The sequence below is a fragment of the Rattus norvegicus genome, chromosome 6, assembly GCF_021556685.1.
Source record: "Rattus norvegicus strain SHRSP/BbbUtx chromosome 6, alternate assembly SHRSP_T2T, whole genome shotgun sequence".
Classification (NCBI taxonomy): Eukaryota; Metazoa; Chordata; class Mammalia; order Rodentia; family Muridae; genus Rattus; species Rattus norvegicus.
In genome coordinates, this window is record NC_141539.1 from 52,055,501 (window position 1) to 52,199,679 (window position 144,179).

At 45.6% G+C, this 144,179-nt stretch overlaps 2 long non-coding RNA genes across 4 annotated transcripts; both read left to right on the forward strand.

Moving 5' to 3' along the window:
• The first annotated feature begins 8,029 nt into the window (after positions 1-8,029).
• Positions 8,030-20,112, forward strand: LOC102555103 (uncharacterized). 3 transcript variants are annotated; one of them, XR_015622961.1, is made up of 5 exons: positions 8,030-8,276; positions 10,643-10,732; positions 13,147-13,256; positions 16,455-16,504; positions 18,928-20,112. It is a non-coding gene; the product is annotated as an uncharacterized LOC102555103 (long non-coding RNA). The 3 variants fall into 3 exon arrangements; XR_015622960.1 differs by having other exon boundaries at positions 8,033-8,276; positions 16,258-16,504; XR_015622962.1 differs by lacking the exon at positions 16,455-16,504 and having other exon boundaries at positions 8,065-8,276.
• An 11,406-nt stretch (positions 20,113-31,518) lies between these two features.
• Positions 31,519-111,805, forward strand: LOC102555048 (uncharacterized). The gene is made up of 6 exons (XR_015622963.1): positions 31,519-31,639; positions 42,509-42,594; positions 57,481-57,651; positions 109,085-109,217; positions 109,664-109,777; positions 111,660-111,805. It is a non-coding gene; the product is annotated as an uncharacterized LOC102555048 (long non-coding RNA).
• The last annotated feature ends 32,374 nt before the right edge of the window (positions 111,806-144,179 follow it).

Consider the following 144,179-nt stretch of genomic DNA (forward strand, 5'->3'; position numbering starts at 1 on the left):
TTGAAAAGCCTCTGTATCTGGAAAGAGAATTTTCCTCGAAATGTGTATACATGTGGGCAAGTCCAGAGTGTTCTGAACGGACAGGCAGAAGGGCCAGGACTGTGGGCCAGGTCAGGCCATCTGCTGTGGAATTCTCTTATTTCAGAGACCTATGACTTTGTTCTGGGCAGTCCTTCAATTGTGCCATGATTTGCACCTTGAATTTGTCTTGGAGTTTGCTTTGTGACATATGGGAAGTAGGACTCACTGCACAGTGGTCTTACATGGCAGCCTTGGGAGTGTTGGGATCAGGCCATCAGGTTGATGCCTCTTATTGAGTACTGGTTTTATAGGAAAGGGAAAGACCACACGGTACACATAAGCTCTCAGCAACTCGACATCCAGTACTCAGGACTTCCTTGAGACTTCGCTTTGAAGAAGCTGTCACCCGATATAACCCTTGATCTCTCACCTCCAGAACTACAAGTTCTCTTTTCTTTATAGGGCTACCTAGTCTGTGGTATTGTGTCACTAAGAGAAGAAATGGACTATCTGGATGAGGCCATCCACTTTGGCAAGGATAGTCCCCTTTATTTGCTAGTCACCTTGTCAACCTTAACTTCATCTGCATTAGTCACTCTTCTGGTTGCTGCACTATCCAAGGGGAGGGGCTTATTTTGGCTCACATTTAGGAAATAAGGATTTGCTGGAAAAAGTGGGACAGTGAATCCCCATGACCTTTGGAGTTCTATGACAGTGGATGACTACAGTGTATCACAGGAGGAACCTGTCAGCAGAGGACTACATCAGACATAAATCTCATATTGGTTGTTGATGAAAATATAGGGATCAGAGGCTGGTGTGAATGTGAGGCAGGGCATTGTGTGTACCTATACATTAGCTAGTGGAGCCATTCTACCGATATTTGGTCAAATATTGTTTAGGATATTTCTGTGAGGCAGATGGTTTGTGTGCTGCTGTGGGTTTTGATTTTTTAAATTTTGATTTTGGTTTTGTGTATATGTGTATGGTATATATGCCCATTTATCGTGTTTGTACATGTGCACATGCATGTATGTGTGTGTGTGTGTGTGTGCATGTATGAATGCATGTAGAGACTACAGGCTGACCTCAGGTGTCTTCCTCCATTATATCACTCAGTTGAACTCAGAGCTTACTGATTTGGCTAGTCTCAGCTTGCTATGGGGTTCCCTGCCTGTTCGCCAATGACTGGAGTTCCAGGTGAACTACCTACCCCTCCTTGCATTTACATAGACTTTGGAACTCTGACCTTCTGGTCCTCACATTTATTATGAGCAGGTGCTTTACTCCCTGGGGGATCTCCTAGTCCTTCCTGTGGTTTGAATGTGAAATGTCCCCAGATGCTCATGTGTTTCAACATGCTGGGGCCTGGAGAGAGCCTAAGGGAGGCTTCAGGGCTGTGTGCAACAGAGCATTGGAGAGGGCTAAGAGGTGGTGAAGAGCATAAGGAACAAGCCAAGAAGTTGTAGAGGTGATGTATGTGGGTATTCTCCAGGCCTAGGACTGCAGTTCCCCAGAGAAACATGTTTTCTACCATCTCACTATCTCCCGAGGCAGCAACCACACTTGTGTAGGAACCCTTATCCCAAGCCTTCCCTATGGAGAGAGGTCTGCATTTCTTTTTCCTCAGTCGTCAGTTCCTGGAGGTTTCTGTCCTTTTCCTATGCATGTGGATGGCTGGATATAGCATTTTCTTCCTGGTCACTGGCTGCATTTCCTTTCAGAACTATCACTTGTGCATTAACTGAATTAGACCCTTCTTTTAGAAGAGTGGCAGTGACTTGCCATGATGCCAACTGGTGCTTCCTCAGGCAGGGGAAGAGGTTCCAAGGTTCTGCATTTGAGTGGCCCTTCCAAGAACTGCAGGAGGCTTTCTGGCAATTACAGTCCTGACCCTTTGATTCCCTCTGAGCTTTGAGCTGTGCTAAGTCTCAAAATGAATTGCAGCCCACCCCTGACCATAACTGGCCCCTCTGAGCAGGGTGGGGGGTGGTTCCTGAGAGACTGCCTATACTCAACTTGTGCTTGTCATTGTCAGAATGAGAGGGAGGCTTCCTTCTTCACTTGAGCATGGCTTAGAGTCTGAGGTCTTTCACCCAGTGGCTCTCTAGTGAGATGCACGCTAAATGATGAGTTATCTATGATTAATTATAACTAACTTGACCTCCTTCCTTCACAGACACTCAATCTAAATATTTACCAAGAATTCTGTTCTAATGTGCATTGTCCAAGTTAATGGTATTTCTTCCTTTAAGACAAAGTGAGATGGTTTTCCTCCAAAATTAGCTATTCTGTGGAGTCTGATCAGCATGTGATGAGGACACTTGGTCTTTGTGGAGTTTACCAGGGCCTCTGAGGATGCTGGCCTTTTGTGTCACCCCCACCCCAGCTTGTGTGCACTGAAGCCTCTGAAAATCCCAGGGATGTGAATAGATGCTCTGGCCTCCTCTGTGCTCCCACTTGGAACAGAGCTCCCCTGTGCAGTCTGGGAATGCAGGAGCCCTGGAACTCAGTGCTGGCAGGCTTTCCAGGACTCCTCTCTAAGACAGAGTGCAAGCCCATTGCTGCTCTCCTGGTCCTTCTTTGCTTGGGGCACTCTAACGAGCTCAGCTGTCAAGTCAAATCCTCCTGTGTGGAAGCAGGGCTCTGGGGTGTCATTATGTTTTAAGCCACGGGGAGCAACTTCTTTTCTCTGCCAGGAGTGTCCCGACCACATTTGTAACCCTGGCTAAGAGGGGCCATCTCCATTGGTTTTGGGGGTGCATAAAAAGGATTCCTGAAGACCAGAGAAGACAGCTATCCATATCTTCTTTTTTATTCTAGTGCTGCCATGTGCACACTGCTGTGTGGCTTTGCCATTCTGAGTGTCCAATACATGAGGGAAGATCAGGAACCAGGCATTAAGAAAAGGCCTGTGTCCTTCAGAACACTGTTGAACTGCTTTCTGCTTAATCCCAGGCCTGGGCTCTTCCCTCCCTGAGCACCCAAGTCTGCTCTATAGCTGGATATGGAAGAGCCTCTCTATCCTACTGACTGATTCCTAGGGCTGGATGGATACTGCCTTCTAGTCCTCCATGACCCTACTGTTATGTGATGCATATCTGTGGAGCCTGTGCTTTCTATTTACCGTATTTACTTATTTATTTTCATGGGGACGAGTGAGCAGCTGCATGAGCGTACATGGACCAAGTGCATGTGTGATCAGAAGAGGACATCGAATCCTCTGGAACCAGAGTAAGAGATTCTTGTTAGCCACCATGTGGGTGCTGGGGAACAGGAACAACAGTAGGCACTCTTAATGTCTGTGGCGTTTCTCTAGCCCCCAGGCTTGTTCTTTTTGTGGGTAGATTTCCTGACACTTACCCACAGAGGTCAACAGATTTCTGCTTTAAAGCCCAAGAAGCCACACCTTTAACAATCAATCCCTGGCTTTTTAATCACTGAAAATATGAAAACCTCTGGCCCAACACCCTCCTACTTACTGTATGTGAGACCACACATGCCTTGGCTCTCCAGTACTCCCCCGACAGGGCGGTTCATATAGAGAACATGACAGTAGAGCCATAATGTCATGACAGCTCCACAACCAAGAGCAGTCTAGGAAAAAGCACCAGCGATGCGGAGCAAGGGCAAAGAGGCATGGAGACACCTGTATTGCGCTGTGGCCTTGCAGAGTGAGCAAGGAGTGAGCTGGTAGAAGTGAGGACTAGAACCCACTTTCTTGGGGAGCAATGACTTATTCAGACCTCATAACCTTAACGCCCAGTGTGAAGCAGACTGTGGAGAAGCCTCCAGAAGATTTGACATGCACATGGGGCAGGAACCGTCAACACAAGCCTCTGGACAGTTGCATGCTTCAGATAATAGGAATGAGCTGCATTAAGAATGCCGTTATTAGGGGTTGGGGATTTAGCTCAGTGGTAGAGCGCTTGCCTAGGAAGCACAAGGCCCTGGGTTCGGTCCCCAGCTCCAAAAAAAAGAACCAAAAAAAAAAAAAAAAAAGAATGCCGTTATTAGAAATCAACAATTTAGTTTAATGTCACATATTCTGTGCAGCATTGGTGTGTAGATCATGGTTATATAGCCTACTGCCTAGACACACTATCACACTGCACATTGACTGCCCCAGGAGCTGCATTTCCTCTGAACTGAATGTCTTGCTCCTTCCCCAGCCCTCCTGCAGAAACGGTACAGTCTGTGTCTCTCTCTTTTTGCTGCTTCCACTGTGACCCTCAAGTCTGGGATGGCTCTTTCTCAGAATGTGGATTGGCTCCCTGCAGATGACTCACTGTGGCATCCGGAACAGTGCAGGACATCAGAAGCACTCCCCTGCAGTGGAGCTAGGGGATGAGCAAGAGAAAGTTTGATCCTGAGTAGCCAGGCCCAAGCCCTGAGGCCTTAGACTAGGCTTCGAGAATGCAGGGCTATGGTTGGAGAGGTTTGTTGGGGGGATGGGTTCAGAGTACCAGTTCCCTGGAAGTGAGTGAGTAAGGGTTAGGTGGCTGCCAAGCACATGTGTTTCTGTTTCCAATATCTCCTTGTGAACAAAGTCTGCCAGATGACAGGTCTGGTTGGCTTGAAAGGCAGGACCTGGCATGGATTTCAGATGAATGCAGTCTTGTTCCTACTTTGGGGTACTTCTCTTGTGCCCTATTTACTAAAACACAAGAAAGCCACACTTATTCCCACTGTCCCATGGTCTCCTGCCATCACCACATGGGTCAGCGAGTCCCAGATTAGTGGCTCCAGGCTCAGTGCTTTGTGCCCACCCTATTGGCTCTTAGTCTCTCACAGGGGAGTTAGCAGACTCGAGGGACTTACCCACAAGGGCGGAGCTATAACTTAGGTCTCTAGCGGTTCTGCTGCCTGAATGCCTTTTTCATGAGGGTATGTGGGAGAGACTCAGACTCAAGCCTGAAGACCCCTTACGTTAGAAAGGAGTATGTTTGCTCAAGCCCACTGTGGAAACCACAGTCAAACTTAGGATGGAGAGGCAAGTAAGAACCCTTTTCGTTGTGGAGGGAGAAAGGCATGGGATGTCCTCCTCCTCCCCTCTGTAGTTCTGGTTTTGGTGGGACATATCAGGAACTTTAAGTGGGGTCTTGGGACACTGTCTCCGAGTGTGAAGAGAGAACTGAGACTGTATGAGAAGTGGGTGCTTCCTTGACAACCATGCAAGCAACAGCCACATGCTTACAATTTATTCTAACCGCTTTAAAATGAGCTCTGGCTGCCAGGTGTGGTGGTGGACCTGTGACCTTTTCCATTTGGGACTCTGAAGCAGGTGGCAGGCTAGCCTGTGCCATAGACTGAGACCCTTTTCGGAACAAACAAAGAAACAAACACTTTTTTTAAGTGGAAAAAAATGTTAAAGCAAAGGAACACTGGGCTTTAGTGAGTGCTGTAGGATAGACAAGAAAGGAATAACTTCAGGCCCTGTTGTCTGACATGATCACATTCTCCTGAGTACTTGTCTAATATGCAGTAGGACAGAAGGACAAGGAGTACCCTGGGACCTGCTGACTCTGTGTCTCCTGACTACAATACAGCCATTGCCCTTGCTTTGACTTGTGTGAGGGTGGCCATCTTGATGTTTGGTGAGCCCCAACCTTAGCAGTTTGGAGTCCTGTGATAATCATGTGCTGGGAGGTGACTTCAAACAGTCACATAGCCATGCTGCCCTGGTGTTCTCAGGGGATTTCCATTGGTTCCCTGTGAGCACATAGAGGACACAGCATGAGTTCTGTTGCCACAGCCAGTGAATGTTCCTACTGGCAGTGCTCCTGAATGTGGCTATCCAGGGGCCTTTCCACTACAGCTACTCAATGGTGAACAAGAAGACAGAGCTCTCAGTATCATGCTCAGTGTGGCTTCTGTGGCTTGAAGTAAACAAGTAGATGTTAGTTCACTGCTTATTTCTGTGTCGCTCTGTGTCCTCCACTAAGCATAGAGGATGCCTCGAGCACCTGAACTTGGCTGTGTTCTGGGTAGCTGTGTTCTGTGTTCTGTGGCAGGGACAGAGGAGATAGATAGATAGATAGATAGATAGATAGATAGATAGACAGACAGACAGACAGAGGATGAATGGATAGATAGACAGAGGATGGATAGATAGATAGACAGAATAGATAGATAGATAGATACATACATACATAGATACATAGATACATAGATACATAGATAGATAGATAGATGAGTAAAGTGCTTTCTCACCATGGTACAGTAGAGCCTGGCAGAACTGGAGCCTCCTAAGAGAAGCAAGGGTGCTCTAGCCTTTCCTTTTCACCGTTGTGACTTTGAAGAAATGACAGGTCTGCGTAAGGTGGTATGGCTCCACTGTCTACAGGACAAAGCAGGTGCTCCTCCAGTCATTGTGACTAGGACTGTACAGAACGTGGTGACTAATGGCCAGGGGCAGTGACAAGTGTTCCCGTTATGGTAGAGCCTGTTTACTAAAGACTTCCATTTGCATTGCATTATCGAAATTCCTGCTCCCCCTGCACAGTTGACAAACAGCTCACATTCTTAGAGTCAGGCCTCTTTGACAAAGCTTGCCGATATTTTAAAATTCAGCCTTCTTTAAGAAGTCTTGTTAAGAGTATTAGGGACATGAACTTGAAGAGTACTGGGTTCCCACCCTCTGGGAAGCGGTGAGGAGCTCTTGTCCTCAGGATGGCTTCCTGGCAAGCGTATTTTCACACAGAGAGCACCTTGCCTGGAGCAATTCTGATTTATCAGACAGTCTTGTGCTCACAGACCTCATAGACAGAAGAACGGTGTTTTTCTTTGCTCCATTTCCTCCAGTCGAGAGCAGAGCTCAGCCCATTGCTGATGCTGATAAATAGCCACTCACAAGCTCAATTAGAAGTGACTGCAAGCAGAAGCCTTCAGAGATGGAGCACAGGCTAGCGTGGAGCCTCAACCTCTGATAGTCGGATGCCTTGCTGGGTACCAGCACAGCCCATGGCTTGTGCCTTTCCTGTAGGAATCCATGCAGGGAATGAGCGTCCTCTCTCCTGACAGGTCTCTGCAGTTCATGAATCCTGGAATGAACCTCAGGCATCTCTTTCTGGGCTTCCAATTGCCCCTCGTGCACACACAGGGCTTCTACCGGAAGGGCGTGATTACTATTGGATTCTTGATTTGAATTTCCCCTCTGCAGTCTGCAGTAATCCTTGCCATCTACCCAGCAGTTACCGTGTACTAGTGTGCGCCTGACCACAGGGCTGGTAGGCAGAGGGCTTCCTTGTGCTCTAAGAAGCCTCCCAGAAGCACACGACAGGATGAGACAGAGTCCCATGACAGACAACCTTGAAAGAAGGTTATGAAAAGAGCCAAATGAAGGGTCCAATGTGCCACACAGGTGATTCCTGCATGGAAAGGGATTTAAACTTTACCAGAATGTGAGGTTTAGGCTGAATCTTAACACTGAGCCCAAAGCACTGTTTTCTTCAGAGAATTCTGATAAAAAAGAAACTTTCAGAGAACAGTGAGGATTGGAACAGAGTGTTGGCTGGCTGAAGTTACAGAGATAAGAAAGGGAGCAAAAGAAGGGTTAGAAAGACGCAAACACAGTGAGGCTCAGGTGACTGCAGGAGCAGGTGTGACCAAGGAGGATTGGGTTGCATGTTTCAAGTATTGGGGGAAGGAAATGCTACCACCTTCAGTCTCAGTTTTTGGATGCAATCTTCACGTAGGCTCTGGGTCTGGCTAGAAATACAAGAATATGCTACAGTTACATTTGCTCCAAGTGAGAGAAGAAATGGAGGGCCAAGAGAGAAGCTCACAGTGACCTGGTTGGATGCTGCATGTTCTGCAGGACAGAGAGAGGTCTGGCTTAAGTATCTGGAGGAATGTGGCTGGTGAGAGAAGGAAGGGCCTTGTGGGTGCCAAGGCGTAGGACAGAAGGTTCCTGCCAACTGTGCTCTAGGGGAAATGCTCCATCTTCCTCCCACCCTGTAAGCAAACATGCCACAGAACAAATGCTGCCTGCCTTGGCTGGGAAGGAGCCAACACGCCTTCTGTAAAGCAGCCATGGTCATCAGTGCAAGGCTGGGCAGAGCCACAGTCTCCATTGACACCAGGCCCAAGGTCATAGTGGGGTTCTGAACGATAGTATTGAGATCACCGCTACTCGTTACTGTTCCAGCGAGGGCTTTGCTAGTCTGCATTGGTGACGACTTGATGCCAGACCCAAAGATGCCACCAGCAGTCATTCTCTGAACAGAGAAGTTTGCCTCTGGAAGAGCCTATCAGTAAGTAATGTGATGAGGTGAGGCTTGATCTGGAGGTATTTGCTGTTTATTCCACCCAGACAGCCACAGAGCCAAGGACATGCTTCCACTGGCAACAGAGGAGCATGCTATTAAACAAGACTTAACAGGGAGGCCCTGCTGAGAGAATCAAATTCTCTAGAACTGGGTCAATGTCCTGAGGGCCTACTGGGTGCTGCTCAAGAGCTCCTTTCATGCTCAAGGCACCCAGCAGAGCACTGTGCTCCCATGCAGGGGACCCTGGTACCACTTATGACAAAAAAAAAAATCTCCAGAGGTCTTCCATTTCCTCATTTATTTTTGATCTAAAAAAATGAGGTGGGAAACTGGTTCATGGTGTAGCTGGCAGAAAATATGTTATCTGTCACGTTCAGATAGGCTGCCCTCCTGTTACTTAGGTTACAAGATTCTATCTCCTAAATAAGGTCAGTCCTGCAGGGGAGATTGCATGGGCAGTGCTGGTCTGCAGAGGGAGGCGAAGAGAAACCCCGGCACTATCCCTGTGCAGGAGGCTGATGAGTCACCTCGATAGAAACACAATTGCTCACTGGAACTCCCACAAATGGAGTTTGGAAAACAGATTAACTGCCTGGGTCATTGTCTGGGGCAGAGGCAGGAGCCTGCTCAGCTGCCTCCCTGGGGCTTCCTACTCTGCTCTGCCCCCGGGGGTGAAGTTGTATTCTATCTTAGGGAGAGCACTCTGGTTTTGACAGCTCTGCTGTGGGTCTGAAGGCTAACGGTAATTCCTTCCCTTCTAATGCTGAGCCTCCTCATTCTAAGTTCAGGGTCAGAATAGCAGCAATGAAGTCAGGTGGATCTGCTTCAAGTGCGTTGTCCTTTAGGCTCTCCTGGTGCAGGAGTTAAGGGCTACCCATGCACTCCTCTCTGGCCCAGACTAGCACACAGGCCCTGGATTCTGTAGTCGGTGTTTAGGCATCCAGAGACTCTCTTGGAGATCATCTTAGCTACAAGTTCTTACTTTTTCTCTTTGAAGCTGAGCTTCTAAGACGGAGCCAGGCAGGGCTTCACCTAGGCCTTCTTGGGAGCACGGTGCGGCCCTGTAGATGAATGCCATTTTAATGGTTCTGGTATTTATGCTTTTTAACTTCTTAAAAATAGCATGGCTTCTTTTTAAAAAAATTTATTTTTTTACTGAGGTGGCCTTCTCTGGATCACCCCATCCTTGGCTTCCTGCCACACCCAAGGCCCACACCTCTTTTCACTACGCAAAGGTCAGCATGAGTTTGTTTGGGCATTGTCTGTGCTGTAGTCTCTTGGCTGGCTGTGTTGTTCTGCCTACAGGGTTATCTCGAGACTCTGAGAGCAGGTCTAACCAAAGAGGATTCCACAGAACACTAGGCCAGCCTCATGACTCAAACCTCAGATCTGCCACCAACCAAGTCCTGACTCTGTGTGGGCTACCTAATTTAGTTCAGGATTCCTCCTCTGTTACAAAGGAGCCCACAATTCCTACCTGCTGTGTTGTCATGGAAACTTCTCTCCTTATTGCCTGTCAGTCACAGAGCAGGGGAGCAGGAGTCCTTCACTAGCCTTGTCTCCTCTTACTCCCATGACCGGACTGAGAAACACCCAGAGACACCACAACTTCTGTGATCATGGAAGAGAAGGATGGAGCCTACCATCTCTGCCATTCACACCCACCACCAAGACCCTTCAGTGACATCCTGCCTCAGAAGGGGCTTTCAGGTTTTTCATCTGGCTCTGAAATAGAACTGGGGTGCACAACGAGGAAGAACATGGCTGGTTATAGTTCCTGGGCATTCAGAGACAGAGGCTTTGTCAAGAAGGAAGAAGTGTCTCCTTAATATTGTAGCAAGGCTTTACAGACTACAAATAATTATGGCAATATAAATAGCCAACACAAAGTGAGTACTTACAATACACTGGACTAGATGCTTTACTAAGTGCTGTGGATGCAGTTTTTAATTCAGTCTTTGGGCATCTTTCCTCTTCTTTTCATAGACTAGAAATCCGAAGATTAAAGGAGCCCGGTGACTTGTATGATATCATATACAAAATGTCTGCAATTGAACTAAACCCAGAACCTTACTTTCTATGTTGGGGTGTCTCGTAAATGTATAGAAATGGTCTATGTTTCATAGTGTTTTTTCTATTTCATTTTATTAAATTGTAATCTTTTAATATGAAACTAGATTGCATTTTGAGTTTGTTCTCCCCTCATAGACGATCCTTCTGGTGCCATCATTGTAATGAGTTGTTCCAGGGTACATTTTTTAACATATTGAGTTCCTAGTTTTGTTAACATTCATTTCATTTCTTTCTTTCTCTGCACCGCTATTTCTCACACACTTCTTCTGTTGCATCAGGTCCACATGGAGGCCACTGTGGTCACGTGCATTGGTTGATTGTGCTTGCCTTTCTCCCTGAAGCCCATCTTTCCCAGGAGCTGCAAACAGGTATATCCTGGGGCCTGTGGGTCAGAGTGGCTGCTGACTCAGTGGGCCAGGAACTGGGATTCAACCCTGCCCTGAAATGTTCTTGTCCCTGTGATGGCAGGGAGCTCCCTAATGGTTTCCTTGTGTGTAGGAAATTGCTCCAGAGCACTTTGTAGATGTGTCTCCTAGGACAGGTTTTGTTTGGCAGTTCTCCATGGTCTGGAGCAGAGGGCTGTGTCTGCAAAGTCTGAAGCAATGCTGACTTGAGAAAGCTGCCTTGTCCCCAGAACCTGGGCAGCCCTGTGTACTTGGGACATGTCCTGACAGGTGCTTGAAATTGCCCATGAAAGTAGATGAGCTCATCTTGGCTTCTAACAATGTTGGGGTCCCCAGACTTAGTGTATACAACTGCATTACTTTGGGGCCTGAGGTCTCACTGATTGTCACCAGAAGAACTTAGCCTGTTTGGGGGGTTTCTCCTCAGATGCCTCCCACAATGTTTATCAAGCTCATTAGGAAAAAAATCCCCATCTTGCACTGCCTTCCCCCAGCAGTATACTATTTCCAATTGCCGTACCCTCCCGCTTCTCATTCTTCGGTGTGTGGGTCCCCAGGTAGAGAAAACTCAGATGAAGGAGAGCAATAAAACTATCATTTAAACATTGGACACAGCACAGGTCAGAGAAAGCCATGCAGGACCTGAAGAGAAGCAGACAAATGTGAATTAGAACGGATGCTTAGAGGATGCTGTACACAGACCTGGATGGAGATCACTCAAAATTAGGGCAGAGAAAGCATGGCTTGACAGTGGGTGGTAGGCTCAGTCCTGACTGAGGGGATACTGTAGGTGAGGTGTGAGCCAAGGAGGGAGATACAGGAAGCCTTCAGTCCTGGCCTTGGCTGCTCCTCTGTTTTAATTTGTCTGGATGTGAGAGTGGTAAGGAAGATGTTGACAACACTGACTTGGGGACCAGGTCTTTCTTCTAAGGCTCACATTTATCTCGTATACTTAATGCCTCCATAACAGGAAAGGGACACACGCAGGGGTCCCATCCCTGTCTTTAGTCCCCAGAAAGAGAACTCAGATCCTGAAGCCCAGAGTGATCTTCATGCCCTGTCCTTGAGGAGCTCCCAATGGCCTGGCCAAGGGGTCACAGATTGCTCCGCCATTCATTCCTGTGGCATTATTTGTCCCTCATAAAACTGATTGCTCACCCAGCACACATAAGACACCTTAGGACATGCAGGCATAAATAGTCCTTGGAGGGGGTGGTGTCCAATGAGGCCAGCAGAGGCCTGTCCCTCAAAAGTCATGGCAAGTGCTCAAAGGACAGGGCTAGAGAGCAAAGTCATTGAGGGAGACAGGGAAAGGGTGACCAGTGTTTCTGAAACTCAGTGGATCAGAGTGCCTGGGCCCCTGAACCTCTCTACACTTGAGTATCTACAACTTTCTCTCCTACCACTCCTCTGGCTTCCGATTTTCCTAAGGGCGTCAGGAGTCTGCTGCTCATGCCCTGCCACAAACTGAATGTCATCAAGGTTTTATCTCCCAAATCCTAAAAATTCCTTTGGGAGTCACTGGGTGAGGAACCATGGAAACAGTATGCCTCTGCTTTGGGGGAGCCATGATGTCTCTCCCCCGACAGAGCCTTCTAGCTGCTTAGCCATGTTTGCCCTCCCTCGCTTCTCATCTTCTATCTTTGCTCCTATGCTGGATGCCTCTGGAGCAACATCACTAATGAATCATTGGTACACAAGCCTTTCCTCGGGGGCAGATTCCTGAAAAATTACAATATCACACTGAGCCATAGGGACAATGCAGGGTGGATACACGCATGCATGCACGCAAGCATGAGTGAATGAATGAATGAGTGAAATGTTTATTTTTGTTAGACAGATTCCCAATGGGAGAGGAAGCAATTGCTTTCTGTTTCCTGGAACACCAGGAGGCTCATGTACCATCCTCCATGTTGACCCCAGTATGTGGGAAACAGACTCCTAAAGGCTAGTTAGTCCCCCTCTTGTTTCTACTGTGTCATAACACATACATACATGCACAAATAAACATGTACGTACGTGTATGTGTGTGTGTGTGTGCACGTGTGTACATGCCTACTCATCTGTTAATTGATCCTTTCCCAAATTGGCCTTTAGTCCTTTGATTATGTAACCTATTTCATGCTCTCTGAAGTGAAGCTCTGCATGAACTGTCCCATCAAAGCTCACAGCCGAAGAGGAAGTCAGGACAGTAAGGTGCGAGAAGAACCCCTTCCCAGCTAGATAATGGAAACCTCTGGAGTCCCTGCGAGAAGGCCACAGCCCCCCAAAGCCCTCCCTGGAGGTGAAACAGTTTTGAGCAAGAGAAGTAACAAATCTATTTTCCACTGAGCAGACGAGCTGTGTAATTGTTACAGATGATCTTTTTCCCTCTACAGGATAGGGCCTGGCTGGAAATTAAGCAGATTCCATGAGCAACCAAATCTAATGAGTCCTACAGATTGAGGCATTAGCGGCCACGTCTTGGATTGTAGCGCATGGCTCATTGGTGGGTGAACTGTGTTCTAATATTAATTATGTAATCATGGGTGGAATGTGGGGAAGTCTATAACCTCCATGTCACCATAATTGTTGCTCTTGGGTGATGAGCAGGACGCCTGCTAGGATTCGTAGGAGATAGGATGGGCTGAAGGTGCTGCAGATCCCACAATCCCCTTAACCTCAGGGGGAGGTAGTGCAAATGCAGAGCCTCTTAATGGACTGAGGGCAGCCCCCAAATCACATGTCACTGACGGATGATGAATGAGTCAGTCCTCCTGTCCCCATAGTGCTGCAAAGAGGAAGGGTGGCCTTGTGCAAACAAGGATAGATCTTTGACTGCTCGTTCCATCCATATGAGCAACTCTGCTGGAAGAGGCATTTAGAAAGCAGGTCTTAGGAGCATATAAACCAGTGGGGACAGGCGTGAGTAACAGCTTCTGGGACTTACCATGGGTTTATTAGAGCATCACAGTGACAGGTGCTCCATGGTACATGCTGCAAGGTGACTATCTTCAGGATAGGCTACGGGCTTCTGGGTTTGGCCAATGGCTCTCATTCTTGCCCACCTTTGAATTCTTGTTCCTTCCTGACTGATCTCAGCCAATTTCAGCAGATGCTTGTACTTGGTTCTCACGTTTAGATGTGTAATATGCAGCAGAACCTGTGAGAACCAGGGTCCCCAACCTCACTTCTCACTGACATCTGATGGATCTCAGGCTAAAGAAGAGTGAGAGGGAACTTGGTGGAGAAGCTTGGTCCATTTGGTGGACTTGAGGTGCTGGGGCATAGTAACCCTGCAAAGGATGAAGTCTGGGGAGGAGTGGTCAGTGAAGGAGGCAGGGGGAGCCTAAGGAAACAACGTCCAAGAGTGGATGTGTCTGCTAGGAGTGACTGAGGGCCCTATGTGTACTACTAAGATAGGTGTGATCTGAGACAACAGTAGTTATGGGACTTGTGAAAGGAGAGATTGCAGAATGGGTAGATGGTCAGTTGAGATGGTAAATGGAGCTGGGGACAGCCAGGAGGGTTCAAGAGTGAAGGGCTTCTGAACCAGGTAGAGGTGCATGTACAGAGCTGGAGTAGAAGCACTTTCAGGAAGCAGCTTGGCTAGACTGGGTGTGGATTAAACATGTTGGTGATGGGGGAGAGACCAAGGGGAGCAGCAAGAGTTGGGTGTGGGTTTCAGCTTTGGTGACTGGACCATGACAAGAGCATGACATGATCTCAGGGGAAGGTGATGCATTTGATTTGGGGACATCAACACAGTGTATAGGAGACACCCAGATAGACCTGGCTGGTAGACAATGAACTGGCCCTCAGTATTACTGGGCACTCTAGGGCCCTTCTTCAGAGCTGGGTCATTAGCCCAGCAGGAGATACATGTTATCAAGGTGAGACCTCCGTGATGTGAGGAAAAGGTAGTAGGGCCAACAACAGCTAAAGACAACTTGCAGGAGGTTCTCTTTGCATGGCTGCTGGGTTCTATCCTGCCATTTCTTTGTGCTTCAGTTGCACCACCCAACGTTATGACCCATGGGATCCTCCCACCCTGATACACTGGTACCCAGCAACCTATGTTCTATGAGAAATGGAGGTCTGTTGAGCACCTCCTACCTCCCATATACTCTCTTTCCACATCCTCTAATGTCTGTGCTACTGAGTTTTATAATCTCTAGAGCCTTTCTTTCCCCTAAACATGATGTGGAACACAGATATGTCTAAAAATAATTTCTAATAGAGCTTCTGCTTAGAATTGATTAGGCCTTGAATTCCATCCACATCATCAGAAAAATGTATTATTCTTTCTGTAAACAACACACACACACACACACACACACACACACACACACACACACACACACACCTCAGCAGACTGGGATGTTACTCAGTGTCCTCTGGAGGATATACAGAATGGACATTTATTATAAAAGGTCAAGTGTATGCTAGAAATGCTGAGAGGCTCCATTACTACTCAGTCCATGAAACTGAATGTCTTAGCAGTTCCAATCTGGTGCTAGAGGCCTGGAGGATCCTTAGAGAGCCATAGTCTGAAGAATGTGTTGGTATGTGGAAGAAACTGGGTTTTGAAGACAATAAAGAAAGGATAGCAGCCAAGTAGATGTGCTTGTAACCAAGGAATGAAGCTATACAAGCAAGCAGCATGACTTTCTCCTCAGATTTCTTTGTATCTAGGTCATCTGCCAGAAGGTTCCACTCCCTCTAGGAGAGGGTTTTCCCCCAACCAGTTCATTGTTCTTGGCAATGCCTCACAGACCCACCCATTCACCTATTTATTGGTTGATTTCAGACCCAATCAAGTTGACAACCAAGATTCACCATCAAAGTTAAACAAGGAAGCCGTTAGGGGGATCACTGCCATGAAAGTCCATTGATCCAGTTGTCACCATAGGGGGAGTCAGGAGAGTAATGTGGCTGCACAGAACCTGATGTCAACAGGATCCAATTAGGTTGCTGTGTTTCTAGGGTCACCTATATCGTGGTGACATTTCTGTGTCTTCAGTGTCATCTATGCCATGGGAACATTGGTGCCTTCAGTGCTACTAAGTCATAGGGACATCCCTGAATATCCGGGACATGAGGACATCCCTGTGTCTTCAGTATCTCACTACATTATGGGACAGCCTTATGTCTCCAGTGTCACCTGTGTCAGACAGTGTGTTCAGTATATTGTACATGCTCCTGAAGGTGTGAGTCTTTCAGGCTGGGAGTCTCCACAGTCTTGTCCTGTACACTATTCCCTGCATCCCCGCCACTTTGTAAAACAGACACAAATGTAAATGATGCTGCATATCAAACTATACTACTAGGATGCCACAGTATCTGCCGAAGGCTTGGTAACAAAGTGCCAGTGCTCACATCCACATGTGCAAACAGTGCAGACAATATGGCTTTATGGTTTTTGATTTTCAGCAGTATTTTCTGAATGACTAAGGCAACCCGATCCCTACAGTACCGGCTGACACTTACAAAGCCTTTGAATTCTGCAGCGGACTGTCATTTGGGCACATCATCCCACAGTGGCCCTGTGTGGACGGTATGGAGGAAGACTGAGATCCAGAGGCTGAGTAGCTCCCTCGAGGCTACCTATAAGCAGACGCCCACCTGAAACTTGAACTCAGACCTCTGGATTGAGTCTGGCACTTTACCCGACTCATCAGTCCTTTCCTGATGCTTTTTCTTCCAGCCAAGAGTAAAGATGGAGCTAAGACAATTAGAAGGCCCAGATGCTGCAGCGTAAGTATGTCTGAGAGTAGCAGTCACAGGCAAAGGTGGCTTTCCAAGATGTTTTCTTGGGCTTCTCTGTTTATGGGACCTCCTTTGTGAGCACCCAGCAGATGGCATTCATGCAAACTCAAACACCACAGCAAACTCCTCCTTCAGATTAATTAGTTTCCATTTATACACCTCACCTCAAAAGCTTTACAGTTCTTTGATCTTGCAGTTCTGGTCTCCAAAGCCTTCCAATCTTGTCTTTCAAGCGTCTTTGTTTTCCTGCAGTGTTTCCTAGAACAAAACCTCGAGACTCCAGACTCCAGAAAGGGCGTGTCTGCCTGCCACCAGAGCCTGTTTTTTCCCCCAACCTATGCCATGTTCTCAGAAAAAGCCCCTATGAAGCAGAGCAATATTCACTTCTCCTGGGGCATCCCTGGGCCCAGATTGCTCTGTGATACCATGCAGGCCTATTTTATGAGGGATGGAAAGCTTTTGTAGTCTACCAGAACAGTGATTACCAAGGGGCAAGGGTGGGTGGGGGGAGTCTACAAAAACAGCAGCATTAGTCACACTGCCTGGCCCTAGGCAGTGTCTCTGTAGGCAAATAGTGCTTGTCCCATCCTGACTTTATTTTATCTTTTGAATGTGTGCATCTAGACTCCTTCATGGCAGATGCATATGTGCATTGCCAGATGATGTTTGAAATCTGAGTCTTGTTTTCAAGGCTCTGGTTGTCTTGTAGGAGAGGGGAAAGGAGTGTTTCTGTTACCTGTTTTGTGGGGTTTTGTTGTTGTTGTTGTTGTTGTTTTGTTTTGTTTTGTTTTTGTTTTTGTTTGTTTTTTGGTGCAGCATGTGGAGGTTCATGATATTTTTTTAGGACAAGGCATTAATTTGAAGGGAGGAGGGGATGGCTTGACCTTGAGAGTGAACAGAATCAGATCTGGAAGAAGGATTGCCACTGGCCTGCTGTTGGAGGAAGAAAGACCCAGAGTATGATGTTGATGGGCTCTGTGCATATTAAGAACCTGGCATGGTGATGTTCAGGAGAATTTGAGGGCTGGGACCCAAGAAGAGCTAGACAGACCAATATGTTCGTATATGTTGAGTTCTATCAGGACTTCTATACTCTACGACCTCTGTATAGCATAGCTTCTAAATATCCTGGCTTGTATGAATCAATGTTTGCATGAACTATGACTTCTCTTCACTGTTGTGGTGTTTTGAATATGCTTGGCCCAGGGAGTGGCACTATTTGGAGGAGTGGCCTTGTGGGAGTAGTTGTGGCCTTCTTTGTGGACATGGGCTTTAAGATCCTTGTTCTAGCTACCTGGACGCCAGTCTTCTTCTTTTGCCTTCAAAACAAGATGTTGAATTCTCAGCTCCTCCTGAGCCATGCCTGCCTGGGTGCTGCCAGGATCCTGCCTTGATGATAATTGACCGAACTTCTAAACCTGTAGGCCAGACCCAATTAAATGTCCTTATAAAGTTGCCTTGCTTATGGTGCCTGTTTACAGCAGTAGAATTCTGACTAAGACAACTGTGATTTCCATGTACTATAACTTCTATGAACTATGACTTCTGTGCATCAATCAGGACTTCCATGTGTCAAAACTTTTATGTGTCGTGGTCTCAGTGCACCATGACGTCCACGAATTATGCATCGTGGTTTTCATATACAATGACTTCTTTACAACTTAGGGTGTCTATGCTTCATGACTTCTGTGCGCTATGACTTCTGTATAACATGACTTCATGCTGGCATGCACCATAACTTATGTCCACCATGACTTCCATACACCATGGTTTCTGTACATCATGACTGTCACACATCACTATGTTCATGAATCATGACTTCTGTTCATCACGACCTATGTGTATTATGATTTCTGTGCATCTTACTTTCTATGCACTATGTCTTCCATATACCATGAATTCTATATGTGGCTATTTTCATGACTCGTGACTTGGGTGACTGGTGACTTCTGTTCATCCTGACTACTCTTTGTGATGACATTATGATTTCTGTGCAATGCGCCATGACTTCTGAGCACCACGACTTCTGTGCTTCATGACTTGTGAATATCATGTCTTCCATGGGTCATTATTTTCATTCATTATGACTCTGTCACTCAAACTCTGGGCATCACCACAGCTATTCATTTCGACCTCGGTGTGCCATGCACACCATGCACCAAGATTTCTGTGACTCATGTCTACTGCCTCTATCCCACACATTTCTACCCCATCTGAAGCTGGTGGTGTTGGTTGCATATGAGAATAAACTCGGGGGAAAAGATACTTTTTAAAATAACAGACACTCTTTCTGTGCCCCATCTCTTTCTCATCCCCTTTCTCTCTCTCAGTGACAGCTGAGAAAAGCTTGCTTTTTGGCTTCTAACTAAAACTTAGCTCAATTAACAACAACTTTTCTTCTCTCAATACAGGGCAAATTTCTTCTGGAAACTACAGAATCCTGCCTGAATTCAAATCCCGTGATCTCTCTTTCTCTTCCACATGCCACCAGGAGATGTCCCTAAGCAAGACATCTACATTCGCACAGACCTTAGGGACTGGACCTTCATTAGTCACCACCTAAAACGCACTCGTGAATCTGCCACTAGTCCATTTGAGAATATGATGAATGGCATTGTTTTAGTGAAATAGCCACCAGATATGAGTGGTCCCTCTTCTCAGGCTTAGTCCTGATGATGGAGTGCTAATGTCATCAGTGCTTTGGTCATAACTGCTTCAGTGGTCTCCAGTGCCAAAGATGGGAGCTTCACTTGCCTCTGCCCTGGGTCAGGGTTCTGCCTGGGTTCAAAGTCTGGATTAGTGATTTTCTGGTGTCTGTCTCTCTCTCTCTCTCTCTCTCTCTCTCTCTCTCTCTCTCTCTCTCTCTCTCACACACACACACACACACACACACACACACACACACTCCCTCCATTCCCCTCCCCCCTCTCTGGTGCTCACTGTCTTGCTCTCTTGCTCTCTCGTTCTCTCCCTCTCTCCCTGTTTCTACCCCTTCCCCTCTGTCTCCTGCCTTCCCTCCCTCTACTTCTTTCTCCCCCCTCCTCTCTGTCTCTCAATTTTATTTCCTTCCCTCTCTCTCTCTTCCTATTTTCCATCTTATCCTTCCCCCTTCCTTCCTCCTCTCCCCCTCCCCTCTTCCTCTTTTCCTCCCTCCCTTCTTTCCTTCCCCACCTCGTTCATCTGTAGAACGAGGACAGCGGTAAGGTTTCAGGAAGGACACAAACATATGTGGTTTCTGCCCTCAGGAAGATACAGTCAGGAGGGAAAACCTGAGGTTCAAGTGTGATGAATGTCCTTCCTTGTCCCACCAGGAGGAGCATGGGTAAAGAAAGCTGGGTGAGTTCTACCCAAATGGGCAGGGAAGCAATCCTATGTGACTCCCCAACCAGGTCAACAAGGAGATTTAAGGGGCAGGACCAAGGTATTGGATAACCTGGTTGTTAATCTCATCAACTTGACTATATTTAAAAATCACCATGGAAACATACCCCTGGGGATGTCTGAGGGAGTTCTATGACTAGATTAACGGAAATTGGAATATCTACTTTAAATGTGACCAGCTCCCAGACCAAATTAAAAGGAGGAAAGAAGTGAAATGCAAGTGTCCCTCCACCATCCTTATTTCCTGTCCACAGACATGACTCTGTTCCCTCACTAAACATTCCTTACACGATGGGCTGTACCCTTAAACCCTTCTCTCCCTGAGTTGCCTTTGTCACATATTTTGTCATAGCAATAAGAAAAGAATGAATACAGGTAGAACCAGTTGCCAACATCCATCCATCTTCTCCATTTCATCCAATTCCATTTTCCCTAACCTGTCTGCCTCTACTTCCCCAGCCCATCCGGAGCCTGGGCCAAGCCACTGGGGGAAGAGCACAGCCTAGCATCCTTTCCATTCATTTTCCCAATCATGCAGATTCTGTTTATGTGGTTTGAACTTCATCATGGGAAATCAGTTTGCATGTGGTGACTTTGGCTTTGGGGAAAGATTTTCTGTGGTGTGGCCATGTGTCTGGGAATAGAAGAGGCTTCTTATTGCCCTGGGTACTATGTAGCCATCTGGAACCATTCAGCATAGCTAATGAAGGGTTCCACTTATGGCCCACTAGCAGGAGAGTTCTAAGATACACCTTGTGACCAAAGACAAGAAATCTCCTGTGGGGACAGAGGTTTGTTATTAATCTAAGGATTCTGAGTTAGCCACCGAGCCATTGTGAGTTGAGGAAGGTGGGCTGAGTCCAACAGGATAGTGTGTCTTGTGAGCCTCTACTACAGACTGCTGGGTACAGCAGATGAAGGCTGTCATGGATGAGGCAGGAAATCTAGGGTTCTTGAGGCTGGATAGCTAGGGCTTGGAACTGAGCCCCATACATGTGGAAGTGCAATTCTCAGCAGACCCTATAGGATGTTAGCTGAGTGTCCAGAAATTTGCTGGATTGGGATAATCTTGGAGTTTGTGTGATTCATAAGACCTAGACCCTCAATACTGTCCTTGTTTTAGACATTGGTTGTAAAGTCAACTGGCTCAGGGTATGTGGTTTGCCACAGATGCCTTTGGGTCTGATAATCTGCTCGAACAACTTAAAAACATATATAGAAATGTTGTGCTTCTGATTTACTGTACTGTGAAGAATATATAAATAAATAGCTGAGTAGAGAGATACGTGGAACAAGGTCTAAGCAGGAGACAGAGCTCCCACTGTTTGTGGTCACATCTCTCTCCGGGTCCTTGGATATATTCTCCACCTAGAAGCTTTCCAGATGTCATTGTTGCAGGCTGTTCATAGGAGGTTGCATTTCTTAGGCGTGGTTGGTTAATCCTTGGCTTTGCATCTTGCAGCAGGTACAGAAAATGTCACTGGTCATTACAGTGGATTCTGTTCTTCATTTCTCCAAGGAGGGTGAAAGAAGGAAGTTGAAGGTCCAAACCTCTGATCATAGACTAGCCTTTTCCATCTGCAGGTCCTTGAAACTTCTCCCCAGTCTTTCCTCACTCTGTCATGTCATTAGCATAAACACGTGTAGAGAGGGGCAAACAATGAGTAATGGAGGGTACTCCCATTACCCTGACATTCCAAGAGCATAGGAGGTGTGTGTGTGTGTGTGTGTGTGTGTGTGTGTGTGTGAGAGAGAGAGAGAGAGAGAGAGAGAGAGAGAGAGAGAGAGAGAGAGAGCAATCCTGCATTTACTACAATGGGATGGCAAGGTTAAAAGAGACAGAGACTGCTGACCCAATTTCTGACGCAGAACCCTGGCCAAATTATGTGTTTGGCTGGAGGCAGAAAATAAAGTTCAGAAAATACCTGAGCCAACTGATGGGGGATTAAAAGCACCACCACGGATAAAAAAGCTCGATGTCTATTTTGCACAATCAAGAAATGGTCATCTCAAAGCTTAGCCCTCACCACAGGAGGATCAACGGCTTATGATTCTTTTTCATTTTGATGCGAGGATAGCCATGAGCCAATTTTCCTGGATTAGAATGAAGATGGGCATCAAGGAGAAGCTGCTTGAACACCTCCCGGGAGATTGGAGGAGGATGGCAGATGCAGGCCCAGGCAGTTGCAACTTCCCACTGCAGCAGGCTTTCCCAGAACTTGAGGAGCAGGGCCTGGCAAAGCGATGCAGCTGGGCTTCAGTATCCAGAAGTGTTGACTCGGTCTCACTAGGCCTGCATTTCTTTGGTTCTCAGCTGATTCTCGTGCCTAAAGTAGTTGCTGAGGTTTGGCAGGCAACCAAATGGGGGCAGCTATTAGGGAAACCAGAGAGAGCTCTTGGTGAAGTGCTTGCCCTGAAAGCACAAGAGCCCCTTGATTCCTAGAGTCATCTAAGAATAAAACAAAGACAAAAACGCATGCAGCTGACTTCTGACTTCTACATCATAGGCACTTGTGTGCACACATATGTGCTCATACATGGGCACCAACACACAAACAAACACATACATGTGCATATACACATAAGTACCTCCCTCAAGAATGGTTCTCCTCCAAGTGCTCTGGGTTCCATTTTTCCTGGAACTCTGCTTGATTGGAAGATGTGAGGCTCCAGAGTTCACCTTGTCACTTGCAGCTGACTCAAGAAGGTTTCCACAGGCAAGGAGCAGAAGAGAAGAGACCCTCTGTGTTTTGGGTGGCATTTGGTGAGACTTGTTTTGTTTATTGCAGAGGGAACCTCTCTTATGCTGTCCCAGGATTTGTGGAATGAGGAGATGGCTACCTCTAAGCAGCTCTCAGATAGGGAAGGTGAAAGACCCGCCTCTTCTAGAGTCTAGTGAATGGAGTGTCATGGTACTGGTTAGGCAAGGGTTTACATATGAGGAAGCTGAGGATCACCATGTCTACATCCTGGTAGCCATGTCTCCTGATGGTCTTCCCCTTTGTGGTTAAACATCCTTGAGGTTGCTACTTGGCAGTTCCACTCTATCAGAAGCCAAGGTCACCAGGGCACTTTCCCACATGTGTGCCAACAAAGGGTCTGACTCCTCAGAGGTCTGATGTCATTATGATACCTCATGCTTTGTGGTTTTGATACCCCATCTTTTGTGGGGATCAATGTAAAGAAATATTTTAAAAAGGAGATCTAGTCTACCATGATTTGGGAGCAAAAAAGGTTACCTTACAACATGAACACACTGCCCATCTCTGAGATATTTATAAAACCTTTAGAATCCACAATTCAAAACCAACCTCACTGCTTCCTGCTTTAGGCAGCCCACCTAATCTCTCTTTGGAGTGTTTTCTTTGTTAAATAGATTTCTGTTTAAACTGCATAAGCCACTTCACTAAATATTTTCTTTCAAAAAGACAAGGATTGAGAGATCCTCATAACAGGGAAGGTCTCCAGATGACGGTTGGGATCACAGGGTGTCCTGCGTGACTCCACAGCGAAAGTGATTCTCAGAGGAGCCAAGGGACTTGCTTTCTAGGACTCCATCCAATCCAGCTGATCTATGTATATAAACACTGAGCAGAAGATAGAGATGGGAAGCTCCCATTGTTCAGAAGCAAGAGGATATTTCAGACAGTCTGTATTTTAAGCTGCTCTCCACTCGTGAGAGACGGAAGTATATTATGTGTGCATGAAGTTATATTGATTCCCTAGTAATTTTCTAGTGTTAGATAAACCCCACTGTGCACATCACAGGAAACAGTGACTGGAACAGGGGTAGGGGGTCCAAATCCACTCTGGTCAAGCTTCTAACAGACACATAGTTGCACTAGCTCAGACCAATTATAGGCTTTTGCAAGACAGATTTTCTCCCTAATAAAGCCAAAATGCTAATTTGGTCTCACCTGTAGTTACCTATAAAATCCCCCTATTCTGAACTTACTTAAAGTTATCATCAGATTTAAGATAAGCAAATGTTACCTTCTCTCTATAAAAATAAGACCAAGTATTCACAGGGCAATTTGGTTAAAATGGCAATTCCTTTCTGGATAGAACTTGTGTGATACATGATGGATCTGATTTTTTGGGGTGGGTGGGTAGGGACGTCACAGTGGACTTGTCAAATTGTCTTTGCCTTTAAGGCAGCCAGAGTGTGAAAAAGTATTGTTTGAATGACAGTAAGTGTGGGGCGTGCCACATTTCTCCATAAGCAAATGGGAATGTGGGCCTGCTCTAGCCATGAGAACAGGGCTGTGAGCTGGATAGACCTGACCCTGTTCATCTCCATTGTGAGATGGGAGTTTCCGTTGTCTGTGGGAGAATGTCAAAGGAGTTTCCACAATGAAGGCAACAGAAGATAGGCAGGTTCTAAAGTGGCCAGCCCCTAGAGTAGCTTCTTCCGGTCCAGGCTGAACTCTGTTCCCCTCTGACTAGATCCTAGGCCTGACTTCAAAGATCTGCACTGAGGCTCAGGTGGTGGCAATGGCTTTGTCAGTGCAATGCAGTAATGCCCCTCCCAGCCCCCATCTCCAGTTCTGCCCAGTTTGAGCTCTGATTAATGAGGGCTGTTAATTGCAGCACTCTTCCCGGCTACGGACATGGCTGGAAGCCAATCTTGGAAGACAGTATTCATCCTCTTGGAGCTGGTGAAGAAAGCCGTATTGATGGGAGAAGCTGGGCTGGAGGAGGAGGAGGAGGAGGCCCCCTTTCTCTTCCTTTGTTTCCTGACCATCCCTTGTCCCTCCCTACTTCGCTTCTTGACCTAGCACAACCTCTCTACTACTGTTTCTACCCCCTGCCTATGGCTGTGAGGACAGACGATGGACCACTGCATCATGTCAAACTGGGAAGTCCTTTGGGAGAGGGAGACAGAGAAGGTGGGAGGACATGTAAGGAGGAGAAGATGGAGGTGGGGGAAGAAGGATATAATGAAGGGGAGGTAAGAAGACAGGGGTAGAGTGGAAGGAGCTTGTGTGGGGAGGAAGATCCTCAATTGGAAGGTTACGTGAGCAGGGATTGGAGCCTAGAAGAGGCTTTCCCTTTCCCACCTTCATTTCCTCTCCCCCCTCTTTTCATCTTTCCTTCTTCCTTTCTCCCTGTTTCTCCTTTCGTTCTCTTCTCTCTCTCATTCTCTCCCTCCCTTCTTCTCACATTTCTCCTTCATCCCTTCCTTTCCCCATCCCAGCGTCTTCCTCAGCCCACCCCTCTGTCTGTCCTTATTTTTAGAGAGGATCTGAGCTCCAAAGATCACTTTGAGCTCTTTCAGGTGAGATTTTTTTCCAGCACAGACCCAGACCCTGCTTCTTGTTTTTGTCTGGCTGGGGTCAGAGACAAGTGAGACTCTGGCAATCACAGGCAGGCATAGACACTCCCTGCTCTTTGAGTGCCTCCAGACAAGAGGGTCTCCAACCCCCCCAGGCATGCTGTGCTGACAGCGAAATCTCTGAAGTGAGGCCATGCTTGTCTTGTCTGTCACGCCGACGTCGGAACATGCTGTGTGAGCCTGGAGATGTCTCCGTCTCTCTCCTCCTAGCTCACTGGTCTCTTATTGGCACAGGTGCTCAGACACCTGCTCTTCTTAGGGTGACGGCAGTGAGCCCAGGTGACAGGGTGTCTGGATCATGTCCCCATTTCAAAGCCTTCACCCTGTTTCTGGGTAGAGCTGTCTACCTACCTGGGTCGCCCCTGGAGATAATTCTGGTGTGTGGGATCAGTCTGGAAGAAGTATAGGGCTTTCTTGCTCCTGGGTTTTGTTAGACTTGTTCCTTTGTCAGCACATGTTGGGGATCCTTAATCCTATCCACAGTCCCCTGGGTTCCTCGATCCAGTAAAAGTAGCTTGCACTAATGCCCTGGGCTCAAGCTTTAGGAGTGAAGTTGACTGTAGATGGACATATGTACCCCCCAGGATCTTTGATTTTTGTTGTTAGACTCTTGTGAGAGATCCCTGGCGTGGGACACTGGAGACCCTAGATGGCCAGACTGTGACTGCCAAGGTTCTGGTGAAGCCAGCTTTGACCACGTGGAGCCTCAGCTTCCCTATGTTTAATGTGGGGCACCATCATGAATGGACCGGATGAGCTGGTGGACGGATTCTTGGATCCTCTTCATAACAGGCAGGTGAAATATCATTGTATCCCCCCAGCTGGTGGAGGGGGTGGAATGGGGCTATATTGGGTGCTGGACTAAGCAAGTGGTCACAGAGACCTGGGCGGACCTAGATGTCTCTAGGGGTTGGAGATCCCCACCTCTCCTATTAGAAACAAGCTTGGCTCCCCGGGAGGTATCTCTAGTTTGCTTCCAAAGGTTTGCTCATGGGCCACTTCCTGTACAATGGACTAATGTAAATGGACTCTGCAGAGGTGACTGTGGGTCCCCAGGCCTCAGAGCTCCCTGGAGCATCTGTGAGGCAATGGAGTTGGTGTTACCAGCTGTCCTGGTTTGCTTTCAACTGCTATGGTAAACAGCACGACTAAGGAGGAAAAGGTTTATTTCAGCTTAAAGCTTACAGTCCGTCATGAAGGAAAGTTAGGGCAAGAACTCAAGGCAGGAACTGGAAAGCAAGAACAAAGACAGAAACCATGGATGAGTGTGCTACTGCTTACTGGTTTAATCCTCCAGACTCAATTAGTTGGCTTTCTTACCCAAAACCATCTGCCTGGGGATAACACCTCGACAGCAGGCTGAGCCCTTCAGAGTAATCATTAGTCGAGAAGACAGCCCACAAGCACACCCATAAGCCAATCAGATTGGAGGTAAATCCGTAACTGGTGTTCCTCTTCCCAGATGAATCCAGCTTGTGTCAAATTGGCAAATGCTACCCAGAACAGCACCCTAATCCTGCAGAGTTGGGTTGCTTATTCTCAGCCGCATCCCTGAGCATCCCTGCTTTTATTTCTTATCATTGCCTGATTCTATGTTCAAAATGCCTCCAAAGTGCCAACCTGGGACTGTGCAGGTGCCACAAACTCCTCATAGTTTGATCTCTGTGCCTATCAATTTTTGCAGTGCTGGAATGGGAGCCAAGTCGAGAACACATTAGTCTAGCATTCTACCTGAGCACTGAGCTAGACCCATAGCACTTACCATTTTTATTTAAGGGAAGGATTCTTGGAACAGTAGAATAGAAATCTCTACTGGTACTCCCACCACATGCATGGTGTCTTCTCCTATGACTTTTGCCCATTTTATGTGAAACAAAGACCACAGCCTAGGCTTTATTCAGGAAGGAAAGCAGAAACCAAAAGCCTTCCCCAGGATGGAGAATTCTCAGGAGGAAGAGCACACAGGTGTGGGTCCAGCCCATCAGGGAGTAGGTTTGTTCACATACAGAGTTGGCCGGAACCAGCCACCCACTGCTCTTGGCTTTCAAAGGGAACAGTGTGTGCCTGGCATCCAGATGCCCCCTGTGAACAGCGAAGAGGCACTGATGGATGGCTGTGCCACAATGAGAAATGGATCAATGTATCATCTCACCCAGTATTGGCATTCTCACTGAGAAAGGAGGCACAGCAGAGGTCTTACGCATGGATTCCAGCTTTGCCTGTTGGGAGGACCTTCCCTCATAGATAATAGGATTGCAGCCTCACCTCTCTTGGAGTCCCTTCCTATCATAGCATGTGGATGGGGGTGGTGTGGGCATCTTCCCCAGAAGGCCTCAGTTGAGATCAAAGAGACCTTGCGTATCCATTTGAGCCTACTGCTGTGGCAACGACTTGCTGGGATTCACGTAGTAATGTGTGAGGCTCTGACAGCACTGAGATCTGCCTTTATAGTCTTTAGGTTTGTTTTCCTGAATGAATAGGTTGACCAGTGCCCAAAAGCAGAGCTCATGCAACATTCCACTGCTGCTGGGTTCAGCTCAAAGCAGACCCCACACCACTGGCTAATGGAAGACTGTGCTGCAGAGGTGGTAGAGAGCCCTGCCTAGAAAGACTGAAGTCTTGAGAGTTCCTATTGTTCTTGGGGTTCTCAGAAGAACCAAATGCCCCTGAACTCACCTTGGCTCCTGTTTCCAAGTCTCACTGGAACCCAGGAACTCAGGTCCCTCAAGCCTGTAGCACTAACTGTGCCTGTCTGCATCCCTACTTGCGATACTCTTCTGCCTGCAGGTCCATTCACTCACTACCACAAATACCCACATCCTGAACATAGCCGGTGAACCTTGTCTTGCTTTCTGCCTGTGGGTGGAGCTGGCTTCCCACAGCTGCCTCCATCAGTCAGCTCAGCACGGACAGCCAGCGGGTGCTCCTCTAATCAGAGCCACAAAACTTCTCCCTCTTACTTGGCTTCCCATGACATGCAGCTCACCAGAAGCTGGGTTACATGTGTCTAGTGGCTATACCTCCCCCAACCTCCATCTCACCCCATCGGTCCATCTGCTTTATGTCAAGTACTATGCTGGCAGTGGGATGAAGGGAGGCTGGAGTCATTGGAAGCATCCTCCTGGAGCCACGTCTTGTGGACAACAGACCTGGGATCAGCAAATGGAGAATGCCTTCTTTCCAGCCATATAAAGGATACACTTCAGAGAAGGGCCTTACAGAAGGGCTTTCTTGTTTATCTTTCAGGGCCTGTGACAGGGTACCCTCACACAGCTGCTGGCCTAACTAGACCTACTGGGGAACAGAAAGTAGAGTTTCTCAGTAGCAGGGGTAGCTTTTGAGTTAGGCTGCGCCATGCACATGAGGCCTAGAAAGACACCGTAGAGCACAGGGATCCCATTGGAGCTTTCGGTGAGGACCATGACAATGACAAAGGATTCCGAGCTTGAAGGATGTAAAATTCAAGAATCTATGCAGGATCTAACTGGAAGAAGCATCTTTTAGTCCCATCTGCACCTTCTGGGAGTGCTGCCTCCCCGGCTGCATGGGGTCCTTGGCCATGCTGGTCACTCTGGTAGGCTTGCCCATTCTTTCTACCATGTCCTAGGGACCTCCTATTCTGTCTCTGTGCATAGATGTGCAGAAGGTCCCTGGGACTTGAACAAACTTCCCCTTCATCAGCTAGTTACCTTCCCAGAGCTCCATCTCTCATACCATAACGAGACAGAAACATGAGTTCCTGAGGTACACAGACCGAACATTATGTCTCCCCTGCCTCTCACCAGCAATAGTTGTCCCTGACTCCTCTCCTGAGTTCTTCACCATGGTTCTTCCTTCTAGGTGACCCAAGAGCTGGTATTGAATAAGGCTCATTTTATTAGGTACCAACACCACCAACCAAAAACCATATCGCACCAGAGAAGGGAGTATGACGTCACATGGTAAGTGGCTACGAGTGATGCCTCTGAGAATGGCAGGCTTCACAGTGGGGGAGATAAAGGGAGGTATTTTGCTTAGGGGATGCAAGCAGTGGGGCTATAGAATGTGAAATGTTAGTATTTTTTGTTGTTGCTGTTGTCCTTGTATAATTGATCTTTTATACCCAATGTGATGAGACTGGATAGACTTTACTTTGTGGCCAGTTAGCCCATTGACGTGGTACAAAGATGGTTTTGAGCCACGTGTCTGCAGTCATTCTGGTTGGTGAGATACCTGATGTTAGAGTAGTAGGTCGGATTCAAAGCCCAAGTAGTACAGTGTTATCATGACTGATGGGAATGTGTTTTGCATAGACCCTTGGCAAATGCTGCCATGCAGGATAAGCTTCTCCATTGTCGGAGGTGATTAGTCATGGCTTCACTGTAGCGCATGTTTATCTCTCTGTATGCTGATTTGGACAATGGTGGCGTCAGTGTCCCTGCATGTCTCCAGCTTCTCTAACTGCTGTGGTTTCAGGTTGACCACACATTTGGTATGCAGATGTACATGAGTAGCCTCTGCCACTGCTTGCACACCTTTGACTGGGCAGGAGAAGACCATGAGCTCAGGTCTCCTGTCTGCATCCAGCCCCACACCTGAGCAGCCCTAGGATGTGATCTTGCACAGAGGAAGCCAGGTTTAACACATCACAGGAAGATGACTGGAGTTCAAGTGGTCCTCTAGTCCTTTGATGCTGCCTGGCCAAGGCTGTGCCCTGTCTGTGCCTTCTTTTTTCCCATCATGAGGGTCATCCCTGCTCTCACCTGACACCACACCATACACTCGCTGTATCCCCTGTATCTGGCCTCCTTGTAGACTCCTGCCCAACGGTTGATTCAGCACTGGCCTTTGCTCCCAGGTGAGCAGCCCATGCTAGTGCCCAAGTCTGAGCTGATTTCATTGAGCCTATGGGGTGCCAGTGTATGGTGGTTCTGGTCTTGGCACTTTGGGTGTGTGTGTATGTGCCATTGATGGGTTGGTGAGAAGCCTTCCATCGATTGGCAGAGGGAGACCAATAGGATTCTACTCCTAACATCACTGTCTTTCTGTGTGAGCACTGGGTCACAAGTGCTGGTGGTGCCATGTATCTGAGAGATGAAGCCAGGCAGCAGTGAACAAGTGTGTCCACAGGAAGATGATAGATCCAAGTGCAGTGCCATGAGCTGGTGTGGCTTGCAGGCTATAGAAATCAACAAATGCCACATCCATCAAGTGACTCTATAGTAGTCATCATGTGAGGGTTCTTTATAACAAACTTCATGTGGAAGGCTTCATTATCCCCACCTTACAGATGGGAATACCGAGGCTCAGTGATGTACTCAGTGTCACAAAAGCATTAGCAGCAATCAGGACTCACACATTCTCTTTTGGCTCACTTATGCGCTCTTCCTACTTTATTTCTGTTTGACCCACAGAGACAAAAATGGGCAGTCTTCATAAGCAGCAGCAGTTCATGCTAATCATGAATGCCAACTTGACATGCTTGGGAAGAGGGACCCTCGCTTAATGATTGCCTCTGTCAGATTGGTTCATGAGTGTGTCTGTGGGGCATTTTCTTGATTGTTGATTGACACAGGACCATTCAGCTTACCCTGGGTGTCACCCCTAGGCAGGTGAGCCTAGAAGCAAGCCAGTAAGCAGTGTTTCTCTATGGTTTTGGCTCCACGTTCTTGCCTTATGCAGACCAGGAAGCATGAAAGAGCTTGCTTTTACAGCAAAGCTCTTCCTTGCCCCAAATCTAACCTATTATCCCACAGTTGAGCTCAGAGCCCTCAGGATCCAGTCACCTCCCCAAAGCCCCACCTGTGCCCCCTGATGAACTGGGAATCCAGCCTATAGCAGGGGAGTTCTTAGAGGACAAACATTTCAGAGCCAAATCCTAAGAGAAGCCCCAGAGAATTGTGGGAACTCATGGGATTCTGTCTGGGAACATAACAAAATGGCCCCCGATGCTGAGAAATCTTGAAGCCTCATTGGTTGGGATATGCATTCCATGGCAGAGAAACTTGCCACTTCTTCCTCTCTGGAGAAATAGCGTTTTGGTACTCTGGGCTGGTGTTTGAAGCCCCACCTTCCAAGTGGGAGGAGCAACTGGGTAGGTGGAGGAAGGGTGGGAGCACTAGCTAGGGTACAACAAGGGTAGCAGCAGGTGAGGAAGAGCTGGTTTGTTTTTCCCAAAGACTTCTCTCTGACTCTGCCATGGGAAGACAAGGGTGGGCTTTGTGACATCCAAGGTCATTGTGGGGATGGTTATGATCACCCTGACAGCATTTGAGCACCTACCCAACTCTAGGGATTTGAAAGTATCTTCAGTGGCCTGTTGTCTACCCCACAGCAGTGAGAAGCTGGCCTAAGCCTGCTCTCTGCTTCCACCTAGTATCAAGTAGTCCATCAATGGGGCAGTGAGTTTTATAGGTCTTTACTATAAGGTATGTTTGAAATTCACAGTATATTTCAAAGATGAGGAGGTCAACCACCTTCCACTCCAGAGCAGTATTGGGTGGCTTGGGAGGGGGCCGCCACCCTGGCAGAGTGTAAACTGCATTCCTCTATGACTTCATGGTTTCTCCATGGTTAGCTGGTGTTGTGGGGTTATTCCCCCCTTTCTTTGGCTAAAGCCGGGTTTCTCAAAATGGGGCTGCCCACCACATAGATGGTCTGATTCTTATGGCCTGTGGGTCTCTTTAGGCAGTTCTAGGTACTCAGGTGGAAGATGAGGCCCTTATGGTTCACACCTTAGGTTTTGAAACCGAAACTCCGTGATTTCAATAGGGAATGTTTTAGCAGGAGGCCTTGTCTTCACCCCACCCCTCCTTCCCTATCTCCCTCCCTTCATCTTCCTTTGCTTCGCTTTTCCCGACTCACTGAAGAGCAGGCTTATTAAACCAATATGGCCATAGTGCTTTCCTTTATATTAATGCTTACATAGGGCAAAGGGCATTGCTGTTCTATTATTTCTCATACACATGTAAAATATATTCGTTATTTGTGTGGGTGTATGTGAGTGCATGCATGCATGGGTGTATGCATGTATGTGTGTGTGCATGGATGTATTCAACACATGGGCACGCTGCAGCATACCCTTGGTGGTCAGAGGACATCTTTTGGAAGTACATCCTCTCTGTTCCCTATGTGATCCGGGGAACTACAGGTGAGTTACCAGATCTTTCTTCTGGTTTGGGGGACATGTTTAGTGTACTGGCCCCAGCCTAATTCCCAGCTCTCCTGGGGACTGGGGTTTCCTCAGATTCGTGTCCATGGCTCTGGCATAACTAGGCTGCTCTAATGCGGGGTGCTCCAATGGACTCAGGAAAGGACACATGGTAGCTTTTCCTCAATATGGCTGTAGGACAGATAGAGGTGTCTCTGTCAGCCCCACAAGGCATTTGGGGGAAAAGATTACCATATGCTAGCAGCGCCTCCCCTCCTGCTCTCTTGTCTTGTTGGGAATCCTGGGGTTCTTGTTCTTTGTGGATCTCAGAATTGTGCTGTGACTGGCCCTCTCAGCCAGCTACTCTTTTTTTTTTTTTATTATTAACTTGAGTATTTCTTATATACATTTCGAGTGTTATTCCCTTTCCCGGTTTCCGGGCAAACATCCCCCTCCCCCCTCCCCTTCCTTATGGGTGTTCCCCTCCCAACCCTCCCCCCATTGCCGCCCTCCCCCGAACAGTCTAGTTCACTGGGGGTTCAGTCTTAGCAGGACCCAGGGCTTCCCCTTCCACTGGTGCTCTTACTAGGATATTCATTGCTACCTATGGGGTCAGAGTCCAGGGTCAGTCCATGTATAGTCTTTAGGTAGTGGCTTAGTCCCTGGAAGCTCTGGTTGCTTGGCATTGTTGTACTTTTGGGGTCTCGAGCCCCTTCAAGCTCTTCCAGTTCTTTCTCTGATTCCTTCAATAGGGGACCTATTCTCAGTTCAGTGGTTTGCTGCTGGCATTCGCCTCTGTATTTGCTGTATTCTGGCTGTGTCTCTCAGGAGAGATCTACATCCGGCTCCTGTCTGTCTGCACTTCTTTGCTTCATCCATCTTGTCTAATTGGGTGGCTGTATATGTATGGGCCACATGTGGGGCAGGCTCTGAATGGGTGTTCCTTAAGTCTCTGTTTTAATCTTTGCCTCTCCCTTCCATGCCAAGGGTATTCTTTTTCCTCATTTAAAGAAGGAGTGAAGCATTCACATTTTGATCATCCGTCTTGAGTTTCGTTTGTTCTAGGGATCTAGGGTAATTCAAGCATTTGGGCTAATAGCCACTTATCAATGAGTGCATACCATGTATGTCTTTCTGTGATTGGGTTAGCTCACTCAGGATGATATTTTCCAGTTCCAACCATTTGCCTACGAATTTCATAAAGTCGTTGTTTTTGATAGCTGAGTAATATTCCATTGTGTAGATGTACCACATTTTCTGTATCCATTCCTCTGTTGAAGGGCATCTGGGTTCTTTCCATTTTCTGGCTATTATAAATAAGGCTGCGATGAACATAGTGGAGCACGTGTCTCTTTTATATGTTGAGGCATCTTTTGGGTATATGCCCAAGAGAGGTATAGCTGGATCCTCAGGCAGTTCAATGTCCAATTTTCTGAGGAACCTCCAGACTGATTTCCAGAATGGTTTTACCAGTCTGCAATCCCACCAACAATGGAGGAGTGTTCCTCTTTCTCCACATCCTCGCCAGCATCTGCTGTCACCTGAGTTTTTGATCTTAGCCAATCGCACTGGTGTGAGGTGAAATCTCAGGGTTGTTTTGATTTGCATTTCCCTTATGACTAAAGATGTTGAACATTTCTTTAGGTGTTTCTCAGCCATTCGGCATTCCTCAGCTGTGAATTCTTTGTTTAGCTCTGAACCCCATTTTTTAATAGGGTTATTTGTTTCCCTGCGGTCTAACTTCTTGAGTTCTTTGTATATTTTGGATATAAGGCCTCTATCTGTTGTAGGATTGGTAAAGATCTTTTCCCAATCTGTTGGTTGCCGTTTTGTCCTAACCACAGTGTCCTTTGCCTTACAGAAGCTTTGCAGTTTTATGAGATCCCATTTGTCGATTCTTGATCTTAGAACATAAGCCATTGGTGTTTTGTTCAGGAAATTTTTTCCAGTGCCCATGTGTTCCAGATGCTTCCCTAGTTTTTCTTCTATTAGTTTGAGTGTGTCTGGTTTGATGTGGAGGTCCTTGATCCACTTGGACTTAAGCTTTGTACAGGGTGATAAGCATGGATCGATCTGCATTCTTCTACATGTTGCCCTCCAGTTGAACCAGCACCATTTGCTGAAAATGCTATCTTTTTTCCATTGGATGGTTTTGGCTCCTTTGTCAAAAATCAAGTGACCATAGGTGTGTGGGTTCATTTCTGGGTCTTCAATTCTATTCCATTGGTCTATCTGTCTGTCCCTGTACCAATACCATGCAGTTTTTATCACTATTGCTCTGTAATACTGCTTGAGTTCAGGGATAGTGATTCCCCCTGAAGTCCTTTTATTGTTGAGGATAGCTTTAGCTATCCTGGGTTTTTTGTTATTCCAGATGAATTTGCAAATTGTTCTGTCTAACTCTTTGAAGAATTGGATTGGTATTTTGATGGGGATTGCATTGAATCTGTAGATTGCTTTTGGTAAAATGGCCATTTTTACTATATTAATCCTGCCAATCCATGAGCATGGGAGATCTTTCCATCTTCTGAGGTCTTCTTCAATTTCTTTCCTCAGTGTCTTGAAGTTCTTATTGTACAGATCTTTTACTTGCTTGGTTAAAGTCACACCGAGGTACTTTATATTATTTGGGTCTATTATGAAGGGTGTCGTTTCCCTAATTTCTTTCTCGGCTTTTTTCTCTTTTTGTATAGAGGAAGGCAACTGATTTATTTGAGTTAATTTTATACCCAGCCACTTTGCTGAAGTTGTTTATCAGCTTTAGTAGTTCTCTGGTGGAACTTTTGGGATCACTTAAATATACTATCATGTCATCTGCAAATAGTGATATTTTGACCTCTTCTTTTCCGATCTGTATCCCTTTGATCTCCTTTTGTTGTCTGATTGCTCTGGCTAGAACTTCAAGAACTATATTGAATAAGTAGGGAGAGAGTGGGCAGCCTTGTCTAGTCCCTGATTTTAGTGGGATTGCTTCAAGTTTCTCTCCATTTAGTTTAATGTTAGCACCTGGTTTGCTGTATATGGCTTTTACTATGTTTAGGTATGGGCCTTGAATTCCTATTCTTTCCAGGACTTTTATCACGAAGGGGTGTTGAATTTTGTCAAATGCTTTCTCAGCATCTAATGAAATGATCATGTGGTTCTGTTCTTTCAGTTTGTTTATATAATGGATCACATTGATGGTTTTCCGTATATTAAACCATCCCTGCATGCCTGGGCTGAAGCCTACTTGATCATGGTGGATGATTGTTTTGATGTGCTCTTGAATTCGGTTTGCCAGAATTTTATTGAGTATTTTTGCGTCGATATTCATAAGGGAAATTGGTCTGAAGTTCTCTTTCTTTGTTGTGTCTTTGTGTGGTTTAGGTATAAGAGTAATTGTGGCTTCGTAGAAGGAATTAGGTAGGGCTCCATCTGTTTCAATTTTGTTAAATAGTTTGGATAATATTGGTATGAGGTCTTCTATGAAGGTTTGATAGAATTCTGCACTAAACCCGTCTGGACCTGGGCTCTTTTTGGTTGGGAGACCTTTAATGACTGCTTCTATTTCCTTAGGAGTTATGGGGTTGTTTAACTGGTTTATCTGTTCCTGATTTAACTTCGATACCTGGTATCTGTCTAGGAAATTGTCCATTTCCTGAAGATTTTCAAATTTTGTTGAATATAGGTTTTTATAGTAAGATCTGATGATTTTTTGAATTTCCTCTGAATCTGTAGTTATGTCTCCCTTTTCATTTCTGATTTTGTTAATTTGGACGCACTCTCTGTGTCCTCTCGTTAGTCTAGCTAAGGGTTTATCTATCTTGTTGATTTTCTCAAAGAACCAACTTTTGGTTCTGTTGATTCTTTCTATGGTCCTTTTTGTTTCTACTTGGTTGATTTCAGCTCTGAGTTTGATTATTTCCTGCCTTCTACTCCTCCTGGGTGTATTTGCTTCTTTTTGTTCTAGAGCTTTTAGGTGTGCTGTCAAGCTGCTGACATATGCTCTTTCCTGTTTCTTTCTGCAGGCACTCAGCGCTATGAGTTTTCCTCTTAGCACAGCTTTCATTGTGTCCCATAAGTTTGGGTATGTTGTATCTTCATTTTCATTAAATTCTAAAAAGTTTTTAATTTCTTTCTTTATTTCTTCCTTGACCAGGTTATCATTGAGTAGAGCATTGTTCAATTTCCACGTATATGTGGGCATTCTTCCCTTATTGTTATTGAAGACCAGTTTTAGGCCGTGGTGGTCCGATAGCACGCATGGGATTATTTCTATCTTTCTGTACCTGTTGAGGCCCGTTTTTTGACCAATTATATGGTCAATTTTGGAGAAAGTGCCACGAGGAGCTGAGAAGAAGGTATATCCTTTTGCTTTAGGATAGAATGTTCTATAAATATCTGTTAAGTCCATTTGGCTCATGACTTCTCTTAGTCTGTCGATATCACTGTTTAATTTCTGTTTCCATGATCTGTCCATTGATGAGAGTGGGGTGTTGAAATCTCCCACTATTATTGTGTGAGGTGCAATGTGTGTTTTGAGCTTTAGTAAGGTTTCTTTTACGTATGTAGGTGCCCTTGTATTTGGGGCATAGATATTTAGGATTGAGAGTTCATCTTGGTGGATTTTTCCTTTGATGAATATGAAGTGTCCTTCCTTATCTTTTTTGATGACTTTTAGTTGAAAATTGATTTTATTTGATATTAGAATGGCTACTCCAGCTTGCTTCTTCTGACCATTTGCTTGGAAAGTTGTTTTCCAGCCTTTCACTCTGAGGTAGTGTCTGTCTTTGTCTCTGAGGTGTGTTTCCTGTAGGCAGCAGAATGCAGGGTCCTCGTTGCGTATCCAGTTTGTTAATCTATGTCTTTTTATTGGGGAGTTGAGGCCATTGATATTGAGAGATATTAAGGAATAGTGATTATTGTTTCCCTTTATATTCATGTTTGGATGTGAGGTTATGTTTGTGTGCTTTCATTCTCTTTGTTTTGTTGCCAAGACGATTAGTTTCTTGCTTCTTCTAGGGTATAGCTTGCCTCCTTATGTTGGGCTTTACCATTTATTATCCTTTGTAGTGCTGGATTTGTAGAAAGATATTGTGTAAATTTGGTTTTGTCATGGAATATCTTGGTTTCTCCATCAATGTTAATTGAGAGTTTTGCTGGATACAGTAACCTGGGCTGGCATTTGTGTTCTCTTAGGGTCTGTATGACATCAGTCCAGGATCTTCTGGCCTTCATAGTTTCTGGCGAGAAGTCTGGTGTGATTCTGATAGGTCTGCCTTTATATGTTACTTGACCTTTTTCCCTTACTGCTTTTAATATTCTTTCTTTATTTTGTGCGTTTGGTGTTTTGACAATTATGTGACGGGAGGTGTTTCTTTTCTGGTCCAATCTATTTGGAGTTCTGTAGGCTTCTTGTATGTCTATGGGTATCTCTTTTTTTAGGTTAGGGAAGTTTTCTTCTATGATTTTGTTGAAGATATTTACTGGTCCTTTGAGCTGGGAGTCTTCACTCTCTTCTATACCTATTATCCTTAGGTTTGATCTTCTCATTGAGTCCTGGATTTCCTGTATGTTTTGGACCAGTAGCTTTTTCTGCTTTACATTATCTTTGACAGTTGAGTCAATGATTTCTATGGAATCTTCTGCTCCTGAGATTCTCTCTTCCATCTCTTGTATTCTGTTGGTGAAGCTTGTATCTACAGCTCCTTGTCTCTTCTTTTGGTTTTCTATATCCAGGGTTGTTTCCATGTGTTCTTTCTTGATTGCTTCTATTTCCATTTTTAATTCCTTCAACTGTTTGATTGTGTTTTCCTGGAATTCTTTCAGGGATTTTTGCGATTCCTCTCTGTAGGCTTCTACTTGTTTATTAATGTTTTCCTGTGTTTCCCTAAGTGTGTTCATGTCTTTCTTGAAGTCCTCCAGCATCATGATCAAATATGATTTTGAAACTAGATCTTGCTTTTCTGGTGTGTTTGAATATTCCATGTTTGTTTTGGTGGGAGAATTGGGCTCCGATGATGGCATGTAGTCTTGGTTTCTGTTGCTTGGGTTCCTGCGCTTGCCTCTCGCCATCAGATTATCTCTAGTGTTACTTTGTTCTGCTATTTCTGACAGTGGCTAGACTGTCCTATAAGCCTGTGTGTCAGGAGTGCTGTAGACCTGTTTTCCTCTCTTTCAGTCAGTTATGGGGACAGAGTGTTCTGCTTTCGGGCGTGTAGTTTTTCCTCTCTACAGGTCTTCAGCTGTTCCTGTGGGCCTGTGTCTTGAGTTCACCAGGCAGCTTTCTTGCAGCAGAAAATTTGGTCTTACCTGTGGTCCCGAGGCTCAGGTTCGCTCGTGGGGTGCTGCCCAGGGGCTCTCTGCAGCGGCAGCAACCAGGAAGACCTGTGCCGCCCCTTCCGGGAGCTTCAGTGCACCAGGGTTCCAGATGGTCTTTGGCTTTTTCCTCTGGCGTCCGAGATGTGTGTGCAGGGAGCAGTCTCTTCTGGTTTCCCAGGCTTGTCTGCCTCTCTGAAGGTTTAGCTCTCCCTCCCACAGGATTTGGGTGCAGAGAACTGTTTATCCGGTCTGTTTCTTTCAGGTTCCGGTGGTGTCTCAGGCAGGTGTCCTGCTGCTCCTGGGCCCTCCTCCACGGGAGCCCAGAGGCCTTATACAGTTTCCTCTTGGGCCAGGGATGTGGGCAGGGGTGAGCAGAGTTGGTGGTCTCTTCTGCTCTGCAGCCTCAGGAGTGCCCACCTGACCAGGCGGTTGGGTCTCTCTCTCACCGGGTCTGGGAGCAGAGAGCTGCTGCGGGCCGGGATCCGCGGGTGTGGGACTTCCGGTAAACACAGAACGTGCCCGGTCCTAGAGAAATTCTGCTTCCGTGTGTCTCAAGCTCACCAGGCAGCTTTCTTGCAGCAGAAAATTTGGTCTTACCTGTGGTCCCGAGGCTCAGGTTCGCTCGTGGGGTGCTGCCCAGGGGCTCTCTGCAGCGGCAGCAACCAGGAAGACCTGTGCCGCCCCTTCCGGGAGCTTCAGTGCACCAGGGTTCCAGATGGTCTTTGGCTTTTTCCTCTGGCGTCTGAGATGTGTGTGCAGGGAGCAGTCTCTTCTGGTTTCCCAGGCTTGTCTGCCTCTCTGAAGGTTTAGCTCTCCCTCCCACCAGCCAGCTACTCTTAACCACCCACCGACATCCTTTCCATCCTCCACTCTGAGCTCCAATTACAGTTGTGTTCCAGCCACTGGACCTTTGACTCTAGTTCAGATGAATTTGGAACTTCTTACTGGTCCTCCTGGAAGCTTGAATGTGGAAGTTCTTGGGCTAATCAATGAATGCTCCCTGCTGGGATGGCCTCTTGGAGGTTGGGATACTATGATGGATCAGTAGATAACCTTGTGTCTCTCTCTACTTCCCCACTGTGCCAGACACAGTGACTCCAATGAGCATACTGACCCTGATAGATTGCATGGCCACCATGACCACCTGAGCATTGACTAAATTCTTCTAAGTCCTGTGATAGAGTAAATGGTCGCTTTTTAAAGCCTTCAAGGCATAGAGTCATTTCTTAAGCAGTGATAAATAACTGAAGGAATCAACTGAGCCAGCCGAAGGGACACTGATCAGGGACTGGGTATCAGCATGCCCCTGTTGGCTGATAATGCAGCTTTGGCCATCAGGAGGATGACCTACTGTGCTAGCCACTGGCCAGCCAGCATTACCACATGCTGCCTGGCATTCCAGGGCCTGCCAAGGTTTTTGACCGGAGCCTGGCAAGTTTCATCCATCTCTTTCACTTGGAGCACCTGGCTTGGGTGTTGTCACAGTTAAGACATCCTGTGATTGTGGCCAGGATGGATGAGAAAAGGACCAGATCCAAGTCTGGATGTCTGCAAGGGGCTGCAGGCTGATGCACTGCCGGGAATGTTAATTATACAGCACAGAGGTATTTGCTGAACTAGAACTCTCCAGCAAAGGGCTTAGTGAGAGAGCAAAGGAAGGAAAGGCAGGCAGAGGGGCAAGAAAGGTGTCCAGAGGCTAGACTGTGGCTCTGGGGCTGAGGGTGAGGGTCAAGAACCAACTTGAGTTCAGAAGCCACAGTGGAAGGGGAATCAGGTGCTGTTATCTTTAAAATGGATACTAGAGAGCCCACTGGTATATACCCATCGCTATTGAGGAGTGAGGGTGGCACACAAGACTCTTGCTTATTTTGTGGAGTATAAGGTGGAATCAGTACTGGGGAGACCAGACAGGGACTTTGGGGCCTGGAACCTGACCTTTATTTACTACTTTTTGCCGCATTCTCTGAACCAGCCTCCTCTCTGGTAAATACAAAACTCAAGGAAAACAACAAGTGTTTGGACTTTGCTGAGGACACAGTTAATATTTGCATCCGAGGACCATCAACACATGGAAAAGGTGCTAATCCAGGCAGTCCACCTGAGTACAGAGGAGGAGGAGCGCTGAATGACTGAAAACTGCCTCTTCTTACTACAAGCAGAATGTCCTTCCTTGACTGCGTTCTTCCGCCTGGGCAGGATGCCTGTCTTGAAGAGTCCTTTAATTTATCAGTGAAGGTTAGATCCTGCTTCATGCAATTTTCTTTTGAGTCAACTGATTCATTTCTCAGGGGTGTTTTAAATTTATGGGGAGATGGAGCTCAGAGTGCAGAGTTAGATGTAATAGTCACCTAACAGTTAATGTCTACCATCAGCACTGTTCTTCTGTTGAACATCTCCATCAATATCCAGAGTTCACAATAGGTTCCCTCTGGAGTTGGTACGTTCTTTGATATCTGTGGCTACTGGAGACCATGATTCCACCAGGGTCCTTGAGCTTAATCCTCACTTCCAACCTGGTGAATACATCCTGCCTGTCTGCCTTAACTCTGAGCACTCACAGTGTGCCAGTATAGTATTTGACAGGCACCTTCTGGATTTAGTGTATTTCTCCATTTTCCTCCCAGACTTCAGGCTAACCTCTTCTGGGGCTTTCCTTTCTGCTGCTGTTGCCTCTGACTTCTCTCTGCTTCCCAGAACACAGCCCACTACTCCAGCCTGAGCCAGGGTAAGATGAGTTCAACGAGCTTTGGTCACACTTGCTTGGGCATGGCATTAGAGAACTGTCCTTGGCCACTGTCTTTGGTTGATACTCCTGAAAGCACAAAGCTATACAGAATGGTCTTACCTTTGGCAAAATGGGCTTTGGATTATTAATGGTCAACTTTCATTCATATTCTGACATTTGCTGGTGATGGAGGTGATGGGGTGAGGCAGGGCAGGTGGCTGAGTCCAGGATCCAGGAAAGCAAAGATAAAAGTTCTCGTTCTGAGAATGCAGGTGTACAGAGCCTCAGGACAGGTTTCAAGTCCACACACGTTGTCTCTCATGCTGTCCATTTATTAGCTTGTTTAATTTTAACGGAGGGAATAGAAGTATGGGGGAGGGGTGGGAGAGAGAGGAAAGAAAACAGAGAAGAAGGAGGGCAGGGGCCACTCTGGCTGTAGGCTTCCCTTTTCTCTATTAGCTTGGTCATCCTAAACCCAGGTCCAGTGGCCACTGCAGAAGCTGGCTTGCTTATTGTTCCATCGTTCATCTGTGGGTAATAAAATCTGACTAGTTTCTGGTGGTATTGCCCTTCTGAGATCTGCTGGCTCCACTGGTAAACCCAGCTGTGGGTGGAAATTCCAGGAGCATTCCTGTAAGCCTCAGGACCTCTGAAAAGAGCCTGAACTACATGTTCAGGACTTAAAATGGGGGGCTGAATCAATACTCTGTGTGTGTGTGTGTGTGTGTGTGTGTGTGTGTGTGTGTGTGTGTGTTAATAGGGAAACAACTGGTGTTTGCTGAGTACTGGCATCATGCTGAGACCTCCCTAGCTGCCTGGATACATCCTAGTTCACTCCTCATGACCCCTTGGTACAGGCACACATGCCCTACTTTTAAAGGTTGCATCTCAGGAGTTTGGTGATGGACCAAGGATTCCAGTGGGCTCAGGCATACTGAGGCAGTCACCACTTGAAATAAGATCTGTTTTACATCACAACAACAACAACAACAACAACAACAACAACAACAACAACATCCACCTTAGATTATTTCAAAGTAGTTTATCTAGTCATTGATTTTTCCAAGAAATCAGTGCTCTGTATCAGGGAAGATATGCAAACTGTGTGCTTTTTGCCAATAGGTTCTATTCTTGGAGCTTTATTTCAGATGAAGACTTGCTGCCTTAGCCATCTCTGTGGAAATGGGGCCAAGAAGACCTGTGGACAGGTAAGCCAGTCCAGGAAGAATTTAGTTAAGCTATTTCCTGAGGAGGTTCCTCCAGCTGATGGAGGACTTCCTCCTTCAACTGTCTGCCATTCTTTTATATATTTCCAATGTTGGCCCCTTAGAAATTCCTGAGGGGATTTACCCTCAAAAGATGAGAACTTTAGACAAATGACTACTCACAACAAAGACAGGGAACAGAGACAGGCCTGGAGCACCTGCCACAGCTGAAGGGAAAGGCTCAGAAACACAACAAAGCAGTAGGTGACCTCTTCGTCTCTGTCAGCTGATGGGGAGCTCGTTAACTACATTCTATCAACTGCCTTGGGACTTAGGTCCTTGACAATTTACTGTGCTCTGATAGAGAGGTTACAACTATCAGCAATGGCCCTGGGTGCCACCAGATAGTGCATAACTATGTAATACATTAATATAAATATATGCCTACATTTGTATATGTATATGTACATGTGTGTATATGTATGCATGTGTACGCATGTGTGTGTGTGTGTGTGTGTGTGTGTGTGTGTGTGTGTGTATCCCTGTCTGGTGACAGCTTCACAGATCCATTTGTTCACACCAAGTCATTCATATTCCATTCATTTATCATCTACTCATTTATTCATCCATGTATCCATCCATCCATCCATCCATCCATCCATCCATCACTCATTCAACTAGCCATTGATACATTCATCCATCTACCCAGCCACCCAGTCACTCAGGTCTCCTTTTGAAGAGGTGCCTTCTAGCTAAGTGTCACCCTCCATTGTTCTTTAGATCTCACATTACTCTCCTGAAGGGAGTTGTTCTCTCCGCGTTCTCTGCTCCAACTCCTGCATCATAAAATTTCCAGATTTTGCTGTCTCATTTTCAATGGCAGAAAATGAGATTTACTTTTTAAAAACCCCTCAAAGAACTTCCCTGAGCATTCTTTATCCTAAAGCTGCTATCCTGGTTATCTGGTTTGCTTTGGAACAGTGGCTCTTGAGAAAGTAGCCATTATTCATTAATGTCTACATTTCCTCTTCCACAGTTTCCTGAATGCAACCTCCAAAAACTTGCTCTTGTTAACGTCATCCATGACCTCTACCATATTGAACTCAATACTAGACCTGTCTCCATCTCTCTGGCTCTGACATTAACCATAGCAACAGTAGATTTTTCTTTCCTCCTTGAAGTTCTTTTGTTACCTGGCCCTTGACACACACCCTCCCTGCCTGTTTTTCCTCCAACCTTCATGATGGCTCCTTCTGTATTGTAAGTCCTTCCACATCCTTCCAATATCTTAAAATGGGGCTGAGTCTTTGGACATCTGATCTCTACTCTGTCTTATTTTATTGATTCTATAGATACCTAGATGGTTATAGATATATAGTCCATACATTGAGTCCTGTGATCCATTCATTAAATTATTCAGTTGATACTTCACTTGGTCATAGAAGGCCTAAATACCCCTTGCCCAAACCAAACCCCAGGTCTTCCTTGTTCTCACCTTGCTTCTCCCTTACATTCCTCTTCCTACAATCCCAGGCAATGACAATGCCATCTTTTGAGTCACTTGGCCAAATGCCTTGAGTGTCCTAGTCACTTCTTTTAAAGCTCTACTCAGCACCAAATCCTGTGGGCCACACCTGCAGACTGCAAGCTACATCATTCACTGCACTGCAGCTTCAAGCCAGGATCTCTACACTGAGAAGAGAAGATAGATGGCCTCATGGCCATCCTCTCAGTGCTGTCTTGGACCTCAGTCAGTTTCTAGCATGGAATCAATGTGTTTCTACAAAAAAAAAAAGGGGATAAGACTCGGTCACTCTGATTGTTAAGGAAGTCTCGTGCACATCCTTTGAGATGTGGCCTTCATCATCTCTCCTACGTCTTTGCACATCACTCCCTCTGTGCTCATTTTATAAGTCTCCCCTCTCTTGCTCTCTCGCTCCCTCCCTCTCTCTTAAACAGAAGGCTCCTGATTCAGAATGTTCCACGTGTTTTTCTCTGCTGTCCCTTTCTATGTCTGTCCCTTTCCCCCTATTTCCTCCAGGTAACCTCCCAGCAGCCCCTTCCTCCTCCCCTGGTTGACTTTCCCCCCAGTTTCTTCCCTCCCTCAGGTGACCTTCCTTTATACTCATCCTTCCAGGTGATCCTCAGTCAGATCCCTCCTCCTCCCCCAGGTGATCCTGGATCATCTTCCCTTCACCACTCGGTGACCCTCCATAGCCACGCCCTCCTCCCACAGGTGACCTCCAATCACCCACTCTCTCTTCTTTAAGTAGACTTTCCGTCAGCCTCCCCCTTCCTTACATGATCCTCCATGAGCACTTTTCTCCAACCCAGATGATCCTGCTTCCTCCTCCTTCACCAAGTGACCCTCCATCCCCCCTTCACCAGGTGACCCTGTATCCTCTTCCTTCACCAGGTGGCCCCCACACCAGTCCCCATATTCCCTTTAGGTCTCTTGCTTAGTTTTACCATCTCAGTGAGACTTTCATCAACACCCTATCTAAATTTTATCACACTTATTTTTATCTGCCTTTCATGCTTGGTTTTTTTTTTTTTTGAGAAAAACTCCAACCCATTATATATTTTTCTATCTCATTATCTTCTGCACTAGAAAAGGCAGAGCTGTGGGAAGCAGTGTTTGCCTCACATCAGAACCCTCCCTGCAGCAACCTCCAGCTCCATCTGCTCCTAACCGGATGTGGGGCCATGGGACAGTGTTGGCCTTATGGGCACCCTGCTATTTTCCAGAACCACTCCTGACCCTCATCCTAACCTGTCAGCCGTTTAGCAGATCATCTCAGTAACACGTCATGAGGAGCACCTGAGCTCCTATTCTGGGCCAGGGGAAGAATCACAATGACTATTTAATGGCTTTTCCTGAGGCTCCTGCAGAGCATTTCCCAGCTGAGGGTCAGTTTGGAGACTCCTTGACTCCTTGAGTTCCACTGTCAGTGCCTCACTGTCCCTGCCAAGAGTTCAAAGGACACTCAGTTTTTGCCTCATTAATATTAACTTCATTGCTGTGGGGGCTTGTCCTGATGACATCCTCTCTTGTTAAATATTCATAGCTGAAGTGAGTTGTGCTCTGTAGATTAACTGTTACTGAGGGACATCGTAGCTAATTGTCATAGTCTCCCTGACCCTTGAGAGTCAGTGTCCTTGTCAGAAAGGTCTAACCTGGTCTGTTTTGGGGAAGGGTTTGGGCTTGATAAGCCCCTCAGATAATGTCCTTCTTGGGTGCACCTAAGGCCAAAGACCAGGGGGCCTGTGTGGGAGAAGCCTGTGTCATATTCCTCATTCAGTGGGCAGGACTCTGCCACCTGTAATTGGACATATCCTTCTTCAGCCTCATCAATAATGGATGTTCATGTGAATGAAACTCTCTAAACCAAGTCCTCACTTTACAGATAAGAACCACACTCAGAGATATGAGGGAATTAACTAGTTATATACTGAGTTGGGGAGACTGAAGAAAATTCCATGACTTTTACTAGGCTACTTACTTGTGAAATGAGTGCCGGTCATCTGTAATCAAGTCATGTTCAGCTCTCCTAGAGCCCTTTAGAGTCAATCTGCTTATCAAAGTGTTGTCAATAGCAGTCAGCAAGGATTAACTGACCCACCCTTGACAGTGCCCACCCAGTGTTGACGGATACATATAAGTAAACGCTGTTCAGAGCAAGGGTGTCCAGCCCAGGTGCCTGCATAACCACTACCTAACACTATCCAGTTACCACACAGCCAGTCACAGAAGTCCAATTCAATCTACTTTGTTTAAGCTCAAGGTCCTGCCCGCCTCTAAGGACTAGATAGAGGTTCTGCCACACACTGTCGAAAGAAACTCCATACGGTTCTCTACTGTGGTTCCGCCATCTCATATTCCCATACACGGCAAACAGCATTCGAATTCTCGCCATTATTAACTTCTGGCTTTCAGAGTGGGCTTGCAGAAGTGGGGTCGAATCCGGGGCACAATTGTTGCTGGAGTATTAACCAATTTATGACTAGTCTGTTACTAAAAACACAAAGCTTTGTGGAGGTGGCTTGGGGTTTGATATAGCTAAAATTTAATTTTTAAAATCTTTGAAAAATTTTGAAAGGACTGATCTAATGCTAAGTATTCACTTTACAGTAATAAATAGATAAACAGGGCACCTAGGGAGCTTGGCTTTGCTTGATACCATTTTTTTTTTTTTGGTTCTTTTTTTCGGAGCTGGGGACCGAACCCAGGGCCTTGCGCTTCCTAGGCAAGCTCTCTACCACTGAGCTAAATCCCCAACCCCTGCTTGATACCATTTAAATTATGTTCAAAAGATCCATATTTAAAGTTAGAGGTAAGGCCATTTTCCCAGATTCTGATTTTTTTGCAACAATTCCAACTTAAGCATACTTTAATCTATGTCTCCTAATCCACAACCTTGAAGAAATAAGAGGCAGTAATCCTCTTTGGAAAGACTGCTTTGGAAGAATGCCTTGGCCCTGTGCTGTTGCAAGGTTCAAGCCATGTGGCTACCACTGGTAGGGGTGGAGTAGCCTCCACTGAGCCCCTAGTGCATTTGGGGAGGCAGACCTGTAAGGTAACAGTGGCAGGACTACCATAGTCTTGCTTCCATGTGGCCCACGACTGTTTCTGGGGTTAGGGCTTTATGGAATTAATATAACAAAACTTGGGAAGTGAGTTTGTCCTACAAAGCCAGGAGACCCTCCATGTCGGTTCCCTCCTCGATGAGGTAGGGACAGCTAGGGGACCACATGGAGAGGGTGGCTGAGAGCATTTATGACTCATTGTCTTGGGTGCATTAGAAAAGACATCCAGTGGGAGTCTCACAGACTCGAGCCACCTCTGACATCATCCTGTACTGCAAACTTGCTTCCAAGGAGTCCAAGATGGTCACTACAGTGTGGGGCTGACTGTACGTAGGTCAAGCTCGCTCAGAGAAGGAAGGGGAAGCATGGGCCATTCCTCAACATACACAAGTCCTCTCGTGGCTTTCTCCAAGCCTTTGTCTCTTTCCATTACACTGAGCCTCCTTACAATGTGGGGGACCCATAGCCTCAGACAATTCACGCCCATCCCAGGGAGACTCTTGCACTGAAGCCGTGTCTCAAAAGCACACTCGCAATTCTCAGATTTACTTGTGTTTTTTTTTTCTTTAATTCAACAAACTCTGCAAAAATAAATGAAATTTCGCAATTAGCTTCTTATTGTCCCTGAACTCAGTAATGAAGGAATTGGGGGTGTTTTTCTTTATCCTTTTCGTGTTTCATTGTACGCTATAATGAATGGTGCCATTTACTCTCAGGTAACTATGTGGAGTGACACGAGCTAATTGCATACTTTGCAACCTCAAATCAGCAGAATCTCACAATATATCATGATAATGCTCCTGTATTTCACTGAGGAAACGGGCTGTTGAATACCAGGTTAATTATGCATGCATTTAATAGAATCATGGCGTGGGGTGGTCGGTGGGGGAGTTGAGGGAGAGATGTGGAGTCAGCTTCTTCACACACATACACCCAGTACTTATTACTACAGCGTTGTCATCCGTTGCCTGAGTGTGTATGTGTGTGCATTTGTTTGTACAATTATATAAAAAAGCCCCTGCAATGCGGTTTTTGCTATGCACAGTATATTCATGGTTAGTATTGTATTGGTTCACAAGGAAACTTAGGAATTAGTAAGCAAAGGAACAATTTCTGGGTTTTTGCTTTTGTCTCTGTTTTTTTTTTTTTAAATAAATGAGGAAACTGAGGCTCAGGAAGCTTGAAATAGCCATCAGGCTTTTTTTCTACCACAGTTATGTAGCTGGTCCAAGACAGAAGGCAGCAAAATACTATGCTCTTTTTAATTCAGACACTGAATTAAGTCTACAGCTCACACGTGTGGGACTGCCCTCAACTCTACACACTAAAGCCCTTAGGATCGTCACCACTTAAATGATTCCTAGGTCTGCTTACTTGCATCCTCATCATCTTAAGAGATGCTCAGAAGGTCATCATTGGGGGGCTGCACCACTGTGTGAATCTGGGGTGCTCCTGGCATTAGCCTGTTCAGAATACCTCCCTCATCTCAAGATGCATATCCTCATCTTCTGTGCACACACCTCTTCAAGGTCTTGTTTCTTTCCCTTTCCTCTCTATCATTGTGTGCATCGTGCTCTGTAGCCCTGTGTATGACTTTCTGCCACATGCTCAGGTAGCAGTTGGTGACATAACATTGATGGGGATTGAGAGTGCTCTGAGAGCCTCTTCATGGTTTTTGACTGCTCTCACATCCTGGGTCTCCGTGGTGGCTCCCAGAGCTTAGGTCCTTGAACAGAAAGTATTAGACAAGTCCTGTGTTTCTGCCACCACAGAGCCATGACCCAATGACAGGAGTATCTGCTCATCAAGTAATGAATTCTCACTAGCTGCCTGGTGTGGGCACCATTTCCTTAGTTCTTGCTGGGACTCCACAGTGAATGATGTCCTGCTGGTTTCACAAAAGAAGAGACAGGTAGCTCACAGGGAGAAGTTGCTCTCCTAGGTATCCAAGGAGATTGGAAAGGGTAAGGGAGCTGACATGTTTCTTGATAATGGGGCCTACAAAGTACAATTGTTGGTTTCCAACAGCTATGAACATATTGTTGCTGGTCCCTGGCTGTGGACAGATCTCATCCAATATCCTGTTGGAAGTGGAATAGAGACCACTGACCCTCTGCCTTCAAGTTCCAAATAGGGTGATGTTGAGTCCAGAATTTTCCCTCTTGAGAAGGATCCAGGTTACAATGCTGCCACTGAGCTATTGAGGGAAGGGTGAGACAGGGTATATGTCCTATACCTGGTGTGTACAGGGCCTGGAGAGCACCTCCTGGCAGACTCAGTTGCGTCTACAATGAGTCATTGCTAGCAATAGGGTAAAGGAAGTCAGTTTCCCTACACAGATATTAAAGATGTTGGTAGAAGCCCCTTTGTGGAGTTAGAGCATGGAGAGCTTCACACACATATGTTTATGTGTTCACACATATGTTAATTATTCATGTACCCATTGACAACAAGGCTGCTCCCATTTCTTTGTCTTTGTGAATTGTGCTGTGGTAAACTTACTGTCCTGTGGTCCCCATTTCACCCTTGCCACATTATGATGGAAACTGTAGATGAGATTCCAGTCAACATGGAGGGTAGACCCAGACTCTATTCTGTGAAGACACGCCTTGGCCTGTAGCAGTCCTTTTGTATACTTGGGATTTGCAAAGCCTGGGTTGGGCTTGCATCTGTGACCCATTAGCAGGTAAGCCTCTGCCCTGAACCCTCTCAACCCAGGCCTCTGTTCTTCCTGATGTTCTGCAAATTGACTTTGCTGGGATTGGATAACTTCATAGGCTGATTGAGGAAACCACATAATTAAAACCATCAAAGGCCTCTGGATCCAAGGTTGACCCACATGGACCAGCCTTGGCTTGGCAGATATAAACAGTATTGAACCACGGTAGCAGAGCAAATGTAAAGTAGGAACAGGCTAGAAGAGAGGAAGGTCAAGAAGCAGAGAAAAAACACAGCTCTCTCTCTCTCTCTCTCTCTCTCTCTCTCTCTCTCTCTCTGTGTGTGTGTGTGTGTGTGTGTGTGTGTGTGTGTGTGTGTGTGTGTGTGTGTTATATGTCCAGGCTCTGTGGCATGGCCTTTGTGTCTGGAGATTATGTGCACTGTATATGTATGTCTGTGTCTTGTGTGTGCATGTGTACACCAGCAGTATGTATACATATATACATCACCATGAAGGGTACTAGGGGGCTCTATTGGCTTTTGTCCCCAGTACACAGCCTCCTTTGAAGTAGCTCTTAAAAGCTAAGGTATCCGATGTTCCTCACCCAAACTCCTAATAAAATGCCTAGCTTTCCCTCTCTCCTTAGACTCTACCTGACCCCTGGGCTACTACCTATAGGAGCTACAGGCTACTAAAGGGTCCAGAGGTTGAGAGCTTGACAAACAGTGGGGTGCAGGCCCCTTTTTTTCCAAACACAGGGAAGAGCTGCAGTGTGAGCATGAGAGGTCCTCTGCTTGGCTAGAAGTGGCTCAGATGGGGAAGGGCATGCTCATTGACCCCCCAGTTCAGGGCACAGTGTGAAGAAAAAGGTTGCAAGAGGTGGAGAAGGAAGGCTTGGATGGTGAAATGGTGCTTGAGAAGTAGGTGTGATCTCTAGTCATTTGTTCATCTGTCTGTCCATCTATCCAAGGCTCATCATGTGACAGAGAGATATTCTCCAGCCTGGTCAGCAGTGTGGAGGGAAACCATCAAATAGAAGATGGTGCTGCCTCATACTAGCTTGGAGGGACAATATTGCTGACACAGCCTCGCTTGCTCCTCACAAAGTTCCACATACTGGATAAAGGCCATTTTCCTTCCTTATCTGCAGAGAGTTACAGCAAGTTCTAGAGCTGTGTAGATAACACAGTAGCAAGGAGAGCCATGGTTTCAATTCCAGGTGTGTGCCGCAGCACCAGGTATTTCTTATAAGCCCCTGTAGTGCAGACACAGTCCCTTTCTAGCTCTGCTTTTATTTCAATACTCTTTTCTGCTTTCTTTTCCTTTAGGGGTGTCATTAAGAGCTTACTTCAGCATGGAGATACCCCATGTTCAGAATAATCATACTGCCAGGCATGCAGGCAACATGACCAGGGTCAGGAATCACTATCTAAGTTCAGCAATCAGGATGCCACTGAGACGGACATTCTAGGATGTTCTGGGACCTTCAGTCTCACCTTATCTCTGCCTCTTAGTATTCTTAGATCCTCATTTTCTCTTACTACCTCCCCTTCCCTCCTCTGTCCCCTTTCATATGTATGTTTGTGTATATACATATATGATCTTATATAATCTATATTCTGAACACTAGAGAAAACATACAATATTATGCAACATACAATATTTGTTTTCCTGTGTTTCCAAATCTGGATTACTTTGACTAACACTATAATCTTCAGTTTTATCAAATTTCCTTCAAGTCACATAGTTTCACTACTCTTTATGGCCAACTATATATCGCCTTATATATGCCACACTTTCATTCATCCGATGGTACATACTGAGGCTCATTCCACAGCCTGCCTCTTGGGACTTGCGTGGCAACAAGTGTATAAGTATCTATGTGGTGTGTTGAGTCCTTGGGCTAATATCAAGGCATGCAGCTGGATTATGTGGTAGTTCTTGTTTTGGTTTTTTAATTTTCAGAGAAAACTCCATACAGGTTTTCAGGTGTCTGCAGAAGTTCCCATTCTCACCAGCAGTGTGGAATATGGGGAAAGATCCTCTTCCCCTACATGACCACAAGCATTTGTTGTCCCTCTTCTCAGTGAGGGCCATTCTGATTGGTGAGATGGTATCTCAATATACTTTTAATTTGCATTTCTCTTGTGTCTGTGATTTCTTTATGGATAACATGTATATGCTGGATTATTTCTAAGTGAAGGAGAGTCAGAAAAGATTGAGTTAAAACCTAAAACCAAAACTGGAATGGCAGATAGCTCTATTCTAGTCAACCTGCACAAGCTGGACAAGAGGACTGCCTGCTCTGTAATGGGAGCTTTGACACACACCTTTCAAGGAAAGAAGAGTCCAGCAATAGGGGGTAGTATAGAGATTGTTTTTCTCAGGCTGCAGGGAAACCTTCTTGGCATAGTGACCTGTGGGGGACTGGTGACCTGGAACTGGGATCAACAGATTTGACTTCAGCACTAGGGTTGGTATGATCAGAACTGCTCTATTTGAGAGGAACAGAGAGGCCATGGGGTCAGAGGTCACTGGTGGTGGGGGAAAGGATCTTCCATTCCAGAGCTATGGAACTGTGGAAATGTTGCTACTAGAGTAATAGTATATAAGGCAGTCAGGACTTTGATCAAAGAAGTAACTGAGCTACATTTTAGAAACTGGCTGTGCATGGCTTAGACTACAAAGAAATGGGGGAGGGTGATTAGGATAGTGTGCTGTGGCCATAATCCAAATAACAGGGGATGTGGACTAGAGTATTGTGGCAGGAGTAAGGGTGAAGCCTTGCAGAGAGCAGAAAAGCTATTGGCAGAGGGGATGAAGCATCCATGTGAGGGAAAGGAAGAAATAATGATTAAGTTTTGCCAAAGGAGTCCCAAATGGTACTGTCATTTGTCAATATGGAAATGATGGTGAAGATTGTCTCCAGGATGGAAAAGAGGACTCTGCTTTTGAAGCTTAGCTAAGAATGTATGTTAACCAATAAACGGATGTCCTGTGAAGGGTCAGGAATATCAGCCTGCGCCAGGAATATTGGCAAGATAAGAGGCAGAGAGAGCGTACAGGTGGGACTCAAAGTTGGGACTCCAGAAAGGGTCACCTGCAGAGTAACACTGAGAAGAGTGTGGGGGCCAAGCCTGAGACCAGAGATAAGGAGAAGCAGTGGAAAGATCATCTACGGGGGATGCTGTGATGTGGCAGTGTGCAGATGTGCCATGCATTGTTTGAATTAATAAAGGCTAGAAACTGGCTGGGTCATTGGTTCAGAGTTGCTCAAGGGAGCACATCTGTGAAATGCTTTTAGTGAGAGTGTCACACAGGTGAGGCCATGGAGGGGAAACAGGTGCCAGCCCCACGAGGCAGTAGAATGGTCACTTGAGAGGGACCTGGAAGTTGTAGAGCCTCTACCCCCACCCCAGTGTGTCCCTTTTGCATTAAATAGTTGCTGCTATATCATATGACGAGATTCCAGTAGCAATGGGAATGGTAGATGGGAGGCTGTTGATACAAGAGAGGTTCAGGAGCAACCATATGAGCGGATGGGATGGATGGGATGGGGTGCAGACCATGACACGGGTTCTCAGCGGAAGTGCAAAGTTCTATATGTGGACAGGTATGTCAGTATGGCAGCATAGCTAGAAGCTGGGAGATGGGGGAGAGAAGTGAGTTCACAGAAGACCAGGAGCTGTAGCCCAGCCTGGTTGCTTCCAGGTGGAGCGTACATGGGAACAAAGCTCTAGAGGTGTATGAGTCACTTTTTAATTGCTATGGTGACACCGTAGCAACTGCAACTTATGGAAGAGTTTTTTTAGGCTCAGGGTTCCAGAGGGAGAGAGTCCATAGCGCTGGGAAAGGTATGGCAATGGAAACAGCAGAGATGGCATCTCTATCTATAAGTGAGGAACAGAGAGAGTGAGCGAACAAGAGACGACACAGCAAGGTTCTACCTCCTGAAGCTTCCATATCCTAAACAGCAGCACTGCCAGCAAGGAACCAGGTGCTTAGAATGTGACAGCATGTGAGTCCATGGCGGATATTTCTCATTCAAACTGCCATTTGAGGCATGTGAGCTGTACTTACAGTGATAGACATGAAAGGGTCTGAACAGTGAAAAGGTGGTAGGTGGATGATTCAGACAGAGGAGGAACTACACTGGATGTTCTAGAGCAGTGGTTCTCAACCTGTGGGTCCGGACCCCCTTTTTTTGGGGGGGGACCAAATGACCATTTCATGGGGTCCCCTAAGACCATTGGAAAACACAGATATTTACATTATGCTTCATAACAGTAGCAAAATTAGTTATGAATAAAAATAATGTTATGGTTGGGGGGGTCACCATAACACGAGGGACTGTATTAAAGGGTTGCAGCACCAGGAAGGTTGAGACCCACTGCTCTAGAGCAAATGATCTGGAAGTAGTAGGGATCGGAGGATAGGTTTTTGAAGTCAAGACATTGAAAATGACAAGCTGTAAGGAATGCGGACTTAACGCTTACACATCTCCATGAAGTCTGGCTCCTTCGTTTTGTGTGGGGACTGATGCAGGGCATATATGCAGGACGATGGCAAAGGTTTAAAGGAAGTGATGAGAATTCACTTCCTTTCTTCAGCAGAGATGTGCTTCTTGGAGGTTAAGTGATCGTGGAATTTGAATTCCAGAATCAACCAGCTCTAAGAATCTTGGAGCTCTCTACATTCACCAGGAGGTTTAATTCCGGGCCTGAGTTAGCATCTCTTTGAAGGTGTGATCTAGAAAAATGGGCTTCAGTCTGTGGTTTATGAACGTACAGCTGTGGAGTCACTTGCAGGGTCACAGCAGGGCTGGCTGGATAGCTTGATAACATCGTATCTGCCTTCTGGACAACAGCAGTGTATCTTTGCAATCTACTTTCTTCTTTGTGCCTGCTATGTGCTTCATAGCTGGGTTCCTAGATGCTATAAAGGGTGAGGGGCACAGGAGACCACATTCATATGTGACTTGAGCCAAAATAGGTAGAGGATGAGGTGGATTTAAGGATGGGGGTTTCAGGCAGGCACTCCACTCTGAATGGCTTTGGTAATCCATCACCAGTTTAAGCTCACTTTCTAAGAAGCTGCAATGGAGTTAGGGGTGCCAGGCATAGAACGATTTGAACTTGAGAGAGCAGGCAGTGTTACACAGAACCCTGGAAATACGAGTGAAGACCCTGCCCCAGCAGATACTTTGTCAGAGAGATACCTTACAGAGTCATGGTGGTAAGTCCCACTATCTGTTAAAATAACTTTGGAAATCTCTAAACATTCTGGGGCACAAGGTGAAGACAATCAGCCCAAAGTCTTGAGTAGAGATTCAGCCCATTTCACTGTGACCATGGGATTCTACTGTTGAGGTAACACTGAAAGCCTGTACCAGGACAGGAGGCAGTTAGCCCTGTGGCGTGGCCATGGGATATGCTGTGAGTTCACATGGATCTGGAATACAGACAAGCAGCAAACAGCTTACCCTCTGACACCAGCCCTAATAACTTCTCTCAGAGGACGCATGGCCATCTCTTTGTGCCTCTAGGATACCTGTGAGTTGTGGAGAAGAAGCTCTCCCCTTCCATTGTTTCTGCTGTGGACCATCCTCTATGCCCCGTCCTATTCATTTATATGTACGAAGTCCTTTTGGAGCATGTCGCACTATCCTAGGATATGGTAATTTTTCATCTAGCCCATCTGCAACCATTTCCCTACAAGCCGAATGTGCTCCTTGGGGCAGCTGCAGAGCAGGGCTTATGCCTTCCTTACCACAGTTCAGCATCGCTTTCATGGTCTCACTGAGACTACTAAAGAGAAGACAGGTGTTGGGTTATGCATAGCAGTCCAATGACTGGCTCCTTGTTGTCTCCGATGGATACCCATTGTGCATCTTCCACTGCTAGGGTCTGTCCTGGGCACCAAGTACCAGGTACTTAAAGACAATGAAGTGCATCTAGAATGTCTTTTATGTATCTTCTCCACAACATCTTACTTCAACAACATGCTCCTTTGCCCCAATTATTTCAGTAACCTCCAAACCAAGTTTTTCTGTTTCTGGTTTTGTTTTGCCACTGTGTACCCCAAGGTAATTGGAGCCCTCTGCCGTCATTCCCTGGCTTAGTACCAACCAATTCTCTCAGAACCAAGTATCTAACTTCTCATGGGACCGAGAACAAATGCCCTCCTTGGCCCGAGGGATGTCTTCTCAGCCATGTCTCAACTCCCTGCTCCCATTTATCCTCAGTTGAAGCCACAACCAATTACTCTCAGTTCATTAAACGAGCCATCTTGCCTCGCACCTCCAGATCACTGCTCATGCTGTTTACTCTGCCTGCAATGGTGTTCTCCCTGACTCTGCATTTTAATTGCCTATTTATAACTCCATCCATGAAGGCAGTAAGCAGACGATCGGGTGTGGAGAGCCTTCTGGCATTGCCAGAGCCTAGCATAGTGTACACACACACACACACACACACACACACCCACACACACACACACACACGCACACACACGCACACACACATGCACACACACTGCCAGTGCCTAACATAGTATACACACGCAGACAGGCACATACACACGCACACACATGCACACACACACACACACACACACACACACAGACACACACTGGTAGAAGAATGAGAAATCTTAATAGAACTAATAAATTCATGTATTAGTTGTGATACTTAATTGCCAGTGTCATAAATATCAGCTGTTGTGTCCTGCCAGTGGGTAAACTCTGGGTAGCTGTGGAATGCTGTCAGCTCGTCTCCCTTGACCAAATGACCTAGACACCCAGTTACTAGTGAGTTTTCTGAAGCCTCCTTTATCTTATTCTCTCCAGAGAAGCTGTTGAAAGATTTTTATAAAATAGAACCGTTGATGCCTTAGAAGAAGAAGAAAATTTGTCAAACAATAACTGGAGGAATAAAACACGTTTTACTTCCTTGTCTTGAGAACAGGATCACAATATTCATGTCATCCAGTTGCTATGAGTTTTAAAATAAGTTTCATACATCTGTGAAGCATGTACCATGGTATATGTACCATGCAGCCATGCATGAACCATCTGTCCATCAGACACCAGATGTGATCCTTAGTCCTTTCCAGGAATCAAGAGTTTTCCCACCTTTGTGCTGTTTCTCTCTGTGGCATGGCATTAGTCAGCAGTTACATGTCAAAGTTCTAAGCTGTGTTTCCAGTCTCACATGGACCCCTATCAGAAGCTCCTGATGGTGAGGATAATGACCCCAGTGTTTTCTCTTCTACCACATTGAGGTAGCAATGTGGGATCGAAGAATGCTTGGAGCATCAAGCCCTTCTACCAAAGCTAGGACATCTTGCTCTCCTAGGCTGTGCTCTGGAACAATTTTGAATCCTAAATTTTAAACTAATGGTATTTGGGCCCTGTTTCCTAAATCATTATAAGGTAGCAAGCCCAACCGGTGCCCACAAGAATCCTGGACACTTGGAGGAAGGCATTGCTGTCTGACGCATGCTTGCTTTTGGCACAGTGGGTATCTCACAGCTCATCCTAGTGGGCTTCAAGGCTGTCCTAATCAGCTTCACGAAACTCTGAAAGGCTTTGTAACTGACAGTTCATTAGAGTCTAAATAAGTTTTACTTATTGTTTTGTCTAGCAGCGCCTAATGCATCTTTGGGAATGCTTCATCTGCCCAACATTGTGGAACAAGAGGACGTGCTATACAGAAGACTTTCTCAAATAGCTAGCATTTGCCAACTTGAGCTGCAAAGCACAGATACACAAGCCAATTCTGATAGACTCAGAAATACTTGCAAGCATTTCTAAGGTGGGCCACCCAGTTTCTTTATGCAATGTTTGCAGGACATCTTTAGCTGTTCACTAAGGTCACAGATGGGAGCCACTGCATGCTACTGAGGGGTTCTCTAGGCAGCTGTGGGACTCTTCCAGTTTTTCTTCTGCCACCAAATGACCTAGGCACCCAGTGACCAGGCTTCTATTTGTTTTCTCCTGAGAAGTTTATGGTCTCTCAGAAAATAGAAAAATCATTTTTAAGATAGAAAATCGTTTAAAATAGAAAATCGTTTTTAAGTGAAAAAGTGACAACAGATTAACATACACTTGAAAAGTAGAAAGAAGGATAAATTGAGGGGTTGTAGGGAAAGGCATGGGTTAGAAATGATTCTACTAAGGAAGCCGAGTCATTTTTATCTTTACATTTTTTTCAGACCTGTATATGGCGTATCCACCCCTCACTCCTCCTCTATCCATCTTCCCTTAAGATCCTCCATTTCATTTCCCCCTCGACTTCATGTCCATTTACAATTTATTTATTTAATTGTTTCTTTGTTTATCATCCATGCAGTCTGATTACTGCTGCTGATATACAACATGTGGGTATCCACTGGACACGGGGAACCTATCACTTGCCACATTCTTAAAGATAAGTGGCTCCTCCTCCCTGTTGGCAGCCATCACTGCCAACAGCCCACAGTGCAGGGTAGGGCCTCAGGAACCCTCCCTGGCCAATGATGGAATTGAAAAGATATATGTGTATGTATATGTGCATGTATATGTCTGTTTATGTGCTGTGAATGTATATATGTATGCATGCATGTGCATGTACGAGCACACACACATGAGCATGAACCTGAAGAAGCCAGAGGCATTAGAATCTCCAGAGATATAGTTATAGTAAGCCTCTGGACATGGGTGTTGGGAACCAAACTTGGGTCCTCTTCAGTAGCGGTGCACATTGTCTGCTGAGCCATTCTCCAGCCCTTATTGTGTAACTCTCAATGGCTTGGGCTTGCGCAGGTCTTACAGCCTCTGTGAGTTCATTGTGCAACAGCCGCACCAGGTTGAGAGGTCAGCACATCACAGCACTCCACCCCCATCCTCTGGTTCTTACAATCTTTCTGCTCCCTCTTTTATTACATTCCCCAAGTGAAGTCCTACATCCTCATGAATGCAAATCCAGGATGGTTCCTTGTGGTGGAATCCTGTAGTGGGAGGTGTGGAATTGTATCTGGAGTGGGTTTCACACTTTGTTTCTGTTCCAACCTGGGCTCTGTCCCTTAGTGGCTATGTACCCTGGTTAAGATTCACCTGCCTCCTCCAGGGACTATAGCCAGCACTATCAGATTCCCTGTACAGAGTTGGGGTGGACTTGGCTGAGAGATTTTTGATAAAACATTGGAACTGCTCAGACCTGGGATACTTTCATTGCAGAGTCAATGGGTGTTATCTGTGGTCTTCTACCATTTTCTGTTGCTAAATATACCTTATTACAGATGGGGAAGTTATAAAAGAAAGTCATTTTGGCTCATGCTTCCTATACCAGCTGGAAGGATGCATCCTTCTTGCTGCTGGGGCCCAAAGGCAGTACGGAACCAGGACTGAGAGTGTTGTCCATTCTGGTCTCACTCTACCAAGCCACAGTTATCTCTTAATGCCTTTCCCATGCCATTGCTGTAACGTGTACTTCCAGCACATGAAACTCGGGGATACACTCAAGCTACAGTCAAGACATAGCACCCTTAACTCAAATACTGCTTTAAGTCATGGTTCCAGTATGAGTAAGTGGTCTTGGTAAACTGACTTCTAGCTCTTTTATGTTGGTTTGTAAGACTTCCAAGATCGTATGTTATATGAAATTAGTGATCAGAAAATTGCCAGGTATGGTGGCCCATATGCCTGTAATCTTTTCACTTGGGAGGCAGAGACAGAAGGGTCTCAGGTTCAAAGCTAGCCTGGGCTACATGGAAATGTGTCTTGGATAAAAAAATAAACGTGTCAGTAACCCAAATCTAGGAATCTATTACTTAGAGGTTTGTGCCTAATGCACCTACTATGTTCCTGCCATAAAGACCTGGTCTTATATACGATGTGCTCACAAGTCAGGGATGGTATTCCACACTCCAATGATTCTGCACAGCAAAGGCTCTTCATTAAAATAGGTCAGGAATACAGGGGTGGAGGGCAGCCCAGTCTTGGAGAAACGGCCAGTGACCTCAATGAGCAGCCAAACTAAAGACTCTATGCTGAGGCTCAGAAGAGACCCTAGTAGGTAAAGGAAAACCACAGGTGAGAAGAGATGACATTTTCCCCAGGAGTGTGCCTCTCTCTCCGGGGAGCTCCCTGCCTTGTCCCTGCGCCTTCCCCCACCAGGACACTCCAGGAGGTCCCTCTGCTCCTCTAAAAATCCTATTTTCTTGGTTCTTCTTATCTCTGAGGTGACAGGGTGACTTTTGAAAAATCCTTTATAAATTCTACAAGGAAACCAGAAGTGAATGATTACAGGTTAAAAATAGTCAAGTTCTCTAGCCGGTTCCTCTGCCTGCCTGGATGGCTCCTGGTGGCTGTCTGCAAATGGCCTTCTCTGTTCTCTGCACCATCCACTACTGTGGGCAGGGACCCTGCCTCCCTGCAGTCCTGGTGGGGGGGGACTATCTCTATGTACCTTTCTAGACAGGCTCACCTGTCACTCTGATCTCTGAGGTCTCCCATCTCTCCTAGGGACATCTAATCTTTAACCCTTGTCCCCAGAGGAAGTGGCTTTTCTCTTACTGCCCTTGCTCCAGCTTCCTGTCCCTGGGACACAGTTTTCCCTGAGTTCCCTGTTTTCAGTTCACAGTGTGGTGGTGACATTTGCTGGTGGAATCCTCATAAAGATGCATCATGTCACCGTGTAGCTTCTTAGTTCCCATTTCACCATTTATGTTCCTTGGCTACTTATAATTTGACGTAACCAAATTTGAGTCTCTTACCCTTCAAGTGACAGTCCCCGGTGATTCTCTCCTGCCTGAGAGAGACATCAAGTCTGCAAATGCCTCCCACCAATGCTGTCATGATGGGGTTCTTAACTCTCTCTCTCTCTCTCTCTCTCTCTCTCTCTCTCTCTCTCTCTGTGTGTGTGTGTGTGTGTGTGTGTGTGTGTGTGTGTGTGTGTGTGTGCATTTTCTAACACTAGAACAATAGAAAAATGAGGCTCCAGAGAGGCTATTTTTCCACAGGAAAGGGAAACTGGGAAGGTCTCCACAGAAGCTTTGCCCACAGGACATGTTACCCAAGCTAGCTACACAGGTGTGAAGCATCCATTTGCCTTCTGGAAGAGTCTTACTGAGTACTTCAGGCTGTGAACTTGAGAGTTGAGTTCCTCATGGCTGAAAAATGTAAAGGCCTCCTGCTCTTGAGTCTTACAACAGTCAAGGAAGACACACAATAAATGCTTCAGTTACAGACACTGGAACTTAAGTTCTGAAAGTAGCAAGGTAGTCAAGCATGAGTGTAGAGAGCATGTAGGGCTGTGGCCTTTTGTGTGGGTGAGGGGAGGAGAAGAGAAAACAGGGGAAGGGCAATGAAGAAGAGGAGACTAGGAGTCCCTGGAGACCCTAGGAGGCCCTGAGGACTTGGTCATGTAGTCAAGAAGAGATGGGTTAACTGAGGAATTTTGAGAGTAGCATTTTGGAATGAGAATGGGAATCAGCAGAAGGTGAGGAAGGCTGATAGGTGAGCCCATTATGAGCACAGGGAGGCTGTCCAGGAGTGAGGAGGAAAAACCAGACCAAGGGCTTGGTAGAAGGGGTCCCTGAAGAGCTTACTCCATAGTGTAGGTAACAGAATTTCATGAGCACAGTGGGCATGTCACCATCTAGAGGTGAGGACAGAAACCAGGACATGAGACTGTGAGAGCAGGAAATCTCAAGTGACCACATGTAATGCTTAAGGTACAGAGCTACAAAAATTCTGAAGTTCTGTCAGAAGGCAAGTTTGTCCTTGATCCCAGTGTGTGTATGTGTGTGTGAGTGGGGGGGGGGCATCATTTCCCACAAAGCCTTAATGTTTCAGGCCAGCTCTCCACAGGGAATGATAGGCACAAGTTGTGTGCAGGACTCTCTGCAACACTCCTGTGCACACTAATGACAGGGTACCAGTGAAGACAAGGAATCTCACATCTGCAAACTCAGTGATTAGGCAGAGATGAAATTGATTGTTCCGGTGATGCCAAGGCTGAGGATAGAAAGTGAAGACGTGCTGATTTATCTCTGTCATTATGGAAATCATAGCATGTGTGTAGTGTGGAGTGGTGTGTGAATGTGTGGGGTTGGATGGTATGTGTTCATATGTATGGTATGTGTGGTGTATGTGTGTTTATATGTTTGTAGTGTATGTAATATGTAGTGTACATGGTATATGTGTATGTGTGTGTGGTAAGGTATCTGATGTGTATGTGATAATATATGTACATAGTATTATTGAATATGTATTTATATATAATATATGTTGTATGGTGTGTGTTATATGTGTGTGGTATATATATATATATGTATGTATGTATGGTATATTGTGTGTGAGGGGTGTATGTGTGTGTAGTGTATGTTGTATGTTTCTGTGGGATGTATACATGGTATGGTATACGTGTGTGAGGTGTATCTGGAGCGTGTGTGTGTATGTATGTGGTGTGTGTAGTATATGTCTTTTGACATGTGTGTGTATGTGTGATGTGTAGTGTGGTATGTTTGTGAGGAGTATATGTGTGGTGTGTGTATGTAGTGTGTGTGGTATATGCTGTGTGGTGTATGTATGTGTGGTATGTATGGTATGTGTGAGCGTTTATATGTGGTGCATGTGAGATGTGTGGTGTGTGTGTGTGTGTGTGTGTGTGTATGTGGTGTATATAGTGTGTGTGGTATGTGTCTGTATGGTATGTGTGTGTGTGTGTGTGCGTGCACACATGCATGCACACACTCACACATGTACTATGGTGTGTTACTTAGTCGCTATGTTTAGCTGTATCTGTGGGGGAAGTAGATATAGCATTTAGTTCCAACTCCAGGGAAGATGTCTGACGCTAAGCTCCCCAGCAAGCCCCACCTTTAATGCTAAGGGAAATGTGTTTTTTCTAAGCCGAGGCTCTAAGTTGACATGCCATTCCCTCCACTGAGTTCAGTGGTTGCCCTTTGTCCTGTTTGGTGGCTGCTCTTGTCTCATAAGGAACACCTTGAGACTGTACCACCTGGTCTGTTCACCACCATGTCGTGCATGGTTTCAGCACAGTTGTTGGGATATTTCTGCTGGTCAGTAAGCATGTGGGCTTTTAGTGAATGAATGCAAAGGTGTGGAAAGCTTCACTTACTGCTGGTTTTGAATTAGAAGTCAGACAGAGAGCTGAAAGGGCATCACAATGAGGCTGTTATGCTGATGCATGTGCAGGAGTGTGAAAAGATGCTGTATAAGATGATGTTCTAGGCTGCCGCTCAGTAGAGTGTTTGTCTAGCATGTACAAAGCTCTGGCTTTGACCCCCACCATTTCCATAAACCAGGTATTATGGTGCATACCTGTAATCCCAATGCTTGGGAGGTTGACACAAGAAAATAAAATAAAATAAGTCAAGGTCATCCTCAGTTTCATAGCAAATTCAAGGCCAGCTTGGAATGCACAAGACATGGTCTCAATGAGAGAGCTCACTTTCTGTGCTGCAGTCACATTGGCCACACCACTGAAGCACAAGCCCTATTGACCCTTCCCCACTCTGTGTCCCTGATGGCTTCAGGATCAGACAGAGCTTGTTCCCAACCATTGTCCCTGAGGTCCCATCATATTTAGTTAGACTCCCTCAGTGGACTACACTGCTGAATATTCAAGGGTGGAAGGGAAGGGGCAAGGACCCATTGCTTTCCCCTGGTCTGGTCTGCATTCCTGGCCAAGGAAATTGCCTTCATGCTACTTTCTATTGGAAAGGCATTCTCTGAGCTCCAGTATCCGTATCTAAGGCTGTCTTGAACTACACGGTAGGTGTGCTGCTGCTGGTTTCTGTCCTACTATGTTCTTAACTTTGCTCTCACTTCCTTCTGGAAACCAGATATATTTTCCACAAAAACTTGAAGATTCTTTGACTCTCTGAGGACATGCTGCAGTGCATGTCTACTCTGTCTAAGGCTCCTCTGGCATCTTCTATGTATCTGTCTCTCTGTGTCTACAGTTTAACTCTATCTGAGCTCTTTGTGCTCTCAGCATAGAGTGCTGGTTGAGTCTTCATAAACATTCACCTCTCGTGTTAGGACGAGCAGTTGGCAGGTTTTGCAAGACAGGTGTGGGGTTAATTTATTTTCTTCTTTCTATTGCTCTAACTTCTTAAGTAAACAAAATGTAGTTCATGCCTTTCTTCAGTTGAAGATACTTAATTTGAATTAAATAAGCCCTAGCAGAGGGATGGGCTAACATCCATTTGAGGATTTCCTGTTTCCTGAGGCAGAAGGTGTCTGCACACCCCAGTGTGTGGTGAGAGGAGATGGTGACTTGTGGTTCTGGCAACGGCTTTCCAAGAGCTGAGAGCAAGCACTGTGCTCTTGAAATGGGGAACTGGTCCTTTATGGCATTCAGGGAAGTGTCCTAGAAGATAGAGAGCTAGAACTACAGCTGAGAAGAGAGTTGGCCAGGAATCAGGACAGTGTGTCCTAAGCAGCAAAAGAATGGTACAGTGTACCCTAAACTGGAGTTCCCAAGCATTCTAGGGATGTAAGGCAGATCTGGAGGAACTGAGGGCCTATTCCATGTATGGCCTGCATTTCAAAGAAAGGGAAAAGGGATGCCATTCTGGTCACAGACCCCTGGATGCTTCTGGGCTCTTTTAGTTGCATCTGAGCAGTACATCAGTGCCAGGGCAATGAATATATAGGAAGGTGGTTAGAAGCAGGGAACCAAAGAAAAAAAGGGGGCGGGGCTGTGGCTCATGTGAGTGCAGTGGTTGAAGGAGATACATAGATTTGTTATCAAAAAGCAAACTAAAATAAACAAAACACAAAACAGAGGAGGCACAGGCACAGGGACCCTCTTCCCCAAACACAAACACATAGAAACAAACACAAACAAATAAACAAGAGGTAACATGTGGACCTTGTCGTCAAATAAAAGCAAAACACACCAATCAAACCAATAAAGAAAACACAACAAAATAAAGGAAGGTGTGGATCTCATTTCAAATCAAAATAAAAATATAAATGGAAGAAACAGAAAAGACATATGGTCTCTATCATTCCAACCAAACAACCAAACCACCACCACCACCACCACCACCACCACCAACAACAACAACAACAACAACAACAACAACAACAATAACAACAAAAAACAACCATGAAAGAAAATAGTTAGCATTTGGACCCTGTCAGAAAATTGAGAGAGAAACAGGCAGACAGACGGGTGGACAGACAAATTGGCTGGAAAAATTGGGTTGATGACTAGCAATTGTTATTCAGCTGCAGGCAGCATGAAGCAGGAGGGAGCACAAGTCAGTGGCAACTTTCTGATGTCACCAGAAGTAGGATGCTGGCCAGGCTGTGGCAAAGCATGAAGGAGAAGTGGTGTGTGTGTGTGTGTGTGTGTGTGTGTGTGTGTGTGTGTGTGTGTGTGTGTATGTGTGTGTGTGTGTGTGTGTGTGTGTACTTGTGCATGTGTGTGTGTTGTGGGGCTCTCTTCCCAGTGAAGAACGATGAGTATGCAGAGGAAGAGACTCAAGCATGTGGGAACAGCTTGAGGAACGTTAAAAGGCTGTTTGGAGGAGGGAGAAAGAGAAAGAGAGGACAACGCCACTTTGGATTCCTACAAATCATGGTTCATTGTCATCCCAGCCTGAAAGAGATGGGTGCTCAAAGGAAGCATCTAAAAGTCATTGACATTTACTCAGAGCCTGTATTCAGGTTTTCCAGAGAAAGTCAAAGAATACACAAGTACAACCATGTGTATAGTGCCTGAGTAGCTAAGTCCCAGAGTTACCAGTCCCTCCGAATCCTGAAAGCAGCTCCAGGCATCACCATCATCGCCCCTGAAGTTCTTTCTATTCCCATACCACACCATGCCTACCCATTGCCAATTCTTCGCCACTACCTAACCTCTGCCCTGAGTGGAAATTTTAGAAGACCAAGGAAACAGAAACCTACAAATGCTACCATGATGATTAACATTGTCACCTGGACAAGATATAGAGTAGGAAACAAGCCGCTGGGCATATAGCTCTGCTTCCTGGTTGTGGCCAGCTGACTTGTATTGCCGCTACTGTATCATCCTTGCCATGATGCCCCATGTCCACTCAAAGTACAAAATGCTCATAAAGTTGTTTTTGTCCAGCATTTTGTTGCATTGTCAGGATGGATACCAAACCACAGCCTTCTGTAGGCATTCATGATGGTTGATAGAAAGATGCACACCGGTCCTTATGCACTGCCACTATTCCACCTCTCCAACAGGAACCTCAGCCTCATGCTGGGAAGATGACCTGGCCTCATTTTCCCAGAGGTCACAGGAAAGCAGTGGTGGTCTTGAGAGTGAAGACACAGATGAATGTTGAGGTGGGGTGGGGAGGGGTTGTAACTTACACCTGCTTTCAGGGTCTGAAGGACAATTTCGATGTCAATGCACATCTGTATTAGGGGCAGGAATAGCAAATTCATTGTCTCGTGAAAAGATCTATGACTCATAGAAGCTGGGTGATGAGTCTTAGGCCATAGAGCATGTTCTCAGTGAAACAGCCCTTAGTCGTCTGATTCCAAGCTGTATAAGCACCCTGTTGTCCACACATTTGAAGTGTGCATCCTCGGCGACATACATAGGTACACATGGTTCACCTTTATGCACACAGAGCCTGCAGGTACACGTCTCTGTGCTGCTCTGTGACCCATAGGCAGTTGTCTACTTTGTATATGTTTGCTACAATGCACCAGGACAAAGGTGTGCAAAAAGAATTATTAATTCTAGCTAGTCTGTATGAGAGAGACACAACCTAGGAATTTTATGAACAAGCTGTAAGCCAGGATTGGGCAGGTTTTGGAGCTATTCTAACTTACATCCCAGCCAGATGTCCCTCGTGACTTGCTCTGGCCACATGCTCATGGTCCATTTCCTCTCATGGCTGCTTCTGCTTCTCTCTCTGTCTCCTCCTCTTCTTCTTCCCTCTCTACTTGTAACCCCTAGCCAGGTAACCGAAAACCTGCCTATCTCTATCTACTGCCCAATCACAGGCTTTAGCCTTTTATTGACCAATGAACTTGAGGAGCAAGGGTTGCACAACAAGAGCTGGGGCAGAATTTAACATTTGAATGTATAGCAGCACCAGACAGTTCCCCAACAAAGGTGGCATTCTATCCTTATTGGCCAGTTAGGCATTCTGTCTAGAACTCACCCTAAAAAAAGAAAGGAGTTTTCCCTTCCACAAAGGGCTGGCAAGGAAGGGACAGCTGCATATTGCTTGGTGGCTTCTCTTCCTCTCTGTGCTGAGGTTTCCTCCAAGTAACTAAAATTGGCAAAAAAAAAAAAAAAATTAACATATGTAAGTATGTGAAATTTGAAAACATTTCTGCAGGGTCACATCCATGGTATCCATGGTGATCTGGTTCCAGGTTGCCCAGGTATACCTGCTACTCTAGACAGAGTGGGAAAAATAAAAAACGATGCCGATATTGGCAAGGCTGAGCCCCCAGTCCCTTGCCTTTCTGTCTCTCCAAAATCAATGTGACTTCCTTTGAAGGAGACTTCAGCTTTCCGTGGATGTTCCTGCCACATATCCCCTCCTGGATGCCAGTGCAGCTGGCAGGCAAATCAATTGGTCCAGCAGCTCTGCCATGCAAAACCCAGAGTTGAGCTGACATCTCCCAGAGAGCCCCAGAGATTCAGTTTGGGCACCTGGGTCTGTTCAGTGCAGAGCAACAGGCAGACACTGGGCGTGCTGTCAGCTGTGCAGGGAAAAGGGACAAGCTGCTGTGTCAAAAGTGACACTTCGGCTTCTGCTGGTCTTGCAGAGATATCTGCCTTGATGTGACTGTGGCTGACATCCCGCAACGGGAGTGGCTGGTTTCCGTGCTGGATTGAAATCCATCCAGCTCCCTGCGTTCACAACGATGATTTCTAACGCTAATTCTCAGCGAGCCAGGCATGAAATATATGCACAGGCTCTGCTCGAGAGGGCCTTTGGAGTTATTGGAGGTACCTGGGATGAAAACATCTGTGCCATTTGCTTTTGTGAATTTTTCCTTTCCTCGGTTTCAATTATGCAGTCAAAGACTCTCTGGGCAAGAGAGAGAAGGCGAGAGTGTGCTGCTATGCCCCTCTCCTCTTGATAAGAGTCGGTGCCTGGCCGCTGCCTGATCAGGGAAGCATGAGAAGAGAGGGGTAGCCTTTCATCTTCCCAGAGACACAGCACTCTGCTCATGCAAATGAGATTGTCTAAAAGCATCCCTGCCTCCCACAGAGCTGCCTGGGGTCCCTAAGCCATTCTCTCCACAGGACTAACGCAGGGTGAATTTGCTGAGATCAGGTCTGTGATCATAAGTGGTTGATAGGGCTGCCAGCTGTAGAAAGGATGGAGATATGGGAATATAGCACAGGGCAGCAGAGTAGGACTGTGTGTGGACAGTGCACAATTGTATGTTGGTGTGCAGACTCTGTGTGTGTGTGTGTGTATTTGTGTGTGTGTGTGTGTATGTGTGTGTATGTGTGTGTATGTGTGTGTGTGATTCCTATTTCACATCCACCTCTCATGAAGCTTTAGCTTCTCCATGGTAGATCTCTATTTATTCTCTCCTAGAGAATGTGTGCTAATCACAGAACTTGCGGCGGACATTGGCATGCGGTCTGACACTGAGAGGTGGGGCCAAGACTGCATCGTGAGGCAGAGGCGAGCCAAGAATCCGGGTCTTTTATTTGCAGAAGGAAAACGTCCCACATGTCTCTTGCCCTTTGGAGGCTTCTTATTCATGACCTGTTGGTTGGTTCTCACTTTCTGGGGCTCATGATGGGGCTCCAAATGTCCCAAATGGGGGTGCTTCCCTGCCCACCCACCCTCAGCTTTCTCATCCCAGTCGCACACCATTTTGAAAGGGGTTGGCATTTGATTTGGAATTGCTTTATGTGGCTTAGTTATTAAAGGGAGCGCAGAGAGAAGCTGATTTCATTATTCTGAAAGTAGAATCCAGACATGGTATGGAAGCTTTGAGGTGGAGACAAAACATCTCTGGGCAAACCCTGGCCCCTTGACCTGTTATCCATTCAAAGCAAAGCATTATCCTAGAACGGAGAAAGAGAACAATCCTGAATAAGCCAGCTAGATTCATTCACTCTTAGCTTAAATAACACTTATTTTGAAGAGCATGCAGCTGGGTAATACATGACTAACTTTCTCCTGGCTGCCTGGAGACAATGCTTTGGACAGGTATGTTATGACAGCTGCCCGATGTCTGCTTTTGGTAAGTCTACAATCTCACCAGAGCCTTCAGCTACTGACAGGCCAATCTAACAAGGCAAGGGGCTTCCACCCCATCTGCACAGTTCACCCTTCTCCTTTGGTGTTTTAAACCTGAGGTCAGACTCTACTTCACTCTGCATATAGATAGGCCTATCATTTGAGGTTCTTTTGTCTAAGACTCCATCACAGGATGAGCGTGGCCTATTGCCCATTTGTGTGAATATGTTTCTCCGCCTAGGCCTTGTGCTTTTTTGGCAACGCTAACACCTACGATCTCTTAGCCTTGGGAGAAGTTATACCATGAGACCGGACATTTGTACAAGATGATGCATAAGTTTTAACAGTTTTGGATGATATCAGTTAGCTTAGCAAGAATAAACCTAAAATTTTAACACACTAGAAGGGAGATGTCTTCCAAACCATACAAAACCAGTGAACAATTATCAAACTTCTGCCTACCCTGAAAAGAAAAAGTATGTTACTGCCTTTGCTTATCTTGGCATATCTTCAAGAGGCTGTGATCCTCCTGCCTTAGTCTGTGGAGGGCTAGGAGTATAGATGTGTATGACTACAGGGTCTCTTCTGCTCCAAGCTGAAGCTCTCAACAAGATACACTGGCTTTGACCCTAGTATGTGGCTTGGGCCAAGTTCTACGGTTATAAGCCCTAATGTCTGATATGATATGCTAATCTGGACCCACTCTAACTTGAACACCTACCCCAATTTTGTCTGACGACATCTATCCAATTCAGGTACCGAATTCTCACATCCTAGGGACTAGACTTTTTATGCTCCGTTGAAGCCTCCACCCTCTCTCTTTGTGTCTGTCTCCTATAGTCTCCTGTCCTGTCTGTGAGTTTCTGATGAGACCCTGGGTACTCTTCACAGTCCCTCAAGATGCCCTCAAATTACATGTTCCTAACAGAGTTCATCTGCCACCATTTTCTTTTTTTTTCCATCACAATGTAGATGAGAGAGAGATGGGGGGGAGGAGGAGGAGGAGGGGGAGAGGAGAGGGAGAGGGAGCTGGGTATGACCTTAGTCTTTCCCCTAAATAATTCAGAATGCACTTTTACCAGCCCTTACAGCAATAGGCCAAGGAACCTTGCAACAGAGGGCACACTGTCACTTTGTTGAGCCTAGGAAACCTTTGAATAATGGCTGTTTCAGGTCCAATCCTTCTCCTGCCTCATCAGCAACAGGAGGCCTGAGAAGTAGGATGTGGCTTCCTGGGCCATTCCTCTCATACCCACTGCAGGCCTGGTCCCAAGGCGGGTGCTATTTGTAAGTGCTGAGGCAAGGTTCTCTCTGTCCCTACTTCTTTTGGCTCTCATTGCATTTTGCTCAAATTATCTCTTGAGTACATGTTCATTTTCCACTGCTGGGCTTTTGTACTTGGTTGTCATTCTGCAGATCAAAGATTGTGAAGACTGTATGAGGCAAAACCTACTAGTGGGGTGGCACAGAGGAGGAAACCCTGGCTGGTGGGTTGATTGGATGGGTGCCTTTATGAAGATCTCCTCCTTTCTTCCGTTCTCAGGACCTGGACTTTTCCTCCTTGGCCTCCCTCCAACATCTGAAAATGGGGGGTGGGGGTGGTGATAAGGTTGTAGTGACACTATACCAAGAGGGGTACATTCCTTAGTGAAGAAGAGAGAGGGAAGAGAGAGAACAGCTTCAATCCAAAGACCTGGATGAGGAGCAAAAGAATCTCAGGGCCAGACGGAATGACATTCAGAAGTGGCAGACCTGTCCTTGGCTCCCTGGTATCCCCCAGGCTTGTTTGTGAACTTGAGTTAACCCACTGCTCATAAGTGGCATGTGGCCAAGGAGAGCTATAAATGTGGCCCAGGGAAATATTATAAAGTTGCCTGAAACATCATGAGACTTTGTGATTTTTATTTTTGAAACTTTGCCTTGGTTGTGATGTTTGTAGATGACACATCCAGTTGCAATGTCAAAGATTGGACATAAAGATACTGTGAACTCTGTGTTTCCTGCTCTCGCTACCTGAACTCAGGCTGTACCTTCTTCCTACCCTTCAGATGCTCACAGAAACAGTGAAAAAGTCCAAAGTGTGGAAAGGCTTCTGGGATACCCTGGGAAGAAAAAGGCTGGTATGGGCTCTTCGTACATCAACAGACAACCTTTGCAGGTCTTTACTTCCCTCCCTCCCTCCCTCCCTCCCTCCCTCCCTCCCTCCCTCCCTCCCTTCCTTCCTTCCTTCCTTCCTTCCGTATCCTAATCTGTGAAATGGGACCATTCAAAAACAGCCTTGGAGGTTGCTTGGAAAAGATGCTTAAGGCAGTACCTATACACAATCCCTTCCCAAAGTTTCAGATTGTTTTGTTGCTGTTGTCTAGGTTTAGTGACACAGGGCTGTGTTCACAGAACAAACAGGATTCAGGAAGGGAAAGAGGAATTAGAGCAAGGAAAAAATGACCACTGTCAGCTACACCAGATGCTGCCCCTGCCATACTGCTGGGAAGTTGCCAGAAACAGCTGGCGTCTAGTGCATCATATAACCTGGATTTTAAACATTTTTAAGCAGTACATATATGTGTGTGTGGTGCTTGTGTGATTAATGTTTCTATGTATAGTGCCTCTGCGGTGTGTGTGTGTGTGTGTGTGTGTGTGTGTGTGTGTGTGGTGTTTATGGGTATGTGTATGTGGTGCTTATAAGTTTATAGGTGTGTGCTTTTATATGTGGTATTTGGGTTTATAGTGAGTTTTGTATATTATCATGGTTGTGCTATTAGTGTCTGATCATTTATGTGCATATGATTGTATGTGTGCTGTTTGTGTGCTAATGGGTACGCTTAGGTGTTTGCATGTATGTTTTTGTGTTTATAGGTATGTGTGCATGTCTATGGGTGTTTTGTGTATATTTTTGGGATATTTGTGTATTCATATATTCATATGTATATTTGTGTCTTTAATGTGTGTAGAATTTGTACACATTGTGTCTGTGGTATTTCTGTGTCTGTGTTGTGTTTATCTGTGTGTGCATGTGCTGTGTGTGTGTGTGTGTGTGTGTGTGTGTGTGTGTGTGTTTGAAAGACAAAAGACAGCTATTGGGGGGATAGGGAGCACTGCTCTGGGGCTATGGAGAGGAGATGGATTTGGGGAGTCTTTCCTTTCTGCTAATTATTTCTGGTTGGCTGCTGTTTTCTCCCCTCCTGTCTCCTCTGCCTCATTCAAAGTGTCTGTCGATCAATAATAGCTCAGGCTGAGAACTTTGGAGGGAGCCAGCCGCCACTTTAGCTGCCAGGCAGGATGGAGTCTGAGGTAGTGGGCAGAAACCCAGGCTGGGTAAATGGACGGCCTGTCAGCCCCAGGCCACCTCCACCACCACATTTGTTCTGCTCAGAGCCCTGGGACTCAAAGCAATGACCCTGCACTACTCCAAGGCCCTCTTGCTGCTCCCCACTGCTACATGTGACCTTTCTCAAGTCCACACCAGCCTGCCAAAGGATATTGCCTTCCACACTTGGTGCCTGAGAACAATCAAGGGCATGGGGCTTGGGGATGCTGGATAAGACTCCAGATTGCAAGGGAGAGAACTTTCCAGGCCAGATCAGGAGGGGAGGGTCACAGCCCTTTGCAGCAAAAAAGCCTGAGTCTGAGATTCTTTCATGGAGCTGACTTGCAGGTTTCTCTTCAAAGAGAAGTGCGGGCCTGAGGCTTCTACCAGAGGCTGCTCAGTCATCTGCAAGGAAACTGTGGAGATGTGCCCTCTGCCCTTTGGCTGATGTACCCAGTGCCTCTCCCTTGTGTGTAGGGGAAAGGTATTGGTGGGAGAGGTCGCTGGAGGTCAGGAGACCACTGGCATGATTGCTGTTAGGACTTCCCTGTGGTAGTCTCGCTGGAGTGTGTTAACTGTGGATTCTGAACTAAGCTAATGTGGGCTTTGCTATTCACAAAGAATACATTGCTACCAATGTTAGAAACGAGAGCACATAACATATATGAATGATTTCTTTGTTAATCATAACAATTATGGTTTAAAAAGGGACTGACGGGACCATGCTCCTTCAAGAACCTCAAAGCCAAGTGAAGGCTTTCCAGCCGCACCTGTGCCACCACTGGACACACCCAAGGAAATGCTCGGATGATCCACTGAGTAAAGGAGTCATGATGACGGCACATGTCAGTCAGGACTCTGTGGGTCTCATTGTCTAGAAAACCTCCAAGTCACAATGGGCTTTAAAACGGAAGAGAATGGGACTGGGATCCACAGACAGAGCTGCCCTTCTTTTGTGCTCTGGGGTCTAGGGCTGAATTCTTGTCGTGTCCTCAGATTCCAGCAGTACCTCTCTCTGTGATACATGTATGTTGGTGCACAGGACACAAGGGCTGCTTCTCCCCCTTCCTCCTTCCCATGTGAACAGGAGGTGTGCATCTCTAGTAAAGAAAAGCAGGGAGCTAAAACATGAAAGACTCTCTCATCTCAAAGCAGCTGGTGAGACTTCCTGTGTTTGTTTACTCTGTAAAAGATAAGGCCCCAAGTGGTCCAGATACACGAGTTCCCTCCCAGCTGAGGGAAGGGAACACGCTCTGAGAGAGGAGAGGGCTTAGCCTCTGTGAGTCTTTCTCTAGAGTTTGTGCCCAGTAATTAAGAAAATTAAAGAGAGCCTGGTTCTTACAGGCACCCATTGTCCTGGAGAAGGAAGGGTAGGATCCCCAGCCTGTGGCTGGACATGTTGGTTTTCATTTTATCTAATAGGTAGAATACCAGAACAAGAGTTAAAAGAGAGAGAAGCAGTCTGAGCCCAATGAGCTTCTACCAATTCTGCTAATGGTGATTTTTCAAAAATGTGGTGTTCCCTGGGTCTTTTGTTCTAGTCTCGATGTTTGCATATGAAAAACAGATGTGCAACTCAGGGTGCTGCAGTGCTCCATCAGTGCTGTACCTCTTGGGTAAATCAGTGCCTCCTGGACGAACTCTGTTGCACCTCTGTTTAAATATCTCTTAGATGGACTTGGCCATGAACTGAGAAAGCGCCCACTACCTGTGTGTTCTGTGATAGAGATTTTGGGACAGAGTGGGTTTGTTTCATAAACCATCCAAGTTGTTTCCCTTAAAGACTTCTGCTTCTTGCTGCCCCAACCCTTGTCACCTGATCCACCAGGTACATGCACAGGGTCCTTTGGTCATGACGGTCCTCTGTGCAGCTCTACATACAACTTCCTGCCCTCTCCTGACTGGTATATACTAGATGGCATCTGGGCTTGCCCTTGCTTCTTGGGATAGGTGATTAGAGAACTCCAGATGGCTGCCAGGACTGCTGTACCATCCATTCTGTCTCTAGCGCTGGGCTGGGCTGGCCTAGCATCCTGGCATTTAATAATGCAGAGGCCTTTACCTATTAATTATTAACCATCCTTTCTGCATTTCTAAGGACAGAAAGGAGATGGGTTTTAAGACGGAAGAGAATGGGACTGGGATCCACAGAGTCGTCTTCCTCTGTGCTCTGGGATATCAGGGTTGAATTCTGGCCGTGTCCTCAGCTTTCGGCAGCACCTCTTTCTGTGATGCATGTGCGTTTGTGCACAGGGCACGAGGGCTGTTGCACCCCTCCCCCCATTATGAACAGGAGGTGCGCGTCTCTGGCAAGGAAAAGCAGGGAGCTAAAACATGAAAGGGCCTCTGTTGTCTCAAAGCAGCTAGTGAGACTTCCTGGGCTGTTTACCCTGTAGAAGATAAGGCCCCACGTGGCCCAGATACATGAGTTCCCTGTCAGCTGTGGGGTGGGAACGTGCTCTCCCTGCTAATTGCAACAGCATCTGTGGCTTTACAGCTTGCCCACTGCTCTTGCTAGGTTGCTGCCTCTGATGCCAGCTAGAGATTTCACATTCACAGGGCCTTGTGCCACAGCAGCTGAGAGGCCATCTCAGGATGCTTAGTTTGGTCTTTTCCTCCAACCCGGCCCTGGCACTGGGCAGCTGCTCATGACCAACCAGGCCTGCAGAAGCAAGGAAAGTAATTGGGAGTCACCCACATACTGGCAGACTCAACACCCCTTCCCTGACACATTCTCCTTCTCCTCTTACCTGGCAGAGGCTTCGCTGCTCCTGAGAAGCATAAAATGGCAATAAAAGAAGACGAGGAATAGATGCTTCCCTCAGGTTTTCACTCAGGTGCCGGTGGGCATTAGCATCAACTCCACTGTGTTTGTATTTGGTGCAGTGGAGCTTGAGGGCGGGTCTCTACAGACAGATGTGGTTCAGTCACCCTAATGGCCCACATTCTGTTGAAGTCTGTGGTCACTTACTTGAGTGGTCACCTTCACTGTCTATGAATCAGTCTGACCCCGTTAACGAGGAACTCAGAGTCACCAATAATGTGTAGGTGTCTCGTTAAGGAAACGTTGTTAAGGAGCGATTCTCCTTAGTGCAATTTAACTCACAATGGGCTTGGATCTGAAATCTCTACTTCTCTCTCCCTGTGTCTTCTGTAATTTTCTTTCTGGGGTGTGAGTCTGGATCCGTGCCTGTCTGGATGCTGTTTTGTGAATCTGTCTGTCTTCATCCCCAACAAAGGGGCTTTGTCCTCTCTTTATTGAACAATACAAGAGCATCACAGGCAGAAGGAAGGAGGGATATGTCACAAAAATCTTTAACAGCGTTTTTTTTTTCCCAAGAAATTAAGTCATTGACTCCAACTGACCTAAATAAACTAAGAAATGCTATCAAGCAATATCCATATGCTGTCTTGAGCATTTACGGAGAATATTCACTTTATAAGGCTGCCTTTGATTATTTTCTGTTATATACACCTGCATTACTCGTGGGTATGGAGTATGGGGATATATATATATATATATATATGTATATATATATACATACATACATATATATGTATATATATATATAATATAAATATTCTGATTTTAGCTATTTATTAGCTTAGGGCATAAACATTAATTATATGAAGAACCCAAAGGGATTAAGGTAGTTGTTACGTTGTTCTCTTAAAGGCAGGTTAAACTAACTGGCTGAGCATGCAGTAGAATAGCAGTCTTCAGTGATCTCTAGGTGTTTTGTGAACTCTCTCTGTGAGGTCTAGCAAAAGTTTCAGTCTCTTAGCATGAAAGAGATATTTTCATACTAACGTGTGGCCACACCTACCTAGCCTGTTCTTCCTCTTGTGTTTCCCAAGACTTCCTGTATTCCTTCTACAGTCAGAATCTCAACTCCCACTTAATTTTTCCTAGCATCGCATTTATAGCAAGGTGGTATCACTAAACTCCGTTCCCTTTTCTGTTCACTAGTCTCCAACTGGCTTAGGACATGGTCTTTTGCTAGAGGGCCGGAGGGGCAGCCCCCTTGGAAGTTGCTTCTGTTACTGTTGGCTTAAGTCCATCACAGATGCACAAAGTTTATGTCCCTCTCACTCCTTACAGAGGATATCTAGGGCGTCCATTGCTCCAAGACGGAACGTGAACTCTTAGCATTGTACCTGGGTTCTTGGTACCTGGTGGTACTTAGGTTCTGTACCTGATCATCTTTACCAAGCTCTGCCCTCTGCACCCGTCCATCACTAGGTCCAGACCCAGGCCCCAACCCATGGCCTTCCCAAATGTCCTCATGTGGGCTCAGCATGTCAATTTCCCCCATTTCACCCAACTACTCAAAGGTTATGATTTTATACAAGGTTGTCACAACCCTTTGATTCTGGTGGCTTTGCCCCTCTCAGTCCTGCCAATGTCTTGTGCTGCATTTACAAGCTGCTGTGGCTTCTCCTCCCCCCACTCTTTATTTACATGGCCTTTCCTAGCTGAGACCGAGAAAACCATGAGTGTGGACCTGTGTGCTGCTGTGCTCAGGGGTCTGGTAACCACAGTACCAAACAGCAGGCCTGGGCCTTGGTCTCCCCTTCCAGTCTGTAACCTGTACCAGTCCTCTGGAGTACTGTGTGCCTTGGATGGATTGTGCCCCTCTGATGGTCAAGATACTATTTACATGGCTCAATTCAATAACAAGTAACTGTATGTATGTCTCTCTGTGAGTGTGCGCTGGGATATGTGTGGCACCAGACCGGTCCTATGGAGAGGCAGAAGTAAAGGGAGAAGCAGGAGTCCAGGCTGGAGAAACAGATCTGAGCACCTCTCCACCAGGGGCAGATGTAATGATGCAGACACTGTTTTTCAGATGAGGTCACTAAGGGACCCAGAACCTTGCATACCAATTTTTGATTCCTTAGAACTTGTCTGAAGCTAAGCTTCGGGAGGCCCTTCTCTGAGTCCTTATCTGAGAAGCTTTGGGAATACTCCTGGAGCCATGTCTGGTGTCAGCTGCCGAGTAGGCTTAGCTCCTTGGAGGTCTCTGTTGTAGTGTCCCTTAGGGAGCCTGGCTGGCTGGCAAGACGCCCTTGCCCTCCATGTGAACTGTGCCCCAGTCCTAGACACAGCATAGAGGCTTCTCCCCAAGCCTGATGGAATAGTTGGTGTAGATAAATCTTGACATGCCATTCTAAGATCTCCATCTCTTCCTCCACAGTCCTGGCCCTGGGTCAGAAACGTGATGGCCTTGCCTTGTCCTGGTCAGGCTCACAGGGTTTTCATGTACTGTGTGTCCCTGCATGGATTCCTGGTAAGATCTCTGCTTACCATTCATAGATATTTGGATACTGCCCCCATGTACAGAGGGCTTGAGTCTATTCTGGACCATCACTGCAAAGGGAGAACACGGCTGGATAGCATGCCCTGCCCACAGAAGGGCTGTTTCATAAGATAGTATGGGCAGTGAACCATCCAAGTGCACAGAATCCAGACTGACTGTTTCAGCACCAGGGGTTCAAGAGAAGCAATGACAATAAGTCATATTAAATGACAATTTGGTGACAAGGGAAGAGGTCATATGAACCAGCAGCCCTGGTTAACAGGAGGCTGTGAGCAGAATCATTATATGTGATATGTGAGGTAAGACACAAGTAATAGGGCGAGTTGGGAGAGGGAAAGTTGGGAAATCAGGAAGAGCAGGTGGTGAACGCTATTGCTCAGAGGGAAGGTGTCCCTGGAGGAACTGTGGAGCTTCCTGAGATGTGCAAGGCCAGATGAGGCAAAGACATAATATCCCCCAGGGATCAATTCTGCTCTGCAAAGAAGCCATCTCGATGATCGAATGCCTCTCCTGCCTCTGACTTAATGATGAGGTGCACAGCCAGAGAGCAGCGGAGGACTCAGCCTCGGTGGGAAGCTGGGAAATTGTACTGTAAGGTTGTTTCCACGCCTTCTGCATGTCCTGCCCTGGTTTGGATCGGGACACTTTGTTCCGGTTAACCGTCGGAGCCAGGTGACTGTTTTCAGAGACTTCACGAAGTCAAACGTTTTGCTTCAACTACAAAATCAATCTTTGCTGCAGAGCAGAGGCTCTGAATCTGGACAGGAGGATGAAGAGCCCCCAGAATCCGTGACTGGGGCCTCTGGTGGCTTGACTTTATGCTTCAGGTATGGTGATGAAGCCCATAGCCACCCCAAAGATGGGGAGCATGCAATGACTGTAAGGGATGGCAACAAGCAGTGTTCTATGGCTCTCTAGGTCTCCAAGTGTGAAAGCAGGACATCAAACCCAAAAGGAAATGGGGGAAGCACCTGTGACCAATCAGAAGTGGCATCCTCACAAGACCAGCACTGTCCAGGATATACCTGGAGATACACTGGGATCTATATACCCAGTGTGCCCAGAGAGACCTCCATATAAGGAGGAATAGGTATGGGAGCTGATGTCAGGTCTGTTCTTGCCTGTGCTAAATACCTGCTGCCAGCAGTGATCACCACCACTGTCATGGCTTCCAGGAACCCACTCATAACCAAATCCTTGCAGTGCACCTTGGTCAGCTAAGGCCTGGCTCAAGCTCTCACAAGTCTGCTGCTATGATGTGGAGCAGTCTGCTTGTCCTCTGGATGTTAAACCATGCACCGTATACTTCCAACCTTACTCAGGCTGTGGGCAAAATCTATTTTCTATTGCTTATATAGGCAGTTGCCTCCTGGAGGCCACCCTGAGCTCCTGAAGGCCATCTTTTACTACTGAAAGTCAATGGTGTCTCCTCAAGGTCAGCTTCTGCTCATTGGCATATAGACTTTCCCAGCAGAACTGTCCCACTTCATCCATTAAGGCAAGCAGAGGGGAGAGGGAAGGAGAGAGAGAGAAGGGGAGTGAGAAGGGAAATGGGGAAGGGGGAGGGGGAAAGGGACAGAGGAGGGGGGAGGGGAAGGGAAGAGGGATAGGAGAGAAGAGGAAGGTGAACAGAGAAGGGGAAAATGGGACAGAGGAGAGAGAGGGAGGAGGTAGGGGAGGGGATTATAAGAGGAACAGGGGAGCAGGAAGGAGGAGGCAAAAGAGAGACAGAGAGAAGGGGAGAGAGAATTGATTAATTAATTAATTCAGTGGTATATTCAGGCAGCTGAGAGCAACCACGGGTGTGGCACATGTGACATGACAGTCTCACCTCTGGAATATTCTGTTTGTTAGGAAGAAAGGAAATTCCATTTGGGTGTAAGGACCAGGAGGTAGGCCTGCTAAGACCCATTGGTAAAGGCTTGGTCCCTACAAGGTTGTTATTAGGAGGTGGCAGAACCTTTCAGAGATGGGGCCTAGAAGAAGAAAGGTCACTGGGCGTGTGGCCTGGAACAGGTGTAAGAAGGCAGAGCTATGAGCTTTGTACGTGGAAGCTGTGTTCATCTCTCGAGGACTCTTGTAGGCATGCAGGGAAGGGATATAGATCTTTTGAATGTGGTAGTTTGAATAGATTTGGCCCCCATAGACTCATGCGTTTGAATGCTTGGGCTATAGAGAGTGCCACTATTAGGAGGTGTGGCCTTATTGGATTGGAGTAGGCATTGCCTTGTTAGAGGAAATGCATCACTCTCTGGGTGGACTTTGAGAGCTCATATATGATCAAGCTACACCAAGTGTGACACAGAGTCCACTGTGCCTGTAGATCAAGATATAGAACTCTTGGCTCCTCCAGCATCATGTCTGCTGCACGCTACTATGATAACGGACTAAACCTCTGAAACTCTAAACCAGCCCCAATTAAATGCTTGCCTTTATAAGAGTTGCCTTGGTCATGATGTCTCTTCACAGCAATGAAACTGTAACTGAGACAGAGCTTGATCCCAGGAATGGGTTTCAAACTGCAGACATATGTTTAGAATCTGTGCTAATGAAGTCAGCAAGCAATGGGGTAAAGTCCAAGGCACCTCACTGAGGTAAAGCTAGGCATCTTCTCCTTCACAGTTCTGGCCCTGCTCATGGCTCACTCCTAAAACCTGTCTTCTTCAAGATGAGATGTTGCCTAACCCCTGAATATCCCACACACTTCTCAGGGGGAGACCTCCCTGTGGACACACTATGTGATCACATCTCACACTGAAAAAGGTGTGGATGAGAACCCTCAGGGCAACTCATGCCTTTCATAGCTCTCTTTGCCCAGACAACCATCTCTTTTCTTCTAATCCTTTGTCTCCCTGCCAATAAAGTCTTCCACTCTTGCTCCATTCCCAGGTTCTGCCAAGCCTTTTGATGCTTTCATTGAATACGACGGACAAGTATACACCCTGATCTTTACCTTGCTCTCAGCCTCCTCTGCACTTAGACACAGGTGACTTGGATGTCTTCTACTCCTGACATCACCTCTCTAGCTCTTCTGGTTTTGTTCTCTTCTGCTCTCTACATTCTTTTCAGCTTTGCACCCTCCCTTCTGTAGGGACAGCCATGGCAGTATGACAATCTCCATGAATCTGCTGTGGCTTACATACATCTAGTCACACAATTAGGCGATGGAGTTGCCCATGAGTATGCTAATACGCATCTTCATGTGCACATGTGTCTCTATTTGCAGCTCTCATAGTCCTGTCATGGAAAAATGTGTAACTGCACCTGAGCTGCCCTCCCCTACCCACAGCCCTCCTTGCCTCCTAAAGCATCTCCCTGTACATCAGCAAGAAATGCCGTTCTTCCCTCTGAATCTCCATGACCTTTTGAACAGGCTGCATTGCAACACGTATCACACTGACCTTGCATCCTAGTGTTGTTCTCTGTGTGAGCTTCCAAAGGCGGTGCAGTGCAGGGCTAGTCATCTGCAGGACTGGTAAGAGCCTCCTGATGAGGCTCTCAGCTTTCGTCAGCCTTGGAGTCAGTGCCCTGTCTAACCCTCATCTTCTGAATGCATTCTATATGGATACAGCACCCACTGTCAGGGTCTGCTGCAGCAGTGAACTAGGTCATGAAGATTCCCTGGTACTGTGTCTGCTATACAAATCTCAGATGCAGGAAAGCAGGGATGGATGAAGACATTCCTTGGGATAGAAATAAACAAAACAGGAAACCCAAAAGGAAGCAGACCAATCAATCAATTGAACTTCCTTTTACTATCTGACTCAAGCCACTATAAAATGTACTGAAAGTAAAAGCGTTTATACATAAACTCATTAGAAGCCCCTCCCATCAAAGCCGTGCTGTAGACTCCTTCGTCTTTTCTATTGCCCTGGAGAAGATTTAGGGTCAAGGCTTTTAATGGTAGATCTTAGAGATTGGTAAAGCTTTAAAATCAAAAGAATTAGAAATTATCCAAATTCTTAGGGTGAGAAATATTTTTATCCTGACGGATTTAGATTCAGATCTGGACTTGCAAATTAAAGTGGTACTGGGTGTAATGACTCACACTTTAAATGTTCTGAGGACAGTCACCTCCCATGCACTTGATGACAAGATAGATTTAAAAATGTCCACACAACCCTTTCACAGAGCCCAGGTGCTTCTCCCTGTGGGAGTGCATCGATGGATCTATTGATAAGTCTGTCTGCAATCAATGCCAAGTGCTGTCACTTCCACATTTTCCTGTGCTCATCCTGAGAGGGCTAAGGCCCATTTTGTTTCTGTTCCCTATCCTCTCTTTTCATAGTCCCATCTCAGAGAGAAGCATCGGATGGAGATTGCTTCTAGAGAAACTCACAGCCTCTGATTTAAGTCAGGACTCCCCCCAGCATCCATTCTTCCAGGCTGCTGATGAGGGTGTGAGAATTCAGAGATGCGAGCCGTATTTTACATCCCCGAGTTTATTACCAAGGTAGCAGCCTGTTGATGTGCACGTCTCCGTGGATCTCCAGAAATGAATTTCCTGACATTTCGCTCTTTTTAAAAAAAAGTATATGTGTTGCTTGTCAAAAGCAGGGTTATTTATATGTCCCCAAATTCATAGGTTCTTGCAGCTAATCTTCACGAATATTACTTGATGGGACATTATAGGCAAGATTTACTTGATATTTGTCCTTTTTGTAAGCCTGCACATTTATTTAGAATAGCATCCTGGGTTCTCTGCTGAGGAACAGCCTGCAGACCCAGCCATCCTCTGTCTGGGCCTCTGCCAAGCATTGATTGCTCAAAAGATAATGGCCTCCCCAGCAGCAGTATGGGGAGGGGGAGGGGGAGACGCTCTGGTAAGTTAAAAATGAACAAGGAGGGCCTGGCTCTCTGCCGAGAAGACCAGAGAAATAGACAAACCAGATGCAGAATGGAAGATGCTTTAAAAAAAAGTTTGTCTTTGCAACATATGAAGAAATTCACGTGCCTGTTTTTGTCCATCTTCATGACAGGGTGGGCCTGGGCAAGTGTGCCAGGGTGAGTTGAAGTAGGAAATGTCCTTTTTATTTAACCAAGAAGTAGAACTATGGTGGCCCCAAGGTCTTTGGTCATAATCAATGCTGGAGTTTGAAGTGATTTCCCCCATCTCTCATGAGAATGCTGAAATAGGTGCCTCCCTCAGGCATCTGACACTTTGGATGTGGACCGGATGACCTGAACGCAATGGGCAGTGTGTTGGATATTGAGTTCAAAGGAGGCTGTTAACTCCCTGGAGTCCCTCCTCTGTCTGGCATCCATTCCTCTTTACAAGGGGGAATGGGTTATTTCAGCATCTGAGATTCTCACAAGCCGTGATACCACATTCTCCCAACATAGTTCTGACCCATGCCCAAAGATGGTAGGAGGTACTGGTAGTGTGGAAAAATGAACCAAACATGGGAAGGAGAGAAAGTAAGTATGGGGGCTCTCTGAGGATGGCGTAAGAGAGGCACGTGGACACAGAGCTCTCCCAGGAAGGAATAACAGGGATTTGGGGAGCGACTTTGGCCAAAGGAGGAATATGGGTTGCTCAGTGAAGAATCTCCCACGGGGTATGGTGGTTCCAAGAAAGGACCATGTAGTTCATAGGGTTTCTACCCTCCCAAACCCCACCTGCCATATTTACCACTGGATTTGCGTATTGAAAGAACCTCTATTTCCTCGAGTAGTCTCAAGCTTGCCAAGAGAGTACTATAGGAGAAATAAGTACACTGCCTATCTAGAAATTAAATTAGGTTTCCTGGTCATCTGCCCCACCGGCGTGCTCCTGCTCAGCTAGACTTCCCTCCCCTCAGAGCTTCAGACCCCTGTACCTTGAATACATGTGCCCCTCGACTGAGTAGGGAGGGCTCCACATTCATAGTCTTAGGCCCTGACAAAAGGGCTGGGGCAAGTGGAAACCCCTGGCACTTCTGCTTTTGACCACAAGAGGGCTCAGCAACAGGCGCCATTTTAGAGGCAGAGAGCCTTCAGTAGAGGAGACTCTTCAGGCTCATTAATCCTGGATCCCAGCATCCACAGCGAGAAGGCACATGTTTCTGTGTTTACAAACAGCTATGGTGTCTTGTCGTAGCAGCCAATGCAGATCTGCCCCATTATCGTGAAGTAGAATCACCATAAACACGCAGCACGTCTGGACCTGGGATGGCTTTCACCCAGGTTTTCCAGTTTCTTCCCATGGTGTGTGATCTGTAGTCATCGACTGGACCAGGACTCCAGTCTACTGATGCCTCTTAGTCTTCCTGCTACTACTCTTTCTTTCTTGCTCAGAGGTCACGGAATCATATCATCTCAGTTACCTCCCAGCTCACTATTTGTCTCCTAATTTCTAGGGTCTCACTACTATACAGCAATGGTTGGCCTGGTACTCACTATACAGAGCAGGTGGTCTCAGACTCACAAACATCTGCCCTCCTTTGCCTCCCTAGTGCTGGGATTAAAGGTTTGCACCCACTCACCTGACTTTGAATCTTGACCTTGCAACCTTGGTGGGACACAAGGTTACCCCTTGGTTACTTTTCCTTCCCTTTGTTTCAAATGTTTCTCTGTCGGAGGGCTCAGCCCCTCACATCCCTAGTTCACAAAAATTTCTAGACTCTGTCTGGTTCAACTTTCCAAATGATATCTCTATTCAGGTGTCCGGCACATAAAGCCCACTTGACATCCAGTGCCCAATGTCTCATCTTTCTTGCTGAATGCTTTCCTTCAGCCTTCCTCACCTCAGCTTTGTCCTCATTGTTCCCAGGTAAAATACCATAGCAGCAGCAAAGCCAACAACAACATTTGTAGTCTCAGAACACAGTAGTGGATACAGAAGAATCTCAAGTTCGAGGTCATTCTGGGTTACATAGACAAGGTAGCCTGGGCTATATTGTATTTTTTAGTTAGGGTTTGTATTGTTGTGGTAAAATACCATAACCAAAAGAATTTGGGAGGACAGAATTTATTTGGGTTATACTGCCACAACACGATCCATTATCTAAAAAAGTCAGAGCAGGAACTCAAGGTAAGACCCTGAGGTCAGGAGGTGAAGGAAAAGTCATGGAGGAGTGCTGCTTACTGGCTTACTCCCCATGGCTTACTCAATCTGCTTTATTATAGACCTCAGGACTACCAGCCCAGGGGTGGCACCACACACAATAGACTATCCCCCCATCAATTACAACTTAGAAATAATGCCTCACAGGTTTATCTACAGGCCAATCTGATGGAAGAAATTTTTTTAACTGTGGTTCCCTTTTCTCAGATGACTCTAGAATGTGTCGATTGACAGAGTGGGACTCTGTATAAAGACCTGAAGGAAGGAGAAGCAGAGATAGTACATCATCTCTCATTCTTCTCCTGGTCTCACATGTTGAACCCAGCCTTGGTGGAGAGGCTGCTGAGATCTGTCACCAAAGCCCAACCACAGTCTTACCCAGTTATCACTTCCTCCATGGCTAGCCTCTCTCAACTGGGGTTTCAGTCAAGGTTTCATTGCTATGAAGAGACACCATGACCAAGGCAACTCTATTAAAGGAAAAATATTTAATTGAGGCTAGCTTACAGTTTCAGAGGTCAATTCCACTATCACCACAGTGAGATGCATGGCAGCATGCAGGCAGACATGGTGCTGAAGGAGTGGAAGACTGGATTCCACATTGAACAGAGGTTGAACATGGGAGACGTCATTTAATCAAGGGCATGCTTTACAGTTTCAGAGTTTTAGTCAATTATCATTATAGTGAGAAGCATAGGCAATAAGGCCTAGGCAAGCAGGTCACTAGCCATGGTTGACTTAGGGGCAGTTAGACTAGCTGAAACCTGCTGGAACCCACTGTGATTAAGGCACTGACTGTGATGGGTGTAGACGGTGAGCACCTAAGGAATGATGCCTTTACCTATTCTTTTCTGAAGACTGGGACTATGCATCTGGGAAGCACTATCATTCCATCCTTTAGCCCTGCAGGATGCAGAGAAAGAGGCTTTCCCTGTCTCTTCTCCAGAGTCTGTGGACATAATTGAGATGACCAACTAGGAGACAGCAGCTCATACTTCCTACTTACCTACCCTGTGCCACTGAGCAGAAAACACAAGAGAGGAAGGATGTTTTTCTTTCTGCTGAACTGTGTGTCACACCTCATGGGTCAGGGGAAGGTCCCAGCCCATATTTACTGACCTCCAGCTTCACTGTCCTTTTCTAGATGTCTCTGCTATTTTCTTCTACCCTGAATTGCGAATCACCTTGGCTGGAGCTGACTAGGAAGCATAGTGAGGAGTGGAAGCTAAGCTGTAGGCTCCATGTGAATTACATGCTCATCTCTCACCGGCTGTGAACACTGATGAGCGTTCAGAATAGTAGGCTCTTCTGCTAGAGAAAGACGGAGAAAGGGCTTGGCATTTCTCAGCCAAAGTTTACAGGCATGAATGACCAGAAGTATGTGGGAAGAATGCAGAAGTAGAACCCCACTGATTAGAGCAGGCCCTGAACATCAATGCACACTTGTGACCAGAGGTCAAGGGCATAGACAGACACAGGTCACTGAAGACTGAGGGGTTGGCCAATTTCCTTTAAGGCTGTTTGGGATCTCGGGCATTGATTTAAGGAGTTTTACGTGGCCACAGTGGCAATAAGGCTGTTCTTTAAAACAAATCATGGCTCCTGCATCTAGCCACAACCCAGAGCTTGCTTCTCTGTGAGAAGCTTATTCTTTGTCTGAGCCTGCATCAGTCTTGTGGCTTCTCTCCAGGTGCAATCTGTATCAGATGATACTCTAGATGCGCACGGCATATCACAAAGGTAGCCAAGGGGCTGAGTGCTTGTCCCAACACTGAGAAGCTCTAAAAGACAGACAGCCCTCAGGGTGGAACGATACACTCGCTAGGTGCTTCTCCTAGAATCACACTATAGGACTAGCATAGTGACTTTAAGGTCACACAAATCTTAAAGGTCTGGCTTCTACAATATCCCAGTTCTATAAGGGATAGGCTGTCTTGAACTCTGAACCTTCTCTAGAGTCACTGTGTGTCCAGCTTCTTCCCAAGACCTTGTCAGGCTGTGCTCAGTGCTGGCCACATGAGGAGAGATGAAGGACTATGTTTCTCATACAGGGACTAAAGAAAGTTCAAGCTCTGAGACAGGAAGAGCACTGACTGTGGAAGAGACCTCCCAGCTATGTTGGCATTCACTGGATCTGTCTGCCCAGAGGAAGAACAGTCACTGATGGAATACCTGCCAGTGAAGTCACGTGCGGCTAAACACAATGATGACCCTGCACTGACGTACAGAGAAGCTAGGACCTGAATGAAACCCAGGAAATGTCCACCATGCTTCAGGCCCAAGTCTCTTTCACCTCAGCTCTGACACCTAAAAGGATCCTCCTAAACAGTCTGTGAGTGGTATTTACCAAACGTCCCTGCATGCAGAGAGATGTTGTTCTAGAAGGGTTGTTTCTCTGTGATGTATCTGTGACCTGGAAAGCATCACCTCCATGTGGTTTTGCCCATCAGAGAGCAGACCCATAGCCGACTCTCCCTTGCATGTGACTTTGTACCTTGGGACAGACCAGAAGGATGCAGGTCTATGCCCCATCCATCCAGAGGGCCTTGCAAAGAGGACTCAGGCTTCCTCTTCTCTCGTCCTTACCTAGAACGTGAATATCAAGTCAGGCCATATCATTCAGAAAGGGGTGGTGTCAGGGTATCCAGCCACTTCTCGATGGAAAGATGTTCATGCCTGAGCCTGCCTGGGCAGTGACTGTAAGCAGCCGTCAGCTGCTCTCAGGCCTCCTCAGTCAAATGGCTGCTCTCCATGTGGTGATTTTTAATCAGGACCAGATGACATTCTGTGTGCTTATGACACATTGTAAAGATGGCCTGAGACTGGCTGCTTGCCCAAACACTGAGATGCCATACAGAAGGTGTAGGGCTCATGGGTGGGCCCGGAAGCTTTGTGCCAGTTTTTAGTATAAGACGTTAAGAAGAAACACTGAGATCAGAGGCTGTGTGTGTACTTCTGTTAGATGCTGGAGCCATATCCTTCCCTGCAGAATGAGTATAAAAGTTTGGAAGGAGCATTATAGGAGGGAAGCTCTGGTTTCCCCTGCAGAACAGGGCTGTTCTCAGTACCCCAAAACAGCACCCCTGGGCAGGTCTTGAACATGCTCTTTTATGGGTTTTTCAGCCTGGTCTTCAGGGTAGCCAGAGGGATGCAGGGACACTTCAGGGCTACACAGACAGCTTCCTTAAAGGGGAGAGATGCCTCTCATTTCCCCAGCATCTATATCCAGGTTTTACCGGAGAGCACAATTTAGCATCTATGACTGATGCTCACAAAGGCTCAAGTAGACACTTAGAAGGGGTTTTGCAGGAGGAGCATTACCATGAGGTTTCTCTCTCCTAAAAATGTCACAGGCGTGGATTTGAGTTATACTCCATCTCATCGCCCCATGGAGAGGAGGCGTTCCTTTTATTTCCAGGGAAAGTAAGCTCGGTATTGTACTTTACAAATAACCAATATTTATTGTCTATTCCCCATGTGTTGGGCACAATGCTAGTGAGACACTGGGGAACTAGGTTGCTGTAGCGTAGAGCCCATCAGCCAGGCTATGGGGAAGGCACCTCCGATGTACTGTGTACTCTGAGGTGGGAAGATGAGTCCTTCAGTGTGAGGTGAGGGTGCTCGTGGAAAAGTCTCAACTCAGAAGGAGCCGGTTAAAAATGGCCCTGTCTCCTTGTAGGTACCATGAGATTCTGCAGGAGCCAGTTTATTATTGAGAACAGACTCCCCAGGGAGGCTATCATGTGAGGGAACCAGAGCTGGGAACTTCCTGGAGAAGGCAGGCTGTGTTGTTAGGGCATGCCAGGCATCTGAGTACTGTGCACAGTATGTGAAAGGGCCTGCACTTGGTGCTGGAAAGGTTCAGTGACCTTTCTGTGTAGGCAGTGGGCAGTGGTTCAAAGCCTTGGATTCCCAGAGGCCCAGAGACCCACCAGCACCCAAGCATCACATAAAATTGCCTCTTCTACCCCCATCCCCCTCCAGAGAGTGTGGCGATGCCTGATCTGCTGCAGACCGGTCGTTCTTCCCCAGCTCTCAGAAGCTTAGCACTACCCTTGGGGGACCTAGTCTTGCTCTCAGCTGCTGAGATTTTTACAGGAGGGTTGGACTCATCCTCAAGGACTCTGAGGCAGACCAAGGGCTTAAAGACACAAATAGATTTACTAAGGCAAAGCACATGTGTCTTTTATCCACTTCTGACCCATTTTGAAGGTTGTGAGTGCATTGAAAGTGTGCCCACAACACTGAAATAACGTGACAGGGGGAAATCCTTGGGAATAAATAAGCTTTAAGGGATACATTTATTAGAGTGATAGAGAATGGAGAAGAAATTTGCTGTTTGAGGGCTCACTGTGAGAGCGCTTGATCCTAATTTTTATGTCTTTCACCCATCGCAGTTACTACTGAGGCTGCCAGGGACAGAATGGAGTCGAGTTTGAGTGGGAGCACAGGAGGGCAGATGTAATGTCGTCTTGACCTCTCTGGAGCTCTGTTGGGGCAAAACCAGTCCCAGTCGGATCCTGGGTTCCTTTGCCTGGCTCTGACTCCTGAGGCTCTAAATGCCCTGCGACAGAGATTTCAACTTTTGATAAGACGCTGCAGAGAAGTGGAAATCGGCCCTTTTGTGGGACCAGGAACCTAGCTGAGGTCCCCCGAGTGAGAGCGTTGCAGGCTGCTGTGTACATTAGCATGAGGAGGCTTACAACAACAGAGACTGATTCGTTCACAGCTCTGGCTTCGAAATCCCCAAGCCAGGTGTTGGCAATGCGGTGATCCCCCTGAAGCCTCTGAGAGAGTCAGCCGGTGAACCTACTGTCAATTTGATTGGACTGAGAGAGCACAGATTAGTAAAGCACACCCACGGGGGTGGTGTCTGTGAGGGTGTATCAGGGATGAGTAGATCTTGTGGGCTCAGACCTCATGAACGCTTCAATCCATCTGATGGAATCAAACAGGAGGTAACTAGCAGGGGGCGGTGGGAGTGTGAAAGGTAGAGCTAAGTGATTGGAGGAAGCCGGGGCACTGGTCCTTGAGGTCCTGGGCCCATATGTTTTCACTGTACTCTCCTCTGGGGTTTTTGTACCAGGTCTTCCTGCTGAAAAGGAGTGAAGTGTCTAAGGCTGGGCCACATAAATCTTTCCTTCCTTCAATATTTTCAGGGTCACAGTAGTAGTCTAATGAACACAGGGATGATCCTTATTTATTCCAGCTTTTGGAGACTCAAGTGTCCTTTGTTCCAGCCCCACCTCCTGAACCTCTGCTTCTATGGTCACAGTGCTATCTTCCCTCTGGGCATGCCACTGTATGTCTCTGTGACTATCTTTAAAGACCCTTGGATACAGGGTTATGAGACTTTCATATTGATAACTATGCAAAGACTGCAGATAAGACTACTTCCAGAGATCTGGGGATTTTGACTCTGACAGACTTTTGGAAGCACAGTTATTATATAGCACGACTGAGCTCTAGTTCTGAAGATGAATTACCCTGAGCAAGCTGGAGAATCTGGGCAGTGATGAGGAAGGCTGACTGAAATGGAATCATCAGAAGCAACAGGAACACATGTGATCTAGACCAACCGGTGGGCAGGAATATTGTACCTCATGCTTTCCTTATGACAACCATGTCATCTGTTGTCTTTCCTGTAACACTCTCCCTGGAAGTTTGTAAGAAAGCAGGCTGATGAAGGAATAGGAGCAAGGCAGTAAGTCATGCTCCCCTAGGGACTCTGAATAAATTTCTACCTCCAGGTTCTTGTCCTGTTTGAGTACCTGTTGCCTCATTGAAGGACTGTGATGTGGAAGTGTAAGTTGAAATATACCCTTCCCTCCCAAGTTGCTTTTGATCACAGCAGTAGTAGCCCTAACTAGGACATTTGGGAATGGAATAGTCTTGTGGATCTCATAAGTTTTAGGGGTTTACTGAGACTTGTGAGTTGTTTACATTCTGGACTCTTCAGAATGGAGGGTTTTAATTCAGAGAAAACCGCTATATGCCACATTCACCATGGCTTTGAAACCTGGCTACCTATCATATCAGTTGCTGGCTACCTACAGCAACCTATCATATCAGTCTCTGCTATGATGATTCATCAGCCCTAGCAATGAGCCCACCAATGAATCATTAGGGACTATTTTTTTCTGAGTTGTTCCAATATAGTTTCTCTTCAGGCCATTGGCCTCACTCTCAGCTATTACCACCATAGGCTGAGTCTCACATGGGCACATAGACTTTGCTTTCCTACCTTGTGATGGTTAGTGTTAATTGTCAATTGACAGAATCACATGGGAGATGTGCCTCTCAACAAGGTATCATCTTGATTCTATCAATGGATATGGGAAGACCCATCCTTAAATTGTGGGCAGGTCCATTCTGTTGGGCCAATGATCCTAGACTGAATAAAACAGAGAATGGCACTGAACAGCATGCATGTGGTCATCGCTCTCTGCTTCTGACTGTGGGTAGAATGTGATCAGATGCTCCTCCTGCCTCGATGACCCCAACAGGACTGATAGTACCTTGAACTGTGAGCCAAATAAGCCCCTTCTCGCTTAAGTTACATTTGTCAGACATGTCAGCATGCCACAATCCCAACCGCGAGTCCCCAACCTGTTGGAAGTGCACAGTCATTCTAGCAGCCCTGGAGCATCTAGTTCTGTCTCCTGTCCTAACTTAACATGCCCTCTTCCTACCTCTGAAGCATTGTAGAAATCGGTTGCCATCAATGATGGTGTCATTAATGTCTCCACCTTTGTGCTTTAGAGTTTGTATTATACACACACACATACTTCAGAGTTTGGAATATATATATATATATATATATGTATATATATACATACACACTTCAGAGTTTGGAATATATATATATATATACATACACACACTTCAGAGTTTGGAATATATATAATATATATATACACATATATATATCTCCATCAAAGCACACATGTACATATGTGTGTATATTTTTATATATGCACATATATAAGCACACACACACAAGCATATATTCCCTAAGATTATTAATTCTGTCTCAAAATGACTGCCTAGATTTATCGTGCTAACAATGTCAGGTATCAACTCACTCTTTTCACTCCTCACTTATGACCTTGTGGGCTTCCAAGCCAGTTACCACTAGTGTCCCCATTGTTCCCACCAAGCAGGTTAATTACACAACATGCACAGTCCCACCATTGACTGAAGCCTCACTCTATGTCTCATCCCATGTCATGCAGTCAGTGCCTTGGAAAAGATAGCGTCTCCTTAGAACCACTCCAGAGCCTGACCTTCTCCAAGGTGCAGTGTCACCGAGGTCACCTTCCCACACTCGGCCCCACAGCTAGGAACACGATGAAGTAGATAAAGACTCTCAAGTGGGCTTGGTTTGAGAGGTTCTAGGAAAGGGGAACGCGGGAGTCTGGATGCTCATACATTGATTATAAGGGGTCAGGGGTTCATGTAGAAGGGCAGTTGGGGGTGTGTGAAAGAAACCCAGAGGGCAGAGCGCCTGGAAGCACATTTAATGTGACGATGGCTGTCACTATGGCAACCACTGCATGTGTTTTCAGCTGCAGGATAACAAGTCTACTCAAGACCCTTTGAGGTAGTTTATTGCCCTTTTCCTTTGAGACACAGGAAGATCGAGTAGCTCATTGGATGTCAGCACGTCCAGCTAGAAATCAGGCCTCTCTGTCCTCAAATTGCTCATGTCTTTACCCTGGCAAGTACGGACCATATGGGAAGCACATAGGGCTTTCCAGACAGAAAGCACCAGAAGGACTCATTAAGGTCTGAATAGGGTTGGGGGTTGCCTCAGGAGGGGTGATGAGGTGAAGTATAGCCCCAGGCCCAGAGCTCAGCCTCAAAGCTATGGAGAAAGGAGGCTGAAGCCACAGTAGTTTTATGGAAGGAAGTGCAGGTGCCTCTCAGCAGAAATACTAGCTGGGTCGGCAAAGTAGAGAGTACAGGAGACGGAGGCTGAGAGGGGCCGTGCAAGACACACAAAGAAGTGGAGAACAGAGTCTGTGGTCTGGTTGCTGTTTCCCTGGGCAGTGTGTCACCATGAGATTCACATTCTTTATCATCTGTTGGGAATCTATGAGGGTTAAAATGAGCATCTGAGACTCAGGCATTGTATGGGAAAAAATGGCTGAATGGGACTCTGGGTAATGTGGATTCTGCTGGACACTAGAAAGGAAGAGATATCTGCAGTATAGACTGGCTGACATCTACTGCAGATGCAGGCATCCCACAACTGCAGAGTCTCCATGGACTGTCTGTGGACAGGTCTATGGACAAAGGTCGGAGTTCCGACTTTCCACTAACTTCAGGACCTCAAGATCACCCTACTTTTAGGTGCAGAAACAAAACATGAAGAACCAGAGGCCTAAAAGATAGAACATAGATGAACAGAGAGCCCCAATGGGGCATCTGCCAGGCAGGGCCTGGTTTAGTTGGCTGGTCAGAGGCACAGACTAGCACATAAACCTGCAAGATTCCTTAACCCTCTCTCTGGGCCTCTGAATTTTAATTTCTTGTATCCACAGAGTATCATGCACCTCTTCAAACCGCACCTTTCCTTGCTGCTAACCCCGAATGTGTTTCACATTTCCCCTCCCAGCTTTACAGACTCATCGATCCCTTTCCTTTCTTCCAAATGCCTGAGCCAGTGTTAGGGGCTGCCTCCTGCAAAGTGTTAAACAGCAGCAGAGGCTGGCAGCCTTCCAAAGCACTGAGGCTGCAGGCAGGCGGGAAGGCTGGCTGGTTGGCCCCACCAGGGGAGGCATTTGCAACCCTGGTCGATGGAGGCACAGAGGAAAAGGTTGGCCTTTCTGGAGAGGTTTCTCCCATGCACGGGCTGCTGGCTTCAGATCCATTTTCTCATAAACCCCAGACTCAGCCGTGAGAGGCTATAATCTGAGGGTTTAAAAATGCCAAATCCAATCTGGGGGGGATGGAGAGCACAAGATGAACTGCTCCCAGGCCTGGTGCTGGGAGGAGCACAGGACTTCCCTTATCTGTTAGCTGTTAGCCCAGCAGCAGCAGCCACAGGCAAAGGCTTCAGGTTTATCATCTTGCCACCTGGAGGACACAAAAGTCAGGGCCCCTGGTGGGAAGTTGCTGCTCTGTGGGTCACTTGCCACCTCTGTCAAGGGCAGATAAGAGCCGCCCCCACTCCACTTAGAGAAATGTGGAAAGCAGATGTGATTTACATGGTGTGTGCGTTTTATAAACTGAAGCAATCTGAGCAATCAAGGTAATATAAATGCTGCCTATTTGGGGTGTAATGTCTTCTCTTGTAACTAGACTGCTCCGATGTATTTGTTTTTCTCTGAAACCAGTCTTCTTTGTGAAACACGTTTTTCATAGTTCCGTTGTTCCTTCCAGTTAAGTCTAAAATGCTGTAGCATGACTATTTTTTGAAGAGTTCGTTCAATAACCAGGTAGTGGATGCTCTTTGGAGTTCATGGGCTTGAGCTGAGGCAAGGACATTAGCATGAGGGGCCAGAGGGTCCCACTTCTGACATTGAGCCACACACAGCAGACACCCAGATTTGAGCTTGTTTTGTAGAACAGAGCCCAGAGATCTCCATTGCAACCATTTTGTAGACCAGCAGAGACCTGTGCCTGCTCTCCAGCTCTGGTCCTGTTTGATTCTCCTGCTAAGCCTTTATCAGATCAGAGGCATACTTCCAAGTCGCTTAGTAGGGAGAAATCAGAGCCCTTTCGTGTGTTTGTTTTCTGTGTGTATTTTTCACATTAAGTACACACTCAGGTTGACATTTTGAAAATGCAGGACATGGTTTTGAAAACAGAACAAAGCACAGTGTGTCATCTCATCCAAGAGAGATGAAGGTTACTGTAGGCTTTTGTTCCAGTGACTTCTGTCTTCATGTTATGTCATTAATTGTTCTTTTATTTGTATAGAATGGTGACCAAACACTTGAGGAAAAAAAAATAAACTTAAACAAAGAAGGACTCATTTTATATCATAATTTCAGAGCGTTCAGCCCATAGGTGCTTAGCTCTGCTCCCTTGAGCAGAGCATCATTGTTGGTAAGAGCATAAGATGGAGGGGCCCCTGTACCACATGGCAGACAGGAACCATAGACAGAGAGGTAGAGAGGAGGAACTGGCTCACAGGCACACCTATTCTTCAGCCTGCTTCCTCCAGTTAGATCCTACATCTTAAAGTTCCCAGAACCCCACAAATAGCACCACCAGGTGGCCCCCAGTGTTCAATGCATTAATCTTTGAGAGACTTTCACCTCCCATTATAGCACTTTCTCCCTGGTCCCCAAAGCCTCCTGACCACTCCCATAGTGCCAGATGCACTTAGTCTCTTCCCATGAGTCCAAATCTTTTTTTTATCTTTTAATTCTTTAATTTTTGTCCATTTTATTCATACACACATTTATATAATGGTTTTATTTATTTACTTCTTTTGACTTCTATTATTATTTTCCTTTGAACCTCTTCTTCCCAAATTCAGCCCCTATTGCTATACCATAGAAGAAAATGGCACCACCCTTGATTCCCCAACTTTCCACAGCAACTTCTCAGGAAGTCTGAGGCCCCAGGGATACCTCCTCCAGCCATCATACACTATTGAATGCTCAGTCCTGGGAGGCATATGGACACCTTGTATGATGGGACGTCAAAGAGTCCAGCTATATGCAGATATTCACAGTCATATGCAGATATCCACAGTCATGTGCAGGCATCCACTGCTGCTCTGTGTTCATGATTCATCAACTGTGTCATAATTCAGTTGGAAATCCTTCACGGCAGTCCTCCAGCTCTTAATTCTTACCCCCATCTTCCTTGATGTTTCTTGGGCTTTGAGAAGTAATATGTCCTGTTTAGGCTATGTCCTCAACAGTTACTTATTACTGGCACTTTGACCAGATGTGAATCTTTGTGTTAGCTACCACTCTCTGCAGAGACTGAGAGCAGAACTAGTCTACAAGCACACACATTTAGAAGGCAGTTTGACAACATATCCACTTAGAGAAATAACAGTAGTATATTCCTCTCCTGGCCCCATGTCTTTCCAGCATAAGCTTTATAGTGCCAAATATGCATTCTCTCCCATGGCACAGGCCTCTGGTCCAATCACAAAGTGATTGGTTACCCTGAGATAGCCATACCACTATTGCTGCAGTGAACACATATTGCTTGGCAGGTCAGAACTGCAGTGTGCATGGTCTAAAGCTGTTTGAGACCACTCATGAGTTTTTTTTACCCCAGCAGCCTCCATAGTCCCTTCTAGTACTGTGAATGCCAGCTAACAAGGAGAGTTTCCAGTTCAGTTACAACTTGAGTCAAAGAGTTCAATCTCAATAATTCCATCGTGATTCAAAAATTTAACTCTGCAATCTTTACCAAGACTTAAGGAAATCTCTCAAATGTGGTTCCCATAAAACATAATTATTTACAAACTTCTGACATACAGTAACATAGAATAGATACCTTCATTATGACAGGAAAGAACAAGAGAATAAAAGGATGGATTGGACCACAGCAACACTGAGACCTATCAGGACAAACACTAAGTTCTATATTTCAATGTCTGCCATCTGAGGTAAGTGGTGCCATTATGTGAACCCCAACAACCCTGGGAACCCCACTCCTACATCCCTATCATTCACAGCCAACTTTTTCCTGTGTTGACTCCATTTGTTTTCTCAACAGGCATGCTACATTTCTGGTATCTCTAACTTCTTGAGCTCTCTCTGGCAAATTTACTATCAATGCCTCGTGCAACACTATCTATAGGGATTTTAATTCTGCTATGTCTTGTCTGACTTTCAAGAAACCTTCATGAAATTAAAAACCTGCAAATCATCAAACCAGATACACTCAAACTAATAGAAGAAAAAGTTGAGAAGAATCTCAAACACATGGGCACTGGAGAAAATTTCCTGAACAAAACACCAATGGCTTATGCTCTAAGATCAAGAATCGACAAATGGGATCTCATAAAACTGCAAAGCTTCTGTAAGGCAAAGGACTCTGTGGTTAGGACAAAACGGCAATCAACAGATTGGGAAAAGATCTTTACCAATTCTACAACAGATAGAGGGCTTATATCCAAAATATACAAAGAACTCAAGAAGTTAGACCACAGGGAGACAAATAACTATTAAAAAAATGAGGTTCAGAGCTAAACAAATAATTCACAGCTGAGGAATGCCGAATGGCTGAGAAATACCTAAAGAAATGTTCAACATCATTAGTCATAAGGGAAATGCAAATCAAAACAACCCTGAGATTTCACCTCACACCAGTGAGAATGGTTAAGATCAAAAACTCAGGTGACAGCAAATGCTGGCGAGGATTTGGAGAAAGAGGAACACTCCTCCATTGTTGGTGGGATTGCAAGCTGGTACAACCATTCTGGAAATCAGTCTGGAGGTTCCTCAGAAAATTGGATATTGAACTACCTGAGGACCCAGCTATACCTCTCTTGGGCATATACCCAAAAGATGCCCCAATATATAACAAAGACACGTGCTCCACTATGTTCATAGCAGCCTTATTTATAATAGCCAGAAGCTGGAAAGAACCCAGATGCCCTTCAACAGAGGAATGGATACAGAAAATGTGGTACATCTACACAATGGAATATTACTCAGCTATCAAAAACAATGACTTTATGAAATTCATCAGCAAATGGGGGGAACTGGAAAATATCATCCTGAGTGAGGTAACCTAATCAAAGAAAAGCACACATGGTATGCACTCATTGATAAGTGGATATTAGCCCAAATGCTTGAATTGCCCTAGATGCACAGAACACATGAAACTCAAGAAGGATGACCAAAATGTGAATGCTTCACTCCTTCTTTAAAAGGGGAACAAGAATACCCTTGGGAGGGAAGTAGGGAGGCAAAGATTAAAACAGAGACTGAAGTAACACCCATTCAGAGCCTGCCCCACATGTGGCACATACATAAACAGCCACCCAATTAGACAAGATGGATGAAGCAAAGAAGTGCAGGCCGACAGGAGCCGGATGTAGATCTCTCCTGAGAGACACAGCCAGAATACAGCAAATACATAGGCGAATGCCATCATTAAAACACTAAACTGAGAATGGGACCCCCGTTGAAGGAATCAGAGAAAGGACTGAAAGAGCTTGAAGGGGCTTGACCTCATATGAACAACAATGCCAACCAACCAGAACTTCCAGCAACTGGGCCACTGCCCAGGGACTTACATGGACTGACCCTGGGCTCCAACCTCATAGGTAGCAATGAATATCCTAGTAAGAGCACCAGTGGAAGGGGAGGCCCTTGGTCCTGCCAGGACTGAACCCCCAGTGAGTGTGATTGCTGTGGGGAGAGTGGTGGTGGGGGGAGGATGGGAAGGGGAACACCCATGGAGAAGGGGAGGGCGAGGCTAGGGGGATGTTGGCCCTGAGGCCGGAAAAGGGAATAACAATCGAGATGTAAATAAGAAATACCCAAGTTAATAAAGATGAAAAAAAAAACCTGCAAAGACAGATAACATAGGCAATACAAAGTTGGCCACTACCTCAAGTGGTGGCTGTTCCCCTTCCCTTACACTATGGTGAACAGCACTGAATGCTTGGGTGTCTAAATGCCTTGTAGTGATTCCTGGAGAAACAATTTCCTGAATGATCTTCTGCAAGCAACATACTGAACTCTCTTCTCAAGGGAGTCTTTCAAAAGAGTTTCCTCTTTAATACCCTTGAACTGACATGGGGTCCAGTCAATCCCAGAGATTCCCTCGAGCATCTTTCCTATTGCCCTTTTGAAAAGCATGTCCCCTTTTCATGGAGTGGCCAAGCTTTTCAACAGCCAAACCTTCACATGTATGTTTTCTGGCCCATCTGTAAGTTTTTCAAACCTTCATATTCTTCTATTTGTTCCCAACTACAGTGAAAATTTGGCTAAAACCAGCTAGCATCAACCATGTCACAACCAGAATCTAATTCTCAATGGAATCTTCACGCCCATCCGAAGCCTTGTGAGTCAGGTTTTCAGTGCCTGACTTCTGACTGACATTCTAGTCACCCATTAAGCTATGTTGCAATATTCTATGATTTCTCTAATCTCTATCTCCAAGATCTTTCAACTTCCTCTCACAGACAAATTCCAAGGGCCTAAGAATCACACGCTGGGTTTTAATCTCAGTAGCAGGTGCAATTTAATGATACAAATCTCTGTGCTTAATAACTTCTTTTTGTGTTATTGTCACAAAATAACTGACAGAACAATTTAAAAGGAGAAAACTTAAAAGGACAGATTAGCTCCACAAAATTTTCCTTTCACTTCCACATGCGGACCATGGCATATGCCTGCCTTCCATATCATGCACACAAAGATAAAATGATTTATTTTTTGGTTCTTTTTTTCGGAGTTGGGGACCGAACCCAGGGCCTTGCGCTTCCTAGGCAAGCGCTCTACCACTGAGCTAAATCCTCAACCCCGATAAAATGATTATTAATAGTTAAGTTTTTACCCAAGGAAGAAATACAGTGGCTTATGATTTTAGTGGGGTCAGAACCTTGTGTTCTTGGATATAACATCATGGCGGTATGAACTTATGGAAAAGGCTGTTCATTTTGTGGTGATTAAGAAGCAGAGTAAAGGGCTGGAGAGATGGCTCAGCCGTTAAAGGCTAGGCTCACAACCAAAAATATAAGAAGCAAAGTAAAATACTGGAGGCCAGTTCTGTCCATACTGATGTACTTCCTACAATTAGACCCCCATACTAAAGCTTTTGCAATCTCCCAGGGTATCATCAGTAGTTGGGGACCACACATTCAACACGTGACTCCGTGGAGTCTGTCTCCTAGTTAACCCCATGGCAGTTACTATGTGAGATTTTATGACAGTCTCCTGCGTGACTGCTTCATAATGTCCTATAGTGCTTTAAATATCTTACTTTCCTGACCATTCACCAAGTACTATTTGTAGCATTATTCCAGCACCTGATTAATATTTCAGCTAAAAAGGCATTTTCTTTTCTTGTCTTTGCTCTTTACATTTTCAATAGAAAAGGTAAGGCCCTCAGCCATGGTCTAGTGTGTTTGGTTGTTTCTGGACCTTCATCTACAACAGAAGCTCCAGTGCATAGGTTTCCCAGTTGTTCTGTTGTCAGCCTTCCCACGAAGAACACAGCAGGATACACAGTAGCTCATAGATAACAGATACTTGTTGATGATGAATGGACTTTACTATCTTCTCTTGTATATTTTAAATGATGATGCAGTAAAATGTATGCATATGAATCTTTGAGTGTATTTTTTGCTGTTAATTGAGGGAAGATTCTGTAACAAAGTGTTGATGATCAGAAAGTGTGGGTGTTTATATGGATTTTGATAAATTTGCCAAATTTTAAACTAGAAATGGCACCAACTTGCATTCTCATGACCAAGACATGAAATAACTATTTATTTTCCTTCTTCCAAAATATTCACTTGCATTTATTTTCCTGTCTATCAATTCTGTAGGCACAAGGATATGTAACTCTTAATTTTAACTCTATCACTCTAGTGGATGAGAATTTTTTTGTATATTTATTAACCATTTATATTTTTAGTGGGCTATTCCTTTTCATTACCAGTGTTTTTTCCCCCTAATTTCTTTGTGAAATTTCTCTGAGTCTTAAGGACACTGATCTGTTACACACAGCAAATACCATTTGCACTTGTCTAATTTTGCCACAGTGCTTTTGGATATATAAACATTTTTACATTTTCCTGGAATGAAACACAACCTACCTCTTTATGATGTGTGACATTTTGTGGAAGAACTTTGCTTTTATTCCCCCCCAACTCCCAGCTATTGACAACAAGGGTTCACAACTGAGGGGGTCCCCTTATTACTAAAGGAGCCTGAGTATACCCACTGCAGAGAGGAGGACCCCATTTTTTTCAAAATAGATGGATTACAGATCAGCCCTACAGCAGGGATGAGACATGGGGCCACTTGCAAGGCAGATTCGGGTGGGCATCTCATGGAGAGGGTAAAGGGGTGTTAGGGCAATGCCTTGGGGCCCAAACACCAGTGAATATAAGGGAGGGAAGACCACTCAGTGAAGCACACCTGTCCTCTCAGAATTTATCTTAATCCCACATTCCTGATGTTTTACCATCTGTCGACCGGCCTCCCTCCCTGAAATAAGTCAGGGGCTTGAATTAATTTCTTGCTACGTTTGCTCGCCTCTTCAGTTATTCCATATGTTCATTGCCTTCGCACACAGCATTCCTCTAAGCCTTGGCTCACACCACAGCTCCCCATTCCACTCCCATTCCTTGGTCTACAGAGTATGCTTTATTGTCCTTATTAATCCCTCCACTGATACTACTGCAAATGCTATTATTTTTCAAGAAAATTAGAGCAATTTTTAAAGACCTCATTATTTTACGTGGGTGAAATAAAAAGAGATGTCTTCCAATGGACCATGTCCTTGCCAAATTTACATTTTAGTCAGTTGAGCCTCACTCCACAAGACTTGGATTGTTTTCAAAAGCCTGGACTTGTGACTTGACTCATTAGCAAATAGAACCTCTGCAGGGATCAGAGGGGTCCTACGGGGTCTTGAATAAGAGCTGAAATTCTAGTACCATCCCTTCCTCATAAGCTTGGAGGTGGAGTCTTCATGGATACCTAAAGAATCCCTTATGTATGGTTCAGTGAGCTCCTTGCAATCAGGGAAATGCAGATCAAATGTTTCAAATTCACTTGCCATTTGCTGTTTGCTGACATGGATGTCTCAAGGTCCTTTCCTGAATCTAGTACAGTCCAAGTTGTGGTCAGGGCAAGAGACCTGTGAGGAAAGATGATTCATGATCTGTTTATATTCGGGCTTCTTGGCATCAAGGCCTTGCTGTTGGCTCTTCTGTTTTAACACATAGAGATGAGTTTCTAACTTTGGCTCAAAGGGCTAAGCATTGTCAGGACCAATGGGAAACACACCACAGAAATAAGATAACATTCTGAAGGACTCTAGAATCAAGATGTATCATTGAATTCTTTCCTTGTTTAATAATCCAAACTTTCCAGAATTAGTTTTTAAAGCAATTATATCATGAGCAATGTTCAGTGAGGTTCTGACTTCACCACTGTCATCATGCTTTTTGGGTGAGGACTCAATATTTGCCTAGTCATGGGTAGGCTGCTCTGCAGGAGATCCTGAACACTGAATTGTTGGGAAATAGTAAGGTCATACCTTGTGGCTCAGAGATTCTGGAAGCAACCTATTCAACCAGTGTGTATATCTCCCATCACAGTGTATTCTCCTGCACTGTAAGGAAATCCTAGTGCTGGCATCATGGCAAGTATATGTTAGAAAAGGGAGGGGACATCACAAGGCGAGAAGCCAGCTCGAGAGTGGATGGAGAGGATGCAGGCTTGCTTCTTCTCTGGCAACTCTCTCATGAGAGTGAAGTCAGTATCCCAAAAGAACCACTTTTATCCGTGCCAAAAACAGTACAAGTGACTCCCATGTCCTACTTCCTAAATGTACCCTCTTCCATGTCCCCACACTGGGGATAAAGACCCCAATGTATGAATCCCTGGGGCCACACTCACATAACACAAATCCTAGCATTAACCTTTTCTCTGGGCCCTATGAAGGACAGGGGTGACTTTTATTATAAACAGAGCCAACATAGGCTTTGTCCCTCTGGGTTGAAATACACTCAAAGACTCTTTGCCATTCCACATTTCTCCTGTTTCAGGGATCTCAGGTGCAGACTGCAGAAGCATCCTCTGTGCCCTGAAGAGGGAAGCACAGAAAGGATGTAAAGGGGACAGGTAGGACCTCGGAGATCTTGCTTTGGGGCTGATCAGGCTCAGGTTATCACGGGTGATATTGCTGACCTTGCCTAGTTTTTCTGAGGTGGGTACACAGTGAAGCAGTAAGGTTGACTCCTATACTATGTAGGGGACAGTATCTGAGATGTCAGAGATATGTTCCCAGATCATGTGGTGTTCCCTTCCCTTCTTTCTCTGGAGTGGTTACAGTTCTCATTTTTGTAACAGGATGGGGTTGAGTGATTGCTGAGGCCTCTTTGGCTTCTAACCCCCAGAAGACAGTCAACATAGCCTCATTATCTATGATTCTGTCCTTGCCACCTTCTCCTATAAGAACCTGCCTCAGAGGAGGCTCTGATGATCAGTTAGTGCCAGTTATCTAAAGCCCAAGTACAAGCAATGAGGTTAGTCTTATTTTGCTGCCAGGCTTCCAACTATCAGTAGCACAAGGAAGCAGGAAGAAGACAGCTTGAGGCACAGAGTGGGACTGTGGAGGACAAGCACACTAGTGTTCCACTAAGTTCTTCATGGGTTGAGTCAGGGAGGCCGATCTTAGAGCAGCACCTAAAAGTTGCACAGTCAGGTCTCAGATTAGAATGAATCTTATAGAGTCATCTGACAGTGACCATTCAACAGTATGTGCTGCTGTGGGTCCATGTGTGTGCATGTGTTTTCTGTACACACACACACACACACACACACACACACACACACACACACATGTGCACACACTACAAAAACCTTGTACCATCTCTGTTCTTCCCACTGATTAGCCTACCTTCCTTGTCCTCTTCTTCCTCCACAAACAGCTCAACCTTCTCCCTCACCTTTTCTTCTACTCTCCTTTTCTGCAAACCTGCCTGAGACCTTGAACTAAGCCCCACCCAACTCGTATCCTATATCCACAGTTCACCAATGGCCATTCTTTCTCTAAGGGTATGATCTAGATCTGAGAGGAAGGTGGGCAAATAGAACCCACAGGACAATACTCAAAGGCTCCTTTCTTGACAAGGCTCTATTTCCCCCACTGACTCTATTGCAAAACTCTGGTTCTCCTCTACAGTCTAACTTCTTCCTGCATCACTGAAGGTAAGGCCACAACTTGGCTCTGAAAACCAGGCTGGCCTCAAATGAATGACAGAGACAAGGTTAGGAGGTGCTCTAGTCTTAATTCCGGCTGCTATACAAGTGGGGCCTGGGGCCTGATGCCAACCTTCTTAATAACTGAGAAAAGGGAGCAAATGGAGAGGGTGCAGGTGGGAGCCTGAGAGGAGAGGCAGACTTGAAAATGTGCTGGGCTGATTAACCTTGACACAAAGGCAAGGTCTTTGTTCTGGAATCGGGATGGGGGAATCAAATCAATCACTCTTCTCGCACTTGAGCAGAGAGAGAGATCATTTACTAGAATCATCTTTTCCTGTTTTTAGTCTAGTGATTTGCTAATGCCGTGTTTAATAATACACAGGAAAAGGGGAGGCTTTTCAAGATCGTAGCTGCTGCCTACTCTCTGAAGACTCAAGGCAACTGTCCTTAGGGGAGCTGTTCATTTATTTATATTCATTTTGTTTCACAACTGTTGGGTGTCGACTCTGCATGGTGCTAGGTGTGAGTTGGTGACCCAAAGAGAGTCTCAGGGTCTTATTCATAGTCAGATTTTTACCCGTTTAACATATATATATATATATGTTTCCTTAAGTGTAAGTTCTTACTTGAGCATCTGGTTCTCTAAATTAATGATATTTTTCATTACTTTCTTTATAGCTAAGAGTGAGCAGGGGAAAAGGCATTGGTCCAATTGGCTTAAGCAGAAGGTTCAAGTCTAAACTCCAGACAGTGCAGTTTAATGGTGACAACGTGTAGGTTTCAGTTGGTCAGAACATGTAAGTTATAGTTATAAATTACTTGTGGGGCAGCGATAATATGTGCAGCAATATGTGTGGAAGGGAACAAAGTCTCTAGTGTATATGGAGAACAATGGTTTAGAATTACCCATCTAATTTCCAAATGTACGTTATTTTGGCTAAATTGAAGACAGTATCTTATGTCACCTTGGCATTTGCAATGTTCCCTGGGTCACACAGCAATCATACTTTCCATGTGAAAATGCTAGAGAGCAATTTTAAAAGCAAATGGCTACATGTCACAGTTTGGGTTTAAAATGTCCTCCATGTGCTTATGTGTTTAAACACTTGGATCCCAAGGATGCTTATGGCATCCCTGTGGAAGGTTGTGTCACCAATGAAGCAGCTGGTGTAGTTGACAGAACTTGGTGTGTTCCTGGGGGACAGCCTTCTAGGGTTGTAGCCTGAAACTGTGGCTTTTCTACACTACGGGCTGCATTCCTAAGCCATGGGCCTCTTCTCTCTTAAGTCATTTCTGTTATTTTCTTGGTCTCAGTGATGATAGAAAAGTAACAAAAACAGAAAATTGGTAACCAAAACAGAGTTGCTGCTGTAATAAATCTATGCGATTCTTAGACCTATGGAACTGGTCTGCTGTGGGGTTGAAACAGCGAGCCAGAGATGCTGCAGAATGCTGGGATTAATGTTTTATGGATCGTTGTGGGAATGTGGAAGGCCAGAATATAATAGAAATGAAAAACTAAAGACGGCTGTGCTAAGTGAAGTTCAGACAAAAAAAAAACGAAGACTCTGTTGGGAAGTGAACCAGAGGCCACTCCCATTACTTCCTGGAAAGGTAATGTAGCTGTGTTCTGCTTTTGTCCTGAAATCTTGACTGAAGCTCAATTCAAAACCAATGTACTGTGTTTTTTGTGGGGAGTGGGGAGTGGGGTGGTGGTGGTAAAACAAATCCCAATACAACCTAAGAGTTAGATTGTGGCATGGTTACTGCTTGTTGCATTTAGCCAGATTATATCAAAACTGCAGAGCCCAAGCAGAGCAGAAATGTGCAACAAGAAAAATGTGCAGTTTGGCAAAGAAAATCATGCAGGACACTCGAATTGTAGCCAAAGTGCCTGTAAGTAGTGTCATTAAAGAGAAACCACACATTTTCACCTAGTGGCCTTCGGGTGAGACTTAACCACCCACGGGAAGTTCCATGGTACAAAATGCAAACCCATTGAATAAAAGTTTCCTTTAAAAGACAGTAATGGATAAAGTAGAGTCTCTCTGAGGTGCCTTGCTCAAATAAGGACAGCTAGGGTAATATTTTCCATATTCAGGCTCTAAGGCACCATTCAAAAGCTTTAATCAGGGTCCACACACCCCAGCTTACATTTCAAGCTGACAACAGAATCTGGCATCATCTACATCGTGTTGCTTTTGTTGGCATGCAAAAGGTGTAGAGTAATTGAGGCGGGTACCTATGTTCCAGAGAATGACTGACCAAGTGTGAGTTAATACTGGTTATCACATTAACATACCTGAAAGAGAACCTCAGATTGGCCCGTGGGCATGCCTGTGGAATATTTTCTAAGTTGTTGACTGATGTAGGAGGGCCCAGCCCACTCTGCACGGTGTCATCCCTTCTGCTTTGAGTTCCTGCCTTGGTGAGTTCTGCCTTCAGTGATGGACTGTAACCTATAAGATGAAATAAAGTCTTTCCTATTCTGTGTCTCTTGCTCAGAGTGTTTTATTACAGGAACAGAAAGAAAATTAGAGCACAGAGAAAGGTAATGTCTAGCAAGCCATACTATCCATGAGGATCCCCTGAGCTGTAAATAAACCATGAAGGCAAAGCTACAGTCTTAGGAAAGACCCCAAGATGTTGGAGGTGTCAGACTTCGTCCAAAGAAAGCTGCTCATGCTAAACAGGTCCAGTACAAGGGAGGCACTACCTGAGCTGCTGGTGGAAAGGCTCTAAAAGTGGAACCCAGCCTGTTGGGGCCCATGGGATCCTAGCCTCTGCCAGATGTGGAGCTGTAAGGCTTGATGTTTACTTGCTTAGTTTTGGTCTTGGTCCAGATTTTCCTTTTATCCTACTCTCTACCTCCCCCTGTTTGGGAAAGGGAGTATTTACTCTCTGCAACCCTAAGTTAGAAATATGTGGCTCAGTTTTTGTTTTTAATTTTACAGTGGCTCACAATTCATAGATTGCCCTGAGTTCACATGGTGAGTTAGGACTATGGAAATTTTTGAAGTTGGACTGAAGGCTTCTTGCATTATTGAGACTGTGAGGGCTGGAATGGGATGACAGTTTGAGTCTAACATGGTCTTCTCAGGGTCATATCATTACATAGTTGTTTACTAGCTGGTAGAACTGTTTGAAGAGGCTCTAGATTAGTTATAGTGGGGAGCATAGTTATAGAGGTACATCACTGGGGGAGGTCAGACCTCGAGGGATATAACCCAGCTATGCTTCTGGCCTGATCTCTCTGTTTGGTATGGCTATAGCTATAACAACGTATGGACAGTCAGGCTGCAAGTTATTATTACAACAGACTGAGACCCTCTAACTGTCTCTGCAACATGAGGCTGTATTGTTTAAACTCAACCTTCCTCCTTGAAGCTGTTTCTGTTAGATATTGTTCCCAGTGATATCAAACTGATGACTCCAGTAGATTATCAGAATTTGAACCATTGATGAATATCTTGTGGCAATGTGGTAGAGGGGAATCACATGAAAGACTTCCAGAGAAGACCTCATCTCATTAGGGTAGATGAAAGAGAGACTAAACTGAAGACTACCAAGATAAGTAGGGAGATCCTAAAGAGAGGAGACACCATGTTTAAAACCATGTAGGATACAGGTTACAGTTGTGAGGATGTCTGTTGACAGAGTGTCAGTAGTGCACCCAAGGACTTATGGATTCCTGTAGGAGTCCATATTTCACTCTCAGGTATGTTTGTCTCATGTAGCTTCTCTAGGAAGGCCTGAGAAGAGCTGTAGTGTCCTTATAACGATGCTTCTCTCAGAGCCCCATGTCTTCAGAGCAGCTTCTCCTGCCCTGTGCTCCTATTTCAGCTACCCTGCACTCTAGGAATGGAAGGGAGATGCCCTTCACCTGGAGTTTAAATTTCCATAACATTCTGTGAATATGTCTTTTGAAAAGTCCCTACACCAACTGAAGAAGGGAGAAACAAGAGGAAAAGGAGAGCCCGTGTGCTCATATCTCTATGTCAGACTGAGGAGATGAGGGAAGGGAGCACAGACTAAGGGAGGGGGCAGTGCATGTAGACAGAGGGTGGGCCCAGGAAAGGAGTGATTCTGGAAGGAGAAAACTCAGAGTAGGGAAGATGGAATGATGGAGGAGGACTCTCGAGATGTGGGGATGAGCCGAGGGAAATGGGTAATCTGAAAGGAGAGAGGACAGCTTAAGGGAGGGTAAAAGATGATTAAGGGAGGAGGATACTCTTGGAGGGTGGAAGGTGAGCTAAGGGAGGAAGGCATTCTAAGAGGCAAAAAGATGAGCTGAAGGAGAGAGCAGTTATGATAGCAGGGGATGGCCCTTTAGATAACCCTTTATCTCAGACTTTTTAGTGGTTCAACAGTAACTCACCTTGTGTCCTGACAGAAGTCTGGTAACAGGTTAGACAGGTGTCATTGGGATAGCAGCCCCCAATTCTGCTCTGTATTGACTCTTGCAAAGACTGTAGTACAATGCAAGGTGGCAAGATGCAGGGTGATGGGTGTGAGGATACAGGTTCCTATGTGGGGGGTGTTGTGAGAGTGCAGGCTGGTATTTGCAGGGGTGTGGGGATGCAAGATGTCATGTGCAGGGTGGTGTGAGGATGCAGGGTGGTGTGACGATGCAGCTGGTGTGTGCTATGACGATGCAGGTGCCATGAGGATGCAGGGTGGTTTGATGGTACAGGGTGTTGCGATGCAGTTGGTGTGATACAGGGTGCTATGCTTGTACAGGTGGTGTGATGTAGGTTGATGATGCGGTGCCATGAGGATGCAGGGTGGCATGATGAATTTATACAAGAGTTTCAGCACATGGTAAAGTGGTGTTCTCATAAACAACCCTAGAAGCAGAACTTTATGAATATGATTTTATGGAGAAGAAAATTGAGTGTTGGAGAAGTTTCACAGCCTTTACTCTGCAACAAGGGTTCAAATTCAACTCTGCATTTGAAGCCACCCCGCAGCCGCCTCCGCAAGCTCCGGAGGATGTGAGTAGGTGTGACAAGCTTTATGTCATGTCCTCCTTCCATGCCTTAATTAAACCTGCGTGTGTTAATTTTTCTCTAACTTTTAAACTCAAGGGTCATTCATAGCTCTTTGACAATAGAAATCCAACAGTTTTTTCCCCAAAGTAAACAATAATTAGCCAAACTAACATTTAATTTGATAAACGTAATTTGCAGAAAGCCTGCATCCCACATGAACACAGGGATTATCCACTCAACAATTTCTTGAGAAGTCCACGATGTGTGGGGGTTCATAAGAGGTGTGCGTAGTTATTCACAAGCTAGCCTGATCTACCTTTCCATCACCTGGTTCCCTGTGGAGATCCTGCTTTGTTCTCAGTTTCCTGGCTTGGAAAAACTAAAGCTTTAAAGTACAGGTTCTTCATTTTGAAGGCAGAAATGTAAATTTACCCATATTAATCAGGACAGATTAATCTACCACCCTACTCACCTGTTCCCACTTCAGGGTCTCAGAACTGTTGACATTTCTTTCTCACTGGACCAAGGACTCTACCGACACCAAGTACCAGATGCAGAACTGAAGCCCTAGGCTGCACCTGTAGGTCATGGAGGAGCACCTGCTCGAACTGTTCACTAAGGTGGGTCTTCTCTACCCAGTCACTGCTGTCTCCTGTCTCAGGGGAGGATGTAGACTAGCAGAGCTCTGATACAGGCTGTCATTTAGGATCCAGGTCTTTCCATGTTGTGGGCTCCCTGAGGGCTTCCAGAGCCTCTGCAGTCAGCCATGTTGGGAGATAAGAGGCATTCAGGACATCTGAGCCTGGAAGAAGCACAAGACCATGGGTCGCTTCTAACTGTCCCGGGCTCATGTTTTCAAGATGACTGAGAATATGAGTCCAGTTGTTTATGGAGAAAAGCTGAGCCTCATGGTATCTGGGCCATGACTTCCTCCAAAGGCTGATGGGGTAATGGAAGCCTTCTGACGTTTGCTGTTTCTTATGAGGTCTTGTAGGAACAGGGTAACTATCTATGAAATGCCCTGTCTCCCAAGGTTATATGAAATCACAGAGGCTCTTCCTTTCAGAGTCAACAAAGATGAGAGCCATCTAGAACATTCCTCACAAGGTCTGAGGGAATAGTTGAGGCCATCTGGCATGTGTCCTTGCTCATGAAGATATATGAGAATGACAGAGACCAGGTATGAAGAGGTTTTCAAATATTACATTGTTGCTAATCTGTTTAACTGTGTCCATTTCTATGGGGTGTGTGTGTGTGTGTGTGTGTGTGTGTGTGTGTGTGTGTGTGTGTGTGTGGACTGAGTCACAGCTGTGATCTGGGAATACAGACCAGACCTCCTGTGGGATCCAGTAGGACAGACAAGCACACAAAGAGGTGAGGTACCACTGCAAGTGGAGTATTGTGTTGACAACTTGACCAGCCTCGTAGTCTTCTCTCTAAAGCCTCAGCTATTCTGAGCATGCCCTACCTTCTCCCCACTCCATGCAGGATAAACTCTAGAGTCTCTCTGTATGTACTCCCTCACATTTTCTCTTGATTCTACTTTACAAAGTCCTGGCCTGGATTGCTCTGGAAGATGAAGGATGGGGTAGTGCCTGGACAGAGCAAGAGCTGCTACAAAATAGAGGGAAATATGATGTCAGTTAAGCCTGTCAGAGACATCAGAGTGAAACAGGAAACTAGGAATACCATTGAGACAAGTCAGCCTGAGTATGTGGGACAGAGAGTGAGGGGAGAAAAGTGCCTACGGTGAGACTTGGGCTCAGTATGGCTTCCTGGGCAATCCTCTGTGGGGTCAGGTGCATAGCTATCAACTCTGAATCAGACAATTGGAAACAGCTATGATTGAGAGCAGCACAGAGCAAGAAGCCCCAGTTTTCCTGCTGACCCTGGCACTTGTGGGGCCATAGGACTAAAGTAGGAAAGCGTGGAGCAGCTCGAGTGTTGGTATAGTGCCTGTAGTCAGAACTCTCTGGCTGTTTTCCTGAAAATTCCAGGAAAAGGCTGGATCTGGGCCCTCCCAGGCTCAGAAAGAGGGACAAACTTCAGGGCATAGCTAGGACCCCCATGTGAAGGTCTAGTAGCACACATCCGGGTGTGGTGAGTGGAGATCAGCTTCAGGGGTGCCATGAGATGAACACCCTGGATGCTGATGCTGTGCTGATGTGGGAGTATAGGAACCTCCCTTATGAATCCAAGTTTTCCCCACAAGAGCTAGACTTCAGCTTCTACTGCAGTCTGGTTCCATATAAATACCTAGTGGCCCTGCTGTGTTCCCCAGGATGAGGGTCAATGTCATCTGCTCATTATCTTAACACTGGCTGCAGCATCCCAGGCTGGGTCTCCTGTCTACTAGGCTTCCCCAACGTTACTGAGCTGCTGTTCCTAAGTGATTGGGCTAGAACTCTAATACTTGATATTAGATTCCAAGTCTACTGGACACATACACAATGTGAGGTGACTCATCCAAGGACAGGTAGGTGTCACACTGTCTAGATGCATTCACACAGCACTCTGTCCATTTGTCCCTTGCTTTCTTATGTAAATATTTTCCCAATACAATTTGTAAATTTGACTGAAACAGAAAGCATATTGGAAAAGTCTTAGGCTTACGTGAAACCCTTGCACAAAGGGTATCTTAGGAGGTAATGTTCCCACCATTATTACTGGCTGAGTTTAAATTGCCTGAGTTAAGATCCTGAAATGAGTATAAGTGTAGCCTAATACGTTGTAAGTTTTATTCTCTGTAGCTGTACAGAAAATATTTTAATTTAAAATTCCCCCCAGTTAGGTCTTGCTTTTAAGGTATTATCTCAGAAATTAACACATCGTCATTTCTTTCTCTTTCTTTTTGAAATAAAATTTTCAACACATCAAAATTTCCATGTATGTTGTGCTTGGTTTGGCAACACATAGAGTAACATTTTCATGTATGACTTTCAAGATTTTTCTAGTCTCTCTCTCTCTCTCTCTCTCTCTCTCTCTCTCTCTCTCTCTCTCTCTGTATGCATGCACGCATGCTAAGAGTTAAAGTCATCTGGTGCTTATTGTTGTCCTGGCAGGCCTGAGGAAGATGGTGGATGCTAGAGAGAGTGGACAGCAACTGGATGGAAAGTGGAAGACTGATGTGCAACCCTGAGTCCTAATCAGCTGGCTCAGAGCCCCTGTGAGCAGACATTGTGCTATAAAGAACCCTAATGTAAGCAGACACTTTGTAGGGCTCTAATATGCTATCCTGTGTTCCCTATAAGTATACACTATACAGAAGCCTAGTATCCCACCCTGGGATCCCCAAAGAGTGTTCAGTGTACATAATCCTGAAACCTGAATCAGACAAAGCTGTTTATTTATGACATCATACTGAGACTGAGGCAAAACCACTTCTGGGATCATTCCTGGGCATTACAAAAATAAGTCCACAGCAGCCACAGATGCCACTTCCCTGGCTCATTTGATGACTAGAAGAGCTGCTGCTTTCCTCAGGCTTCCTATCAGAGACTCCTATCCAGTTGAACACCCTTTCAGGGTCCCAGCGAGCCTTTGTCTTAGTTATAGTTTCTATTGCTGACCATGAACAAAAGCAACTTGGGGAGGAAAGAATCTATTTCATTCTATAGCCATATATAGTCCATCATCTAGGGAAATGAGGGTAGGAGCTCAAGACTGGCACTGATGCATAGACCATGGAAGACTGCCTGCTCACTTATAACGTGATCACCCTGCTCTTCTACACCACCGATGACCACCCATCAAAGGGTGTCACCACCTATGGTGAGCTGGACCTAATCATCAACCATCAGTCAAGAAAAAGCACCATAGGCTTGTTCGTAGGCTAATCTTGTTAGGAGCATTTTCTCAATTTAGATTTCCTCCTCCAAAATGGCTGTAGCTTGTGTCGAGTTGACAGAGAACTAGCCAGCACAGACTTAGTAGCATCTATATTCCTACTTCCCTACCAAAAACCTACCTCAGCTCCCTGTCCTGTGTCTGTCTCATATTAAATTCATTAAGTCCCAGAATTTTCTTGAGTGTGCCCTGGGTGGTCACAGGCAGAAGGGTATCCTCTACATCCTGAGTTGGGACATCACTGCAAGGCTTGGGGCAGCTAGCAAGCAGGGGCATGCACAGGGGCTGTGAGGACTGACAATTCAGCAGGGTAGATGGGGAGAATGCAGCTGCCTTTGTGGGAACTATCTGGCCCAAACAATAATTTCCACAGTAACCAGGAATGTAGATGGGTACTAAACCCCAGGCCATGAAGCATGTTTTATTCCTAGATACCCCCAAAAGAAACTGAATCCCATCCCACATGGCTTCAATGGAGCCCTCTCTTCTGCCTTCAAAGGTAGGAATTGAAAAGAGAATACTGAAGTAAATGCTTCCCTGTTTAGCCAGCCCTGGGTGAGCATGCGGTACACAAGCTGGAGCTATCACAGAGAAAGGAGCTTCCCTTGAGGAAAGGCCTCCATGAGTCCAGCTGTAAGGCATTTTCTCAATTAGTGATCAATCGGGGAGGACCCAGCCCATTGTAGGTGGTGCAATCCCTGGGCTGGTTCTATAAGAGAGCAAGCTGAGCAAGCCAAACAGAGCTAGTAAGTAACATCCCTCCATGGCTTCTGCATCAGCTCCTGCCTCCAGGTTCCTGCCCTGTGTGAATTCCCATCCTGGTGTTCTTTTATGGTGAACAGCAATGTGGAAGTGTAAGGTGAATAAACCCGCTTCCCCCAACTTGCTTCTCAGTCATGATGCTTTGTGCGGGAATACAAACCCTGACTAAGACACATGCCTAACAGCAAGCCAGGCTGGGGCTGTCAGCAGTGTCACTATGCCTCCCTTCTTGGAGTGCACAGTGAAGTCAACACCAAGAATGGTGCTGCATGGTGCAGGGAGCATGTGAGTGGGCATTTGCAAATGTCACACCTATGAAAACGAAGTCAACACCAAGAATGGTGCTGCATGGTGCAGGGAGCATGTGAGTGGGCATTTGCAAATGTCACACCTATGAAAACGTAGCACGCTGGGTTCCTTGGTACTGCTCCGTTTCCTTTGCAGGTGAGTGACATCTTTAAAACTGTTCTTATAATCCCCTTTCTTCTCGTTCTAACCACCCCCTCCCCTTTCTCAAATGACCCTGAATGTCATGGCCCACTTCAGTTCATCGTCCCGTCTCTGGAGCTGTAATGCAATCACACCTGCAAAGTCTCCTTTGCCACCGACAGACACATTCAAAGCTTACAGGGCTGAGAACCAGGGCATCATTGGGAGCTGTTATTCTGCTCCAGGGATGAATGCAGGTGGGATTCTCATGTCACCCCAAGTTTATAGAGTGAGGTGCCTGTTTGTGCAGTCTCTTGTTCTCTCCCCAAGCTATTGCAGGATTTCACAGAAACAGAACAATGGCTGTCACATGCTGTTGAGGGAGCACGGCATCCTCTCTTCAAGATCAGAAGACTGTAGCAGGGAAGCACTGTGGGTACCTCCTGCACACTGTGACATCAAGGTCGCTGTGATCCAGGAACATTGTGGTGACAGTGACATGCTCAAGGTCGCTGAGCCCAGTGTGAGGCTAGGAGGAAAGCCCCCTCCTTCCTGGGGAGCAACGCTCATGAAAGGCGTGCATTTTGCTCTTAGATTTTAAAGCTCCCTTTACCTGCTGTGACACGTACTCATGGGCCAGGAAGAGCTCTGTGTTTCTAGCCGTTTCCACGCTGTGACATCGGGACGTGCCCACCTTGCTAATTGGGGAGGATTAAATGGAGCAGCGATCACAGAGCCTGCAGCAGCACTCTCTTCCAGAGCAGGAGCTGACAGCAGCCTTCCTCTTCCTGCAGGCATGGCCCCGCAGAGCCTGCCTCCCTCACAAAGGCAAGAGGCCACACTGCTGAGGAATGGTGTCTTCCCACCTGCAGATTTCTGCTTCTCCCAGCCCTGAATAGCTCAAGTAGGCTGTGACCTCGGCAAGCACCCTTGAGAGAGTCTCGAGGCGCCTTGAGAAATTGCACAAGAGGCGCTCTGCATCTGGGCTGGATCTATTATTCATGCAAGCATGTTTCAGCTAGCTGGGTAATTTAGAGTCTCTCAGAGAGTGCTCTCTGCAGCAGCCATAAACCACGTTCCCAGTGCTCCAGGGGAAAATTACCTTTCCATTGCTCCAGCTAGGGGTCATATCAGAGACTTCACCCAGGGAAGTGAGGGCTGAGGAGGGGCTGAGACAGTCCAAGGCTCAAGGGCCCTCCAGAGCCTTCACTCGGGACATCTCCACCTGTCACTTCCCAGATGACCTCTGGAGCTTCAGCCCTCTCACTGCGAAATGAATGCTGACTGCAGATGCCTGGCAGCTAGGCTGGTGCAGGAGCAGCCCAGCCCCCACCCCTCCACTCTGAGCTGCAACTGATCTGCTGCCTCTGGCATCAGCTCCACAGGGGTCGTGAACGCCTGTCTTCCTGACTAGGAACCCAGGACGCTGGAGGCACGGGCCGCAGCACACGGAAGCAGGCATTCACTGTGTGCACGTTTTCCTTATCTCCATAAAGCTGCAGTCTTTGCTGTCTTCCCAAATGACACTAAATTCAGATGCACAGGTTCTCCCACCCCGCCCCCCTCCCAGAACACCAACAGGAACACACGCCACTCACACATACTAAGGAGGAGGGATGCATGCAAAGAGCATCAACATCCGTTTTCAGACACTAGACACAGGATGAGAACCCGAGGCCAGGGCTGGCTACAGACATTATTTTTAGCCGTGAGACTGTAGCACATGTGGTGTGGCTGCTTCCCCCTCTACTGCAGAGACACTCTCAATTCATCCCACAAAGTCTGGCTGTTCTACAGGGCAGCATCTCCACCAACCCCACCCAGCAGACATGCTGCTAGGCAGGAGTCTGGTGAGGCTTCAGGGTCCCTGGGTCCGGGGAAGTCCCTGCCCGGCATACCGCTTGCATGACTTGGGCTCTCCAGGGTATTCCTCATTCGGTAGGCCTAGCTGCTTGCATTTCATCCTCTTCCTCAGAGCCCAGATGTGACACTTCCTCAGGCTCTCCTGTGCTCATGGTTGTCGGCTGGTGACAAGGGCATCTGTGCGGATGCAGACCCCGAGGTGAGAGGAAAGATGGCTGTGAGCTGAACACCTGCAGTCCCAGTGGGCCAGCGCCGCCACCTTAGGTGTCAAGTGGAGTTGGGGATGTGACTCATAGGCTGACATGGAGTTGGGCTCTTGCTGAGTTCCTGCCAGATTCGTGGCCCCCAAATCATAGTCCTGTCACTGTGGGGAATGGTGATGTTCCCCTGGGGGTGGGGGGAGCAGAGTGACAACCCAAACCTCATCCTTTAATTTCCCAGGGCCTTTGTTTTCTCTATCTCCTCCTGGCTATAAAAATATAAATGAATAAATAAATAAATAAATAAATAAATAAATAAATAAATAACACACCTGGTTGGACAATTTTGTGAATGTACTAAATGCTACCGAATTGTTCACCTTGAAAGAATGGATTTCATCTCATTAAGGAAAAAGATGTGTGGCTTAGCTGCTAGAGTACCTGGCTAGCATGCTGAAAGCCCGGGATTCAGTTCCCAGCACTGTATAAACTGGATATGGTGGTGTACATGATCCCGGCACTTGGGCGTGGCTGGAAAGAAATCAGATGTGCAAGGTAATCCGTGGCTACTTACCGAGTTTGAGGTTTCTCTGTTTTCAATAAGATAAAATAAAATCAAAAAAGAAAAAGATTATGTCGAATAGACACCTGAGACTTCCTTGCAGTTTTTAGAACGGTGCAGGACCTTAGAGACCATCTGAGCAAATAGCCTCACCTGCAAATGGAGAGCTGAGGCCACACCAACCATCACGAGAGAATGCTGGAGCCCACTGTCTGCATCCTAGCATCAGGACCACATACCCTTGTGTGTTTCCGTGTCCTTCCTCTGATGCTTAAGTGTCTAAACCAAGCAGACAGGATCCTGGTTGGCTGCTTTCATTGTTGCTCATTGACCCTCTGGACTAGGTGCTGGGACTACCTGAGAGCTGCTGTTCCATGGAATCCCACTCTGTGACAAAATGCCCTGATCCCTGGGGTTCCTTTGTCTGGGATCATGACAAGCTATGGGAGGTTTTAGCCCCTGACTATTCTCTGGCTGCTTCTGGGCCTTGAGGGCTTGGTCTAAGGATCCCATGGTGGTTCAGTGCTTCTCCCAGAGAGGTCAGAGACCAGAGACGGTGGCCCAGCTACTAAAACAAGGGAGTGGTGCTTATGAGGGGGACTCCAAGGGACTGATTCTAGAGGAATCTAGTAAGACCCTTCTATCCAGTCCCTGCGGAGTTTCACAACAGGACTCTTAATAGCAGTAGGGAGGACAGTGCACTGCTGTCCCCAGGCTGGGCCAGCAGCTGGCCTCTTCACAGCAGCAAAGTCCTTGTGGTCACTATGGCTCAGGTTGCATTGGGAACTCTCTGTGTTCTGAATTCTTTGAGGAAAAGCCGTGTAACTTTTCCTCAAGCACTTGCTATATGCTAGGCCTGAGAGATGGCCCAGTCGTTTGGTTGCTGGCCAGGAGTTGCTAGTTGTCATGGCATCCCAGAAGTGGGTGCACAAGTCTCACCAAGAGGTGAGAGTATATCCAGGGTGTGCCATAACCACTGCCAGCTGAGGACTTGAGGGAAGAAAAGGTCTAGGAGGAAAGAAAACAGAAGCATATCATGTGGAGGGGAGACCACAGGGCCTGACATGAGAGAAGAAGAGGGAGAGGGCAGCAGGAGAATAGGGTTGGGGAGTGGGGCAGGAACACTGGTGTGGAAGAAGCTGGAACATGGGGACAGAGGCAAGCAGAAACACTGGGTTGGGGGAATAAAACATTGACACTAAGGTAGGAGAGGAAGTGGGAATCCTGGGTTAGGGTGAGGTAGGGAGCAGGAACATGGAGGGAAGGGTCAAACAGGAGCTCTGGGGTAGGGTGTGAGAAGCAGGAACATGGAGGAAGCAAAATTAAAGGGTTGGGGACTCTTAATAGAGAAGAGGGTAGGGTGGTCTTCCTCATGCCAGAGTGGCAGGCAGTGAGGTGTCAGCTGTACCTAGGGGTATCTGCCAGAGTAAGGCTGGGCTGGGTGAGAAGTCTGGGCCAGATATATGTCAGCAGGATCAGGTGACAGAGAAAAAGGCAGGCAGATGGGGTGATGTGAACAGGATCCACTAAGAGGCTTTGAAGGTGGGTTGCAAGGTGGGGTAAGCACATGGGGACTCTCTTTTCTGTCTTCCTTACTTCCCATGGGAGCAACAGATCCAACATAGACCCAAGTTTAAGATACTCCCATAATTCTTCTTTATGTCCTTGAGGTCTGTGGTAGGGTTGATAGAACCCTACAAGCTTTCATATGGTCTGGCGATTCCTGGGCTGTAACAAAAGGGTGAGCCTCCTTGATAGCGTACTCAAATGGTCACGTTGTCTGGGAATCAGGCCCCTTCCCTGGACATTTTATTTCCCTGTTCCCACCCATAACTGGCAATTTCTAACTTTGATGTTAATTTTCATACTTAGCCTACACCAAGCAATTGCTTCTCCTTTCACATAAGTATCAGTCAAGGACCCACTCTAGCTACGTACATGAGACTGTAAAGCTGAAAGGAAGTTGCCTAATAAATGAGGAAGGAAAATAGCATGGGGTAGGACCACTAAGGACCAGAGGTCTCTCATAGGCATGGTATAACTCAATAACGCCAACACGAGAAAATAACTCACGTGCCAGCAGGGGATCAAAGGAGAGTGAAAGTGTGGGGCATTGAGAGTTTTGGGTTTGGGACTTAAGGGGGACCCTGGGTCAGATTGTCTTTTAGGGTAACAAACAGATCTCTTAGTAGGAAAGTTACTAATGCCACAGACTGACAGCATGTTTGGAACTCCTAAGGAGAGCCGGTCCCCACAGCAGAGTAGAAATCCCTTATAGGGTTTCAGAGAAAGGAAGATGATCTGTGTTACAGATTGATGAGTGATGCATACATGCTGTGACTGAATCAGACGTGAGTGGGGAGGACAGACGTTTAGAAAAGCATGCTATTTTAGTTCTGGAAACCAAGTTACTATCATTCCAGGAATTGTCCCAGTTTGACCAAAATGGAGGATCTTTATAAAAGAGTATAAACTTTGCTAACAGTGTGAGTGTGAGTGTGTGTGTGTGTGTGTGTGTGTGTGTGTGTGCACCTGTGTGTGTGTGCGTGTGTGTCATATGCATGTTTGCGCATGTGTGCATACATCCATGTCATAGAACAATATGCAACCTCGAAAAGAAAGGGAGTCTTGTATAGGATGGAGGCAGATGGTACTATGCTGCATTGTGTCATCATACCTGTGGTGCTGAGAGTGTATCATACTGAAGTTGTTGTGTGGGGCAGGAACCACCAGTCTTTACCCTCAGGTGGGTGAGGATAGAGATACCAATAGATGAGAGGTGTGTTGAAAATTTAGTGCCTGTGTTACATGTAGCAAATCATCACACTTCACACTTTGAACATGCACAGTCCCTATTATTTTTAAAATAAAAAATAAAAATGGGGTTCCTCGGGAGTAAAATACAAAGATGGTCAAGTCACAGCAGGCTAATATTTAAAAAAATGCAAATAGCATAACAAAAATTAGTAGGAAACTAGGAAGTAAAGAGATAGGAAGACTTGTGAGGTTGAGCTCTCATACAGAGCCTGAATAAGGGCGGGTGGGGAGGACTATACTTTCAGCCATAGCCCTCTTGATTTGATAGATAAATCTGTGGACAGTGTGAAGCATAACCATGAGTAGCTCAGATCAGGCTTGCTCCTCAATCCACAGAGAAAGATACTAACCATCCAACGGTCTGTCCAAGGTAACATAGCAATTTGTGGCTGAGCAGAAGAATCTGTAGACTTGAAGGTCAATGGAATTCTGTAATAACACATTGTATGAGCTACCTAGGACAGCCTCCTGGCCCTGAGCCACACTCACAGCACTGCATAGACAAATAAAGACATTCTTCTGTGGACAGAAGACTCACACTCTGTATCACATCTCTGCACATTTTTTCCCTCCTTTTCTGATGTTTTGGTTGGGAGCCTAGGCTTTAAAGGCTAAGACATCTCTCTAGCCCCACCCCCTCCTTTTCTGAGCATCTTTTACCATGGTGTTCAGCATCCTTGAGGATGTCAAGTGAGGGTCTGTACACAATGGCACTGCAGATAATAAATTCCTTGTATGTCTTTGTTGTTGGCCGGGTTTCTCAGGATGGTTTATCAAACCCTTGTGAACTTTTCTTCCAGCTCTTTATCAAAGGCAGTCTATTTGCATGTTAAGATGAGGAAAAAGAACAACCACTTTAAAAGATAAGGGTTGGAATTTATAAGCCTTTACAAACTGTTATTTCTTTCACTGAGGGAAAATAAAAATGGGAGATAGCAAGAAGGCAGGGTATTGCAGATAACATCATTTAGAGGATTTTGAAACCTGGTATAATTTATCATCATATAAGATGCTTTGGTCTGCAAGATCAAAGCGACTGGCGTTATCTATCTACATACAGCCAATTGAATTGCCTCTTCAGAGTCCCAGACAAACATTTCATTAGTTGCCATTCATCAGGAAATTGGGATGAAACTCCACAACACTTCTTTAAAAGAGCTGGATTGCATTTCCTACATGTGGTACTTTAAAAACAATCATTTGTATGGCACTTCTCTTCTGAGCGCTCAAACCATGTCGCTTCCCAAATATTTGTAGTCTTCCTGACCCCCCTTTCTACTCACATGCTTTATTCGCCTCATTTCCCAAACGAGGGGGGTGGGGGGAGAACAAACTACTCCAACACATCAAGGCAGTCTGGTTCTAGGCAAGAAAACCATGATGTCATTAAAAAAAAAACTATTGAATTCCAACAACAGCTGTGTCTCTTTGCTTGGCAGTCATCGTCATCAGAAATCTATAAGTGGGACAGGAAGGTGACATGGGCTCGAGTTTATAGAACTCAAGGAACTGTGTTGAGGCAACTCTTGAGGTGGCAAGGTGGGGGGAGACAGTAGAGTTATGGTTAGTTAGGAATGCTGTCTGTGAACTGTAAACTGTATGTGGTAGACTATGAGTCCGAGGTTTCTCATTTCAGGTCAGACACTTGCAGCAATGAGGATGTTCAGATATCCCAGGTCAGCTACCAATAGCTCACATGAACTTTTCCCTTCCAAAAACATACCTGGGGCTTGTTTGTATAAACACGAAAGAGCAAGACACACATCAATGCCTGGCCAAGAACATATAAAGTAAGTCCAATGAAGCATCCATCTGAAGACGCCAGCCAGCTGCCCAGGCATTCCAGGCTTGAGGGAAGCCCTCCAAGAAAGAGACCCACTAGAGTTCTTTCTCTCAGTGATAGAGGAAACAAGCCTGTAAGATGGACTGAGCCACAGAGGGCACAAAAGACAGTGCCAATCCTAAGGTCCAGACCTCTAAAGCACCCAGGAAAGGAAGATACACGGTATCCTGGTCTTATAGATTGCCACCTGTTCACAGTCCTAGAGATGAGAAGCTTGAGGTTGAGCTTCAGTACTGGCCAAGTCTAGATGAGGCTCTGCCTAGCTGTAGACATCACCTTTTCATGCATAGCACTCTTACTGGCCTCTTCCTCTTACAAGGGCATTAACTGTAGTGTGATGACCCACACCTTGCATGGCCTTGTTAAACCTAATTTCCTCCTAGAGAGATCACCTTCAAATACCAATGTATTTGCATACCCAAGGATAAAGAGGAAAAACTCGAACATTGACACAGTGTAAGTATGCACCTGCCTTCTCCCACTGCAGCACAAAACACTTAAGATAATTTAAAGAAAGACTCATTGTGGAATAAGAACAAGAGGTTTCACACAGCCTTTGATACTTTGGCAGAGTATGGTGGTAGATGGTTGTATCATTCATTTAATGGTAGAAAAGAGGTTGTGAGGAGGAGTGTGAATTAGGAGCAAAATCCACCCTTCAAATACCCTCAGTGACCTACTTCTCCAACCATGCTCCTTCTCTTTCTGTTCCATCTAGCTGTGTCAGTAGCATCTATCTGATCCTGTCACCAGTTGGGTACTAAAGGCACACATACCTTTGAGGGAACACTTTGTATCCAAACCATAACAAAAACATAGCCACCAGTTTTATGGGAGGAGCCCATGTTCCTCCTTGACTTTCTCTAGCAGGACTTTGCTCCCAGATACACATTTATTCTGCCCTGAGGGCCCTTGAGAATCAACAGAAAGGGTGCACTAGAGATGATTGATGTGTTGTTGACGTCAATACTCAGAGGATTTTTCTGTGTGTGGGCAGTGGTTAAAGTGGCCATCTTGTCCTTGCACAGAAGAGCTCTTCTGTGACACACCTACTGTGCCTTCCAATGAGTCAGCCTCCCATTGGTATTTCCAGCCTTGGCTTAGTGCATGGGGCAGATGGTTTCCTTAACATACCAGATAACAAACATTTAAAAGCAATTGTAGGATTGGGGAGACGGTTTAGTAGCCAACCTGACAGCCCGAGTTGGATGCCCAAGAACTCACATAAATGTTGTACGGGCATTGTTGTTCGCTTGTCATGCCAGCCTTACTAAATAGAAACTGGAGCTCCTCAGACTTATATCAAAAACCTCTGGACTTGACTGAAAGACCTCCCTCTGTGTGAAGATGGAAGACTCATGTGAAATAACTGTAGACTTAAATGTCAGGCTTCTGCATACATGTGCATACACATGCACAGGCATGCATGCTCACACATGTATCCACATGTGTGTGCATGCACACACACAAGAAAATGAAAATATATTTTAGGAGTTTACTTGATTATATGAAGTTATGTTCAGTTTACTGATAAATACAAAAACCACTAGTATTCAGTCATCTGTTGGACTTACTCCTATGATCTGTCTATCATGCTACTACAGGACATAGAGAGAGAGAGAGAGAGAGAGAGAGAGAGAGAGAGAGAGAGAGAGAGAGAGAGAGAGAGAGAGTTGTTTCACAGCTGTGAACATGAATGCCACAGCTTTTGTGTGGACACTTGGAGGGTCTTGTTTAGCACTTATACCTGGGTAAATTTCTAGCAGTAGAACTTATGAGGCAAAGCCAGGCACATTTAACGTTTCTGATTTCTGCTGCATAATCATCTCCTGGAAGTTGTAGAGGTGACTGATTTTAAGTGGGTCTGCTTGTAATTTTCAGCATATGAAGCCACAACCCCTGACTTAAAGGTTAGGACCATTCTCACCACATACTCTATAGTTCTATAAATTCGCTGTGACCTCACACACTTTCTGTCTTTCCCATTACCAGGCCATCTTTTCTAGCTCCAGGGATGGGGAAAAAAACCTTCTTAATTATTGCACCTTCATACACTTTTATAACAGAAGGACTATTCCCTATTACATTTTAATTAAATTATTCTTATATATTTATATACAATATATTTCTGATGTATTTAATTAAATTATTTTCTAGTGAAATTTAGAAATATTTTGAGCTTTTCTATACAGTTGTAAGTTTTCACTAAAGATGTTTACCTTGATACCTTAATTTGCAAAGAAGTAGCATTTCCACCCAAGTCTACTCCTGTCCCAGAGCAGAGTCCTGTGCCCGGAGCCATGGCTCTCTTATTTTCTTTGGTTAAGGCGAGCAGTTCTCTTAAGGTGGGTTCTCTTCTGTTCATTGCTCACTTCTTCCTCATGCAGTCTATCTCTGTCTATCCAGTTTTTCCATCTCAGACCATATCCTTCCTCACAAATGAGATGCCTCCTTCATAATTTAGTTCACTATGAATCTATAGTATGCCTGCTACAAAATTCTGAGTGGTAATCTTTCTTTTTCTAGTGCATCATGAATGTCTCCTCATGTCGTCCAGCTCTTCATGTCTGAGAAAGCTGCTGTCATTTTTCTAACATTTCTATGGAATGTCCTATGGGGTCCCTCCCCGCTTCATGATTGTTCTTAAGATTTCCAATTTATCCTTAATTGTCAGTAACTTACCAGTGCTGATCTTTTGTCTGTCTCTGATCTGCTCCAGCACTCACGCAGTTTCTTGCGCTGAAATCCCAGCTATTGGCTCTTTTTTCTTTCTAGCAACCTTTATGTACCCCTCTGCTACTTTGCCTTAGTTTTAATTTTCTTCCATCCTTGGATGGCTCTCAAATCTGTCTTAATTCCACTGCCCTTCCTTTCTGCTGTTTCATTCTGTTCTTAATCCCACACTCGTTCCAGGGGTTCCACTTGGCTACCCGTTTCCTTCCCTCTTTGCCACAGTAAAATAAACACACAGTAAGACTTGTCATTTCATCTGTCTTTGAGTATACAGGTTGCTGTGAATGACCACCACCGTCAATTTCCAGAACCTCTCAGATCCCCACACCAGCCTGTTCCCTTTAGACCCAAACTTCCCACTGCTGGGTGAGTTATTTTTGACTTGTCAAAATTTAGAGTCAACTTGGGAAAGGAAGTCTCAGCTGACGAACTGCCTGGATCAGATTGGCCTGTGGTCATGTCTTTGAGGAACTGTCCTGATTGAAGATTGATATGAGAAGGCCCAGCCAACTATGGGTGGCATCATCCCCACAAAGATGCTCCTATGAGAGATGTCTGAGAGGGCTAGATAAGCATGGGCCTGTGAGAAAGCCAGAGCCCAAGCTGGTCATCCACATTCCTCCATGATAGACTGACCTGGAAGTGTAAACCGAAAGAAATAACTTCCTTCCCCTTTGGTCAGAATGCTTTGTCGCAGCAACAGAAAGCAGAGAATGGCAATTTAATAAAAGCAGGGGGATCTGTTGTAGCTTTAAGATGTTCTCGGATGAGATTCTTAGCTTTAGAGCCAGTGGAAGCTGTGTTCTGTTAACACTTGCTCAAAAGGTTCTGCTTGATACTCAGGAAGACAGGAGGTTGTCAAGCAAATCCAAGATAACTTGACCACAGATCTGTAATATTCCAACTCTCTACAACCACAGAGTTCTCATCCGTCTTGTGGAATGTTTAACATGAGTGTGCCCTTATTTTCTGCTGAGAACTTCGGTTCATCACCTACATTCATAGATGAGGAAACTGTAAAGGAGTCCAAGGGGACGCTGGCAGCCTGCATACTTGGAAATGCTGAAATCACCTTTACTTAGAACCATATGGAAACAGAATGCTCATCTATGGTGATCAGGGAGGCTTCAGGTTCCCTAGTTGGTCTATCTTCTTCCAGAAACCTTCTGTACAGTGAGAACCAGGGGAAAGGGAAAAAAGGACTGGGAGATCAGCTTGAAGCTCAGGATTACCTGCTGGAATAAGTCTTTTCTTTTCAAAAGGGTTTTACAGCTAAAGTATCAATTGGGCCAAAAATAAAAAAATTAAATTAAATTTAAAAAATAAATAAATAAAAGGGTGTCTTTTATCCCCACTAGGTCTGACACCACAGTGCCCCAAGATATCTGCTAGATATCTTGGTGGAAATACATCCCAACTCCTTGGCGGCGGCCCAGTGTCTCCAGTCCCCTCACACTTTCCTACATTCAAACTGTCACATTAAAGAACACACAACACAATCACCTTTGGTCCAACTGATAAGATATAATTGCCCACCTAAACATACAAAGCCCAATATACATCCATCCCTTAAGAACATTAATAACAACCTGTAAAGACACAGAGCGGAATCTTAATGTCACCTGCCATGGCTTCTCTCCCTCTCCCTCCTGTCTCTTCTTCCTTTCTATTCCAGTCTCCTCCTCTTCCTTCAAACTTCTCTCCCTCCCATCCTTCCTTCTCATCCAATGACAGGCCTCCTTCTATCCTATACCTGCCCCTCACCTGTATTTTACAAATTTAATGGGGAGAAGGTTCTGGTGAAGTCACCTGAGTTCTGAGTAAGTGACTAGGTAGCTGTCCTTGAGGCGGCAGAATTAGCATCAAAATACAAATAATTTCCAGGGCAAACCACAACACAGGACTACCTGCCGGAATAACTCTTCTCAAAAGGGTTTTACAGCTGAAGTATCTTTGGAAGCTTCCCCCCACAAGCTTCCCCGTCTTACCAAGGCCCACAGGAAGACATGTACTCCGCAAGAAGACGTGTACTCTGTAGGCTTGTCTTGTGAGGTACATGACTTGAGAGGACCCATGCAAAACAAAAATGCATAGCCCTCTGTTTGACAGTGACAGAGGAGCTAGGCTGGAAGTTTTCTGCGCTTGCTCAAGTTCACCCTGGGTCAGAAACTCATCTTCAGTGTCTGGCTGTTGGCTTCACAATTTATCCCAACCATGAAATCCAGAATGCCCTGTCACTAGGCAGAATTGGCGGCCGCACACCTCTTTTCTTTCCTCACGTGAAATTTAGTTGCATAGTTGTGTTTTCCTCAGTCTTGTGTCTTTGCATGCACAGGTAAAGAATCCCAGCCTGCTGCAGATTCCCAGGAGAAAAGAACAGATCGACCTGACCCTAGCTCTGTTTTATACTAGCAGGTGGAGCCTCTTCAGGTAAAACCAACAGAAAGAAGCAGGAGGCAGCCGTTTCAGTTGGGGCCACCTCAGATCCTAATCGCCCAGGTTACTAGGAAGGGCAGGTGCTGCACTCAGTGCCAACTTAGAACTCATTCAGGACTTACAGGAGACTGATCAGAAACCCAAAGCAGGAACCAACCAGGCAAAGGTTATGGTTGAGTGGACCAGTCTGTCGTGTCAGACAAGTCTAGGAGTGGATGCAGTCATGTACAATCCACTAATCTAGAAAGATCTACTGCAGACAATAAGGGATTCTTTCCAAGAAAGGAACTACTCATCGCACGTACCCTCGATCCCTGCCCTCATACACTGCATACAGATGCACAAAATGACAGGCACACAGGCACCCTTTCAAAATCAAAGGCTACTGGTCTGAAATAAAAGCTCTCCAGTTGTCCTTGAGCCCCAGAACAAACTTCCCGTCATGTATGGTTACTACATGAGAATTCTTGATTGCACTGTGCTGACCAAGCCGGGTTTAAAATGCACGCTCTGCTTTTTTATTTAAACAATAGGGAACTCTACATGCTACAACAGTCAGCTGCACGCACAGAATAAGAGCTGCTGTAGGGAACTCCTAGGCCGCAGGGCATGCCGGGGCAACCTGCTGCATGCCGGGCACTGCAGTCCTCTGCTGTCCAGAGCTCCCTGGCAGGGCTCTTGTGCAATGCATACTGGGAATTGTAGTTTACAGGGCTCCGTTTCAGACCGGCAACGCCCTGGAGCAGTGGATGCTGGGAAGTGTACTCCATAATGCCTCTAATAGAAGCCAGCGTGTTCCTGGTGCCAGACACGGAGGTCTGAGACCGCTTCTTTCATCAAGAAACTGGCCTGCTGCCTTGCCTGCTGGGAAATGTAGTTCTTCAGAGCTGGAGGCTAGAAGCCCGGATGTAGTCCTGCTGGGAATGTCCTTGTGGTCTTCCCTGGCATCCTCACTCCCACGCCCCCTCTCCTGCCCCCAACAACCCTGAGTTTTGGCTGAAAACCTGGGAACCTGATCAGACCTATCACGAAAAAAACCAAAAACAAACAAACAAACAAACAACAACAACAACAAAAAGCCACGTATCTTTTCACAAAGTTGGCTTAGCACTAGGCTGAGAAAACAAGGTCAGCCTGAGGAAATATTAATCAAAATAACAAGTTTATAAATTATAAGAATAAAAATATGAAGTAAATTAAGATATAGAGGGGTTGGTGATTTAGCTCAATGGTAGAGCGCTTGCCTAGCAAGCGCAAGGCCCTGGGTTCGGTCTCCAGCTCCGAAAAAAGGAAAAAACATTAAGATATAGCTGAATGAAGAAGACATAATCAATCATCAAGGATCCCTAGTCATCTGAGAATTAATTCTTATTTTGAAATATACAGTCTGAAAAATCATCCTTTGAAATTTTATACTGTGTGTGCGTATGTGCCTCTGTGTGTGTGTGTGTGTGTGTGTGTAGCTATGCATTCTACTTACTGAACTATTTCCCAAGTCCTGTTTCTGTTTTTTAATTAAAATTTAATTATTTTCTTCAGTGCTGAGGATAAAATCAGGTTCTTGAACATATGCAAAGCAAGCACTTTACTGCTAAGCTAGTACAAGCCCTGGAATTGTAATTTTAAATAATACATTTTGTGTATATATTCATGGTATGCTCGTGGTGTTTTGATACATACACACATTAGGAAATGAGTTGGTTAAGAAACTAGCATGTCCACCATCACACATTTTTAAAAGTGATTTGGAATTATCTTAAATATCTATCCATGGATGAATGGATAGCAAGTGTGACGTATATACACATTGAATTATTATTTAGCATTAATAAAAGAGGAAATTCTGTCACCAGCAATGGCGTAGATGAATCTTTGGGGTGCGATGTCTTAAGTAGAATGAATCAGACATAGAAAGACAAGTATTGCATGAGCTTGCTAATGTGTGGGGTCCAAAGAAATATAACCCATTCTAGTAAAGAACGGAATGGTGGTTTCGGTGGCCAGGAGCAGAGATGGGAAATTGGAGAGAGGGAGAGCAGGGATAACCAATTAGAAAGGTGAAATAAAATCAACTGTACTACATAACATTGTAATTACGGCTAATGGCAATGATGTAACTAGCATGGGTTCACAGTCATCACTTTCATGCACTGATTTATGAATTAGAACCCATCATACACATACAGCTCCAGATATATATCCAGTAGCGTGACTGTTGGGTCATATGGGGTTACATTGTAACCTTTTTGAAGAACCTCTGTACTCACTTTTGGCTGTTGTAATGGCTAGTCTTGGTTGTTAACTTGGACAGACCTGGGAAGAGTGAACTTGAGGTGAGTAGCCATCTTCATCAGATCCCACTGTGGCCATCCCTGTAGGGAATTTTCCTGATTGCTGATTAATTCAGGAGGGCCTAGCTCAATGTGGGCAGTACCATGCCTGGATTGTGTAAAAAGGGAGGCTGTGTGAGCTCAGAGGGACAAGCCAGTATGCACCAATGGTCCTGTTGCTTCTTCCTCCATGGTAGACTGTATTCTAAGTTAAAACAAACCCTTTTTTCCTCAAGTTGCTTTTGGCTAGCATTTTATTACAACACTCCAGAGCAAACTAGCATTCCTATTAGTCCTGCACCAGGGTTCCTTTAAATCCACATTCTTGGCAATACTGGCTGTCTTTTGTCTTTTTGCTGTTACCTGAGCAGTTCTCAACCTGTGGGTCACAATTCCTTTCACAGGGGTCGCCTAAGACCATCAGGAAACACACATATTTACACTATGATTCACAACAGTAGTAAAATTACAGCTATGAAGTGGCAAAAAAAAATAATCTTATGCTTGGGGGTCACCCCAACATGGGGAACTTAAAGGGTGGCAGCATCCGGAAGGTTGAGAACCATTGGGGTAGCCATTCCTGACTGAATGAGGGAAAATCATCTCCTGGTTTAATTTGTACCATGATTTGTGACGTTGAGCAGGTTTCATCTGTGCATTTGCCACATGTGAGTCTTCTTTTGAGAAATGACTATTTTATTCCTTTATACTCCCTTTTCATTTGGGCTACTATAGTTTGCTTGCTGACGAGTTGAAATCTACCTATTTTGAATGTTAGCCCCTAACACTTAGCTGATGAATGATTCATAATTACTCTCTCTCTCTCATTGTATACATTGTCTCATCTCTATTGATGTCTGTCTTCTTTTGTACTGCAGAAAAACTTTAATGTGGCATGATCCCATTTCCTTTAAACAATGTGACACAGTCCCACTTGTATCTTTATGCTTCTGTTGTTTGCGCCATGGTGTTCATATCTGAATCAGCTTTCCTCAGAGCAGTGTTACCAAGCATTCCCCCTTTTATTTTCCAGGTTTATAGTTTTACATTCTATTGTTTAAGTCTCCAAATGTTTTGTGTTGGCTTGTGTATGGTGTAATGAAAAGTCTAATTTCATATTTTCTGTGTGTTGGAGCCCCATTTATTGAAGAGACTGTTGCTTTTCCATTTGTGTTCCTGGAATTTTGACTAAGGAGCACAATTCATGATTTTTCACTCATTCAGTTGGTCTACATGTTGTTTATTGTGCCAGGACTACCTTTTTTTTCTGTAGTTTTGTGGCATATTTTGAGACCAGGTAGCAAAGGTAACTCTAGCTTGACTCTGTTTGCTCAGCTTGTTTGGGCGACTAAACATCTCGTGAGAAACTGCATTTTAGGGTTACTTTTACTTTGGTGAAGATACCATTTGGATTCTGCCAGCAATTGCATTTGACTCTGGAGCATCCTTGGGCATGCTTGAATCTTAACAATATTAATTCTTTCAATTCATTAACACAGAATGTCTTTCCATCCTTGTGGTCTCCATTTTTCTCACCAGCGTTCCACTCAGATGAAAAGTCCCACATTGCCATCCATGGACCTTGTTCTGACGAATATCATTTGATTGTTACATGGCCATCTTAATGTGATGTTGACTTTTGTTTGCCAATATTTCGTTGAGGACTTTTGTATCTATTTCCATCTAGAATATGATTTTGTAATTTTCTTACAGTGTCTCTTTCTCATCAGACAAACAGGAGTGCTGGTGGGGCCGATGGCTATAGGAGAACTTAAAAGTCAAGGCAGGAAAACACAGGTTAAGAAGATGGGGAAATGAAAGGGCAGATATGTATCTTATTCCTGGAGTATTTCACAATCATTGTTCAGGACAGCAGGCAGAGCCATGGTGCAGGGCAGCCCACAGCCAAATGCTTCCACATAGGCCCAAGAATGCAAGGTCAACTGGACTCACACCTGTGGGATAGACATGCTCTAAAAAGCTGCACAGATTCAGCCATGTGAGTTTAAGATGCCCACATTTGACCTAGAAGATAAGTCTACCTGTGTAGGCTTAGATTTTTTTCAAGCCTAATTTATTTAGGGTTCTTTAATACTTCAACCTCCCTTCTAGTCCACTGACCAAAGGTAGAAGAGAAAGATGGTTAAGAGGACAAAGGAGGTTGTGGACTTGTTTAGAAGTAATTTTTTGGGGTGATTCCAATCTTTGTTATCAGGATATCAGCATTCCAGTATATCTGCAACAGTGGTTGATATCAGTCAGCAGAAACAGCAAGAATCAGCCAGAATACTACAAGAAGTTATTTAGCTCTATGAAGAAATAACAAGTCAAGAGGGGAAGTGTGGTCAGCAAAGACCAGTCAATGACGAGTGAGGCACTGCAAGGCATAGCAGTGTAATACGTCCTCTCACCACCTATTGGGTTCCACGTATACTATGTTCAAACATCATGCGCTCTCTAAAATGTCCACCTCAGCAAAACATTTTTTCATGTCTGTTTCAGGAAAACACCACATGCCCTCTCACATGACAGCTTCCAGAGGAACACCATGTGACACAACTAAATTACCAAAGAAACCAGAAATTTCCACTTCATCCCTCAAAGTGAGCACAGGGATAAGTCATGGAGAAATTTTTATTTCTAGTGACTCCTAATGCTCTTGAAGAGCAGCCCTTGGGTTTGCCAAGGCTGATTCTCATTGGCCTCCCTCAGAAGTCAGAGAATTTATAATGTGTCATTCAATCCAAGCCTAGATTCAAACATGAGTTTCAAGGATTGAAGTATTCTTTGCTTTTGGGCACTTCAGAGATTTTAAAGATGCTATGTTCATAAAATAACAAAAATGAACTAAATGTAGGTTCAATATGTATTCAGGATCAGTTTAAATGCCACTAATATGACCTAGACTTAATGTCATCTATTTGAAGGATGCTGTCTTGCTGTACGTACATCTGAAAACTGGTCTGTTACAAAGACTTCTGTCAATCCCCTTGCTGCTTCCAAAGAGTTTCCTGTTTTCTTCCCCTCTACACTTTGCTCTTGTGGTTGGTTTAAGCTGTAAACCTCTGTTACAGTATGAACATGAATTGGCCTCATGTGTTCAAACATTTGGTCATCAGGTGGTGTGTTACTGTTTGGGGGAGTCGTTGGGACCCATTTGGAACATGTGTAGTAGCCAGCCGAAGTGAGTCACATAGAGCTGTGAAAGTAATACCCACTTTTGGCTCTGCCCTGAGCTCTGTATTTCATGCTAGGGGAACCCTCTGATGTGTGCTTCTGTTACCTCCAGTGAGACTTGCCTCAGCAACCTGCCTTCCCCACCAAGATGAATTCTGTCTGTCTGTCTGTCTAGCTTTATATCTTCTGTGATAAAAAAGAAAATACACCTCCCTCCTCTTTAAGTTGTCCTGTAAGGAATTTTGTCACTGTGAAAACAAAAGTAACACAGCAAATTGTCACTGAGAAGTGGGGTTGTTGCTGTGATAAACATGGTCATGTGTTTTGTATGCTTTTACAACTTGCTTGTTGGAAGAACGTGGACAACTTTGGAGTTGTGAGCCAAAGAAGCCTGAGAATTAAGTAGGTAAAGTTCAGAGGGGGATGCTGGTGAGAATCCAGTATAGTGGTCAGTAAGGATTATACTTGTAAGGTGTTACAGGGGATGTTAATCTGCATTGTGGATAATTTGTGTTACATTCTGGCAAAGAATATGCCATGTTTTTTTTTCCCAAGAAATCCGAGTAAGACTGAATAATTAATAATTAATTTGGTGGGGAAAATTTAGAGATGGCACAGCATTCAAAATGTTTGCTGTCTTTAGCCACATTTAAAGTGAGAATTCAGATCAGACAGCAGAGCAGAAAGATTGAAAAAATACACAGCTTGGTGAAAACGGAAGGGTGAGCACATTTAAAGCTGTGGAGAAGGTGGGGGACAAGGCAGCTTAATTGTTAACTAATTATTAATTAACTATCAATGCCATTGAAGAGAAACAGCATGATTTGCACACAGAGAACAGTAAAGCGGCCTTGAGTATGAGAGTATGAGATTCTTGTGCACCGCAGCGTTGGCTCCTGGATATAAAACTGAACACTAATGTGGTTCACAGAGCCCAGAACATCCTGAGATAGCAGAAGAAGAGCCTGGTGCTCTCCTTATGGTACTGTTCTTACATGCACGCAGACTGCAAGAGATGTGGGTCATTGTGATTTGTGCCAAGACTCAAGAAAAAAAGCCTGTTTGTTCAGATGATGTGCAGAGAGATCAGTTCCCTCAGTTGAGTCTCTTAGAGTCTGATGTTGAAAGCATGAAGATGGAGCCTAACTGGCATGGGAAGTCCATGGTAATGAAGATGCTAGGGATGTGGAAATCTGCCAAGGAGTGCCTCAGGCACCATCATGGCAGGAAGACATGGAAGTTCAAACAGGAGGCAGCAGGGCACGGTGCATCCACAGTCTGGAGGCAGGGGGAGGAGAACACTGATACTCAGCTCATCTTCCCCTTTTTATTCGGTCCAGAATCTTATCCCAAATTTAGGGTGGGTCCTCCCCTTCAGGTTAACCTACTCTAGAAACTATCTCACAGTCGTGCCCAGACATTTGTCTCCTAGGTGACCTTATATCCTATTAAGATGACAATCAATATCTGTCATGTGTGCCCTGACCCATAAGAACGGTGTCCAGCTGTGTCCAGCTGTGGCTAGCTATGGCCAGCTGTGGCCAGGTACACACTAACATATACCTTGGTTTACTTCACTCTTCGACTTTTGTGTAAAGTTTATATTATGCTGCTATGATTTGATGGTGAAGTGTTCCACACAGGATCCTATGTTCTAACAATCATCCCCAGCTGATGGTGATTGTGAAACCTCTGGGACATAAGATCTGACTGGCACGTGTAGGCCATTAGGCTCTTGATGGTGATACTTGAGTCCTTTACTACCACAGTTCTCTCTTCTTTGACACCACAATGTGACCAGCTGCTAACAGCTCTGACTGCTGCAGTTGGGGGGTTTCTAGCTGCTATGCCCTCTCCACTGTGATGAATTACACTCTCTATAAGAGAAGCCAAAATAGGCCCTTCTTCCCTTACATTGCTTCTGTCTGATATTCTGTTGTAGCAATGGAAAAGTACTAAATACATAAGTATTCAACACATTTCTTGAAGTGGTGAGTCTGTGGTGAGAATGGGAATCCTTTTGTCTATCTGTAGACTACCATGGCCAAGAGGGACTTCTGATTCATCTAGGGAACCCAGTCTCTGAAAAAAAAAAGATATTTCAAGAGAAATGGCCTTGAGAGGAACAGCTAATTGCCTCATTGTTCATATCACTGAAAGTTTACAGTTCTTTGGAAACAAGAATATGGGCTGTGAATGCAGGAACTGGGGAAGTTAAGTTTTGTTTGGAGTATGAGGGAAGGGGAGGTGGGATAGATATGAGGAATGTGTTTGTAGTATAGCATTGCCGCTAATGTCATCCCCTAGCAATGCATAATTTCCATTATTCTTAATAGTCATTCATGATCGAGTTTACCATCCACAATAGTGGAAGACTCAGAGGTTAAGTGGAGTTGAGGTGATGATAAGCGGACTCCAGACCACAGTGTGCACATACATATCTGAATGAAAAGTGTCGTCTCCCTCCTGTCACCTAGAAGCCTCAAGGGAAGTGAGCTCTGACCACAGATGATGTTCTTGTTGACGTCTTCCCTAAGTATCCCAGGGTGAATCAAACCACAGATCTGTGATAATGCATTTGATGCAAGTAAAATTCATAATTAAATCAAGTCATTTTGAGATAATAAGGAATAGAAGCTCTCTGTGCCATATTAGGAACCACAGCTCCCTTAAATGTCCATTACCTAGGAGAAGAGATGCATTTTGGGCTCTCTTTTGTCCTTAAATTAACTTTAGTCCTATTGCGTGTGTGTGTGTGTGTGCGTGTGTGTGTGTGTGTTTCCTCAAAGACATAGCATGAAATGGATATTCTTAAAGAGATGACATGTGTTGATTGTCAATCTGACAGGATCTAGAATAACCTTGGAGGAGAGTGTCTGGGAATGTCTGTGAGGGATTGCCTAGATTAGTTGAGACAGGAAGACACACATTAACCTCAGACACCACCATCCCATGAGCTTATGTTTTAGATTGATTTTTAAAAAGGACAAAGTGAGCTGAGCACCAGCATTCACCTCTCTCTGCTGCCTGACGTTGAATGCCATGTGGTTGGTGTTGCTTCCTGCTCCTGGTGGCTTCCTCACCAAAATGGGCTGCACCCCAAAAACTGTGAGTCAAAATATACTCTTTCCTTCCTAAGTTTTTGTTAAGTGTTTTGTTGCACCCATGAGATGAGTAACAAAGTACTCACTGAAAGTATCCCTGAGCGTAGAAACCTACTGCAGGGCTTCAGCGGCGTCTGGAGACGTGTTACATTGTTTCTAGTACTTGACTTGTTTTAGAAGCCCTTGTGCTGGGATACCTGCCTGGGTCCAGATGGTAGATTCTGAATGGAAACCTTCTTGCTACAGAGAAGACTCAGGAACGTGATAAATACAAATGTAAATTAGCTGTCAACTAGATATTAAAATGGATTTTTAAGAAGAATTTATCTACTTTAAAAGCAAGTAAAGATGATCCTTCTGCTAAATGATTTGAGAGCGTAATTGGCTGATGAAGGGTTAGAGAAACGGCGATGAGAGGAAAGTGCATTTAATTCCAGCCTGTCACTTCCAGCTTTATAAATTGGTTTATTCCAAATGAATACTCAGTTTTCAATATTAAATTATGTCTTCTTTATTTATTTAATTTTTTCTCCCTTCTCCACCCATTTATGTGACTCCTTAAATATACCCGCTTGCGGACAAGAGCATACAACATGAGTTTTCTGGGTGTGCTTTCAGGTCTGCTGAAGTGTAGTATTAGTATTGGAGGAAACTGTACTATTAGGTTCAACTTGCAAACCTGGTAAAATGTCTGGAACCGAGTGTGTCTTCCTTAGTTAAACATTTTGTTCAGAGGAACGTGGGTTGAAGTGACTATAGCTTATTTATTGTCTACATGGCCTTTTTAACCATGTGCAAAGTATCCCTAGTCCCCTAAGAAACACCACCTTTTTCCTCATCACAAGTCCAGTAAGCTGTGTTCATCCGGCTGTAACACTTCTGCGATCCACATGTTTCTGTTTTGCACCAGATCCTCCCAGCCTAGTAAGACAGAAAAGACAAGCAGGCGTACTTAGATGTGACAGTGCCATGTCCTAATGACACTCACAGGCTGAGTGTAACCACTCATGGATCCCTAGGAAGGGTGAAGAAAGGGACATATAGCTAGGGGAAGTAGACTAGGGTAGTGGCGTGGTTGCTAATGTGGAGCCCTCAGTAGCTCCTGTAACACTACCTGGAAGCTTGTTAGAGACATGTTCTTGGTGCCGCAGCTCATATTCATGACCTGTTGATCTGAGCAGATAGTCTTTCACAGGCATGAAGGAAAGGGGACAGTCCCACACCAAGATTCAGCAACAGAGTTCATTCAAAAGCACTTTGCAAACTTCTTCAATCACTTGTAATATAAAATTGTGAGTCTCAGGGAACAGGCCAAGACAGGATATAAGGGAGTTTGTGAATGCTGTTACATGTCTCTAATCATGGCGAGAGGCAGTTCACAGAGTCCTGTATATCCCTGCTGCTGATGTGTGAACCAAAATGTGCTGTGTTTAGATGGATTTGCAGTCCCCAGAGTTAGTGGAAACTAGAGTTTAGCATGCCATGTCATGTAGAGACGACCACAGTGGGTGTCTGGGAAGGAGCAAATCTGGAGGAGAAACAAACACCCAAACCACTGCCATTTCCACAATGGAGGGGAGTGTGGAGGGGAGTGTGGAGGAGAGGGTGAAGGGAGGATCTGGTGTGACACCAATCGCACAACCTCAATGTCTGCTGTCCATATTCTAGTTTCTAAGCTGAGCCTATAGTCTACGTGATCGTGACATTGCCTGTTAACTTAAAATTGAGCAAAATAGTCACACCTGTCCTCAAATTTTCTTTAAGAAAAAAAATTATTAAAAATCTCTGTGGGGCCATAGATAAAATACAAAAGGTGTGTGGAAAGACTGTGGTACAAAAGCCAAATCACAACCCATACACCTCTCAGAGGCAGAACTATTAACTTGATTAGGAAAACATTTTGACTCCTTCAGAATCAGTGAGTTTTGTTGTTGTTGTTGTTGTTGTTGTTGTTGTTGTTGTTAGCTCTGACAGGTCTAAGTATACAGTTGCATCTATCAATACACAACATTCTGATGAACACTAGTATGAACCAGTATAGGCTTCTGCCAGAGAATCCTTTTGGGGAAGGAAAGGGGGAGGTGGAAAGAGAGGGAAAGGGAAAGAGAGAAGTATGGGGACAGGGAAGGGAGGAGAGGGGAAGGAACTCTGTGTGTGTGTGTGTGTGTGTGTGTGTGTGTGTGTGTGTGTACATGTATGTGAGAGTATGCATGCATATAGAAGCATATCTTGGGTATTATTCCCAACCTTGTGGAGGACAACCTTGAGTATTATTCCCCAGACAGCATCTGTTCTCCTTTCCTCTCCCTTCTTCTCCTTCTTCTCCTTCTTCTCTCTCTTCTCTTTTTGTTGAAGTAGTTTCTCAGTTTGTCCAGAGATGACCAAGAAGGCTAGGCTGCTTGTCCTCTGGGCCCCAGAGGTCTACCTATCTCTCTCTCCCCAGCACTGGGATTATGAGTATCTGCCACCGTGTACAACTGGTTTTAAAATGTAGGTTCTGGGAATCAAATTCAGGCTCCTTGTGTTTGTAAGACAAGGAATTTATGATTGAACAATTGCCCCATCCCAAAGTTGGGGTCTTTCATGACAGTGTCAAGTGATTTCCAACCACTTTTGTCATATGGTGATGCTCTAGCGGGTTGGTAGAGGCACAGGATAGAGAAGTGGGATCCAGGATCACTGGGAGCCATGAAAACATCAGACTCAGTAAAACCATGTGTTTCAGGAAGATGTATTGAAAGTACCTGATTCATGTCTAAGGCATCACCAAATTGTCCCCTCTCAGCACAACCTTTTTATTATACAAAATAGTTAACAGAGAACAATTGTCCAATGGGGGCTTTATTTAGCTTTGCACTGCTTCCTGATAACTTAAGGATGCAGTTGCTATAGATTAGTTTATAAATAGACAAGACAGGCAAGCTATGTGAGAGAGATACAGAACAGGAAGGCCCTGGCCAGGCCCCAGGGTTTAAACCACTGCTGCAATACCTCTCTTACCTGTGCAGAGTGACAAGAGCTGGTTCATGGTTCTCACTCCAGTATCCTACCTGCTCTGCACATTTCCTGTCTTCTCTGCTGTGAGGCTGTTTGCCTTTTTCTCTGAGTCCCTCTACCTTACAGTCAGTGTGGAGTCTTCCTCTGTCTTCCCATCTTAGGCTACCTGCATCTGGCCCAGCAGCTGTCCTGATTTAGACCAAAGTTTAACCAAAATTTAGACCATGCGATTTAACATGATGAATGCCCAAAGCCAGAGACAGGACCAAGGTCAGAACAAAGTGAATCCCTGAGTCTCATTCCCCCTTTCTTCCTCCACAATGCCCAGATGCTCTCCACATTCCCAGTCAGCCCTCCCTGATGCTTCTCTTTCCAGGACAAATCTTAGCATTTCTAGAAGTGTTCCATTCACAGTAGAACCAGAAGGGCTCAGGAGGCCCCTGGAACTGGGAGAGGCTCTCATGCTGTGGTTTCTTTTTTTTTTTTTTTCCGGAGCTGGGGACTGAACCCAGGGCCTTGCGGTTGCTAGGCAAGCGCTCTACCACTGAGCCAAATCCCCAACCCCCATGCTGTGGTTTCTTAACAACTTCTTTTTGTAACTACTTCCTTAGAGCCCATAGTCCTGATACTGGGCTTGCTCTGTCCATACTTACTTCTACTTGAGTGATCAGGGGTCATTGTCCACTTTCTTCATATAAAGGGCTAAGAAGGTTAAAGGTAAAACCTTGTGCCATGAAGACTGGGCCCCCTTTAATAGTGGAACTTTGGATCCTCGGAACAATGGAAATGGAGCTTTCTGTCTATCTCTCCAGTCCACAGGGATATTGTGTTTAAGGCATAGGATCCAGAAATACAGAGGATGCACAGACTGCATGCTGGATAACAAACTTCAGATGTGACTTTGAGGGAGTCCTAGGTGTTGAGGGCTAGGAATAACCTGGAGTACTCATAGCCTAGAGATTGGTTAGTATTTAACATGAGATGGCAGGTCAGAGGTGGGGGTCAGGCTGAATACTATTAACCTCTGGGTGTTGCTAGAAGGAAGGCCTTCACTTATCCTTCTTCCAAACTTCTTCCTTTCAATTCTGATGTTTTAGCTCTCTAGGGTTGATTTCCTCTCAGTCTGTGAAAGCAGGAGAGTTTAAAGGCTTCATTTCCAAGTATCTATGTGATATACAGGCTTCCTCTGTGTTTCTGTAGCATTTTGAAGGGAAAGGGGGTAAGGCTCTGTCAAGGTCTTCTGGCAGACAGCTATTGAGAGGAAACTTGTAGTCTGCACTTGGTGCAGTCTTAGGAACCTGAGAAACAGTTGCCTGAACCCTGGGGTCTGGATCCCAGCTATTGGTTTACAAACACATGGACCTGAACTCCATGATAAATGGAAACAATAGGGTAATGGTTGGTTCTCTGCTGATCCATATCCAAGAAGGCTATAAAAATGGTAATGTGTGTATTCATAATTAACACCCTAGCTATAAATCATCTCAGAACCAAATTATGAAAACTTAGGAGTCATACATACTGCTATCAGGGGGAAAATTCATTTGTACAAAAAAGCAGGAAGGCAGAACTGGACCCGAGAAGCAGACTCACCACTGTTCCGCTTAGTGTATTGGAGGTGCAAAGACAGAGTCAGTGTTACCCTTGACCCAACAGGAATTCTCTATGACGGACAGGCCCCAGAGTGATTTAGATGATGTAGCTTCTAGAGCAATTTCCTACAGATTGAAGCACTTGCTATTGAAGTGGGAAGGAGGCTCATGAGATATATTATGAAACTCAGGAAGTTCCTGAAACTAAACAGATTACAAGGCCCTTCACCCAGGTTATGGAAGCAATCAACAACTTGGCAAGGAGGCTTTCTGACCTGATGAGCTGCCTTCAGAAGGCTCTTCAATCTATCTCCACGAGTCATACAGAGATATCTGGGGATGCAGCTTCCATGGGTTGATACCCAGTTTAGGGTGGACTCTTCAGTGATACAGCTGCCTTTGGGTTATCCATGTTCTTTCACCTGGATCAACTGTGGATTGCCAGACTGAACTTTGATGCAATGGTTATTTTGGTCTGTCATCATTTCCCTAACTGATATGAACAGATAATTGTCCTCATCTCCCCAGAAAAAAATCTGACACAATGTGAGCACACTCCAGAATACAGCAGACTGACCCCAGTGGGATTCTGTGACTGTCAGGGCATCAACTGCGAGCCTATATTTCAATCCGAGAATTACAACCAAAGCTATGGATTTCCTCAGTTATGATACTCATTTGTGGCATGTTCATCGTGCTGTGGCTGTGCTGGGACTTTTGTATTTAGTCCCTATCTTGACAGATGCAAGATCATAGCTCTGTGTATTAAGCAGGATTCTCTAGAGGAATAGAAGCGATAGAAATGTGTACATGATGCTTCACTAGCTTGGCTCAAGCAACAGACTCAGTAGTCTAACAGTGGTCACCACTCTCTAGAAAGGATGCAGCCCCAATGTCTGCTCAGTCCGTTAGTATGGATGACTCAGCAGTCCTAATCTGGAGTGCAAGGCCTGGAAGATTCCTGGAGAACCATTAGTGTTCAGTCTATACTGGGGTGCGGAAGAAGCTAGGTTCCAGTATCAACAAAGGAAGGGAACTACAGCTACCACCTGCTGGAATGTGGGGGAGGGTCTTCCCTCCTGACTAATCCTTCCTGACAACACAACCTGTCAATCAAGATCTGCCATCACAGCTAGGGAGAGGCCAGACCAGAGTGAAATCTTGAGTGACAAGAAGAGCTGGGTTCTACTACCTGTGAGGACACTGTCCTAGTTTAGGTTTCTTTTCTGCTGCGATTAAACACTGACCAAAAGCAAGAAAAGACCTATTTATATTACAGTTTATAGTCCATCATGAAGGGAAGTCAGGGTGAGAACCTGGAGGCAGGAGCTGAAGCAGAGACCATGGAGGAGCAGCTTTCTGATCTGCTTTTTTATACAACCCAGAACCACCTGCCCAGGATGGTGCTGTTTACAAATTGATGAGCTCTCCCCTGTGAGACGATCAAAAAATGTCCCCCACCCCCCAGACTTGGTGTATGCCAATCTGATGGGGGCATTTTCTCAGCTGAGCTTCCCTCTTCCTAGACAACCCTAGCTGGTGGTAAATGGACAAATAACTAAGCCATGCAGGTCCCTTGCTCAGCAATGGGCTAGCTGGCTCCTCTCTGCAGAGCTGCATAAAGTGGAACCTGAGGACCAGAACATTCCTGTCCTGGATCCAGGTAGGACCAGCCTCGACCCACAGAGCTCTGCCCAGATTTCTTAGGTTTAAACTAGGCCAAAGACAAACTGCCAACAGTAATGTTGTCTGGATAGCCTTTACAAAAGATGTTTTCCTGGTGCATTTGAAGTTCTTAAGAGTTACAGAATAGAAGTTTCCTGGGCCAGACCAATGCTCCATAGGTGATTTTCTTAGTAGAGGGCCAGAAAAAACACTGAGCATTTGTCATCTCTAATTCTGAGGATCTCTCCTCATTGCTGGCAGTCTTGATGAAATTCATGCTGTCTTACACACACACACACACACACACACACACACACACACACACACACACTTAGTTTAACATCCTGTACTCTGCATATAACACAGGTCTTAGGATGTGGCTGAACACACACACACACACACACACACACACACACACACACACACACGATTATGCAGCTTTTTTCAATGTCAGTTACTGTATTATGCTCTTTCTGCCATACTGTCCTTGCCCTGGTTGGATTACAATCATCTGGTGTTAAGCTTCTGCTGCATACAATCCAAAGATCAAGAAGGGATTTCGTGGGCAGCTCAAATCTCAGAAGAAAGAATTGAGTTGAATATCTGCATTCTAAGTGTATGTTCTCTCAACCTCTGAAAATATATAGACTAAAACCAGGCTATTATGATTTAAGTAGCCAGGTAAAATCAGACCTGAGAAGAGGCACCCAGGGAAGCCAAATGTCATTGGAAACCCAAGTATGCAGCAGACATTATTCGCAGACTTCGCTGAGCTCTACTAAGCAAGCTTCCTCTTCCTCCTCCCTTTGAAGGAATTGAGTAGAGATTCTGCAACTCAGTCAAGGCGACATGAGACTGAGATCTATGTCCCAGGTGCTTGTGTTCTTGCAGTTTTGCCTTATCAACCTTGGCAATCTCTTTAGAGGCAGTTAGCTTCCCTTTCACTAGGTATGCCAAAAATCAGGAAGATTCTTCCCTGTGGAGGAAGACTGACATGACTTGACCCTCCCAACCACTCCACCACTCCCATGCCCCCAATTCCCCACCTTGCAACTGACTATTCAAATCCTGATGTGTTCACCTGTGAAAATACTCTGAAAACTACAAAGGGCCACAGAAATGTAAGGCTTTTGATGCCTTTGTTAGCAGTCAGAAGCCATGGAGTTGGGTTTAGCTGAGTAAACTAGCAGATACTTAGATGAATCCCACTGGAACTTCCTTCAAATTGCAAATGTTAAGTGTGGTGAAGAGGACCTGGTGCAGGTAGAGACATTGAGCTCTATCACAATCTGGTCTGGGCCATCTGCAAAGAAGGATAAAGGACAGCCAGGAGGCAGATGTTTGTAAGGTAGCATAGGCTTGCTCTGGTGAGGGCGGACTCTGTTACCCCAGCTAGGCAGCAGCCTCAGCTTTCCTCATTGTGTGCAATGTGGGAGAGAGACAACAGGAAGTGAGAAGAGTTATGTCCAGTGGTACCTCTCTTAACCAAGACTGGGTACGATTGTGGGACTATCTGATTTTTGCCACTTGCTAGCCCCATGATTGGAAATCACCTCCCAGTTACTGATGTGTCTCCAGCTAAGGCCTCAGAATCTTTCTGTAAGATAGGTAAGCAGTGTCTTCAGAACAACATGAGGGGTTCTCATGAAGACCACATCTGATAGTGCATCCAAATGTTGGTTCAGAGTGGTACAGTGCAGTGGGGTTTTTGACCTCAGTGAATAAGAATTGAACACAGTATTTGCTGTGAGCTTCCCAGTATCTTTGGTCATGCATCCTGGGGCACAGATGGGTTGCACATTGATCAACTTTTAAAACACTTTGCTATTGTGTCTCTGTTGTGTCTCAGATAGGCTGTACTTTCCCCCATCAGGAAGAATTCCACAAATGCAAGCATTCTGGGTACAACCTGGCCCAGCTAAACTAGAAACCGGAGAAATGGGCAAGTGTCAGTATTTCCTTAGGGTGTATCTAATATGTCACCAAGCCTGAGAAGTGATGTGTTAGGTGTGCTGCAAGGAAGTTTAAAACCACACAGATGCCACCTCAACAGAGAAATAGTAATAGGAAGAACCTGCTCCCTCCATTGGCAGGGAATGCCCAGGAGTTAAAGAAATGACTCCTTTGAAGAGGATGTGCTTCTTCAGCAAGAAGGAGAGAAGAGTAAGAAGGCAACTAAAATTTTTAGAAAGTCTAGTTACTAGCAGAAAAACAATTACCACAGGTGAAGAGCAACATCCCTTGAAGTTGGAAACACCAGTGTGTGACAGCTTCATAGTTCTGTGTAGCCCACCTGGTAATCTGGTTAACACATTCAGCTTCATCTTTTGGGCATAGGGGAGTTGCTCTGGGTGAATCTGGAACATTGTGCTAGGAGCAAGGTTGGCTGCCTCTGCTCATGCTGTAACTCCATGGACTCAGGAACTCAGCCTCAAAGCGTGCCTTCACCACCTTTCTTCCAGAAGAGCCTGGTTCAGAAGCAAAATGTCTAGAGTTTGGTCTAACAGAGTCAAATGAGAGTCTAACAAAATGGCGGAGGGCCCGTGAATCCCAGCTGGAAGATGGTTCAGTTTGGAAGACACAGAGAAAGCTAATGAGACACCTGGATTTGTCTAGGGCTGCTGTGAGCCGGGGTGTGTAGGCCACAGCCCAGGAGCTTTCACGCCAGCTCTCCCTGCAGCCTTGCTGCCCTCTCCATGAATGATGGTCTCCTTTTCACTTTAAAAATTTCAATCATTTAAACATGGGAGCTTTCCAAATACGTTCCGTGAGTACATTTAATATTACATTTACATCAGCCTTCTGTAAATAATCTTATTGTAAATGAATTTATAATCAAAATGTCCTAGATAGTTAGACATTTGCATGACTTGAATAAACAGGTAAGGACAGGAAAAAAAACCAACAAAACAACAACAGAAACAATCTACAAGGCTCAATACTGGACAAATATAAGTGTCGCTATCAGCTATTAGAAACCACTTGAAATTCATGCCGATTTAAACAGTGCCCTTCCTTGTCCGTGGGCACAGAGAGTTCACTGTTCTTCCTGGTTGATTTCTCCTTCAATGTGTTTGCTGGACTGTACATTACTTCTGTGCCTGGGGCTTCAGTGGGGCTAGGTGAGGAGCGCTCATTCAAAACAATTTTGGAAACGTTTACAGAGAAGGAGGAGGAGGGAGACAAGCCCTCCCTGTGCCCTGTTAGGGCAGCAGGTGAAGATCTG